We start from the raw sequence: 119,907 nt of genomic DNA on the forward strand, positions 1-119,907 counted from the left end.
CCTGTCTGGTGAAAATGAAGTATTTGGGGGGTTGCTGACTAAATTGTACACAAATTGATGAAAACAGACTCATCAGGGACAGTCCTTTCCTGAGGTGAGGTGGCTATCTCAGGCAGCAGATTATTGGGGCATCAGTAAGGTGGCAAGATGCCCCCAAACTCCCACTGCCAATAGCTTCTTCAGTACCAATCGGACCCTTGCAAGCTTTGCAAAGAGTGTCTCTTGCCCCATTTCTTGCAAAGCTGGCAAGCAAGATGAGGGGGATGCTGGCAACCTTCTTTCCTCCCCACCCTCTGTACCACTTTCAAAACCTGAAAGGGTGAATTTTGAAAAGGGACTTGCCCCCAGCAAGGGGAAAAGCAGCATTTGGTACCTTGCCTCAGGTACAGCAAGGTGCTACATTTGGCACCTTGCCTCAGGTATAGTCGCCCCTGACAGAGGCCCTACAGACCCCTGCCTGCAGGCCAGTTCTCCAGTCTAAGCAACTCATTCCATTGTGTAGCAACACAGAGTCCCTCATCTTGTTTATCAAACACCAGACTTTCAGCCTCTCTTCAGCCACACCTGTTTCCTCTGGCTCTTTATCCCCATGTCTTCCTAGTTGTGGCCTGTCTTGGAGCATAGGCAAAGCCTGACAGGGGGACTGGTTGCTGCCACTGTATCTTCTACCTTGCTCCTTTTCCAGGCCCATCACCCACTCCCCGTATCTACTGGAGCAAGGGAGTCCTCCACTGGTAGCAACTTCTTCCACTGCATGTTGACTGTTCAGCTGGACCTGTCAACCAGAGATGACCCAAACTAACTTGGTGCATGAGGCAGAAAATCCAAATGACATCCATCACAGTGGTAAAAATATAATAAATTGTATCAATCCCAAACCATGTCTGAAATAATGGATGGGCTCAAATGTGATTGAGCAAACTGAAACGTAATTAGACAAGGAAGTACTGTTGGTTGGAGGCTGCTTTGATCTGAGAGTAGGGTGAACATTCTGTCTAGCTGTTTGGTTGCCACTCTCCACATATAAATTGGGTTTTTAGCTTGGGGGTTATCGTAGAAATGTTTCTGCTCCGGAATACCGATGTCATCATGGTGGCCAAAAGTGCTTTCTGCCACCTTAGGCTGATACAAAGACTACACCTTTTCCTATGACACAGACTTCACCACTGTAATTCATACATTGTTTTTTGTTTTTTTTAAAACAACCCTCAGTTAGAGTACTGTAACACTCTCTGAGGCGCTTCACACAACATGTGTGAAGCACCTGATGGGGTTCTGCAGGGAGGGTGGGCTTAGCCATCATAGAGCTGGCAGGGGCTGTGGGGATCAGGGGCCACATGGCCCCCGAAAGTTCCAGGATGCCCCGCACAAGCGCACAAAGCACCCTGGAGAGATCTCTGAGCCTGAGAGGCTGCTTGCCAGGCCGGGGGTCTACTCATGTGTCGCCGCATGCCATTGAGACACACAAGCAACGGAATGAGGTTAACGGAGTGCTCGCTCCATTAACCTCATTTAAGGGGAGGGTGCTTTAGGCAGGCTAGCCACCTTGGGAGCATCAGGCTTTCCAGTGCGCCCGGTGGATACCATGCTCCACGGAAAGAGCATGACTCCACGGAAGAGCTTTCTGTGGAGCGTGGGAATAGCCTCTCTGTGGGGTGGCTTCTTAAGGAAGTTGCAACTGGTCCACAATGCAGCTGCCACAATATTAACTCAAAGGAGTCATTTGGAGCAATAACTCCAGTAGTGTTCTTGACCTAAACTAAAGTGCTGCTTTTGACCTTTTAAAACCCTAAATGTTTTACAGCAACCAGAGAGAGTGACCTTGGACTTAATACTGAGTGTTGACCAGGACTTGGTGTGAGATGTCAGAGTTGTAGAACCATTATGGAAAAGAGACCATAGTGTAAGCCAGTTCAGCATATGTGAGTGGAGCATTGCCTAGGAATCCCAACACAGATGTGTTGGACCTCAATAGAGGAAACTTCTCAAAAATGAGGGAATTGGTAAAAAGGACACTGAAAGGGAAAGTCAGGAGGGCCAAATCATTCCAGAAAGCATGGGACTTATTTACAACCAAAATAATAGAAGCTTAGTTGGAATTCATACCAATAAGGAGGAAAGGTAACACCAAGTTCAGGAGGATGCCAGCATGGCTAACAAGTAGAGTCAGGGAAGCTATAAAAGGGAAGAAGGCTTATTTCAGAAAAAGGAAGTCCTGCCCAAATGAAGAGAACAGGAAGGAACAAACTCTGGCAAAAGAGATGCAAGAGACAATAAGGTTGCAAAAAGAGAGTTTGAGGAGCATATCGCTATAAGCGTCAAGGGGAATAACAAAAACTTATTTAAATGTATCAGAAGCAGAAAACCTGCCTGGGAGGTGGATGGACCCTTAGATGATGAGGGATTGAAAGGGATTATTAAAGAGAATAAGGAGATTGCAGAGAAGCTGAATGAGTTGTTTGCATCTGTCTTCACAGCGGAGGATACTACCGGCTCTGTAACTGAGCTTCTCAGGCTTGGAGGCTGAAGAACTGGGCCAAATTGAGGTGACAAGAGAGGATGTTATAAACTGTCTTGGAAAACTAAAAATCAACAAATCACCAGGGCCAGATGGCATCCACCCAAGAGTTCTGAAGGAATTCAAATGAGAAATTGCTGATCTCCTAGCAAAAATGTGTAACTTGTCCCTACAATCAGGCTCTATACCTGATTGGACTGGAAAGTAGCCAATGGAACTCTGATTTTCAAAAAGGATCCAGGGGGAATCCAGGAAATTACAGGCTGGTTAACTTAACACCTGTGCTGAATAATTTGATGGAAAGCATACTTAAGTACAAAAATGTCAAACATATAGAACAGGGCTGCACAACTCAAATGCCTTTGTGGGCCAGAACCAACCACAACTTGGCGTGCAGGGGCCGAAGTCAATTTTTAGCACATTAAAGGTAAAGGTAAAGTGTGCCATTAAGTCGATTTTGACTCCTGGCACCAGCAGAGCCCTGTGGTTTACTTTTGGTAGAATTTTATTTATTTATTTGATTGATTGATTGATTGATTGATTGATTGATTTTTATAATGCCCTTCCAAAATGGCTCAGGGCAGTTTACAATGAAAAACAACCATTAACACCAATAACAGTTAAAACAAAAATATAAACAATATAAAACATCAATTAACAATTAAAACATCATTTAAAAAAACCAATTGCATAAGACAAGCCCTGCTGGATCAGGCCCAAGGCCCATCTAGTCCAGCATCCTGTTTCACATAGTGGCCCACCGGATGCCACTGGAAGCCTACAGGCAGGAGTTGAGGGCATGCCCTCTCTCCTGCTGTTACTCCCCTGCAACTGGAACTCAGAGGCATCCTGCCTTTGAGGCTGGAGGTGGCCTATAGCCCTCCAACTAGTAGCCGTTGATAGACCTCTCCTCCATGAAGTTATCCAAACCAGTCTTAAAGCCATCCAGGTGGTTGGCTGTCAACATATCTTGTGGCAAAGAATTCCACAAGTTGATAATGTGTTGTGTGAAAAGGACTTCCGTTTGTTGGGCCTAGATTTCCTGGCAATCAATTTCATGGGATGACCCCTAGTTCGAGTGTTATGGGAGAGGGAGAAGAATTTTTCTCTATCCACTTTCTCCACACCATGCATGATTTTATAGACCTCTATCATGTCTCCTCGCAGTCATCTTTTTTCTAAACTAAAAAGCCCCAGTTATTGTAGCCTTGCCTCATAAGAAAGGTGCTCTAGGCCCCTGATCATCTTGGTTGCCCTCTTCTGTACCTTTTCCAGTTCTACAATGTCCTTTTTTAGATGTTGTGTCCAGAATTGTACGCAGTACTCCAAGTGTGGTCGCACCATAGTTTTGTATAAGGGCATTATCATATTAGCAGTTTTATTTTCAATCCCTTTCCTAATGGTCCCTAGCATGGAATTAGCCTTTTTCACAGCTGCCGCACATTGAGTTGACACTTTCAACGAGCTGTCCACCATGACCCCAAGATCCCTCTTCTGGTCAGTCACTGACAGCTCAGATCCCATCAGCATATACTTGAAGTTGAAGTTTTTCATCCCGATGTGCATCACCTTACGTTTGCCAACACTGAACCGCATTTGCCACTTTGTCGCCCACTCCCCCAGTTTGGAGAGATCTTTTTGGAGTTCCTCACAATCCGTTTTGGATTTCACTACCCAAAAGAGTTTGGTATCATCTGCAAATGTGGCCACCTCGCTGCTTAACCCTGCCTCTAGATCATTTATAAATAAATTAAAAAGCACCGGTCCCAGTACAGATCCCTGGGGGACCCCACTTCTTACTTCCCTCCATTGTGGAAACTCTCCATTTATACCTACCCTCTGTTTCCTGTCCTTCAACCAATGAGCAATCCACACATGTACTTGTCTCCTTATCCCATGAGTGCTAAGTTTACTCAAGAGCCTTTGATGAGGAACTTTGTCAAAAGCTTTTTGGAAGTCCAAGTATACTATGTCAACTGGATCACCTTGATCCACACACTTGTTGACACTCTCAAAGAACTCCAAAAGGTTGGTGAGGCAAGATTTACCTTTGCAGAAGCCATGCTGGTTCTCTCCCAGCAGGGCCTGTTCTATGTGCTTTACAATTTTGTCCTTGAGGATGCTTTCCATCAACTTGCCTGGAACAGTTAAGCTAACCGGCCTGTAATATCCCTCATTGCCCCTGGATCCCTTTTTGAAAATCGGTGTTACATTTGCTACTTTCCAGTCCTCTGGTACAGAGCCTGATTTCAGGGATAATTTATATATTTTAGTAAGGAGGTTGGCAATTTCACATTTGAGTTCTTTGAGGACTCTTGGATGGATGCCATCCAGCCCTGGTGATTTGTTAGTTTTCAGTTTTTCCAGACAGTTTAGAACATCATCTCTTGTCACTTCTATCTGACTCAGTTCTTTAGTCTCCATCCCTAAAAAGCCTGTTTCAGGAACAGGTATATGCTCAGTATCCTCTGCCGTGAAGACGGACGCAAAGAACTCATTTAGCTTCTCCTTAATAATCCCTTTCAGTCCCTCATTGTCTAATGGTCCAACCACCTCCCTGGCAGGTTTCCTGCTTCTGATGTATTAAAAAAAACCTTTTGTTATTCCCCTTGATATTTTTGGCTAAATATTCCTCAAACTCTCTTTTTGCCTCCCTTATTGTCACCTTGCATTTCTTTTGCCAGAGTTTGTGTTCCTTTCTGTTCTCTTCATTTGGACAGGCCTTCCAATTTTGGAAGGAAGTCTTCTTCCCTTTTATGGCTTCCTTGACCGTACCTGTTAGCTATGCTGGCATCCTCCTGTACTTAGTGGTACCTTTCCTCCTTTTCAGTATACAATCTAACTGAGCTTCTAGTATTGTGGTTTTGAGTAAACTCCATGCACTCTGGAGTGAAGTGACTCTCCTGATTTTCCCTTTCAGCTTTCTTTTCACCATACTCCTCATTTTGGAGAAGTTTCCTCTTCTGAAATTCAAAATGTCTGTGTTACACTACCTTGGTGACTCTCTCCCCACATGTATGCTGAATTTGATGGCACTATGGTCACTGTTTTGTAAAGGGTCGATGACACTGACATCACACACCAGGTCCTGGGTGCCACTCAGAATTAAGTCCAAGGTCACCTTCTGTCTGGTTGGTTCCAAGATCAACTGTTCCAGGGCATAGTCATTTAGCCCAGCCAATTAAACAATCATAACAATTTAAAAACCCTGAAAAGCAGATTACATCATTAAAACAATTAAAACTAATTAAAAACCCTGGAAGGCCAGGCCAATATAGAAGGAGTTTACCATTGCCTCCTCCCACACAGAATGAGATGATGCCTTTCAGCATCTTACTATATTGCTGCAGCCCAATATTAGTGTGGAAACATATCAGCGGGGATTGGAACCGGCAACCTTCTGCTTGTTAGTTGAGCATTTCCCTGCTGTGCCACAAGGTGACTTTAGCACATTACTACATGAAATTAAAAATATTATTAGTTATTTGTGGATCTATTCCACCATCAATGGACTCATAGTTTTAACAAAAGATAGTGGCCAGAAAGTAGGTCCTGTCCCTGCTCAGTCAGGCATCCCCTGGAGTGCATGCCAGCACCAAATGCTGCTAAGTCCTCTCCTCTCCATAAATTGCCATTGCTTTCAGGCTGCAATCCTAGGCATGTTTCCTTGGGACTAAGTCTCACTGGGTACACCATGAAATGTATTTGAGTAAACATGCATAGGATGGTGCTGTATGGCAGTTTCCAGTTCCTGCATTGCTGCAGGGTGTTCCTACCTGGGAACCAGTAAAAGAGTCCCTGAAGGACGAATCCAGCCCCTGGGCCTTATGTTATGCAGGTCTGATACAGAAGGACAGGCCCTCCTGAAGGAGAAGCAGCATGGCTTCTGCAACAGTAAGTCTTGCCTCGCTAATCTTTTGGAGTTCTTTGAGAGTGTTAACAGGCACATGGATAAAGGTGATCCAGTTGACATAGTATACTTGGACTTTCAAAAAGCTTTTGACAAAGTTCCTCATCAAAGGCTCTTGAGTAAACTTAGCAGTCATGGGATAAGGGGATATATTCATGTGTGGATTGGAAACTGGTTGGAACTTTGGTGCTGGAGAAGACTTTTGAGGATACCATGGACAGCCAGGAAAACAGACAAATGGATTATAGAACAAATCAATCCAGAATTTTCACTTGAGGTACAAATGACCAGGCTCAAACTATCATACTTCGGACATATTATGCAAAGATCCAGCTCCCTTGAGAAGACCATAAAGCAGGGGAAAGTTGAAGGAAAGAGAAGAGGAGGATGAATAAAGGTGGATATACTCGATTACAACAACAATGAATGCACCACGGAGAGACCTTAAAGGCCAAAGTGAAGACAGATCATCCTGGAGGGAATCTATCTATGTGGTTGCTAAGAGTAGACACCGACTTGAGGGCATTTAATCAATCAATCAGAGAGAGTGGATAAAGATATTTTTTTCTTGCAGCACTAGAGCCAGGGGTCATCCCATGAAACTGATTGACAGGAAATTTAGGATCAACAAAAAGTTTTTCACACCACATGTAATTAATTTATGGAATTCTCTGCCACAGGATGTGGTGATGGCCACTAGCTTGGATGGCTTTAAAAAGGACTCAGACAGATTCATGGAGGACAGGTCTATCAATGGCTACTAGTCTGGTGGCTATAGGCCACCTCCAACCTCCGAGGCAGGGTGCCTCTGAATACCAGTTGCAGGGGAACAACAGCAAAAGGGGGGGCATGTTCTCACCTCTTGCCTGAGGGCTTCTTAGAGGCATCTGGTGGACCACTCTGTGAAAGAGAATACTGGACTAGATAGGCCTTGGGCCTGATCCAGCAGGACTGTACTTATGTTCTTGTCTCATTGACTGCCTCCCCCTGTATAAACCTATGCAGATACATTCAGGGGCGTAAGTATAATAGGGCAAGGGGAGTCAGTTGTCTGGGGGCCCACTGCCTTGGGGGGGAGGCAAGTCACATGACTGACTCCCCCAGCCACGCACCCGCCCGGGCTTCCTTCAGTTGTATTCATCCTCCGAAACTGATGTGAGTGTTAAGACCTGGAGCTACCAGAACAGCATGTCTTTCTCTACTACCATTAAATGACTTGCATCGTCCACAATTTACAAAACCTTAAAAAAAAATTTAGGATGATGTTCTATTGTGGCACATAGGTATGTGTGTTGTGTGTGTGTGTGTTTGTGTGTGTGTGTGTGTGTGTGTGTGTGTAATGCTTTTTGTTACCACTATTCAGCCTCATTTAAGATTTCTTTACTTCATGAGCTGAGCTTCAGTAAGGAGGGGCATTTTAAAATCTTGCCTCTGGGCCCACTCCAACCTTGCTACACCCCTGGATACATTGCTTTACTTTGTTTTTTATATTTGTGGGGGGTGCCTTGGGTGCATCTTGTGGTTGTTTTAGAAGGAATGGTAGGCAAAAGATGTTAAATAAATAGACAAATAAATGTACCCTCCAATCTGCTAAATGAGGCTGGCTGTTTCCAGTGGAGGCCTATTAAGAGCCAGCCCCTGAAGTAAGGAGCAAGTTGCTCCACGGTAGTCCCACCCCATGGGCCAGAACCTGCTGACACTAGCCTTCTCCCTTTCTCTTTCTCCTCCCCAAGCTTTATTCAGTGCATTCTGCCTGCCTGCTGCCATGCTGTTCCAGCTTTAAAGTAGGCAGCATCCAACTCCATATGCCAAGGGGCCACCCACTCCATCAGCTCTGCCATTGGTGCTGCTCAGGGAACAGCAACTGCGCCACACTCTGGGGAGGCAATGGCTGCGATGGACAATTGACTGAGCCAGTTGCTGCTGCTTGAGCAATGACAGCAGTGCTGATGGACAAAGTGGACATTATCTGGCTAGGTAAAGCCAGACACTGTCTGCTTTGAAGCTGGAGCAGTAGCAAGTCAAGAGAGCGCATCCACTTTATCTGCTGGGAGAGGTGGGAGGGGAGAGAGGTGGTGACAATGGGCTTGGTTTAAGTTGGAAGTCTCTGTTAGCGAGTCAGGATGAAATTGTGCTCAATACATCTTCCTTTTTTTCCATTCTGTCTTTTCTCTTTTATCCTAAGAAAACCCTGTTTCTGAAGGTCCTCCTGGACTGACCCTAAGAGAAGAGAGCTGGTCTTGTGGTAGCAAGCATGACATGTCCCCTTAGCTAAGCAGGGTCCACCCTGGTTGCATATGAATGGGAGACTGGAAGTGTGAGTACTGTAAGAGATTCTGCTCTGGGAAGAGCAGAATGTTCCAAGTTCCCTCCCTGGCATCTCCCGGATAGGGCTGAGAGAGATTCCTGCCTCCACCTTGGAGAAGCCACTGCCAGTCTGTGAAGACAATACTGAGCTAGATAGACCAATGTTCTGACTCAGTATATGGCATCTTCCTATGTAAAGACCAAAACCTGAGTCTCTGCAGATTTGTTTATTGGGGGTGGGGCTGGCGAGGCAAGAGCAGTGCACCCAGGAGTGGGAGAAGGGAAGAAGTACAGTAGAAAGGAGGGAACAGTGCAGTGTACCAGCAGGTGGGGGGTTGGGATGCCCACGCTCGCCACTCAATGGTGCACTTGCCACCTGAGGCGTTGCTCCATTTTGCCTCATGATAGAGGCACACCTGGCTGCTACCAGCTCTGCTGGTGACTCTAGCTACTAGTCACCTGGACTCATAGTGTTCAGCACAGAAATGGCCACTATCTCCATGTTTCTTGTGAAAGTGCTCATTGGCACAGTACAAGTGTGAAGCAAGAAGTGCATTGCTTCCCCCCCCCCCAGACATGAGAAGCAGCAGACTTCAGTACAAAGTGTTCAATGTAACGGTCTGCAACAGGAAATGTGCAAGCGTGCCAAGAGTGTCTTCTCTCCGAGAGCATTTGAGGCCCCAAAAGAAGAAACAAGAATGAGCCTTTGGAAGCAGGAAAGCCTCTACCTTTCTCCATTACAAAACAGCAGGAAGCTGTGAGGTGGTCATGCAATGAAGGCAATGTCTCAACACACTAGTTCCTGTTTTCGAATTTCTTTTCTTTTCTTTACAGGAAAAAAACCAGTCTGTTTTCTAACTTCTTCATGCCGGAAGCCAGTCATCACCCTCACGTTGCTCTTATCAGCAAAAAATCATTGCAAAAGAAAACAAGCCACACAAGCCATTTGCCCTCCTTTCCCTCTCACTTGCCACTCTCTGGCCTTCTATTATATAGGCTAAAGTGAGCCTATAGTCAAGCTGTGGCACATGTTTCTGTATTAATCCAAATATATCCTTCTTGTTTAGAGCCATTCTTGGTTTTCCAAAATGAAACAGTATTGAGCTCTAGTGGAGCATAAACTTTGCATCTGTCACGGCTTCTGGTGTCCAGCTGGCTTCAGTGTCTACAAATAGTGCTATTGTATCAGTGGGAAAACAAGCAAAAAATGTTTCCTACGAATATGCACACGTTTAAAAGTGCTTTGCTTAACTCTAGGACTGGATCTATTAGATGGAACTCAATATGCCCAACATATCAGTATTACATTGCAGTATGCTAAGGAATTCTGTCATAATGGTGATGGTGAACTGATGATAAAGCTTTTGACAGTGATTGGCTGAACTCTCTTAATGTCACTGAGAGACAGAAAGTGTTGGGGGTTGTAATTTTATCCCCCAGTTAATTAGCAGAGCACAAAAGAAGCTACCCACTCCAGTTACAGAGTAGTTTGTGAGTTTAGTTGTTGCAGCTATTTAGAGAAGACACATGGAGACTCTTGTAGAACTAAATACTAATTATTTATTGGCGAAGTACACTTTTGGATAGGAAAGACCTAATCCTTAATCTAAAGAACTATACAATTAATAGGTGGGGGGGGGGAGGTTTCCATCTGCTCTCTAAGAGGAAAGGAAGGGATTCTGATTCTTACAGGAAATACCTGGGAAGTTCAATCGGGGGTCATAGAGTAGAGACAGGTAGAACAGCTAGGGAGGCCCTTACTCAATATCTCTACTCCCAATGTCCCTAGGGGTCATTAGGACAGTTGGTGCGAAAGGTCAATGCACTGGAATTCCAACAGAAAGAAGGGTCTCTGACTGCCATTGGCAGAGAAGGCAGGGTAGGCAAAAGAGCCTGAAAAGGGTGGTCCCTTTTTCCTGCTAGAAGTAGAAAAGAAAAGAAAAAAGTAAGGCATATGGAAGGATGAGGAATGGCCCTCAAAAGTTCTGGAGGTCCTAGAACAGGAATGCTGATGCTGCTCTTAATTACATCAGCATCTTAAATTTCATCCTTGTCTTTGAGGAGCTGAGGGGGGCAAGATTTAACTTTTTATGTGCCAAGCTACAATTCCCAAGGCTGTCAGTTAAGCTGACAGGCCTCATCAGCATTTCTGCATGATGCCTTTTCTCCCCCTTCCTCAGCTACTGCTTAAGGACTGGGTTGATTTCCACCCCTCAGCTTGAATCTTTGCTGGAGCCACAGGTTTCAAATGGAGTAGAAGCCTTTTCAGAATGGACCCAGGACCTGCTGCTTTCCAGTGCATTCCAGGCACATTCAGAAACAGTGAGAGGTGGGCACAGACTAGAGTGGCGAAGGCTGTTCTGGACTACCCTGCACTTTCCTGTTGGCAAAAGGTGTTTGTTCAACGCCATCACTGCCACCAAGTTGAAGAGTGATTCCAAGAATGATTTTTGTGGATTATTCTCTATCCTGTTGTAGCCAAAATAAATAGAAAACTAAGGTATATTTTAAGAAGATATAAGGCTTGGGTATAATAATCACTGTAGACAATTAACAATAATTAACCACTCCCCTAATATACAACTCTCCCCTTTCAACCTCTTCCTTAGTCTAGATTTTAGTTGTAGAACTGCTCCTTCCTCAGCTGCTGTTCTGTCTTACAGTTCTATCAAGGTATTAACCGAACAAGGCTTTATCCTCAAAGAAACCTGTCTATACTGAGTGAAATAAAATGCAATCCTAATCCAGCTCATCACGGCCCTCTGAACTTGTTTGATCCAGTTGTTCTCTCCTCCACTCCTCTCAGCCCGGCTGACAGCCCATAAACAAAAATAACTCACTGCATCTTTACAGTATATATGTAGAAAGACAGTAAAATATGACTTTTATTTTAAAAAAAAATTGTGATTACTTAATTTCATAATTATCATCTCACATTTCAATTTTTGACAAAAGGCAGTATACAAATCAAATAAATATAAAACTTCTAAAAAATAATTTCAAGAAGGTGGTCTTAGATTACTACTTAGATTCCTCAGAGCACGGGTTCCCAACCTGTGATACTCCAGATGTTGCTGAACTGCAACTCAATTCTCTCAGAGGAGAGCTGATCTTGTGGTAGCAAGCATGACTTGTCTGTCCCCTTAGCAAAGCAGAGTCTGCCCTAGTTGCATATGAATGGGAGACTTCATTTGTGAGCACTGTAAAATATTCCCCTCAGGTGATGGAGCCGCTCTGGGAAGAGCAGAAGGCTCCAAGTTCCCTCCCTCGCATCTCCAAGATAGGGCTGAGAGAGATTCCTGTCTCCAACCTTGGAGAAGCCACTGCCAGTCAGGGTAGACAATACTGAGCTAGATGTACCTATGGTCTGGCTCAGTGTATGGCAGCTTCCTATGTTCCTAACTCCCATTACCCCCAGTCATAATAAATTGTAGCTGAGGATGATAGAAGTTATAGTTCAACAACATCTGGAGTATCACAGGTGGAAATAGTGTTCCCTGTAATGGAAATTCCCAGATGTTCTTGACTACAACTCCCAAGGGCCATTGCAGCTGGGAATGCTTGGAGTTGTAGTCAACAACATCTGGGAATCCCTGTTACAGGGAACATTGGTTAGGAACCCTTGCCTCAGAGCGTACAGGGTCTGCTCCTCCATGAGGCAAGGTGAGGCAATGGCCCTGCCACAGGGCAGTGATTGCAGACACCCAGCCCGCCCCCCCCAGGTGTTGCCTCACTGCCTGCCGCTGTCCCTGGCTGCTTGCCACTTTCTCTGTCATTATTTTTGTTTCTTTAATTTTGCTTATTCCTGACAGAGGGAAATTACTCAAAGTAGTCCAATTGAAATTAAAAACTGCCTAGAGCCTTCAGAGAAGGGAGTATATACATTAATTAAATAAATAAAAAGACTAACATCTCCTTTATATGTATCCTAAACCTGTGGTCTCCTTGTGGCAGCACAGCATTGCCTAACTTGTCCTTTTCATTTCAATGGAATTACTTTGTGTAATTTTCCACATCATGTCAGCCGATGACTTTAAGGCAGATGTGAGCTTTCTCATGAGTCAGATTTAATGTTCACCTATCCACCCTATTAACTGGGTGTCTAGCAAGAATTCCTGCGGCAGAATGCCAATGCCTTTGTGGGTTTGAGGAAGTCAAAGATTTAATGTGTGTGTATTTGCGTATGTGTGTATGTATTCAGTGTAAAATTGTGAAACACTTACTATTCCAATATCTGGGAAGATCTGCAGAAGTTTATTTAGTAGGCCTCCATAACAGAAACAAATTGTTCTAGTAAGAACTAATCAACCTACTTTCCTTTCACTGTCTCTACATCTGGACTAAATTTGGTGCAAATTGAGGTCCACAAGTTAAATCTCTTGCGCCTCAAATGTTCATGTGTCTGAAATCTTGGATCGGGGTGGATGTCGTCATTACAAACTGCACCATTGAGGTGTCCCTGTGTGTCATTCACTACAGCTATTCCAAATTTGGTTCAAATAGGTTAGACAGTCCTCAAGTTAGTGTACTTGTACCTCAAAGGTTTACACATCCACTATCTTTGATTGGGGTGGGTGACATCATCACAGACTACACCATTGGGGCATCCCTATGTGTCCATAGAAGCTGTAGCAAATTTGGTTCAAATTGGTTAGACTGTCCACAAGTACACTTTCATCTCCAAGGTTTACATGTCCACCATTGAATTGAGGTGGATGGCATCATCACAATCTTCACCGTTGAAGTGTCCCTATGTGTCCCTACAGCTTCAGCAAATTTGATTCAAATCGGTTAAGCAGTTCACAAGTTAGCTCACTTGCAGCTCAAAAGTTTATGCGTCTGCCATCTTGAATCAACATGGATGGCATCATCACAAGCTGTGCCACTGAGGTGTCCCTGTGTGTCACTCACTGCAACTGTACCTAATTTGGTTAAAACTGGTTAGACAGTCCATAAATTAGCTTGCTTGTGCCTCAGATGTTTACGTGGCCTCCATCTTGAATTGGAGTGGATAACATCATCACACACCACACCCTTTGGGCATCCCTATGTGTCCTTACGTCCGTAGCAAATTTGGTTCAAATCGGTTAGGCAGTTCACAGGTTAGCCCACTTGCGCCTCAAAAGTTTACGCATCCGCCATCTTGGATTGGGGTGGATGACATCATCAAAAACTACGCAGTCGAGGTGTCCCTACAGCTGTACCTGATTTGGTTCATATTGGTCCAGGCATTGCGAAGTTGATAGCGAGGGACACACAGACACACACACAGAATGCCAGGGGATCTCATAAGTCTACTGGAAAGTAGGCTAAAAAAGCGACTATTTTCCTAGGCACAATTAAATGCATTGCAAATGGACAACAATGTGTGAATTTTATCTGAGCCTGTATGTCATCTGATATACAGTTCAACCTGTATAGATTTTGCTGTATGCTTCATCTGATACATTTGATGTATGCTGGCTACGTTATTTGGTTAGCTGAGTTTCTGTAAATCTGTAAATCCTGTGTAATGGTCTTACTGTTGACTACAAATACTTGGGTGTAAACATAGACGATGTTTGTGTTATTGTCGACTCCTAGCAACCACAGAACCATGCGGTTTTTTTGATAGAATACAGGAGTGGTTTACCATTGCCTTTCTCCTGCACAGTATGAGGTGATGCCTTTGCTGTTGTCACTGAAGTGAGCATCCGCTTCCAGCACCTTCCTATATTGTTGATGCCCGATCTAGGTGACTACAAATATATATTTACTAGGCACAGTCTGGGAAGCACACCTGCAGGGATTTGAACTAACAGCCTCTTGCTCCCTAGGCAAGCTGCTTTAAGCTTGGTAAACCTAAAGGTAAAGTTGTGCCCAGGCGCGTAACAACGATAGGGCAAGGGGAGACAGTTGTCTGGGGGCCCCACTGCCTGGAGGGGCCCCCCAGAGGCACCTCACGTGACTCCCCATTGCCCCCTGCCCAGCCCCAAGGCCCCTCAGCCACTTGCCCTCTTCGCCGTCTCTCCAGCTTGTTCTCCTGGCCGGCAATCCAGCAGCAGACAAGCTGCAAAGAGCTCCTTTTCTCCCGCCTCTCAGCTGATCGGCGGGTGGGCGGGGCTTCCACGGAGGTCTGGTGTAGGCCTCTGTGAAGCCTGAACTCCAGTAGGGCCCAAGCCAGCCAGGAAGGAGGAGGCAGCCAGAGTGGCCACCACTGCTCTCTGCAGCAGAAGACCCCCTGCTGCCAGGTAGAGTGTGAACTCCTTTTTGTGGTTACCTTCCCCACCCCCACCCCCACCCGGATATATAGGGATCTGCTTGCCATAGGGCTTTGATATGGGGGGGAGGGACTGAGAAGTCTCTGAATATTTATTTTTAAACAGCTTGGAAAATTTGCTGGCTTAAAAAAAACTATCTAAAAAGCCCTATAAGTGGCTTGTTTCATGGCAGAAAATTACAAAAACTTCTGGAAGAAACAGTATTATATTTATTTTATTCATTCATTTATAAATGCACTTATGTTCAAGTTGTTTTGCAACCCAGAAGGTCTGAGTGAGAACTGTGAAGCATGTCTTGTGCTTTTATTTTATTTTATTTTTCTTGTGTGTGAACTGCTCCCCAATAACTTGCAGGGACTTCAGGGTAAATCTGGCCAACATGTGAATGCAGCACCTCTATTCCAGAGGAGATGTGTGTTAAAGGGCTTTAAAAGCCTCCTGTGAAAAACCTCCTGCAATCAAACTTGACTGAATTTGTTCAGAATTCTGAGAAAACAAACATAGGTTCACCCTGCATGGTTGAAAGTCTCCTTTGCTAATCTGCAGCGAGGGGCCCATTTTAATCATTCATCTTTCTAGTGTGTTCTAGGCATTAAAAGTAAAACAAATGTATAGTACTCAATGTATATCACTGTATATTGTGACGTGTGCGTGTGTGTATTCAGTGAAATGTATTTCCAGACAGCATACTTATTTTGGAATATCAGACTTAAATCCTTGGGGGCCTGGGGTGTGCGGAGGCCCTGGACTTTGAGTGGGGGGGCCCCATTTTAAAATCTTGTCTCTGGGCCCACTCCAACCTTGCTACGCCCCTGGTTGTGCCGTTGAGCCAGTGTTAACTCCTGGTGACCACAGAGCCCTGTGGTTGTCTTTGGTAGAATACAGGAGGGGTTTACCATTGCCTCCTCCCTCACAGTATGATGCCTTTCAGCATCTTCCTATATCACTGCTGCCCGATATAGGTGTTTCCCATAGTCTGGGGGAACATACCAGTGGGGATTCGAACCGGCAACCTCTGGCTTTCCAGTCAAGTCGTTTCCCCACTGTGCCAGGAGTAAACTTAACTATCTTTTTATCCTCATGTTGAACTGTGTGTTTTGGTGCCACCTTGTGCCCATCTGCTGTAACCACAGACTGTTTGACTAGGCGTCACATTCCACCCCCCTCATGTCATTGACTGTTTTTCCAGCTCTCCAAACCCGTAAGCTGAGAGAACTTTCATGATGCATCGAAGTACTCCTTTTACTAGTAATATGAGCCATCTATGCTAAATTACACTCCAAGCATTTTATGAATGTTTACAGATTTGTATTTTATTCCACTGAAAGTTTATATATGTAACTGAATGTTTGCCTAAAAGATAAAACATATATGATCACCATAATGCACAGAATGAAGGATGATTAAACTAACATATATTTCTTAAACCTAGAACGAAGTCTCCACCAGTTTCAAGTTTCATTTCTGGATAAGGATGTCTCAAGATAACCCAGTTGCCCTGACACTGAGAAGATTGTTAGAGTTTCCTACAAGATCTGTGTCAAACACCACAGCTGAGATGCTTCAAAGCCATGTGCTCAAAGTTGCTTTGCCTGTCCTCTTTGCAGTTATCTTCAGTATCAGCGTTCCTCTCAATTCTATCTCCTTGTGGTTCCTTTGTCGGTATTCAAGGCCTTGGACTCCCATCATAGTCTTCTCCATTAATCTGGCCATCTCAGACTTGCTATACAGCATGCTCCTTCCTTTTCAAATAATCTATCATATTAATAATAATAATTGGCCTTTTGGGGATTCTCTGTGCCGTATCATCACCGTTCTGTTCTATGGAAACATGCATGGTTCAATGTTAACCATGATGAGTATCAGCATTGAACGCTACCTAGGAATTGTTCACCCCTTGCGCTACAAAGCCATCAGGCCCATTAGAACATCGCTCCTGACCTGCATAGTCATTTGGACACTTGTTTTATTGCCCCTCATCCCCCTCATTGGAAATACGCTAACCATTCGTGTAAAGCAGCTGTCAGTAGTGACTTGCTTCGATGTTTTGCCTGCAGAAATGTTTAAAACAAAAAAAGAGTTCATCATTTACTTTGCCTCTCTGATGTTGATCTTCCTTTTGCTACCTCTTCTCATTATGGGATTTTGTTACATCTCTATCATCCGAACACTTCTTCATTCCTCTTCCACCCAACACAGAGAATCTAAGAAGCAGACTGTCTATTTGATAATGGTGGTGTTGCTGCTGCTCACTGTTTGTTACATACCTCATATTGTCATAGCAGTGTTCCATTATGTCCTCACTTTCCAAGAAAGGTCAGTTTACGTGGCATATAAACTTGCAGTTGCAATCCATGGCTTCAATTGCTGTGCTGACCCCTTTGTTTATTACTTTGGCTCTAAAGAGTTTCGGCGGAAGATACAAAAGAAGCTCTGCAGGTGTGTGGCTGTTGGCTTCAGTGAAAATACACCAATTTTTTCAGAACATGACATGCAAATCATACCAATACCAAAGGTGCCACAAGAATAGTGTGTATTGTTCTAGAATGTCATAAACTGGTAATTGCACTGAATTGTCATCAAGGGTGATTTCTTTGTACAACCTCAACTGTGCAAATCACACAGGAAGCACTTCTGATAGCACAAAAAGGGGCAATAAACTCCATCCATTATTCCAAGTGCATACTGATGTCAAATTCCAACCAGACTTATGTGAATAAGGAATACTTCTTTGACTAGGATGCAGCTTTTTATGGAACTTGTGATACACAAAAGTAGTGTGGACAGAATATTCATTTAGCCACTTTAGACTGTTTAGGATAGATGCACTAAATACCTACAGAAATCATGGTTGACTGGAAGCAGTCCTGTTTTGAGACAATCTTCCGGGAATGTCATGAACTACCCAGCCACAAACAATCTTAAAACATTGAAATACTGGTCTGCTCTCCTTTAATATTGATTCTAATCTAACAAAGCTGTGTATAGATACAGTGAGTTCTGTGTGAAATATATTCATTAGGAAGCTTGCTATCTTCTGATATTACAGATGCCATTCTTAAAAATCCTACAACCATGCAATTCTAATAAAACAATATAAATTGTGTATATGTTTTTATCTTAAGGAAAGCCAATCTTCTTCTTTGTGGAGGTATCAGTGAAATATATCAGAGAAGGTCGTAGTTATATCAGGGAAAACACACGGCTAAATTAGAGACAATAAGTGGAATCCAATAGCAAAATCTGTGGATTTAACTACTTCAGGCTCTAGTGGCAGAACTGTGTGTGTTTGATTAGTCCCCCATAAAACATACTAGAAAAGTCAAGGAGCCTATCTAGAGGGAAAATAGTTCCATCTGGAATGTTGATATCCATGGGGAATGTTGTTGGCTGTATAAATGAAATGTGCTCCATTCTACCACAAATAGCTCTTCAATCCATGGAAAAGGTGGATTAAAAAACACCTGGTTTTTTGCTGTGTTCAGTGTGTGAGTAGTCTCTGTGAACATCAGATTATAGCATTTAGACACTTTAATCAGGTATCGGAGGAGTAGATGGGGGAGATCAGGTTTTCTGGAGGGGGGTGGGAAGGGGAGGAGTGGGGCTATTTGCATCTATTTCCACACACTTTTTCTCTCTTCTGTGGTCAGACTTCCAGTCCTGGCTCAAGACACGTGCTTTTATTTTCCACGTTCTGTGCCCTTCCACCCCTCTCTCCACCACACCCCTCTTGCTGCCAGCTGGTTGGCCGGCAGCTGCTACTGCTGCCCATGTTCCTACCAGCAGCCTCTGGCAGCTGTCTTGCACTAACTTGCTCGCTTGCTCACTGGCCACCCGGCCAACCAGCCTCCTCCGCTGCCTCCACTGTTTACAGCCCATTCATCACACTTCCTTGGCAAGGGAAGTGTGGTGAAGGCAGAGGAGGAGAAGGAGGCCGGCTGGCTGGTGAGCAAGCAAGCAAGCGTGAGGCCACCAGTGGTGGATGGTGTGTGTGGCGGCAGCAGGAACAGCAGTAGCTGGCCAAATGGCCAGCAGCAAGAAGGGTGCAGTGAGGAGATGGGGGTGTGGTATGCTGAGATTGTTACACAACCCCAGCCCTCGTGGGTGTTTTGCCCTAGCTCATGCCTGCTTTTTCTGCTGTTTCAATTCTTGCAAGATCAGTTCTACTATTGATTGATTGATTGATTGAATAACTAACTTAATTAATTAATTCAGCAGTATCATTGGTGGATTTGCACATTTTATTTAATCCAGAGTGAGTGTGAACCACCCAGGGACTTTTTTGTATGGGACATTTAATTAATTAAATGTCCCATACAAAAAAGTCCCTGGGTGGTTCACACTCACTCTGGATTAAATAAAATGTGCAAATCCACCAATGATACTGCTGAAACCGCTCAAGTCTAGACATGCTCAAGGAGAAAGGAAAATTTCTTCCCACCTTTCTATCAAAGTGGCACCGTCTGAGAATAGTTTTACCACGGCTGAATTTAGAAATTCGGCTTTAGTTATGGGATAAAAATTATTTCTATTGATTACTATCTATGATGGTGATCCATAACAGTGAGGGCAGAGCTCATTTTCCAAAATGGTTTGTTTGTTTGTTTTTACATTTCTATCCCGCTCTTCCTCCAAGGAGCCCAGAGCAGTGTACTACATACTTGAGTTTCTCTTTCACAACAACCCTGTGAAGTAGGTTAGGCTGAGAGAGAAGTGACTGGCCCAGAGTCACCCAGCTAGTTTTAGGCTGAATGGGGATTTGAACTCAGGTCTCCCTGGTCCTAGTCCAACACTCTAACCACTCCTCCCCACTGCAATTTTGTCACTCGTTCAATGGAACACCTGAAAAGGGGCAAAACTGTTCGCTCTGTGTGCAGAACGCTGTAGAGCACAATCCACTCATTCTTGTGAAAAGGGGAGTAGGTTACACTCTGCATGTCACTGCAGTTTGCCTCCGCTGAAGTGGCTGCAGCCATTTTAAGAAAGGCAAAGACAGCAATCTGCAGCGCTTGAACGGATCTTTCTACTCTTATCAAGAGAGTAGGAGGATTAGACTCAGTTCTGCCAAGGAAGGAACTTTAAGACAGGCAAACTGAAGCTTTTCCCAATGGTGATCGAACGGCTGATAGAGGGCAGTTCATATGAGGGGACCATTGACAGCAACAGCTGGCCAGCAACAGAAAGTGCCGCTCATACAGTCAATGGTATTTTCCAGCTCCCCCACCAATGATTTGCAGTTACTGCGCATTATATGCATTCTTAAAAAGTAGCACTTTGGTGCAGCGCTCAAAACGGCTTAACTCCTGGCACTTCCTGCCACAGCAAAACTGCCTGTCTGGGCAAGCTCCTGCAGTTGATACTAGTCCTTTAGAGAATATGTTAGTGCCTCTCTCCCCACCCTCAGTCACCTTTCACTAGAATATTTTATTTTATTTTATTTTATTTAGCATATTTTTATACTGCCCCAAACGCAAGTTCTCTGGGTGGTTTACAAGACAATAAAAACTACCAATAAAAAGATTAACGTATTTCAACAATTAAAATTTAAAAAGTTAAAACTATTAAAACACAATTGAAACAATACCTAATTAAAAGTCTGGGTGAACAAACGCATCTTGACTGCCCTTTTAAAAATTGTAAGAGATGGGGAGGCTCTTATTTCAGCAGGAAGTGTGTTCCAAAGCCTCAGGGCAGCAATGGAGAAGGCCCTTCCCCGAGTAGCCACCAGATGAGCCGGTGGCAACTGCAGACGGACCTCTCCAGATGATCTAAATGGGCAGTGTGGTTCATAGCAAAGAAGACATTGTCTTAAATACCCAGGGCCCAAGCTGTTTAGGGCTTTATAGGCTTTATAACCCAAACTTTGTACTTTGCTCAGAAACTTATCGGCAGTTAGTGTAGATCTTTTAAGATGGGAGTGATATGGTCTCACTCCTATCTTAAAAGATAGAGATGACCCAGAGACCAACCTGGCTGCCGCATTCTGAACTAACAGCAGTTTCCGGATGATGTACAAAGGCAGCCCCACATAGGGCACATTGCAGTAGTCAAGTCTGGAGGTGACCAGCAGATGTACTACTGTTCTGAGGTCATTTGTCTCAAGAAATGGACGTAGCTGGCGTATCAGCCGAAGCTGATATAAGGCACCTCTGGCCACCATTTAGCCTAGCAAACATTTGGTTCATCCCGAAATAGGAAATCCTTTACCTGTGTTTGGGTTTCCAGAACTTTCTTTGCCTCCAGTTCACTTGTCCATGTTCTGCCCATTAAGTGGTGGCAATCCTGCTCTATCTTGTGGATGGCATTCCACCGCTATGGAGGGTTGACCAAAGAGGTTGTTGGCTCTCACCACTCCTTGGAGGAGTGTCCTGCTATGAACCACAGGGAAGCTGCTCTGAGCTACTTGGTCAAAGAAGTGTTGGAAGTTAAGGACTTTGCGCTGTCTCTTGTCTCAATGACAGAGGAGGACAGACTAGTGAGTCAGAGGGCTAGAGTGTCATCCCTTCTCTACTGCTCTGACATTATCCCTTTGGAATGCAGATTGCTAATCTCAGCGACACTTCCTTCTTCCTCTCTCTCTTCTCTTCCTGTTCCTTCCACCTTGCAACATGCAAGCTCCTCTCTCCCTGCACCATGTGTGCAGAGATGCAGAATCCATCTGCATCCAGCTAGCTAGCTAGATTAGAGATCCTAACTCCTCACTTTCCTATCCAGAATGGAGTTCTCTAATAAATGCCATATATATTGATCTGAAACTATGAACTGGCTCCAAGTTACTTTACTCTCAGCATACACGCATGCCTTAACTAAATTCTGCTGTGTTGTGCCTCTGTGCACTCTGCTATAATGAAAAAGGGGGTTTAAGATAGGAGTGATATGGTCTCACTCCTATCTTAAAAGACAGAGATGATCCAGAGACCAATGTGGCTGCCGCATTCTGAACTAACAGCAGTTTCTGGATGACGTACAAAGGCAGCCCCACATAGGGCACATTGCAGTAGTCAAGTCTGGAGGTGACCAGCAGATGTACTACTGTTCTGAGGTCATTTGTCTCAAGAAATGGACGTAGCTGGCGTATCAGCCGAAGCTGATATAAGGCACCTCTGGCCACCATTTAGCCTAGCAAACATTTGGTTCATCTCCAAATAAGAAATCCTTTACCTGTGTTTGGGTTTCCAGAACTTTCTTTGTCTCCAGTTTTGTTGTCCATGTTCTGCCCATTAAGTGGTGGCAATCCTGCTCTATCCTGTGGATGGCATTCCACTGCTATGGAGGGTTGACCAAAGAGGTTGTTGGCTCTCACCACTCCTTGGAGGAGTGTCCTGCTATGAACCACATGGAAGCTGTTCTGAGCTACTTGGTCAAATAAGAGGGTATAAAATACAACACATAATCAAGAACAATTTCCAATTTCCCTCACTAACAGCTTTTAACCATTCAGACAGGACTTGGCTTTCCTAAATATGTGTAAGGCATTAACTCTTTGACACCAACTTCACATTAGATAGAACAAGTATGTCTCCTCCAGTCTGATCGAATTAATAGGGGTCACAAGTTTAAAGCATAGACTGGGCGGAGTAGAGCCAGATGCAGGCTGTTGATTTTGGGTGCAGTGTACAACCAATGGGTCACTGAATTCAAACTGACATGAACTGCAACCTTTGCATACATCTTTTGGCATAGAATGAGAGTGTTCAGAAACATTCAGTGAAGATATAGTGGGCACCTCCCATTTCTTCCCTTGAGATAGGATGCCCTAGACCTATATATCTGTCAAATGTTTCCCCCTGAAAATCTGCAAGGTTCTTACTGTACCTAAAGAACTATTTTCCTAATATTGATTTTTCAACAGGGTTTGAAATTTAGTAATATTGGCAGGTTGAGTAGACTAAAATCGAGTTTGGTAAGATATAGGTTATATGTTTTGAATTATTCTAGCAAGGGTTAATTGTATAGTTAGTGATTCGCGCAGATTGGTGAGCTGGAAGTCAATTTTTGTTTAATTGAATGTAATGAGATGTTCAAGATATTGTTAAAATCAATAAAAATTTAATGCAAAAAAGAAAAGAAAAAGAAAATCTGCAAGGTAGAAGACTTCAAAATGTGCCATAGGAAGTTTTGTCCTATTGCTCAACTGCTCTTACAGTAAGGATATTTCTAACATTAATATCAGCTCTGCCTTCCTGTATTTTAATGGTGCAATCTCTGCTTGAGTTATACTTGTATTATGCTGGCCAGAAGGTTGTTACTAAATCCTTTACACTGCGCAACTAAAAGTTATGCTAAGGGATTGAAGTTACAATGGTGTAATGATCCCGTTAAGATGCCATAACTGGGTTGTGGCTGTTCCATTCCACATAAGGGGATGAAGGGGCAGAGTTTGGTTGTGGGCGGATGGGTGATCAGAGGTCTGGTCAGCATAACTGGGATACTATCTGTCTCTGGGACTAGAGCCCACTCCCCTCACCAAAAGCTCTTATAAACAAACAAACAAACAAACCTCTTGCCTGTAGGTGTCAAGGGCTGCTTATATCTTCTGAGATATCAAAGTTACACAGGCCCATGCCACATGACAGAAAACAGGTTGTGGGTCTATATATCACTTTGTCTTCATATTTAGAGAGCTTAGAGCAGAGAAGGGGGAACTTGGAGGAGGGGAACTCTAGTGAAATTGTACTTAACACTAACAACGAGTGCTAACAATAAAGTAGGAAGAACATATTGCTAACATTCATCTTCTCAGGACCCTTGCAGACACCCTGTTTGGGGACTCAAGGTACAAGCACTCAACAGGAACTCCCAGTGTTACTAGTAGGACTGGAAGGACAGAGCACCCCACACAAATTAGCAAAGGGGACTCCACTAGGAAAGGGGAGCCCATGACTCACAGCACAATTCCTGCATGTCCTCCATCTCAGCCCTCCCCACCTCCAAGAACCTCAAAATGTACAGGGCCTTCTAAACACCCCTAACCAAAGTGTATCCCCCCTATTCTTTTTGGCTATTGGGAGACTGTGAGATCACTCAACAATGCTCCTCTACTCAACAGGATGTAGGAATGTGCCCCTCACAGAGAACACCGGGCAGGATAACAGGGGCTTTGATGCCCACTAAATCTTACATGCAGATACAGTTCCAACACGAACCAGTAAAGACACCAGAGAACATGACGTTCCTTAGCCTTGTTCTCCCACAAGGTTAGTGTTCCAGCCTTGTGGAGGAACACTAAGTGCCCCAACTATTGGTACAGTTGGCCGCAGCAGTTTTGATTTTGCAGTATCAGAACTATGGTACATAGCAACAGAAAAAACAGTGACTGACATATAGATTAGCAAAGCATGCACACTTTGAGGGACTGTGGAGCATGATGGGATCAAGGGAGCCCTCACTCAACTTCCCCATTCCCCTTGTGCAGGCTATTGCATAAGAGCCACAGGGCCGGTCTGGGGGCACTGAGAGGGCGGGGGAATATATGTGGGGAGGGCACCAGGTTTTGAGGAGAATGGGTGGGTTTCACCATACTTTTTTGGTTTCATTTAATTATTTTTTTTCTGTTAATTTTTGATATCTGACCTCTGCTTTCTGTTACTTATAAATATTTCAAATGAAGTTTCACTTGTAACTATTAAGCACAATTCTATACTAATAAAACAGTTTGGATATATGTGTTTCTATGTAGTCCAGTTCCTGCAAGATTGTTAGAAATTGAAGTGGACGGCGTCTTAATTCACTCTGTGCATCACTCCACAATCCCTGCTTCAGTCCTACAATAGCACTGTTTTTTCTCTCCCCCCACCAATTTCCACAAGATGCCTGCCCTCTCACTCCTCACCCCTATACACCTATCAAAGAGAGGAAAATTATTTTCAGTTCCTAACAATATATACAACATCACAGAATTTCAAAGCATTTAAACATATCACTGCAGTAATCTATTTAAAACAACCCTGTACAGGAAGAAAGAATTTTTACATGAAATGGAGCAGGGGAGATACAGTGGGGACAGACACTGTATATTTCTAGAGGTAGCTAAATAACAATTTAAATTTAAGAGGTGTAAATGCTATGCTGAAAGGTCCTAGGAAGACTCTGGAATCCTTTCCAACAGCTTATCACACTTCTTTTGGAAAACTGATGTCATGTGTGGTGTAGAGCCAAGAGCCAGTATGCTGTAGGGGTTAAGTGTTGGAATAGGACTGGGGGGACTTGAGTTCATATATCCATTCAGCATGAAACTCACTGGATGACTCTGGGACAGTCACTTATCTCTCAGCAGAACCTTTGTCATAGGCCTTTTGGGGGTATAAATTAACCATGTGCACTACTCTGGGTTTCTTGGAGGAAGCACAGGCTATACATGTAAAAGGAAATAAATCTATATAAGGTAAAGCAGAGGCCAGCTACAAGAGTGGAGAATAAATGCATTCTGAAATCACAAGAGCAGCTTGCCTGAACAGCTGGATAAGAGGAAGTACTGTGGAGAAAAGTGGAAGATGTTAAGAGAAATGACATGCGGAAGAAAAGAATAAAGGGCTTTAAAATGGCTGGAAACAGTGTTCCCTCTAACCGGGATTCCCAGATGTTGTTGACTACAAATCCCAGAATCCCCAGCTGCTATGGATTTTGCATGGGAATTATGGGAGTTGTAAGATATTAAGAGAAATGACATGGGGAAGAAAAGAATAAAGGGCTTTAAAATGGCTGGAAACAGTGTTCCCTCTAACCGGGATTCCCAGATGTTGTTGACTACAAATTCCAGAATCCCCAGCTGCCATGGATTTTGCATGGGAATTATGGGAGTTGTCGTCAACAACATCTGGGAATCCCTATTAGAGGGAATGCTGGCTGGGAGGAGAGGGAGAAAGTGGGGAGGGGAAAGAAATGGGAGTTAAGAGAAATGATGGGGGTAAAGAGAAATGACAGGGGAGAATATAAATAACTGGTGGAAGGAAGTGGATAAATGTGTGAGGCAAGGGCAGCTTAAGTGGTGTAGCGGGGAAATGCTAACAAGAAGAAGGTTGCCGGTTCGAATCCCCACTAGTATGGTTCCCAGACTTTGGGAAACACTTCTATTGGGCAGCAGTGATCTAGGAAGATGCTGAGAGGCATCATCTCATACTGCACGGGAGGAGGCAATGGTAAACCCCTCCTGTATCCTACCAAAAAAGACAACCACAGGGCTCTGTGGGTGCCAGGAGTCTAAATCGACTTGACAGCACACTTTACCTTTAAGGGCAGCTGGGCTACAGGAGGAGGAAGCCTGTAGTGTTTGGGGGGGGTTGGTGGGGGGAGAAGAGAAGAACCTCATATCCTGCCCCTTGTGGCAACTGAACTCAACAGTATTTTCCAGCAGAAATGCACAGCTTGTGCTATAAATCAACAGTTTACAGTGTTGGTATGCCTTTAACTCCCCCCGCCCACCCCAGCACAAGTACTGAGAGGAAACAGCAACCAATTGCAACCAAGTTGTTGTTGTTTTTTTAGCAACAATATGACATAATCCAGCAATCCAAGGCAAACTGTACAGCAGGGCATGCTGCTTCTTTAGCAGGAAAGCACCTACAGAACCTCTATTCCTAAGCTGGCTGAGCTGCTACTGCCTGCGTTACATGCACAGCGCGCCCCTTCTCAGGCTCAAACCCCACACTGACGGCTGCTCCCGCTTTCAATCTCTCAACAGCGGCAGCCAGCCAGCTTCTTAAGAGGGAGGGAGCCCTTTCTCACACTGAGCTGGACTGCTGGTCTCCTCCTCCGATGCCCTTTCTCTGGCTTACCTGAAGCAGAGATTGCAAAGGCTCTCCTAGGGACTGTGCTGGGGGGTGGGACAAAAAGCCCATCTCTGTAGGCTGGCTGGGCAGGCGCCAGGCGGCCTTATGGAGAAAGGGAGCTCACAGACCAGAGGGAGGGAGGGAGGGAGGGAGGGAGAGGGCGCATTGTCAGGCGGTGACTGGGGCATGTAGGCGAGGGGCGCACCGGGAAATTGCCTCCCTGCCCGGCAGGCCAGTCCGAGCCTGAAGCGGCATTAGGGTTCCAAATGCTCCCCATACTCTGGAAGGGTTCTCTAGGATCAGAAACCCAGCACTGACCCTCAGCAATGTGCTTCCAATCTTAGAGAGCCCTTTCAGAGTGCTTGAATGTTAATGGCTCTTGAGCAACAGTGTGCACACAGTGGGAATGGGGGGATGGTGTGAAAGTTCCTGTCGTCAGAGGTTCACCTAGGTAATTTTGGAGCCTGGGCCTAAAGGCCTTTTGAGCCCCCCCCCCCTTTTAAGCAACATTTTAACACATAGGCTCTTGAAGGCACATACCACACCATGCAGGAAAGAATAAAGAGGGTTGGCAGGGCAGGGGTGTGTGGAGGCCCTGGACTTTGGCCCCAAAGTTCAGGGCTTAGAGTGCCTCTGGCTTTCACATCCTCATGCCTTCATTAGCCAAGATGCCAGCTAGGGACTGCAGTCAGCATCCCTTTCTGAGATTATAGCATTAACTTCTCCAACAGGCAAATCCCCAAATACAGAAAACTCCTTGTGCACTCCCAGTGGGATTGATAAGAGCTTTGCTGAGGCAAGCAGCAGGACACAGCATTCTTCTCTATTTGGTGTTTGTTTGTTTGTATTTTTATACTGCCCTTCATCCAAAGACCCCAGGGCAGTTAAAAAGAAGATAAAACCAGTATTAAAGCTTCAAGAAAAACAAACTGCTAAAATAAAACAAAAACACAGCTACGTTAAAAAGAGAGTCCAGGGCTACTCGTTGGCCAAAAGCCTGTTTAAAAGGGCAGGATTCAGATTCCTCCCCAAGGCTGGGAGAGAAAGAGCCATGCAGATCTCAACCGTGAGTTCCCCAGCCTGGGGGCAATAACTGAGAAGGCCCTGCCTTATGTGCTCGACAAACGAGCCTCTGTAGATGTCGGCAGGCAAAGCAGAGCCCTCCCAGCCTATCTAGTCAGGTGGGTAGATTCAGCTGGGAGCCGGTGGTCCCTAAGGTACCTGGAGCCCAAGCCATTTGGTGTTTTAAAGGTAATAACTAGCACCTTGCATTGTACCCAGAAATGAATAGACAGCCAATGCAGTGCCTTTAGAATTGGTGAAATATGTGTGCTATCCCAGAAATCAATCTGGCTGCTGCATTCTGCACAATCTGTAGTTTCTGAATACTTTTTCAAGGGCATTCCCACGCACAACACTTTGCAAGTGATGTGACAAAGGCACAGGCAATGGATGTCAGATCAGCTTTCCCAAGGAATGGCCACAGCTGGTTCACAGGCTGAAGCTGAGCAAAGGCCCTCCTGGTCACAGTCAGGACCTAATTTTCTAGGAGCACCGCTGGATCCAGGAAAATCTCTATAATTAATTCTCAGCAAACACCCAGTTCCAGATATTGTTTGCCCCTGTTGATCATTATGTCTCATTCTCCCTGTGTCTGGCCTACGTTTCCACAGGCAACAAGACAGCCTTTCCACATACACAAAGGCAAGCATGTTCCTTGCTTATTGCCATGCAGATAATGAACAACAGCAGCAATGACCAGGGGGAAGCCAGATGTACTCATGTGGCTTTGCCACAACTTTATTCTTTTGACTCAGGACCTTTTTTGGATGTTCATAACAAACAGAATCCTCGGTAACCCATTGTGACCGTTTTGCAGGCACACATCTCCAGTAATGAGGCAAAGCAAGGTGGCTACCTAGATCGGCAGATTGACACAGGTGGTGGATTGGCTGCCTGCAGCTGCCTAAGCCCACCTGGACCCCTTGTTGCCCCCCCCAACACTCCTGTCTTCTTCTTTTTCTTTTGCCGTGTTGTCTCCCACTGTTGCTATCCTTTCTCTTTCTCCCTCCCTGCCACATCCTGTCCTCTGCCTCTACAATAACCATATATTGAAAAGTAGGCTACAACTTAATCCAGTCTAATTCTGTAAGAATAAGATCAAACATGGGAAAACATAACAATGAAACCAAATGTGTAACAATGGAGGGTTAGTCAAGTTCATAATGTGGAGAGTGATGTGATGCAGATAAGTCCATACATCCATGTCAGTGACCTGGTGACCTCAGTTTCGCTGTAGTGCTTAAGTGGAGAATGGTCTTCACAACAGGGATGTGCCCGAAAGTACTTTGGCTCTGGCGGGGGTGGTTCTTTAAGGGCGGGAGCAGGTGCACTCACCCCTCCCGCCGCATTTCCCCCGCTGGCGTTCAGTTATTTTCAATCCCCTTGGGGCGGCAGCATTCCTCCCTGCCGCCCCATTCCATTCCTCCCAGCATTCCTCCCTGCCGCCCCGTTGCCCTCATTGGCGGGAAGTGGCTGGAAGTACTGATCGTGCATGCGCCTGCAACTTCCTGCCACTCTAATACCCCCACTTTTAATAGGCAGAAGATAGGATGTAACCAGAAAGAGGAACAGGAACAGCAGCAGTCTTCTGCCCCCCCATGGCAGAGCGAGGAAGCTGGCGGCTCGATGCTGGCAGCCCGAGCCGCCCAGCCATGCCACCTGCATCTGACCTCAGCTGGGGGGGGGCACATTAGCAAACGGGACTGCACACCCCATTTGCAAGTAAACTTCAGCCGGCACCACGTTTGCAGCACAGCCAGTAATGCCTCTCCCTGCTTGGTGCCTAATATTCAAGACACCTATTTTACATAAACTATGCATGTACAAGATTCTGTTTATTCGTTTCTTTTTTAACATTCTCAGAATCACTACTATAAATCTTTCTAAGCACTGCAAATAAGAGATGAACAGGAAACCTTGGAGCTTCCGAGCATATTTTATCAAGCATTTAAGCTTGGTATCAACACCCATGACCTACTTGTTTCTTAATAGGCAACTTCATTTCTTGAAAAAGACATAGCAAGAAGAAGGAAGCACCACACCCAGCAGCCCATCCTTTTCACTGTCTTCAATTGTATCATGTGTAACCACAAAAGCAAGCTGTTTCATAACGGACAGAAAAAGACTGCTGCCCAATCATAGCAATAGCAATAGCAATAGCAATAGCACTTACATTTATATACCGCTCTATAGCCAGAGCTCTCTAAGCGGTTTACAATGATTTAGCATATTTAGCAATCATGCTATCTGTTGCCTTTTCTACATCTTCTTTCTAGGAGGAAAACAAGACGACTCACTCACTACAGGAAGTACCTGAGGAGCCAAAGCACAGGTCATAGAGGGAAACAGGGACAGGTAAAGGAGACCCTCACTAGTGACCTCTACTCCCAGTGCCCCTAGTGGTCATTAGGACAGTTGGTGCAAAAGGTTGATGCACTGGAACTCCATATCCAATATAAAATAGTGATTATCTTATGTTTAGCTGGGGGAGAGTAACTGGCCATAGCCAACCCCAGCACAGCATCCCTCCAGTGGCTGTTGCTGGTGTTTACCTTCCATTTCTTTTTAGACAGCGAGCCCATTTGGAACAGGGATTGATGTTTGTTTATCTATTATCTGATTATCTGATTATTTAGACCAATTTCAAACTGGAAATTGAGCTGGCTATGGGGTTGAGACAGCCTTGGTCAGCCTGATGGATGACCTTTACCAGGGAATCGACAGAGGGAGTGTGACTCTGTTGGTTCTTTTGGATCTCTCGGCAGTGTTCGATACCATCGACCATCGATCTTTGGATCGCCTGGGGGAGTTGGGATTAGGGAGCACTGCTGTCTCCTGTCTCTCCACTCCTGTCTCTTGGGTAGATTCCAGATGGTGGTGCTTGGTGACAGTCGCTTCTCAAAACAGGAGCTGTTATATGTCATCCCTCAGGGCTCCATTCTGTCACCAATGCTTTTTAATATCTACATGAAACCGCTGGGTGAGGTCATCAGGAAATTTGGTGCTGGGTGTTATCAGTATGCTGATGATACCCAAATCTACTTCTCCTTTTCATCTTCATCATCAGGAAATGGCATTCATTCCCTATATACCTGCCTAATGGGCAGGATGAGGGATAACAAATCGAAACTGAATCCAAGCAAGACGGAGGTGCTCATTGTAGGGGGCTCAGAATTTAAGGGATGAGTTAGATCTTCCTGTGCTGGGGGGTGTTACACTACCCTGGAAGGAACAGGTAGGCAGCTTGGGAGCACTCCTGGACCCAGGCCTCACCCTGGTATCTCAGGTGGAGGCTATGCCCAGGAGTGCTTTCTATCAGCTTCAGCTGATTAGACAGCTGCGTCAATTCCTTGAAGAGGATGACCTCAAAACAGTGGTGCATCAGCTGGTAACCTCCAGGCTTGACTATTTCAATGCGCTCTACGTGGGGCTGCCTTTGTACGTAGTTCAGAAACTTTAGCTAGTTCAAAATGCAGCAGCCAGACTGGTCTCTGGGGTAACTTGGAGAGACAATATTATGCCTGTTCCCAAACAGTTGCATTGGCTGCCAATATGTTTCCGGGCAAAATACAAAGTGCTAGTTATTACCTTTAAAGCCCTGAATGGCTTAGGTCTGGGTTACCTTAGGGAGCACTTTCTTCTGTATGTTCCCCATCGCACGTTGAGGTCATTCAGAAAGGTTTGTCTCCTTATTGGCATTCAGGAGAGCCATTAAGACCTATTTGCTTGGCCTGGCCTTCCAGGGTTTTTAAAGTATACATGTTTGACCTGGTTTTCCATGTGGTTTTAAAAACTGTTTTAAATGTTTTAATTGTTAATGGTTTGTATGTTTGTTAATGGTTTATATGTTGTTTTTATAGTTTCTGATTTTAACTGTTCATTGATTTTAGTTGTTTTTATTTTAATGTAAACCACCCTGAGCCACTTTTGGAAGGGCGGTATGGAAATTAAATGAATGAATGAATGAATGAAAAATACTATTTTTCTATGTAAACGGCATTGAGAAGTTTGTTGAAAGTGTTATATACATATTTGTAGCAGCAGCAGTATTAGAAGAAAAGATTTGCATTTACTACCCTTTTTTACATGACCTTTTACACTTAGTAAAAAAGAGAGCTTACTGCAAAAGTAGAATGAGGCCTCAGATATGATGCACTAAAAATAGTAAAGGAAAGCGCCTTACAACTTGCAAGCAGGTGGTGGCTTTATCAAACTGAAATCTGCTTGGCCAGGCTAGCAATTACTCAGGAAGCAAAATGCACATAGTTTTTAAGGGTTCGTTGGTGAGTCTGAGGAAAGGCAAGTTAGAGAAAAAATATTGTCTAGTCACTTTGTTTTTGACAGTACCTTAATCAGGGGAGAGCAATTCAAAGCACATATTCACAGATTCAATGGGTGACTGTAGTCACTGCACTCTTTAATCCTCAATTTTCTTTGGAAAATTCCCTTCCAGGGAGGGAACTTGAAACCTTCTGCTCTTCCCAGAGCGGATCCATCCCCTGAGGGGAATATCTTACAGCGCTCACACTTCTAGGAGGTGAGCAAGATGGCTCCCAAATGCTGGGCAGCTCATGTGCCTTGAACACATCCATCCAGTTATAGCTCTGCCCCTGGTAGTAGGTAATGTTTTGGAAGTGGCATAGTACCACATACAGAGAGATTTGATACTGCTGATGTAACAAAGTATTGCTTAAGAACATGAGAACAGCCTTGCTGGATCAGGCCCAAAGCCGATCCAGTCCAGCATCCTGCCTCACACAGTGGCCCACCAGACAGAGGCATCTATCTGCCCACAGGCAAAAGGTGAGGGCATGCCCTCTCTCTTGCTCCTCTACAACTGGTATTTAGAGGCATCTTGCCTCTGAGGCTGGGGGTGGCCTATAGCCACCAGACTAGTAGCCATTGTCCTCCATGAAATTGTCTAAGCCCCTTTTAAAGCCATCCAAGCTAGTGGCCATCACCACATCCTGTGGCAGAGAATTCCTTGGATTAATTATGCACTGTGTGAAAAAGTACTTCCTTTCGTTGATCACGCAGTGTTATGAGAGAGGGAGAAAGATTTCTTTCTGTCCACCCTCTCTATTTCATGAATAATTTTACACACCTCTATCATGTCTCCCCATAGTCACCTCTTTTCCAAACTAAAAAGCCTTTCCTCATAAGGAAGGTGATCCAGGCCCCTGATTAGGGATGTGCACCGAACTGCTTCGGTGCACATCCAAGGGCAGCGAGGAGTTCCCTTAAGAGGAGGCAGGTAGGCCCTACCTGCCTGTCCTCCAAGCCCCTGCCGACTTGCCGCGGTGCTGTTTAAGCGGAAATACCTCTGTGCAAGTGGCAGCTTGTGCTGCTTGCCCCTTTAAAACACCATGCCGCGGCGATGGGATGTGTCCCCCGGCATCCCTCAATTGGCATCTGTACGTAAATGGCATCAGCGCATTAAACAACATCATGGTGGGTCAGCAGGGGCTTGAAGGACGGGCAGCTAAGCCCTGCACACCTCCTCTTAAGGGAACCCCTCGCCCCACGCCACAACATTTTGGCACCAGGGAGCTGAAGGATTTCGGTCCCTCTCCAAAGAGGCGCTGAAATTCTTCGAGCTCATGCCTACACTTGATCATCTTGGTTGCCTTCTTCTGCACCTTTTGCAGTTCTACAATGCCCTTCTTGAGATATAATGACCAGAATTGCCTGGAGTACTCCAAATGTGGCTACACCATAGATTTGTATAAAGGTATTATAATATTAGCATTTTTAGTTTCAGTTCCCTTCCTGATTACCCCTAGCATGGAATTTGCCTTTTTCACAGCTGACACAAACTAAGTCAACACTTTCGACAAGCTGTCCACCATGTCCCCAAGATCTGGTCAGTCACTGACAGCTCAGACCCCATCAGCATATATGTGAAGTTGAGGCTTTTGCCCCAATATGCATCACTTTACATTTGCTTATTCAGATCCTTCTGGAGCTCCTCACAATCTGTTTTGGATTTTACTACCCTGTATAGTTTAGTGTCATCTGCAAAATTTGGCTATTTCACTGCTTACCCCAACTTCTAGATCATTTATGAATTAATTAAAGAGCACTGGTCCCAGTACTGATCCCTGGGGGACCCCATGTGAAAACTGTCTGTTTATTCCCACACTGTTTCCTGACCTTCAAGCAGTGATCAATCCACAACTGAACCTATCCCCTTATCCCACGATTGCTAAGTTTACTCAAGAGCCTTTGGTGGAAAACTTTGTCAAAAGCTTTTTGCAAGTCCAAGTATACTGTCTCAATGAATCAACTTTATACAGATCACCTTTATCCACATGCCTGCTGAAACTCTAAAAAAACTCCAAAAGGTTAGTGAAGCAACCTTTATTATTAGGGGAATAATTAAAAATATATTTAAGCAGCGTGATTCAAGATTATGGCCTGATTCACACAATGGTTTGAATGTAAGTTTAATATGAGTTACTATCATTACTGTGATAGTGTGAACCCATGCCAAGGTTTTTTATGGCCTGAGATGAATATGATATTTCCACTTTCATGTGGGTTCATAATATGCTAATGTTGGTAACCCACATTGAAACTATTGTGCAAGCTAGACCTATGTAGATTATAAAATAAACTAGCCAACCCCACACAGAGCATCTGTGCGGAGCTTGGGGGCCGGCTGTTTCCTCCTCCCTTTTCCTCCTGCCCCGGTCTCTCCTCTCTTCCCTTTCCCTCCGGCCTGGCACTCTCCAGCCCTCTTCCCCTCCCGTTCCTCCCCCCCCCCACAGAGCCATGGCGGGCAGCCAAGAAGGGCCCCGCCACCACCATTTTTCCTCACCCCCGTCGGCCTGCCGCCGTGGCTTTTCTCTCCCCCGCCCACTGCCCGCTGCTGCCTTTCTCTCCCCCACCCGCTGCTGTCTTTCTCTCCCCCCACCTGCTGCCACCTTTCTCTCCCCCCACTCGCTGCTGCCTTTCTCTCCCCCTGCCCACTGCCTGCCGCCACCTTTCTCTCCCCCTGCCCACTGCCTGCCTCCACCTTTCTCTCCCCCCTCCTCCACCCGCCAGCCGGCCGGCCACTGCCAGCACTTTCTTCCCCCTCTCCTTCTCAGTCCTCACTTCAGAACTCTCACAGCGTGTCATGAGAGTTCCACCGCCAAATCCTGAGCACGCATGTCCCAAGATAATTAAATATATAGATAATGTATCATCTTAAAAGTCTAAAGCAGGACTGCACAACTTCAGCCCTCCTGCAGATGATGGACAACAACTCCCACAATCCCTATTGGCTACTAAGGCTGGGAATTAGCCATAGTAGCCAAAACAGCCAATTGCCCTTTCTCTCTTCTCTCTCCAGAACTGCCTACCAGACACTCCAGCTGACTTTGAGCATCTTTTATTTATGCTCCACCCCTTAGAATGATCAGGCAGGCCTGGTCAATCCTAGCCCAGCTGTCACCTTTAGGAACATAGGAAGCTGCCATATACTGAGTCAGACCATTGGTCTATCTAGCTCAGTATTGTCTTCACAAACTGGCAGCAGCTTCTCCAAGGTTGCAGGCAGGAATCTCTCTCAGCCCTATCTTGGAGAAGCCAGGGAGGGAACTCGGAACCTTCTGCTCTTCCCAGAGCGGCTCCATCCCCTGAGGGGAATATCTTGCAGTGCTCACACTTCTAGTCTTGATTGGCCAAGGCTTTCAACTGCAGAGTTCCTTCTGTTTTAATTTGATGGGACAGGACCTTTACCTGTGGAAACTGGCTCACTTATCCAGTTTTGGGATGCAACCAAACCTCCTACGTTTTGTCAAAGCTATTACCTGGTAGAACCAGCCAGCTTAGTGAACAGAGCTTTCCCTGGTTATAATGTAACAGCCTCAGTGCACACAGAGATAATCTCTTATCGTAACCAAACACCAACATTACTGTACTACACAAACCAAACTAACACAAATGGATATTTCACATCCTTTGAACTCTTCTCAAAAGTGGATCTCAAGAAAATAGCTGCTGATCATGGATGATGGTTGCTATCAGCACTTGAACTTCAGTATGATGAAATAGGATGTCATCCCACTTGTCACATGAATCTAAACCCAGCCCATTTCTTTTCATTACACATAACTGTGCAACTCAGTATGAAACAAAACCATCTCATTTCCTTTTATTCTCTTGCTTTGCAAGCTGTTTGCTATCAATATGCAAAATTCATCTGCTTGAGATGCACTAGATGGCATCTAAACTTTCAGATTTGGGATCCGGTGGCATATGCAGGATTTTGAAAACCTTCGCTGCTAATTTTTTAAAGGTATACCATGAATCTGTAAGGTTTTCCATCTTCCCTTCCCCAGATGAGCTACCTGGGATTATCTTGTTGTGAAGGGAGGAGAAAAGAGAAGAGTGACAGCCAGCCTAAAAAGCACAACATGTGCAGTTTTGGCTGTTAAGAGAGAACTGGTTTGTTTGTTTTTTTAATGGGTTTTTATTGATGCTTATCTTTTCATTCCTTGTATGTAAATTGTTTTGGAAGGTTCACCTGAACAGCAGTATATAGATGCCAAAGAAATAAATATGTCTGTCAGCACTTCTTGCCTCTAAGATTTACAGAGCTGCCCCATGCTCTCTTCCTCCCATTCTTTTGGCCACTGTCCTCTTTCCTCGCCCAAATTCTGTAAAATCCTAAAATATGCTATTGGAAGAAATACAAATTGATTATTTAATTTGTTTTAATTTCAAAATGTGGGTTTTCTGGTGGCAGGTGGTCTGGAAATGCTGAAGACAGAAATGTATCTCAATTACAAGTTTCTACATACTGTAATTGTGATATACATTGTCTCAATCAACTTATCGCAGTAATTAGCTTTTCTAAATGAATGCTAAATGAGACCACCCCATATCTAATTGCACATAGATTTTTATTATTTTTATTTAAAACATTTCTATACCACCCAAAACTTTTGTCTCTGGGCGGTTTACAATTAAAATCATTTAAACCATCAAATCAATTAACAATTAAAATCATTAAAAACATTAAAATGTTTAAAACATTTAAAACTCAGTATTAAAAAACTTTTTTTAGAACCATAGGTCTAATTACAAGCCAGGGTGAATAAATGTGTCTTTAGTGCCTTTTAAAAAGTTGCCAGAGATGGGGAGGCTCTTATCTCAACAGGGAGCGCATTCCAAAGTTCACGGGCTGCAACAGAGACGGCTTGTTCCTGAGCAGCAGCCAGACAAGTTGGTGGCACCCGCAGACGAACCTCCCCAGATGACCTTAACAGGTGGTGGGGCTCATGGCGAAGAAGACCTTCTCTTAAATACCCAGGGCCTGAGCTGTTTAGAGCATTATAGGTAATAACCAGCACCTTGTATTTTGCCCAGAAACGTATTGGCAGCCAGTGTAATTCTTTCAACACAGGAGTAATATGGTCTCTCCTAAATGATCCAGAGACCAACCTGGCTGCCGCATTCTGGACCAACTGCAGTTTATGGACCACATAGAAAGGCAGCCCCACATAGAGCGCATTACAGTAATCCAGCCTAGAGGTTACCAGCATATGTACTACTGTTTTGAGGTCATTCATCTCAAGAAATGGACGCAGCTGGCGTATCAGCTGAAGCCGATAAAAAGCACCTCTGGTCACCGCCTCAACCTGGGAAAACAGGGAGAGGTTCGGATCCAGAAGCACCCCCAGACTGCGTACCTGTTCCTTCTGGGGGAGCGTGACCCTCCGTAGAAGCATTTATAATCTCTCTACCAGGCCCTCTACAACAGCTTCCTTGCCAGATTTTATAAGCCATGTTGGGCAAGGATCAAGAGGACAGCTGGTAGGCCGCACCATTACAAGCAACTTGTCCTCATCCTCAGCGGTCATGAACTGAAACTGATCCAGGGTCATCACCTAAGTGGAGCTGCTGGACACCTCAGCATTAGATTCTGTAACAATTGTGGAGTTTGAATCTAAGTCGGCCCTAATACGAGAGATTTTGTCCACACAAAAACTCATTTAAAAGGTCACAGCGAGTAATTGTTGGTTCCAAGTACTGATTCAAGGGGGAAGGGGCACACATTAGCCCCTTCACAACCCTGAACAACTTCGCTTGACGTGAACTTGCAGGTGCGATACGGAAGGAAAAGAATCACTTCTTTGCTGCACATGTCACCTGAGCATAGATCTTCAAATGCTCTCTATGTAATAATCTGTTGGATTCGAGTCGAGTCTTCCTCCACTTGCGCTCTAGTCGTCTACCTTGCCACTTCAGCCCCCGTAGTTCTTCCGTATGCCAAGGGGCCAATTTCGAAGCGGGTCGGAGAGGACGCTTAAGAGCGATCGTATCCACTGCCCTGGTGAGTTGATTATTTCAGTTCTCCACTGGAGTGTCGACAGGGTCACCAGCAGAGCCAACACTAAATCCCTCCAAGGCTTCTTGGAATCCTATTGGATCCTGTAACCTTCTCGGGCAGACCATACTAATGGGCCCTCCCCCACTGTGGAAGAGGGACGTGGTTGTGAGCCCAACCTTAACCAGATGGTGGTCCGTCCATGACAATGGGGAAATCACCGGAGTGCCCACTCATGGAACACCATCCTGTTCTGAGTGAAAGAGCAGATCAAGTGTGTGACCAGCAATATGTGTCAGTCCCGAGACCACTTGGGATAGGCCCATAGTTGTCATGGCCACTATGAACTCCAAAGCCGCCCCAGACAAATTGGTCCAAAAGTGGACATTGAAGTCCCCGAGCACCACAAGCCTGGGACACTCCAACACCAAGCCCGAGACCAAGTCCGTCAGCTCAGTTAGGGACTCCACTGGGCAGCGGGGTGATTGGTATAACAACAGAAGTCCCAGTCTATCCCTGGTCCCCAAACGTAGGTACACATATTCAATATGGTCAGACACTTCAACAGGGATCCTGGCAAGGGAGATATTGTTCTTATAGACCACAGCCACTCCACCTCCCTGCCCACATCTCCCCCCCCCCCACCGCTCCTCAACAGAGTACTCTGGAGGAAGAATCTGGGACCAGACCGGGCCACCAACCTCCCCCAACCAAGTCTCTGTAATACATACCAGATCAGCCCCTTCATCCAAAATCAGATCATGGATGATTTCAGGTTTATTCTTGGCCAACCTGGCATTACAAAGGAGCAAGATGAGGCTCTGTGGGTGGTTGGCATTGCTTTCCAATGTCAAAGAGCTGGTAGGACAGCCAGAAGGGGAAACAGCAATTAAGTTTTTGATCTCCCTTCCCCTACAATGGCCTGCTGACCTGTCAACGTTACTTCTGTTCCCCACCACCACTGGAATAGCTGCCCCATAATCAGAGGGTACATCCCCTTTCTCTACATCTCTGGATAGACCCAGATACATTAAACTCACCCAGGACTGTACTGTTTTCATTTGTAAAGATCAGAAATTTCTCCTCCTCCTTTTATAAGGGCCAGGCCAGGACACCAGAATGATAAGAAATCAACAACTTCAGCTGACACATATAAATATAGTTTCCCCATTTTCATTGAAAGCATAAGCAATTAAAGAGAAATTTAAGCATGAGCACTCAATAGTATCATATTAGTTTCTACATTTGGGGCATAAACCAGAAATTGAAGTTAATTGAAAAACAGCTAGACAAGATGATGCCAAGATAATGTTGGGCCCATTTAATATATTATGACATCATGATAAATGCCAATGGGAACCCTACATTTGTGGGGTTATCATTATTTGCTTGTGTGAAGGGTCACCCATGTTATGTCACAGCTGGCATGGGCATATCTGGTGTTATTGGAGGAGGAAACTAGCTGATAATCCACACTGGGAATCAGTTTGAAGGGCAAGCAAAATCAAGGTCTTACAGAAAAGGTCAAATCCAGACTGCAATCCAACAAGGGCAGGCAAAAGTATAGTCAAAGACAGGTCAGGGATCAGAAACTAGAAGTTCAACACAACAGATAAGCCAAAAGCATAACCAAGCTGAGCCTGGGTTCAATAGCCAGGCATTCAGCACACAATATACACATCAGACAAGGAGCTGTTAAAACCATGTAACTTCAGCAGCTGATCTCTGGAGAATGAGCTTTTATATAAACCAACTCCAGGCTGCAGTTTCAAGTTCCTCCCATCCTGCTAGAGCTCATGCCTACTTAAAGGGGCTGTGCCCTATTTATTAAACAGGCTCGTACAGAGAGGGGGAGATTCCTCGGCCATGGGTGGGGAATCCAGGGCATCCTCTGAATTGGAAGATATGGGCAGAGAGGTGAGGCATGGATGGAAGTTCTTCAGGGTCAGCTAACCCTTCAGGTGCCTGAGCCCTCATCTCTCAGTCCAGACTCTTCTGATAGTACTGTCAGGTTCCTGAGTGGATCTGTGGGGCAGGGTTGAATAGTTACTTTCTGGGACCCTGGAGTCTCTTGTGGTGCCGCATCATCGAAGCTGCCATCACCCAGCCCTGTCAGGCATGGCGGTTGGTTCAGGTTCATAACAACCCACATGATTCGGATTGATTTCAGCAATGTTTAATCTGAGGTCGTGGTGAAGAGCATTTCCTTGGGCGCTTTCCAGACTAGCCCTACAAGAGGGTCAGGATGAATCTCGGAAGTGTGCTTCCACACTTCCTGTGTTGTTTGTTTGGGCCCACGGCCAGCATATACTTCCTGTGTTGTAACACCACAGTCTGTATGCGGACAGCAGGGTGCCGTTCACATTCCCAATGCCTTGTTGCAAATTTAATTGCTGCAATATAGAGCAAGACGTCGTATATCTAGTGTGGAAAAGTTGCTGTTTTGGGGGGTTGTTAGTTGCTGCGAGACTGCTCCCCCTGCTGTTTACATTCCGAATGCAACTTACCCTAACAGAGGTATTTTGCTGCCAATGAGCAGCTAATATGGAAAGCGCCCTGGCTTGGTTAAAACTGGCCCAAGCCATGTGAGTACTAAGTGCACAGGAGTGCCTACATGGTTCAGGTTTCCACTTGCAACCGTGCTGCCAAGATAACTCATGAAGTGAGCCTTATTTTTCTTTCATCTGAAGATAAGTGATAATGTGCAGGTGTGGAGGGAGGCCAGCGGCAGCCCGGGCTCAACCGCCCGGGCTCAGCGGCGGCCCAGGCTCACCACTGCACACCCCCTAGCCCCAACCTCTCCATCAGTGTCTGACATCAGATGCAGGGAGTGGTTAGCCACACCCCTTGCATCTGATGTCAGATGCGGGGGGGGCATGTCTGGGCTGCGAGGCGCGACCCCTGATGGTCGGCGGCCCAGGTTCTTTGAACCTGTTCACTCAATGGTGACTCAGAGTTTTCTCTGTTGGTGGAAGTCACACTTCTGTGAGTGGCCTGTGAAAGGCCCCAGATAGTCAACAAAGGTATGCGATTGTGGGTCACAAATAAACTCACCATTCCAGCTTGCCAGGGTCCCAACAAACATTTAACTGGGATTGATTGATGGAGATCAAACCTCAGATTACTGAGCAAGAGGAAAGAAGCACCCAGCGGGTCAGTGCAGAAAGTGCTTGGTGCCAGCAATGCCCCTTGCATAATCATGCTGGCTCAGGCAGAAAGGGCATGGCCAGCAGTGGGGAGCATACCCAGTGGTGAAGGGGGCAAAGGTAATACCCACGGTGGTGGCAGGGAGTGGGGTATGCACAGCGCCCACCCTCCCACCCTGCTCCAGGGCTTCCGCCAGCCTCCCTTCTCCCTTGGTGCATATCTAGGCTTGCTTCTTTCCCTCAGAGCTTATCTCTGTCCTACTCCTCACCCATGTACCTCCCCCTGTCACGCCCATTTTGTTGGAAGTGGCCAAATTTGTAGATGACACTAAACTATTTAGGGCAGTGAAATCCACAACAGATTGTGAGAAGCTCCAAAAAGATCCCTCCAAATTGGTTGAGTGGGTGACAAAATATAGAAATAAAATAATCCCAGTGGTAATTGGTGCCCTAGGTACAATTCCAAAACAACTTGAAGAGCACCTCAATACCATAGGGGCCCCAGAATCACCATCAGCCAATTACAAAAAGCAACTTTACTGGGAACAGCCTATATTCTGCAACAATATCTATAATAACAGCAACAACATTGACAATAAAATTCAGCCATCCCAGGTCCTTGGGAAGGACTCGCTGTCTGTATAAAACAAACCAGTCAATAACACCTGTCTGACTGTGTAAACAATAATAATAGCAAATCTGGTTCAATGTAAGCAAGTGTAAGTTGATGCATATTGGGGCAAAAAAAACCCCTCAACTTCACATAATCTGATGGGATCTGAGCTGCTGATGACTGACCAGGAAAGAGATTTTGGAGTCAAGATGGACAACTCATTGAAAGTGTCAACTCAGTGTGCAGCAGCTGTGGGGGGGGGGGATTCCATGCTAGGGATCATTAGGAAGGGGGCTGACAATACAAATGCTAATATTATAATGCACTTATACAAATCTAAAGTGCAGTCACATCTGGAGTACTGCATACAGTTTTGGACGCCATATCTTAAGAAAGATATTATACAACTGGAAAGGGTGCAGAAGAGGGCAACCAAGATGACTAGGGGCCTGGAGCACCTTCCTTATGAGGCTAGGCTACAGCATCTGGGGCTCTTTACTTTGGAAAAGAGGCAATTAAGGGGAGACATGATACAGGTGTATAAAGTCATGCATGGAGTGGACAGAGATAAATATTTCTTCCTCTCATGGGATAAGAACATAACAGGCCTTCTGGATCAGGTACAAGGCCCATCTAGTCCAGCATGCTGTCTCACACAGTGGCCCACCAGATGCCTCTGGTGAGATCATAGGATGGGACTAAAACTAGGGGTCATCCCATGAAATTGAATGTCAATAAATTTAGGGCCAACCAGAGGAAGTACTTTTTAACAGAGCACATAATTAATCTATGGAATTCTTTACCATAGAATGTGGTAATGGCCACTGATTTGGATGGCTTCAAAAGAGGCTTAGACAAATTCATGGATGGCAGGTCTATCAATGGCTACTAGTCTGGTGGCTGTGGGCCACCTAAAGCCTCAGAGGCATGATGCCTCTCAATACCAATTGCAGGGGAGCAACAGCAGCAGAGAGGACATGCCCTCACCTATTTCCTGTGGGCTCCCCAGAGGCATCTGGTGATGGGACACTGTGTGAAACAGGATGCTGGACTAGATGGGCCTTGTGCCTGATTCAGCAGGGCTGTTCTTATGTTCTTGTTAGGGCGCAAACAATGTCAGTGAACAAGAGCAGATTCAGATGTGTGATTGCTGTGAGAGAGTCTTTGAGTTTGGATTATCTGTAGTGCTCCCCATCATGTATATGAACCATGTCCAAAGAAGTATTTCTAGTACCAACACCCTTATAGATAACATTCCACAACAGCACCCACTGGAAATTATCAGACGTACATGCATGGTAATTACAGGTCTGAAGCAACCACAAATCTCTTGCAACCATTTTACAGAGGTCTTCAAAACAGTAGGGACTGAGAGTTTGGAACAATATTGGGTTTGCTCCATCATTCTTTTACAGGAAAAGGTAAATTCAGAAATACTCTTTTCCTTCCTCTCAGTTTGAAACTGTACCAAGCTCTCTGATCCCATCTAACAATCAATGTTCTATCATTCATAGACAGACAGTATGGAAAGGGTTCTGTCCGACAGCAAAATAATTGGACTGGGCTCTTGAGTCAGACCTCCTGGATTAGCACACGAGTGAGGAAATAGTTAACGACTGTATCTATGGTCATTTCCTGAGCTGCAAAGCACTTCTCAAACAACATCTATCTTGCTTCCTATCACATGTGACACTTGAATGCTATGAATTGCATATCACCAGAGCAGGTAACTAATTACTTCTTTATAATTTTTAATTAGAATGATATTTTTATTATATGAAATATGGGTGAACACTCATGCACATTCTTTAAACAATTCTAACTTTTGCTGCAATTAATGATACCCCTGATATGGTACCATCACTCATAACAAAGCAATTTATTCAATTGCTATCAAAGCAGCTTTTAGAACAGGTTGGTGGGAATGACAGAGAGGAACGTAGGCATGTTATTAAGTAGCCATAACTATTCTTAAAATTAGTCGACAGCTTGAGTTCTGGTGTATTTTCTTGGTTAACTTGCCTTCACTGACATAGATTGAAGTAGCAATTCAGTTCAAACACAAATGATTTCCTCAATAACAGTTTGTATATTTGTGCCAGGCATATGAGTTGATGATTTAGAGTAATTATTAAAGTGCATAGGCACTTTAGGCATAGGATAGTGTAGGATAGAAATGTATCTGTGTTAAGAAAATAAAGTTTTCTGTCTCTCACTATGAAAGCAGAACTTGGTTGATTGCCGGCTTCACGGGCGTTTAAAAAAAAAAATCACGGTGCATGAAAGCAAGCGGTGCTTGTTGTCTTATACACAGAGTAAGAGTAAGCTTTTACAGACATTTCCAGCTTGTTCTCTGATATGTAAAATTTTGTACAATTGCTAATACTTGGGAAAATCCAGGTACCAGAATAGAGAGCTTGTTTGTTTCTTGCTGCTCCCGGAAGTCTATGTCATGATTTACTTGTACAGATTTGGTATTTAGCGACTTTGTTCATCTGCCTTTAACATTATTTGTATGTATGTCAGTTTTATAACATACGCTGTATATGTGCACAACAATCCTAGGCCACAGGCTGGAGACAGGCCATGAGGCTGTTCACATGAGTAGGGCTGCTCGTGTGAAGTGCTGGGATTGAGGCCGATCCTGGCACTGCCATCCCGTGTAGCCCAGGATTTTTACTCGACTGTTTATCTTGGTAAAACGGAGCAAGCAGGCAGTCAGTGTAGACAATACGGACCTAGATGGACCAATGGTCAGACTCAGCAGAAAGCAGCCCCCTATGTTATTCTACACAGCTTGCGTTAATCCCAATGTTCACATGTTTATTTGTTTGCCCCATAGTTCCTTCTGGTCAAACAGTTATTTGAAATAATACAAAAACTTGCAACCTTTGTTTAGGATGTTAGTGGCTTGAATCCTGACTTCTGGTCCATTAGCAGAATAGAGTTGTTCACAGAGCAAGGCTACTTTCTCCATCTCCCCCTTCCCTCTTTAGCTCCCCTAAATTTTCTCCTGGGGGCTAGAGGACCTTCCAGAACAGAACAGCATGTTTGAGGGGTAGTGCAGCTAGCAAGGAGATTTGCCAAAACCCAGGACCTCCCCCTTTTGAGAGTGGCAGTGCCACTATCTTTGTCATCTGTTGCAATTTATTTGTAGAGGACTTCCATGAATTTTTCCTGTGTAGCCTGGCTGGGATATTCTTGTAAAGGAAATACTAGTAGGTGCAACAAAACATAGTGATGTGGGGAGAATATGATTTAACCATATACACAGTTTCTCATCAGTGAGGAAAGGAAAGTTGAAATGTTTGAGTATATGGATATGTTAAGAGTACAGTTGTAGGAAACCACAAAGTCAGTATCAACATCCAGGCAGCCGCAGATAGAGATGTCTGTAGGAGAAAGATCAGGACAAGAAGCTTGAGGCCATGTCTGCATGATTTGTTCATGTACTACACATCCTTCACAGAAGGAACCAGAAGGTTCTGTTTTTTTCAACAGAAATAATGGGATGTTACTCTTCCTTCTGTGGTAAGGGCACCTCCATCAACTCATCTTCTGTAACATTCACCAATGCAATGGTACAACCAACCATCCAATGTTTTTTTCTTTCTTTTGTGCATGGCTTTTATGGGACATATAGGTGCAAGGTCAATGTGTGGCATAATAAAGGTCATTACATATTTGTGGTGCTAGCCTAAGTGTCTGATACTATGGCCTAGGATTATGACTGAAATAAAGGCCAGCATAAATGCATAACCAATGCCCTTCAATGCAACAAAACCAAACAAATACCCAGCCCCACTGCAGAAACAGCCATTGGTGGTGTTGCATCAGCAGCTCTTGTTATATGCCAGTGTGATTTAAGAACGCCACATGAGCACTGGTAGGGAGGAAGTACAGCAATGACCTCTCAGCATGGCATCCTAATGGTCTTGGGAGCCATGAATGACAATCTACTTATGTATTTGGCCTTCACAGAAATGAGCACTGGGGTGTGTGTGTGGGGGGGGGTTAACCATTTTAACTTTGATGGTACAATTGTGTACGGTAAGATTGGGCTTCCTGCTTCATCAGCATCTGTGTATATGAGGGGGACCGACTGAAGTCCAGAACCCAGAAGTGGCATTGCGCATGCATGCTAAAAGACTAATGGCCCTGTCCGTTGTCTTTCAGAAGTATTATTAACTCACTTATTGATGCAGGTTAAGTCAAACCAGAAACTTGTGTCCAACCTTGACCATGTGTACATCACCACATTGTTGCCAAGTATGTATGGGAAGGCACAATTGTGTTCAGGCTTGAACGGCACCTCCTTGTGTTAGGAACCATCAGACATTAAGAGACATCAGTCCACTCAGAGCTTCTCCTGAACCAAACGAATAGAAACAAATCAGAGTCATGAAAAAGCAAAAAGGGTAGGAGCTGGTGTGAAGCTAATTGACATGCTGCGTACTTTGGGTCTTTTTCATAAACTGATGTGCCTCTCAGAGATCACAAAAGATCTGGGTGCTTCTCTCATATTAGGATGACTGTGCATTTACTCCTGTGAGTATAAAAAAGAAAATGAACTCCAGGTCATATGTAAGCTGTTACAAAAAAACTTTACATTGCCATATTTTAAGATTTATAGGAAATCCTCCCCCCGCTCTGCTCTTTTTGTAATCTTTAATATGTTTGAAAAGGTTATTTGACAAAAGTGAAACTTGCCTGCCTGTATGGCTCATACACAGATCCAGGGTCAGTCAAGCTGATACCCACTCATTCTATAGTTCGAGAAATGACAACCTTCATTATACATTATATAATTTACATCCACATCATATATTTTATGATCGTTTCAAAAGATACTTGGGGGTATTTCTGGTATTTGACCTTCCCTGGCTATCATGGGGGTATTTCCGTGCCCCTAGAGGCTCAAAACATTTAATTGTTGGTTCTTAATTCTAAAATTTTGTCCATTTATTTAGCACATTGTCAGTGACACCCTGATAAACAAAACCTGAAAAGAGCAGGTCATTACCATAAATGGTTTTGCCTCCATGATCAAAACACTGTTGGGGTGCAAGCATGCCCCATTAGGGGTGCTGTTGTACCCCTGAGTTAGTTGACTTGAAAAACACCCACCATATTAGTGAGATAGTTTTGTTTTTGTCAGCCATAGTTCACCATAATGGCAAATTTGCCAAAAAAAGGCAGCTAGCAATGACTGCCCTCTGTATAACCCCTCAATATGTTTTGTAGGTGACCTATTAGTCAGAGTACATTCAAAGTTCACCATAATGGCAAATTTGGAACAATCTCAATATTTTTACCCCTTATCACCTAACAATGTTACCCGACCCCTGTGTCATCCCTGGATATCTGTGGAGAGCAGCATGCAAAACAGATAGGTATCTGTGTTGTAGAAAAACTTGTTCAGCCATAGTAACATTCAGGAAAGAATGTGGTGGGTGATAATTTTTTGACTAGCACAGACCTAGCAGAAAGTCTGCTAAAGGAAGACCTAACTTACCTAGGTACCACCAGGAGAAACAAGGCTGATATTCCTAATGAAATGCAGCCCAGTTCCAGAAGGGAACAGTTTTTTCATCTATTTTTGCTTTTGATGGGGAAGTGTCCACAATGCAGCTGTGGGATGGCTGTGTAAAATAGAAGTATTGATCTGTGTTTTGTGTCCTAAGTTTTTTCCTGAGTTGTTACTGCTAATAATTTAATATTGTTAATGGTTATTCTAATATTTTTGAACTATTTTTAAAAGCATTATCCTGAACATTAAGGTTTTGTATGAGTTAATGAAAAAATATTGATGTGTTTTCCTTGGTTAGTTAATCTTAAGAAAACAAAGAGGCTATTCCCATGATCAGCCAAAAGCGAGCTAAGGCAGCCCAGCCTGCTTTTGGGCGATCGTGTGCTGCAAAGGGAGCTGTGCGGCTCCCAGCAGCTAGCCACATCAAACCCCTCTCCCCTTAAATGAGGTCAACGGAGTGATGGCTCTGTCAACCTTGGTTTTTTTGTCTGTGTGTTGCTGCGGTATGCAGTGACACACAAGTAGACCCCCGACTGGGAGGCTGCAAGCCGCCTCCTGGGCTCAGGGGTCTCTCCAGGATGCCCCGCTCACTCACACAGGGCATCCTGGAACTTCCAGGGGCCACATGGTCCCCAATCCCCGCAGCCTCTGCTGCCTCCATGACAGAGCCGGCAGCCATATGGGTGACCAATCCGGCCATCCAGAGAGGAGGCAGTGATCGTCTGCGAGGAGGTAAGCGCTTTCAGGCTTCCTCCACGCAGAAGGCAGTAGCCTCCTGCAGCAATCGTGAGGATCACTTCATTGTCTGGTTTTTTTTCTGAGTTACTTAACATGGTTTTTAATTAGCTAAGTGGGAGGGGTACACAACTGCCCTCTGACCACAACAATGTCAGTTTTGGGGGTACGGAATTACCCCATAATAATATTTGCATGTTCATGACATGTGATGAAGATTAAACCATGATAACTATACATTGTCATTTGAAGAGCTTGCACCAGAAATAAGCCAGTTACAGCCCAGTTCTAACTATGTAGACCTGAAAGCCCCAACTGATTTTCAGTAGAGCTTACTTCCAAGAAGGTATGCTTAGAATGGGAGTCTTAGCTACAGTTCTATGCTTGGTTGGAATCAGGGGCGTAGCTATAATTAAACAGGGAGGGGACAAATGTCCCTGGGCTCCTGGCAGGGTGGCAACTCATGCTTCACTCTTCCCCTCCCATCTCCTCAACTCACTGTTTCTGATAATTTTGGCTTCAAAGAAGATGAACACCTCTCCAGTAGAGAGGTGTGTGTGTGTGTGTGTGTGTGTGTGTAGTAGGTACATATGTTACAAAAAAAATTACATGTGCATGTGCATCTGTGAACATGTCTGTGAGTGTGAGATGTTATTTGCATAGGAGTGAGAGAAAGGATGTGCTGAGAATGTTTTGTTTTTCATCATGTCCACAGACTTCTTCTGCCACAAGTGGGAGGCATCTTCACTCTTGTCTCAGGGTCTACTTCAATCTTGCTATGTTCTGTATAAATAAATTCCATTGAACTTAATTGGACTTACCTCTGAGTTAACATGCATAGTATTGGATGTCTGTAAGAGCCCTATTCACATGTTATGTTCAACGAGTCAACAATTTGTGTACAGTACATGCACATATAGCTTTGTATACATGTACAGTTATTCTTATGTTAGTCTCAGTTAATATACAGTAGTACACTTCCTATCTGTACCCAGCATTTGAGGCCCTTGTACCCTGGACCACTTTTAAAGTGAATGCATGTACAGTCATATGCACAGAAACACGTACATGTGTACAGACACTTACAGTCAGTGTGGTATAGTGGTTAGAGTGCTGGACTAGGACCGGGGAGACCCAAGTTCAAATCCCCATTCAGCCATGAGATTTGCTGGGTGACTCTGGGCCAGTCACTTCTCTCTCAGCCTAGCCTACTTCACAGGGTTGTTGTGAGGAGAAACTCAAGTATGTAGTGCACCACTCTGGGCTCCTTGGAGGAAGAGCGGGATGTAAATGTAAATAATAATAATAATTATTATTATTTATAATAATAATAATAATAATAATAATAATAATAATAATAATGCACATGCAACATAATGTCTGAGACAGCTAAGGCCTTGCTTTATGAATACGGTATGCAGCCACAATTATTTAGCATATCAATGTTTTAACTCAGGGCTGCACAACTTGGACCTTCCTGCAGATGTTGGACTACAACTCCCATCATTCCCAAAAGTTTACCCTTGTGGCTGAGGATGATAGGAGTTGTAGTCAAACAACAGTGGGAGCATCAAAGTTGTGCGGTCCTGTATTAATGGGACAAAATGTCACGGTTCCTTTCAAATTTTCACTTCACTGTTTGTACGCAGTTCTTAGCAATGCATTGTTTGCACTACCCTTTGATGCAAATAATTTCAACCACTTCCTTATTTCTCCTCTTGCCTTCTGTTTCACAGCTGGAAACCCTGGTTTAGGACATTAGCTTTGAAGGCCTAGCTCACACGCAGCTGCCACATGCTTTAAAGCATTCTACATGGAGGCTGCTTCCATGTGGCAAGCTGTATGTGTGTAGTGTTATACTCCTCAAATCAGGCAATTTGCTGCATAACACCAGAAGACATTAAAAATGGCGGTGTGTATGATGGTGTGGAGGAAATCATCCAACCTATGTGGTGAGCCACTGCACACAAAGAGCTCACTGTGTAGAAAGTGGAGATGTGGTCACATGGAGCAACTCAAAATGGTTCCCCTCCATGGAAGCTGTATTGCGTGCATCATATTTTTTTCCCTTTTATTATGACTTTATTTCTCTGATTTTGGTGTAAGAACAAAGGCTGACATCCAGTCTAAGTTACTCATGAGTAGTCCCACTGAAATTAATGGGGCAAGTTAGTCACAGCCTTAAAAACGTAGGTTCTGGTGGATAAGGCTAGTAACAACTAACTTGTCTCATGAATTTCAGGGGGACTTCTCATGAGTAATTTGGTCTGGATGCCAGTCAACATGTTCTCTTTAAGTCACCATCAAGCATGGAGGTTTGATGCTGATTCGGCCTCCCCCCCGCCCCCGCCCCCGGCAACATATGAAAGGAAGAGGAGTATGGAGATTTATTTATTTTTTTATATATTTTTTTTAAACATTGCCTGAAAGATGTCAGCCACCTAACATTCACCTATCACCTAACATTCCATATTTAACAATATTGTTATATATTTATCCATATTGTCAATCCAGTCCCAGTATGAAAAATTTCACAGACTTTGGGCTAACCACTTGTTTATGCCTGACTGCATGTAACAGCCCTAATGCTAGCTGCTTTTAACTTTTTGTAAATATAGAACAACTGGCAGGGGAACAGAAATTTGGGTGGCAACGCATTGGGAAGAAGGGGAGCCTTAACCTTTTTGTTGCCTGCAATTTCAATGCTCCAAATCCTCTCCAAGTGACTGTCTTCTACAAAGCGTTAAAAATGCAGGTTTTCAAAAAGCTGCATGGGATGATATGAAATGGAGAAGCAGCAGGTGGGAAAATAATTAGTCCTCTTTCTCCACCGCCTTTCCACTCAAAATCCCCATATCAAAGCAATAAGCATTTGCCTTCTTCCTTCCTTCTCCAATCTCTCAAACCTAGCTCCTCCTCCTCCAAATATTTATATACCGCTTTTCAACAAGAGTTCCCAAAGCAGTTTACACAGAAAATGAATGAATGAATGAATAAATAAATAAATAAATAAATAGATAAGAAAGAAAGAAAGATGGCTCTCTGTTTGCAAAGGCCTGACAACTTGTTCTCTTGAACCTTGCCCAACTTGGCTTATCTCATCTGATAATTATATTATCAGAGAGGGTCTGGTAAATGTTATAAATGCTTCTCTGAGGGAGGGCAGGATGCCTCCTTGTCTTAAGGAGACTACAGTTAGACCACTTTTGAAGAAAGCTACACTGGATCCCTCAAAGTTAGCTAATTACAGAACTGTTTCTAACCTTCCATGGTTGGGCAAGCTGGTTGAGTTGGTGGTGGCCTCTCAGCTCGAGGCAGTTTTGGATGATGCAGATTATCTAGACCCATTTCAAGCTGGCTTTCATGTGGGCTATGGGGTTGAGACTGCCTTGGTCAGCCTGATGTATGATCTCCAACTGGCTATCGACAGAGGGAGTGTGACTCTGCTGATCTTTTTGGATCTTTCTGCAGCTTTCAATACCATCAACCATGGTATCTTTCTGGACCGCCTGAGGGAGGTGGGATTGGGTGGCACTGTTTTACAGTAGCTCCACTCCTACCTCTATGGCAGATTCTAGATGGTGTCAATTGGAGACTGTTGTTCTGCAAAGCGAGAACTGAAGTATGGAGTTCCACAAGGCTCCAGACTGTCTCCAATGCTCTTTAACATCTACATGAAACTCGCTGGGAGAGATCATTAGGAGGTTTGGTGCTGGGTGTTATCAATATGCTTATGACACCCAGATTTACTTCTCCATGTTGACCTCATTAGGAAATGACATATCTTCCCTAAATGCCTGCCTGGAGGCGGTAATGGGCTGGATGAAGGATAACAAACTGTGGTTGAATCCAAATAAGATGTAAGTATTGACTGTGGGGGGCCGGGACCTGAGAGATGGTTTAGATCTGCCTGTTCTGGATGAGGTTACACTCCCCCTGAATGACCATGTATGTAGCTTGGGAGTACTACTGGACCCAAAGCTCTCCTTGGTTTATCAGGTTGAGGCTGTGGCCAGGAGTGCTTTTTATCAGCTTCGGCTGCTACGTCCATTTCTAGATGTGAATGACCTTAAAACTGTGGTACATATGCTGGCAACCTCCAGGCTTGACTACTGTAATGCACTCTATGTGGGGCTGCCTTTGTATGTAGTCTGGAAACTACAATTGGTACAGAATGCGGCAGCCAGATTGGTCTCTGGGATAGCATGAAACGATCATATAATACCAGTTTTGAAAAAACTACACTGGTTGCTGATATGTTTCTGGATGGTGGAAAGTGCTGGTTATCCACAAAGTGCTGGTTATTACCTATAAAGCCCTTAACGGCTTGGGTCCAGGCTATTTAAGAGAGTGCCCCCTTTGTCATGAACCCTCCTGCCTTTTATGATCTTCTGGAGAGGTCCGTTTACGGTTGCCACCAGCTTGTCTGGTGGCAACTCAGCACCGGGCTTTCTCTGTGGCTGCCCCAGGGCTTTGGAATATGCTCCTTACTGAAATAAGAGCATATCCTTCTCTGTTTGTTTTCAGGAAGACCCTCAAGACTTTCCTGTTCTCACAGGATTTTAATAATTTGTTTTATATTGTTTTTATTGCATTTTAAACTTGTGATTTTTAACATTAAAATTTGTACTCCATCTAGAGATTACATACCAGGTGGTATAAATATGATAAATCAATCAATCAATCAGTCTAAAAACAACAACATAAGACAGACACCAGCAACAGCCACTGGAGGGATGCTGTGCTGGGGATGGATTGAGACAGTTGCTCTCCCCCTGCTTAATAAAGAGAACCACCACTTTTAAAATGTGCCTCTTTGCTCATTTTGCAGTTACCAGGGAACTCATGTTTTCTTGTGGAGGAGCTTCTGTGGCATTCGGAAGCCCCTCTTCAAGCTCCTTTCTAGCTCCTGTTTTCTTGAGGAGGGGCATTTTGGAAAAATGTCATTTCTTCCCTCAAAACCCTGAAGATGCCTTCAGGAGGCAGAGGATGAGCTTCCCCAAAAGTCTATTGAGTCCCATCTCTTCTCAAGTGCACATTGCAATGCATCTAGCCAGTACCATGATTGGGAGGACTTTCTGCACCTAATATAGAAGTATAGAGTAGTCTGAATCACTCAAAGATTCTGGTGCATACAACAAAAGCTCCTTGTGTGCATGAAAAGGATGGGGAAACAATGGCACTGATGTTCTAGGCAGAGTGGCAATTAAGTAATTTACCTGTGAGCTAGAATGGCAATTGGTCAGTTTTAAACAGGCCTTTCCTACATCCAACTGGTACTCCCAGAAGTGAACTATATTGCTTGGTAAACTTTTTGTATAATTTGAAGATGAGGTTCAGCAATGAAATGGCTTCTTAACCTTCTAGAAGACAATACAGAGCAACCGCCAGTTAATTATATTCCACAACCACATGGGTTATTTTTTTGGTACCCGTTGTAGTCATGGGGTTTGTGTGTGTGGTGGTTTTCTTTTTCTTTTTTTTGTGGGTTTTTTTTTTTTTTTTTTTTGCAGTAGTGGGAATCTGAAACAAGAAAGTATTTAGAATGAAAGCAGTGTTTGTCCACTTGCAGAGCTGCTTTTGTATCTTTCTTCTTGGAACCCAAGTAAAAAACCACTGGGTTGGAAAAGTAATTGAAGCTGCATTTTGAAAGTCTCTCTCTCTCTCTCTCTCTCTCTCTCTCTCTCTCTCTCTCTCTCTCTCTCTCTTTCCTTCAAGAAGCTCAGGGTAGTGTACATTATTATTGCCCTTTGCACTGATCCTCACAACAATCCTGCAAGGTAGATTTAACAGAGCTATGGTGACTGGCGCTAAGTTACCTAGGCCGCATTCTCACATAATGTGAAACCAGAGGTTGCCAAACCCGTGGTTAATTTTTCTAAACATGAATCACATGGCAGACATTTGTCCCACCACAGCCTGGCAACCTCCAGTTTCAGGGCAGGAGAGTCCCTCATTCTTCCTGGTCTGCTGATCGGCAAGCTCCATAGCAGTCCTGTCGCCAGACTGTGGGCAAGGCATCAGAATGTCTGCAGGGTGGCAGCCACTGGCCACAAAAAGGGTGTGCTGAGTGTGATCATGCCTTTTCGGAATGGTTTGCCCGCCCTCAGAAGGGAAAGGGCATTTAAATCCCTTTAAATGCCATGAGAGCCATTCTTGTACAGTGAGCATACTGCCATCCACGTAAGAGCCGCACAACAAAATCATCTTTGGGACTTGACAGAGGGTGTGTGGCTCTGTTGGTCCTTTTGGCTCTCTTGGCGGCCTTCAATACTATTGACCATAGTATCCTTCTGGAACGTCTGAGGGGGTTGGGGGTTAGGGTTAGGGTTGGGGGCTTTGCAGTGGTTCTGCTCCTACCTAACGGACAGATTCCAGATGGTTTCTCTTGGAGACTGTTGTTCTTCAAAATCTGAACTTTCCTATGGTGTCCCTCAGGACTCCGTATTGTCTCCAGTGTTGTTTAACATCTGAATGAAACTGCTGGGAGAGATCATCAGGAGATTTGGTGCATGGTGTTATCAGTATGCTGATGACACCCAAATCTATTTCTCCATGCCAACATCATCGAGAGAAGGCATAACCTCCCTAAATGCTTGCCTGGAGGCAGTAATGGGCTGGATGAGGGATAACAAACTGAGGCTGAATCCAGATAAGGCAGAGGTACTTATTGTGTGGTTCGATTTTGATCTGTCTGTTCTGGATGGGGTCACACTCCCCTGGAAGCAACAGGTATGCCGTCTGGGGGTGCTTCTGGATCCAAACCTCTCCCTGATGTCCCAGGTTGAGGCGGTGGCCAGAGGTGCTTTTTATCAGCTTCAGCCGACACACCAGCTGTGTCCGTTTCTTGAGATAAATGACCTCAAAACTGTGGTACATATGCTGGTAACCTCTAGGCTAAAATACTGCAATGGGGCTGCCTTTGTACGTAGTCTGGAAACTGCAGTTGGTCCAGAATGCGGCAGCCAGGTTGGTCTCTGGGTTATCTAGGAGAGATCATATTACTCCTGTGTTGAAAGAACTACACTGGCTGCCGATATGTTTCCGGGCAAAATACAAGGTCCTGGTGATTACCTATAAAGTCCTAAACAGCTTAGGCACTGGGTATTTAAGATAATGTCTTCTTCGCCATGAGCCCCACTGCCTGTTAAGATTATCTAGAGAGGTTTGTCTGAGGTTGCCGCCAACCCATCTGGTGGCTACTAGGGAGCGGGCCTTCTCTGTTGCAGGCCCTGGACTTTGGAACATGCTCCCTGTTGAAATAAGAGCCTCCCCATCTCTGTTAATATATAAAAAGGCACTGAAGACACATTTATTCACTTTTAATTAGATTTATAGTTTTAATTTTTAATACTGTGTTCCACTGTTACATTTGCCACATGTTCCTTTTTCACCCAGCCAAGGGGTTTCATCAAAATATTCCCAAATAGGGTCTTTTTTACAACCTGATGACAAGTTTCTGTAGACAACTGCTGTCTGGAAAAACAAAGGGTTGTGAGATCCTCAGGGACATATTTTCAGAAGGCACAGGCAGCTGCAGAGGGAAGGGGAGACAACTGCAAATTGGGTCCTCGGTCCCACCCTCTGTGCATGTGTGGAAGGATTCCCTGGGTGAAGTGCGGCCCATGAACACGCCTCGGGGGGGGGCAGCAGGCGGCATCTTTAAGTGTAAACGGAGATGGTGCTCAATGCCACCCAGCAGGCCCCGCGGCGGGGAACTGCCTCCGCCACATACCTGGCCGCTGGCAGGGGCTCGCCTCCATGGGAGCCAGGTGAGTGGTGGAGGCGATTCCCCGCTGTGGGCGCTGCTGGGCAGAATGGAGCACCGGCTCTGTTTACACTTAAAGAAGCCGCTCGTTGCCCCTCCAGAGGCGCGTTCATGGGCCGCGCCTGCCCTGGCTGCAACTCTTCCTTTGGATGTGGGCTATTAGTAGGTGCTTATTCCTCCCCCCACTGTTCCTGTTTTAATTTGCCTAGTCCCCTTTGACCCTGTTCTGCCCTGCTCTCTCCTGCTGCCCCAACACACACACACACACACACACACACTTACTTATGGGTAGATCACAGGTCTCCATGAGAGAGCAGGCAACTGTCCATATTCTTTGATAAGTAGAGTCATAAACATTTATCATTCAAGTACTAACTCTGAGCCAGCTGCAGATATCCATTAGTTACTAGGCACACAACAAACTAAAAGGTCATCCAGATGTATCAACATGACACCAATTGTGATTTACCAGTAGTTCCTGACTTCCAGTAGGAACACATCTTATAAGCATACAAACTAATTATTATTATTGTTTACACAGTCAGACAGGTGTTATTGACTGGTTTGCTTTATACAGACATCAAGTCCTTCCCAGGGACCTGGGATGGCTGGATTTTATTATCAATGTTGTTGCTGTTATTATAGATATTGTTGCAGAATATAGGCTGCTCCCAGTAAAGTTGCTTTTTGTAATTGGCTGATGGTGATTTCTGTGGCCCCTATGGTGTTGAGGTGCTGTTCAAGTTGTTTTGGAATTGCACCGAGGGTGTCAATTACCACAGGGATTATTTTGGTCTTTTTCTGCCACAGCCTTTCCATTTCTATTTGTAGATCTTTGTATTTTGTGATCTTCTTCTTCTTCTTCTTCTTCTTCTTCTTCTTCTTCTTCTTCTTCTTCTTCTTCTTCTTCATTGAATTTATATACTGCCTAGTATAAAAATCTCTAGGCAGTGTACTAGAGATACACCGTGATCATTTACTGTATGATCACTGGCAAATAAGTTTTGCCCCAGTTCTTTCTTTAGAAAGGAAAGCAACCTTTTGTAAGTTCATAAAAGGGTCATATGCTCAGGCATACATCTGCATTCAGATTTCATTTTAAACCATGTTATTTAAAAAAAGAGAAACCCATTAGACAGACAGATAGATAGATAGATAGATAGATAGATAGATAGATAGATAGATAATATCTATTAAATTAAGAAATCTGCTTTAAATAAAGAATAAAGAATGTTTGTATGTGTGTATAGCCATTTAGTTTCATCCACCCTGTTAGAGTCCCACAAGAATTCTAAGTTAGAGAGGACAAATAAACTAAGGACCCCATGTTTATGGTCTTGAATCTTAATATTAAAAAACCGGCCAAAAAAACAAACAAAAAAGCCACCAAAAAAACCCTACCCAACACCCTGCATCTAAGTGATTCAGGTGCAGAATCTATGGTTAAGTTCTCCCTTGACTTGACTCTCTCTTTACATGACAGTCAGTACAATTTTTTATGCAGCCAATCAAGCAACAAAAAGACAAATAGGCAGCATCCCCAGCAGACGTTTATTATTTGCTCTAAAAACTGTAGACCAGACAGACATGACATGATTTAAAAAGAGGAAGTTAAATTCATTTTCAAAAAGTCTTCCTTTATCTTGTGATTTGCAAAACGAGCTAGAAATATCTTCTGTTGCAATGCTATGAACATTTTATTAAATATATTGGCTGACATACAGACCAGCACTGTGCTACTGTGCAGGGAGGAAGGGGTGATTTTTGCTAATAGGTCACTGATGGTCACCAAGCTGTCAGGGGCATACTTTTGGGATGCACAGGGAACTTCAGAGGGAAAGGGAGATTTTCTAAAATTGCCCCTCCCTCATGCAATCGCACATTAGTGTGATCTCAGCACTGCTGTACCAGTGTAGTGCTTGTCTGGATGTCAGCTAGTAACATGCCCACCAGATGGTGGTGTTACAAGGGGAATCAGTTTTGGGAGTTCCACTTCCCAAACCTTCCAGGATCGGCAGGGGTGTTATAAAGCAGACAGTTTTGATCCGAGACAGGAAAGACACAGCAGAAGTCCAGTTGTGAAATTTTATTAATGAAAATAAAGAGAAACTTAAAACATGAGACAAGTGGGGTATTCCCTTGTGGTTATGGTACAAGCATGTCAACTTGAGTGTCAAAACGTCAATTTTCTAAAGATTTACACTTTTAGCTAATAAGAACTATAACCACTATTAATATACTGTGGATTCTTACATAGGAAATACAAGTAGAGTCTCTAATGTTAATACGTTGTGTTTAGGTTCTCTGATGTTAACTTAAATTGAAGTGAGGAAACCAGGTGGGTTGTGGGATTTGTGGTGCTGGAGAGATTTTGGGCACCAGACCTAGGAGAAGCCGGGGAGGACTTGTTACCTTAAACTCTATGAAAGGGCCTCTGCCTGGCCCTTCAGTTGGGGATATGTAGATAAAGATGAGCAAAGGATTCTTGGCTTAGGCAAGTTCGGTGGTTCACTGTAACCAGGGATGCCCTTAGGTAACCAAACCCGGGCCAAGAAGCCAGGGAAAGCCTCAAGCTCACTTGCCAGCCGGGAATCACCATTCTCATGAAAGGGTTTATCCATGGGAGTAGCAGGGGCATCATGAAGTGCTCCCAACTCTCCAGTGGACCACCCTTCTTATGAGTTTGTGCTAACCCATTCCTCTAAGGCCCCCTGCTTATGTGGGGTTCCTGGCACATTTTGTAAAAGAAGGTACATCCTGTACCTTCCCCTCACCATTCAACCCTCTAGGCTTCCAAGGGGTCCTGGCCTATCTGTGTACCCAAGCAGTTTTGGGTAAGAAGATCAGGAAAGATGGGGGATGAATTCTATGTTCTCAGGCTGGTTAGGCCCAACTAGGCCCAACATTGCAATGAATGCAAATTAGCTGCATTGGGGAATTCTGGAGCAGAATAGCTGGGACTTAGGGCGGTTCCTGGCAAGCCAGGTGGGCACTGCCAATGAAGCAGAACATGGAGATTTGCTGTCCTGGAGAAAGGGCTCTTAAAATCCTGGTCTGTGGCAATTGTCAAGACTGAAAAGGATGTTACTCAGGGGCTCTTTCCTGGAACTCGGGAGAGATCCTCAACTGGGCCGGGTGGCAAAAACCCTCTAGCCCAGATGCATCTCTCGATGACTAAACACTCTCATAAGAGTGTGGTCTGTTGGAGCTGACATCCAGCAGCAGATTGCACAGTCAGCATGTGCAATCACCCCATTCAAGAGTTGGCTGAAACGGAGCATGTTTTCACCCTGGGGAAGGGGCTGGGCCCCCCTTCTCCAACAAAACCAATTACAAGATAGAACCAGAAATCAAAACCATAAAATCAAAGGGCAAATCCTAAATCATTTTAACCTGTACCTAATAGTCTAGTCCTGTACATTCACACACAGCCACTCATGCAAGGGATAGGAAAGGGGATCTAGCAGGAGGAAAATAATAAAAAATCCTGGAGACATGGGAAGGGTGGGATGATGCATCTCCTAACATACCTGCTGGATGAACAGGATGGGGTGAAGTCACTAACCTGGGGTCAGGTCCAGAAAGGCCCGAGAGCAAGGGGCAAGTGGAGTCCCCTTTTATGGGCAAAAATAATGTGCTTGGAAAGTTCCAGAGAACTCTTGCCCGGAGGTAGGGGGGATCAGGACAAGAGAGAAGGACTACTGGTAGGGGATATGTAAATGTGCCCACCTTGGTGCCTGACAAGTGATGGGCTTATTTTGCTGAAACAATCACCCAGATTGTTTAAGAACTGAGCGATCCTGAGACTGAACATCCTCAGGACTGAGCAATCCTGAGAGATCTGGGCATTCAGCTCTTGAGGAATGCAGGAAGGGATGCAATCAGGCATGCTACTGAAGCAAACAAAGACAGGAGAGTCTGATTTATCAGTCTCAGAAGGGCTTTGGAGATTTTGATACAGAAAGTCAATCTTGGGGATATAATGGTCACTCAACATGCATGACCCTTAAACAATGGCCAAGTCCCTTGAATATGTGACTTTTGCACCTCTCCTTTGCTAGTGCATACAAGCATCTCTCCTGGACTTCAAAATATGGGTTTTCAATGCCAAGCACCACATAAAGGGGTGCAAGGAGGGGATGTCCAGGGGGCCTAAAAAGTGGCTCCTAGTAACAGTGGGAATGTGAACTGAAATGTGGCCATAAAGGTGGATTGTAAGTGGATGAGTACCAACCCAACTTCAGTTGCTCCACCTTTCTTTTCCTTGACTGCTACTTCTCTCTTTCCCGTCTGCTTCCTCATTTCTTACCTCAGTGGCCTTCTTCCCCTGCTATACTATTCATCCCTGTAGACATGTATTCCATAACAATGGTCATGTTAGTGAGATGCCCACCAAATGCTCCAAGCTGTGGAGAACATATCCTTTCTTCTGTAAGTGGCAAGACAGTATTGCCACTTATTTTTGTTTCCAGACAGCATCTCTGCTGGTGGTTGCTCTGCTATAAGTCCACATTCTTTTTGACCCTTTGATTTTATTACACACTATGGTTTTTTTCTCCTTTTCTAGGTGGAGATGTGGTATTTATTAGGCATGCAAACAGGTCTGTGGTGATAGTGGAGACTGGTGTAATGGTTGTTGATATCACAATGACATAAATGCCAGCCTTAAGCAAGGAGAAGCTATGCTATTTCCCTATGGAATCTTAAGTGAGGAGGACTATTGGGGAATCTCTCTTCCAAGTGAAAAATGGCATTATGCTCCCCCACCACCACCAATCAGCTTTCAGCTGGTACCTCTACCTTGTGCCAGCAAAGAGGTTAGAAAATAGAAAGCAGATAGATAGATTTCACAAAGGTGTGGGACATCATTATATAAGATTCTTAGGGGTTTTTGTTTGTTTGTTTTCCTCTTGCACTCCTCGGTAACAAAAGATACATAGAACTAGGCTCATAAGTATTAGGCTAGAATTTTGAGAAAGATTTTTTGTTCTGCAATATTATTTATTATAGAGAAAGAACACCCCCCCCCCGCCATTGAACACAGTGGGACCTAGTAAACATAAGCAGTTCAAAGTCATCATGAATAGGCTCCTGATGTTAATAATCAGCATGCTTAACAAGCATCTTTCTGATATGTCCACATTCTATCAAAACTGGGGTTCTAACCATTTCAAACCTTTGCATATGCATGAAGCTTCAAAGCTGCCAGATCATTTTTATTTAGTTCCCTCTTAGCAGGTGGGGATATGTGATTACAGTCTGTATTCATGACAAACGATGGCAGGTGGTACATGAACTTGTGGGGTATGAGTGTGCAGTGGCATGGCAAGGATGCCATCAGCCCCTGTTGAGCCTTCCAGCAGTGGCCCCCACCACCCCAGCCATACCCCCTATGTCTTACATCAGACACAGGGGGCATGGCCTCATTAGCAAACAGAGCCACATACCCCGTTTAGAAGTAAAATTTGGCCAGTGCCATGTAGGCAGCGTGGCCAGTATGGCTTCTCTCTGCTTGCAAAAGTAGGGAGAGGTGTCCCCGACCACACTGGGAGCCCAGTGCTGGCTGAAACTTATCAAAAAACGGAGCCATCCACACAGGGTGCATGGCCCCCTTGGCTAATGTGGCCACACACTCTTGCACCTGACGTCAGACCCCTGGAGCATGGCGACCTGGGTTCTTTGAACCCATTCACTCAATGCTGCTATGCCCCTGTGTGTGTGGCATCTTGGCAAACTCCACTTCCCAAGCCACAGCCATTGCCAGCTATGGGTTTGGCAAGTGAGTGTGTGGAGTTTTGCATGCAATTATGTGCATAAATTCTCTGTGAATAGGGATATCCTTGGGGAGGGTGAAGATTAACAAAAATATTTTTTACCAGGAGTTCTTCCTTCTGCTCAGCTCCATCACTCCACCCTCATGCCTGGCTGCAACCCTTCTCATTCACCCACTGAACTCAACAATGCACTGCACACACAAAAGCTACGTAACTCATCAGTTCTAGACCATGGAATGCACCGTAAGGCAGGGAATGTAATGGTGTGATACCTTGTTCTTGGGGGTGGTGGGAGTGAGCTCCAGTTGGTGCTAATCTTCTAGCAGCAGCAGCAGCAGCAGCGTTCTAGCCCTCTGACCCCCTGCTGTTATTAGTTTAAAAACAAACCAAAAATTGTTCTGTTTATGTAAAAGTCTTGTCCATCGCTTTTGTTCGCAGGAGAAAGGACACAGTAAGCAAGATTTGGACATGAGCAGCTTGTTTGTTTGTCTACAAACTGTTTCCTGTAGCTCTTGCCTGTTTCCAGTTTCTCCACCCAGCTTGCCCAAGTCCTTCTTGCCGCTAGAGCCCTCTAGAGACAAACTTCTGAAAAGCAAACAGGGAAGCTTTAAAGTGCTCAAAGGATGTTTATTTTATTTACTAATTTATTTGTAGTTTTTTTTTTAATCCTGCTTTTCCTGATATACTCAAAATGACTTCAGATTACTGTAACACATATGTTTCTGCTGCCAGTGAACACAATGAAACTCTTCACAGTCTTCTGATGATGTTCATCAGAATGAGGATCAAGCTTTTCATGAAAAGAAATATATCAGAGGCATATTGCAAAGTTCTTGCAATGATGAAACCAGGAAACCAGCCAGGCATCAGGCATCAGTACTATATATCCATTAAACTGGACTTCTTAGCCATTAGAAAAATCTCATGAATATACACAAACCTTTTAATCAGCCTGTTGCATAAACAGTAATAGCAATATATTTCAGAATTAGTATTTTTATCTTTCTGTATTGCCTTTCTTTCTATTTTTCTAAATTGCCACAAGATAAATCTCTAAATTCTAATTTAAAGATAATAGAACTTATCCTATTTTCTAAATTCTTTCAACTAGTTAGGATATGACACAGAAAGCAATGCATTCACTACAAATTGGGTACATTAAGAAATGACATATATAGAAAGGGTTAGATGTTAGGGAGTGGAGCCACTGAGAAAGCCACCAGTTCTTTCAAAGGTTTAGGGAGGGGTGTTTTGTTTTTTTATTTCTTTTTTTGTTTTTTGTTTTTGCAAGAGATACAAATCATTTACCAGCTTCATTTATCTTTGGGTATACCTATAGGCAAGAAACTGAAGCATATCCGGTATGTAGACGATTGCTTACTGTGATTGCTAACTGTCAGCAAGCAGAAACACTCCCCCATCAGGGACTGCTGCATTTCAGCTGCTCAGTGGGGCTGTGCAAAGATTTGGCTTCAGAGAATCCAGACTGAATCATCTGTGCACTGCCCCACCCTCATGGCAAGGTGCATAGCTCTCAGTGCTTAGCTCAATGCAGAGTGGCCCTGGGCACAGCACCAACTGGAGCAGGGGTGTGTGTGTGGGATTTAGAGTTGCAGGAAGCCCCAGTTATGTCTTGGACGGTCCGCAAAAAGGCACCCAGAAAGTTCTGGGCAATACAGTTCTTCCCAGCACTTTCTTTAACACCTCAAAGGTGAATCTTTGCACAGCCCTACAGCTTAGCCCTGTTCCCTTCTTTCAGAGGGCCCCAGTAGGAGTTGCTGACTGAAAAGCAGTGGCAATGCCAAGTACATACCCTCCAAGGTTTCAGAGAAGGAAACAGGGGCATGCTTGTAGGACTGTAACTAGGTGCCTTAGAGTTCATGCATGTTCATTTACTTTCATTTCATTTTTCATGAAATGTTAACACAATGTTTTAACAGGGCATTCCTCCAAATGCAAGCTCAGAGATAAAACAGGGGAAGTGATTTTACTAAGGGCCAGAAAACAGAGACCGTCCCTGGAGAATATGCAAATAGTGATCAGAGAAGACTGAGATGAGGGCAGGAAATAATTCTGGCACCATGGGGGAACTATGTGCTGTGATATTATTGTAACAGAACTTTCTACTACTTCTGCTTCTGAGGTTTGTACTACCTCCTGCTGTATCAAGCAGCAGGCTGATACACCTGCTTTTGAGCAAATCTATTAAGGAAGCTTTGCAGTCTCTGGGTAAAGAGGCAAGCAGATATATCTCCTGTGAATAGTTCTACTGGTGAGAAGATTCACAGCCTGATGCTTTATTTGTACCATAAGATTTGGTATCTCTTCTTAAGTAAAAAAGAGTTGTAGTAATTCCTGTACTGCTTTTTGCATGTATGGCTTGCAAATTTGCAAAGAGCGCTACAGTATCATAATCAGGACAAAGGGAACTATAGCAAGATAGTTCACACAGCTCCACAGAGCCCTGGTACAGCACAGCAAAAGCACAACAAAACGCCACCATTTCTGAAATTATTCATTTATTTAAAAATGTTCAATTCCACCTTTCTGTCCACAGAGGCCATCTGAGGGAGCTTACAATACGCATCATTAGAATCAAACAAAAATGCACACCTTCAAGGCACATTAGCAAAAAGCCAACAATGATCATCCTATCAGCCAAGAAAAAAAGAAAATGAAATGAAAAGGAAATGGTTGGGGAGTAGCAGTGCAGCCACAAACGAGTCACAGAGCCTGGGGCTTTCCAACCAGCACCCAGGTCAATCACCACTTAAACAGTAGGATAGGGTGGCCAACTTAAGACTCTTCAGCTGTCGTTGGATTACAACTCCCATCATCCCCTGCCACAACAAATGCAACAAATAAGGCAGTCAAGTACAGCCTTATGCATGGCGATGTTATCAGGAAATTTTAGGCACACAATAAAAGGTAAAGCTGTGCCATGGAGTTGGTGTCGACTCCTGGCGACCAGAGAGCCCTGTGGTTGTCTTTGGTAGAATACAGGAGGGGTTTACCATTAACATTTCCCATGCAGTATGAGATGATGCCTTTCAGCACCTTCCTATAATATTGCTGCCCGATATAGGTGTTACACAGTACCTCATACAAAATAAATTGTACTCAAGATCTCAGTATAAATTTAAACTATACTCATACCTCTATGAAATTCTGGCCATTTTATTAAATATGTAGTTGAATTTAAAGATTTACAGAGAACAGCAATAAAATGATTAGTGGCTAAAGGGTTTAGGTCTCTTGAGCTTAGACATGGGACAGCTAATTACACAGAGACAGACATAGAAATACACTAGCAGAGCTCTCTCTCTCTCTCTCTCTCTCTCATCTGCCACTCCCAGTTGCCTGCCTATCCCCCTCCCATCCATACCAAATGTAAAAATATTCCTGTGCACATAATACTATTACAGCTAAGAATAAACTAAAAGGAATAAGCATTTGGAATTTGACAGGGTGTGACTAGGATGTGGGCAGGGAAAGCTGCATATTTTCCCCATGCAGCTGGTGATGTAGGCCAGATTTTCAGGCTCCTCCCTGCAGATAGAGCAAAAGGGAGCTGCACATGGACTCAGGGGGACTGTAGTTCAGTGGTAGAGCATGTTGCTTGCATGAAGAAAGGCCCCAGGCTCAATCAACATCTCCAGACGGGGCAGGGAAACATCCCTGTTTGAAAAGACAGTTCTTGCTGATCAGTGTAGGGCAGGCAATACTGAGCTAGATTAACCAAGGGTCAGCATACACTAACTGTCCTTTTTACCTGAGACAGTCTCTATTTTCTGGTACCCGTACCTGGTAAAAATAACTGAGCCTGTTCACACAAAAACTGGGTAGGGCACTTGTCCTACCCAGGTTTGGGAGCCATCATGTACATTCCCAGTTTTTGGTTATGTGGGAACAGGTAGAAAGATGGAGAAGTGATTGTGCAGGAGCTGGGTAGGACAGCATTTCCTCCTACCTTGGTCAAATGCTGGGTATGAAAACTGGATAGCTGGTATCAGCCATGGCCCCTATTTTTGCATTTTGGAAATTGCCTTCTAACAATGTTATTTTATTTTATTTTATTTTATTTATTTGACATATTTTTATACCGCCCAAAACTCACGTCTCTGGGCGGTTCTGTGAGCTATGCATGAAAGTAAATGCACAAACATGAACATCAAGCTGTGCATAACCCATGTTGTGTGGCATAGGCAGAGAATGTTAATTGTAGGATAATTATGCTTTTCTAGTTATCTTCACCAAAAGACCAAACACTCTCTTGGCATTAACATCCATGAGGAAAAGCTGCTACAAAGTAAAGGAATGCATCATACACACATCAGGCAGGGAAGAGCCTTCAGCAGTGGATAACATCGTGTCTACTGGTTCTGTGAACAGAAGACATTCTGTTCACACAAGGGGCTATTTTCACTCCCTCCCCTTCCCTACTGTGCCCCTAAAAACCTGTCCCTGATGGCTGAGGAAACCTCAAGAGCAGATTTTTGGAGAGTCTGAAAGGCAGCAAAGGGAAAGGGCATTGGCAAGTATCATTCTTCTTCCCTTGTCTTCTTCCTATGCAGAACATCTTCCACTCACACAAGTACTGATCAGGATGGTGCCTAATGTGTAATAATAGAGAGGGTGTGTGGCTCATGAAGTGATCCTTTGTATACAAATAGAGATGTTGCAAGCATCGTCCTTATTTCCACTGCTGTCATATTGGAGAGTATGGTTTAAGGCAGCTTTCTAGGAGCTAGCTGGCTGCTGTAAGATTCCAGCTCACAGAACTAGTGCCTCCATTGCACTTCAAAATATTCTCTGCCTATGAACAGGGGTTGTTGTAGCTGACCACATATGCCAAATTTCTGTGCTTTCTTTGAAGTCTTGGAATACAAGTTAGATATTGGCTAATTTTCAAATTGCAGAAGCCACGGCTTGGCCACAAAACCCCCAGAATTACTCTTATGGTATGACAAATGAGGTAAAAAATTGCTGTCAATGCAGATTCAAATACCCTTTAGATATCTGTATCTGTTAAATATTTCCTCAAGAAAGCTGCAGATGTGACTCATATACATATCCTAAATTTCAGACGTATTTCGTGTGTCTCATACCACTGTTTGTGCTCCCCATTACATTAAGACAATTAGCAATAGCACTTACATAGCAATAGCACTTACATTTATATACCGCTCTATAGCCGGAGCTCTCTAAGCGGTTTACAATGATTTAGCATATTGCCCCCAACATTCTGGGTACTCATTTTACCGACCTCGGAAGGATGGAAGGCTGAGTCAACCTTGAATTAGAGGGATAAGCACTTTTTGCTCTGAATCCATTCATTTTTTGGTTAGATTGATGGGGACATGGAGCACCTTCATTACTTATGAATGACGTGATACTTTCCTCAAAAGATTTACGGTGGTTCTAAGGTCTTATTCTTCAATCAGAGTAGATAATTTAGAGTCAGACATTGTAACCACCCCCCGTTTCATTGATTTGCACATGCCAACACACTCAGATGTAATCTAAAGCCAGACATATGAGACAGAGTCGGAAGTCTCTGCATTCAGTATCTTTGGGCTCATCTATGTGGTTAGCCTTTCTGTATAACAATTAATCATATCTGATTACAATAACTGGCAGCTCCCAAACCAGCTATGTAAAGAAGCTCAAAAAGGAAACCCCTTGTCACGCACCAAAACACTTGACCAATACAAAAAACCCCTATTGTAACACATCCTGTTTCTGGACTGAATGATCCATTGGATCTCTTCCAGTCCTATGAATCTGTGAGTCTAATATAATAAAATAAGTAAGTAAATAAGTAAGTCAGTAAGTAAATCATAATCTTTTAATCCTATGACTCAGTGAGTCTAATAATAACCACCACCTTCTAGTCCTGTGACTCAAAAAGTTTAACAACAACAACAACAACCACAACAATCATAGCAACAGCAATAATAACCTTCTAGTCCTATGACTCTGTAAGTAGTAGTAGTAGCAGTCCTGTAAAATTCCCTTGGGTGGCAAATTGTGCTCCCAGCAAACTACTTATCAGCTCCTGTGTTCTTTGTAAGTGTTGGGCAAAATGCTTTTACAATGTACCTCTGCACAGCAATCTGTTTACAACAGCATCTGTACAATAACATCTGGTTTATTTACTGTTTGAACTCCATCACATGCCTCCACTGAAGCTGCACTGATGGTTAATCAGTCTTTTGGGCCAGTAACACTGAAAATTCTAGGCTCCCTAAATGGAGTATCCTTTATTCAAACTGGAGTCACATTTACCATAAAATTAGTAACTTCTGTAAGCCTGTACCTGTGGAAGCCATTGAACACAGGGGGACTTTCTTCTGAGGAAATATTCACAGGATCGGGCACAGAATAGTTCCTCTTTCATTCTACTTCACTCTACCCCAGTGTATGCTTCCCTAATAAATTCAGTTCTTTCCATCTACTTTACCTAATAAATTCCCATCACAAATGGATCAGTCTAGATTCTAGCCAGAAAGAACTCTGTGTGTGGGCGGGGGGTTTAAAGGTCCACCAGCATACCATTTGCTAGAAAACAGTCCTGAGGCAGATTATGAAAGAAATGAAAAAGTGTACATGTGCACACATGTTTGTGTTAGCCTGGGTTTCCTACAATATTGTGATATAATCTCAGCTGGAAATTATAAACAGGGGACAATCATTTTTAAGAGTTGAAGCTTGTGCAGTATGCACGTATTTTCCAGTGATATCTACAAGTATATACTGTTTGGGTTTTCTTCTGTCCCACCATCATCTCCAGTCAAAGTGGTTATTGCAGGATTTTGAAGCACTTCATCCCTTTCAAAACCCAAAACAATGCTTCCAGCATACTATTTTCAACCTTTTGTGGGGCAAGGGATGGGATTGTCTTCAACCAAAAGGAACAAACTACATGTGGAGATCAATGCATCATTGGCTCTGATAAGCTTAGTTCTTTAATCAATTAGAACCATGGGCACGAGCACATAATGTGGATTAGGTGCAAGATGAGGGGGACAAAGGTTTACCCCCACACACACACACAAATACACAGTCCCTAATGTCTGTGGGGGGAAAGAGCCTTTATAACATCATGTGTAGTTTGGCCCAAGGTCTATTGATTACAGCCATGAACAGTACCAAAACATTTAGGAACTTTAAAGGTAACATGTGTCGTCAGGTCAACTTTGATGCCTTGCGCCCACAGAGCCCTGTGGTTTTCTAAGCGAATTGCATAGCTTTTTAAAGCTCAGCATTGTTTTTTAAGCTCAGCATTTCTACTGACATCCCACATGATCAAGGGAATATATAAGCATGACTCAGTCAACATGGCAGGCTGATTGCTTTCTACAGAGTCCCAGACAGTTCATATATTCCTTGGAGTTGGACCTCCATTCACCTGGTGGAAGAATGGCTTGAGCTCCTGTCCTCCATCATGCAGATAGGATTTTGTTTGAACTGGACCTACACATGAATGTACAATCATGCAAAGGTCCAGCTTGCATAATTCTTCCCTCCCAAAAAGGGGGTTCTCTCAGTGAAAACCAAACCAATCCTTGTCAGTTTGGGGGAGCTCAGATTTTGCCCCCAATGCAACAGTGTCCCATATGTCCCATTTCAACCTTTCTCATAGGACTAACTGGTACTCATTCATTTATGTGGGAGAAACTAAAGGAATTATTCAGAAATCTTGTTATGGTGGGGGCTAACGCTATTTTAGTTCAGTTCCACATCTAACAGTCTTGCATTCCATTTATTTGTGGGTGAAAAGACACAAGTGTGGACACCATAGACATCAGTGGTTTCACATATCTTCAGCTCCCTTTGTCACACAAAGTTCTTGGAAATGACAGTTATACATTCATGGGGGAGAGAAGTGAGTTTTGTTGGCAGGCCGCTGTATGCCTAGAGGTGCACTTAGGTAATTTTGGAGCCTGGACCTAAGAGCCTTTGGACCACCACCACCACCGCTCCCCAGGCTGCAAGTTAAACATCATCCCCCTGTGTGTGCGTACACACACACCATGACACACGTAGTATTTTTAACACATGGGTTCTTGTGGGCACAAACAGCCACTGAACTCACAAGAATGTAAGGATATAAAACAGGTATATTTATGCCAATATGCATTTGCAAAAACATTTCAACACACAACTTAACATATTCCCATCCCATCCCCCCACGGTCTCTAAAGCAGAGGACACGCTTGGTGCCCAGCACAGGTCGCAGTCATGCTTGGCCACCCAGTGCATTGTGGGCCAGTGGTACAGCTACCACACCACCCTGGACAGACTAAAGAGGATTTAGGGCCTCCCAGGGGATGTGGAGGCCCTGGACTTTAGCCCAAAAGTCCAGGGGAAAGAGCACCTCTGTGTGTGCCCGAAGAAACTGGAAAATAGATTTAGAATCCACTTGGCTTTTGTGTATAAGGCTGAAATCATACTTACTTCGGATGAGCATAACTGAATTTCATGGAACTTACTTTGAGTAAGCGTGAATAGCACTGTGCTGAATGGGTTCATTTCCTGTCTGTCATGCCTCTAGAATCCAATAAATGAAGGGTTGTCCGTAGTAACACTCACAAATCAGGCAGTGATTGACAATTAAAATTAAGAATGTAATGAAGAAAGCCTTCAGCACTGCAAGGCAAGGCAATGCAGACCACTTTCCTGTTCGGCTTATTCTCTATCTGCCCTGCCCCCAGTCTAGGACTGGACTAAACTGTAACTAATCTAAAGCATTCATTCAAGAGCTGGTCTGGATTAATGCATAGATTCATTTGAAATACCTCAAATGCCTACTGAACAGTTAGATGTGCACAATTTGAAAACTATCCATATAAAAGGTTCAATACATAATCCAAATAAAAGATAGCCATTTATCGATTTTATATTTCATCAGTTTCAACAGTTATAACATTTTGGAGATGAAAACATACTGAAGCAAAATATTTAAAAAGGTCATTGTGCATTTTATTGATATATTTATCTCTGTAAGATGCCTTGGAATTTTTTTATTTTTAATCAGGATATAAATTCATAAAACAATCAATCATGAAGGTGAAACCCAACTTACACTGAAGTCAAAGTTAACATGGCTATTGGTTTAAGCAAAAGACAAATGGATGTTATCACTGGGAACAATCTAGTCTAGCACAATCTAATCTGACAACATATGATACAGCTGTAAGCATGTCTTTCCCTGCAAAGTGCCTGGATGTAGGACTTCATGGAAATAATCTGATAATCATTCTGAGCCCATTGAATGGGATACAAATGTAATAAATACTAGCTTAACCCAAGCAGAGCATCTGTGCACTAATACTTGATTGCTCCTCTCACACCCTGCCGCAGCCCCCCTTACCTCAGAGATCTCTCCACCCTCACCTGAGCTGCACTCCTGCTCCTCCTCCTCCATCCCGTTACTCTATCTCCCTCACCCCTCTTGGTCGCGGCTGCAGCATTGTGGCCCCTCTTGGCCAAGCTGCAGCCTCCTATCCCCAGAGACCTCCGCACCCTCACACTTCTCCTGTTCCTGCTCCTCCCCACAGGAGCAGCAGCAGCAGTTGACCAGGCCCTTCCTTTCTGCCGCCGCCACCATGGCTGCCCATTCCCCTCAGGCCACTGGACAGGCCCGGGCTCATCGCTTGCCCAACTGCCTCCCTCTGCCAATGGCCCAAAGAGCAGCAGTGGTTGACTGGGCCCTTCCTTGCTGCTGCCACCATGGCCACTCATTCCCCTCAGGCTGCTGACAGGTTCTGGCACATCCCTCGCCCTTCCTTCTTTCTCTATTCCCCTCCCTTTCTCTCTCCTCCACTCACTTTTCCCCTCTGTCTTCTCCTCCGTTCTTTTTTTCTTCCTTCCCCCCTCTCTCTCTCTCTGTCCCTGAGTTAAGAGATCTTGTTCATCTTGTTTCCTCATCTAATTCACACAATGGCAGCCTCCTTCTCCTGAAGGGGCTCTTTCCTCCCTCACGACCCCTCTCTTTGCACACCCCTGCCCACTATCCTTTTATATATAGACTAGTGTTTTCAAGCCCGTTGAAATAACGGGCGCTAGTACGGGAGAGTTCCGCCGCCGCCGCCAAGAGTGCCGCCCGCCGCCGCCGTCTTCGGCTGGCTTCCCCCCGCCTCCTTGCTTTGCGGGGGCTCCACCGCCAGCCTCCCCTTTCCTTTCTTTTCTTTGTCTCCCCTCTCTTTTTTCCTTTTCCTCCCGCTGCCGCCTCTGCCCTCCTGGTCCCCCCGCTGCCGTCTCTGCCTTCCCTGTATCCCCCGGCCCGTCCTCTCCCCCGCCCTTGCGGCCGGCCCCGCTGCCTCGTCGGGCCCCGCCGCCGTCTTCCCTGGCCTCCCCCCGCCGGGCCCACCGCCTCCTCCGGGCGAGTCCGCGGCTCTGGCCGGGCCCGCTGCTGCCTCGCCCGGCTTCCCCCACTGCCTCCTCTGCTCGCCTGGCCTTTTCCTCCTCCGCTCGCCGCCCACCGCCGCCTGCAAGACACCCAACATGGCAGCCGGTGCCGGCGGTCGTGTCTCCCTCGGCGTGTTCTGGGCATGCGCTGCAGCCGAGGGAGACACGGACACACGCCTGGGCAACACGGATGGACAGGCAAGGCTTTTATTATAGAGGATAGATTCCTCTCCTCTACAATCAACAACATTTTCCGACAAGTAACAGTTGCATTCCAACTGACCTTAAGCATCACAGGCTCCTCCTCCCTATATGCATATGGAATCTCCACTGCCGAATCACCATGGTGCTTCTGCTTTCACAGGCTCCTCCTCCCTTTCTGCATATGGAATCCCCACTGCCCAATCAGGTACCTCTGCTCACGAACTCTAGCAAGAGCTGCCATGCCCGGGATTAGCCATGGGTATGCCTTAGAGCAGGGATCCTCAACGTTGGGCCCCCAGGTGTTCTTGGATGTCAACTCCCATAATCCCTAGCCAAAGGCCACTGGGCCTGAGGATTATGGGAGTTGAAGTCCAAGAACATCTGGGGGCACAATGTTGAGGATCCCTGCCTTAGAGAATTAAATATATAGATTTTTAGGCGCCCTTAGGCCCATATCTCTGAGCAGTGAGAAGTAGCAGGGGTCTGTTTTTCCCTTAGAGGAGTGACCACTGGAGTCTTGTAATGCTTATCATATTTATTTACAAATATACAGGTTGGGCATTAGGATGAGTTGGAAGAGCTCCTATAAGTCAGCAATATGTTATATCAGTTCTAGAGAAACAACAATCTCCAAGAACTTCATTTCAGACTCTGCTATATTCCAGACCCTATATAAGAGCACAAATTCTCTTATCTTTCTCTCTAGTCTCTCTCTTTGTAGCTTACCTGTTGTTTCTTTACACAAACACCTTTAGAAGTTTAGAAATAGGGAGAGATAGGAAAACACCTCAACAGTTTCTTCCATCAAGTGAGTTCTATATTGTTTTTATCAGAACCTTCCTGGCTTCATTCAGAATAGGCCAATTCTCATGATCCTGTGATTGTAGTTATGTTGCTGAATGCCAGGTGGTGGAGGAAGGAGGCGGCACGTGTGTCCCTGATTCCAAGGGTGGTTTTCACACAGCAGGCTTTCTCACGGGTTTACTATGAGGCTTTAGTGTGAGTTCGAAGTTGCCTCCCAAAACTGATGCAAAAAAGTGGGGTTTTTTTTACCCTGGATATAAATTGGGCTACACTTTCTCTAACACGCAATGAAAATCCTGAATTGTGTGTGAAGTGCTCCCCAATAGTTTGCAGGGACTTTGGGGTAAATTTGGCCAATATGTGAATGTACACCTCCATTCTGGAGGAGATGCGAACTAAAAACTGGGTGTGGAAAATGTCCAGTTGTCTGTGAGGTGAAAAAGACTGGGAAGTGATTGTGTGTGAGGGATTCATCATGGTTGCTTCCTGCTCCTTTTCACCTGCTCTTTTTCACCTTGCAGATGATGGACATCAGGAGCGCATGCACCTCCACCACCCAACTTTTGGTGGCATAACTACAGTTGCTGGATCATATCTCAATATGTCTGAGCCATTAACCCTGCAATTTAGGGACATGAACTGATCTTCCTCGGTCATTAAGGAACATTAGCATTCCTTTGTCAGATCCAGGCACATTGACCAGGCATTGCCTTAGGGCAAAAGCCATAGTGAGAGGCCACTCACAGTGACCAGATCCATTCTGAAACAATATATATAGAATTGTGATGTTGAATGGACAAAAGGTCTGCAGACTATCCATCTGTTCTCCCCCTGTAAAAAAAAGAATAATGATGATACAGTTTATTATTCTTATTATTTTTACATTTATATCCCACTCTTCCTCCAAGAAGCCCAGAGTGGTGTACTACATACTTGAGTTTCTCTTTCACAACAACCCTGTGAAGTAGGCTAGGCTGAGAGAGAAGTGACTGGCCCAGAGTCACCCAGCTAGTTTCAAGGCTGAATGGGGATTTGAACTCGGGTCTCCCTGGTCCTAGTCCAGCACTCTAACCACTACACCACACTGGCTCCTTAGGATGTATGCCATGAAGACTGTGACACACTTTGGGGCCCTGATCAAATAATCACTTATGGATGCAGGAACTTCTGTGCCCACCTCCATCAAAAATAGCTTCCCCATTCATTTCAGTGGGAGGGCAGCTTTTGACTGGCATGGCATGGTCAAATATCTTTGAGCACACAGATTTCTCCATCAGTGCTACAGACAGTATTAGTAACAAAATCATTGTAATAAAAATAATGATCTGTATATTTTATATTAAAGGGGCACATGAGTGGCCCTTTAGTTAAGACAAGTACAGTAGTTAAAAAAAAAAGGTTCCACCATTATAAGCCCCAAAATTGTATTGCTTATAAATATGACCTTTGTTGATCTAATAACTTGAATGTGGTATGTATTATCTACTAGACAATGTCTACAAATGCCTAATTTCAAAGCGATCTGATAAAAATGGCCAAAAGTACAGAAAATTTAAACATGCTGAAAATTGACACATTGGTCCTTTTTTCTCCAATCTTTAGACAAGCATATCAAATATTTATTTCAAATGTAGTGAAAATGACAGATGTACTCTGTACAGGCTTGTCTAAGAGGAGTTTGGTGAAGTTTTGAGCAGTAGTTCAAAAGTTATTTAGGTATTCCTGGCCCATTAAAGCCTATAGCTAGTAAGTTCTGCTGTAGTTATACATAGGCCAAATTAACAGATAACACCAAACCAGGGTTAAATGTGGTTGAGATTCCAATTTGTAGCTCCAAATGGTGCTCCATGTGTCATTGCCTAGATACATGCATGGAGGGGAAGGGAGAGTCACTGGGATGGACCTTTAAACCCATCCAGAATCCTAGCTCCTGGTCCGTCATCAGATTTGAGCGTTTTGCAGATTTGTGGGTCTGGGGAAGTGTGGGAGAGGGGAGCCCCCATTCTCCAGTCACCCTGGGACATTGGGGTGATTGTTCTGGGGCACTAGCAAGGCTGGTGGGCTGGCAGGGGGCATGGTTTCATAGCAGCTTGTTTGCCATCCCTAAGACAAGGAAAGCAGTCCCTCCCCATGCCCCCCCTGCACATAGCAAACTGACTCTATTTAGAGCCCCCATGGCCTGACACTCTCAAGAGGGAGGTGTCAGTGGGATTAGATCAGTTCTGATTTGTCCAGGCAACTCTATTGATTCCCCTTTGATGGTCCTTCTCATGAGTTGTGTGGGGGTGTCCCCTTGACCTTTCCCTCTCATTCCTGGCCAATGTGCCCTGGGTCGGATGGCCATATTCTTGAAGAAGGATTTCTCACCTATACTGACCCTGTTGACTGGCCTTCATCATGAGTAAGCCTGGGGAGCACAAACTCCCAAAAGGGGGAGTGGCTGGGCCCCGCTTGCCCAACCTTTCTGTGGAAAAAATAGAACTTGGCTACTCTGCAAGCCTACTGCACAAAGCTACTGCAAGCTGCCTTTCAAACTGTGCCAATAGCATCCCATCCCCACCCCCCACCCCCAACCATTTGCATGAATGGTATAGATACTGGGCTCTATCACGAACCTTTAACCCCATTCAAAATTCCCAGGTCTGGTCTGGCATGGCACCATACATCGATCTCCCAGTGTGGGGATTCCAGGGAAAAGAAAGCCCTGGTTTCCAGCCGCCCCGGGATGATGGCATCACCCATGAAGTGTACAGGCAGGGGTGCACATCTCCACATGAGTGGGCGGGCTGGCAGGTGGCATGTGTTTGCAGCAGCTTGGTCATGGAAAGTTGTCTCTGGGGTATCCCTCCCCATGGCTGCCATCCACAAAGCAACTTTGGTCTATTTAGAGCCCCAGTGGTCTGACACTCTCATGTAAGGGCTGGTTTGTCGGAGAAGGAGATGTTTTCTCATCACATAATATTAGTGATTTTGCTCAGCAATTCTTTCTCCTCCCTTCTGATGATTCTTCTCATGAGTTGTGTGGGGGTGTCCCCATGGCCTAGCACTCTCTTGAATGGGTGCTGTTCACCTTGGGTCTGTACCCATCCTATCACAAAGGAAGAATATCTTCTTCTGCTTGAGCAATGCTGATCCAGCTGCCTGGCCCTGCTCATGAGTAAGCCTAGGGACCGCAAAGGAGCTGGGTTCCCCTTCCCCAACCTTTCTGTTAAAAAGATAGAAATTGGCTGCTCCAGAAACCCTCCTTGTGGCAGCCCCTTGAACCCAGATAGGAGTGCCCCCCCCAAAAAAATTGCTCTCCAGCCAGAGAAGGGATGCCCTGCTCATGCTGGCTATCTCTGCCATGAGGGGGCCATTTATCAGGGCATACCTGCTTGCGTGGGTGGTGGATTGGGCAAGGACCTTTAAACCCATTCAAAATTCTAGGGCTCGGTCTGGCATGGCACTGTATGCAGATCTCCTGGCATGGGGTTTCCCGGGAGAGGAGAGGCCCGGTTTCCAGTGGTGCCAGGACATTTGGCTTGCCTTTTGGGTCGTGAAAAGGGGCGCACATCACCACAAGTTCGTACAGCCTGGCAGCACACAAGGTTTGACAACATTTTGGTGGCAGTTGTCAAGACCGGGACAGCACTCACCCAAGTACTTGTCCCCATGGCTTTCCTGCATAGAGCATCCTCGCTCCCCTTAGTCTGCCACTCTCATGAGAGAGCAGATAATGGGGTACTTTGCAACATACAATGCAAGTACTATCTAGTACAACTAGAATCCCATCTCGTGCATTTGCAATTAGTCTTTGCAGATGGTTCTTCTCATGATCAAGACTTCCCACCCGGGGAAGTGGCTGGACTCTCCTTCCACAACCTTTCTGTGCAAAAAATAGAACTTGACTGCTCCAGAAGCCCTGCTTGGGTCTGCCTTTTATACCCGGCCCTGAGTACCCCCCACCAAGCCATATGCTTCCCTCCCAGTGTTGTGATGGGGTGTCCTGCTTATGTTGTTACATGGAGTGGCATACATCACTGTTGAACATACATCACTGTTGCTCCTTCTCAGGGAGCAAAGCACTTAGTGCCCATCCTTTCATCCCATGCCCTTTCCCTATTGTTTGCCAGCTGGAGGGGGGAGCAAGGGGCAGAGTGGGAATAGGGGATGCCCCCAAGCAACTGTGAGCTTGACAAGTTGACACATCTGGGATGGGGTGTGGTGGCGTCCCTGTAGCCTGGCAACTCCATAGCCGCATAGCTGACAGGAGGGGAGGGGCTGGTTTTCCGAGAGGCTGCCAGAAAGGAGTGGAACAGCCACATCCTTGGACAGGTCTGTGCCACCACCTCTATGATTGCGGTCTGAGAATCGGTGTGAAATTACAGTTATGGCTGCATCCAGAGTCAAACATAATGCCTCAGTGACCAAAACTCAGGTGTCGGTGGCAATCCTTACAGATAACAGAAGGATCAATTTGGAGTTTGACAATTTGGAGTTTGATGAGGCAAACTGGAGGTCACTTTCAGCCCATTACTGAGGTTTCACAATTTTTTCTTCCCTTCCCCCGTCCACTCTTGTCTGTCAGGCAGAGAGTGACTCTCTCACACTTCTCTGAGTTGACAGTGTTGGGCTGCCCATCCCCCACTGTCAGAATGCTGACAGGAAAACTGCATTAGCGTTCTGTAATAAAGTCTCAATGACTTCAATGGAGGGGCCACTTCAATTACACCTATTTCATTTTTTTTAAAAAATGACCTAATCTCAGCTATACTTAGCTTATTTACTGCCTATTTACAAAGTTTGGCTTACCCCACAATTCCTAGCTCACTAATTTTACATGCTTATCTCCTTTGGGAGGAAAAAAACCTCTCTGTTTTTAGAGCAAGAAGACTCTATTGGTCTTCTTTGTTTTGTTTTCTTAGAGTGTGAAGACTATTGGTCAGAGATTTTCATTGTTTTTCAAGTGGGGACTACTTTGGCAAAAAGTCTCCAATGTGAGAGCCATTTCCCACCTCCACTCAGTGCTGTGCTTTTCTCAGTGCTGGGGAGCAAGGGTGACTTTAAAATAATAGAGCCCATCAAGTCCCAGAGCCACCTTAGAAGTCACAAATGGAGTGCTGGGAAGTGTAGTCCTTCCCAGTGCTAGGAAGTGTAGACTTTCCCAGCACCTTCTCCACAGAGTTCTATGGAGACATTTCTGGAAAGACTATACTTCCCAGCAGTTTTCCCCATAGAATTCTCCAGCATTCTGTGTGCACCTTCCAAGATACTGTTGTACATACAGTAGTATATCACAATGATTATTGTAAGATTCTACTATAATGCAGAATATCCTACAACTGTTTAATAAATATATACAATATAATGCAATTTACTGTCAATTTAGATGCAATACTAAATGTACATTGGGGAGGATATTGGACTGCAAACATTGTCACGATAAATTTCCTTTTCAGAAACCATGGGAATTTGATGGTCCAAAGACATGCCAATTTAGAACCAATGTAAAGGCTATCTCATTTTGAATTAAGCTCCACAATGCTAGGAAACTGGAACCTAGGACTGATGCCTTAACAGATGTGCCACATTATCAGTAATGGTGTTGTGCAATGTCACAAATTGTGCTTGCTTACAAATTGTCCTTCATGCACCCACATAGATAATGTGGGGGACATCTTTGCTGGTGCTAGGCATTCCATCCTCCCCATCTTGATTTGGATCTCAAAGACCAAGGAAGTGTGAGTGCACTGAGGGCAAACTGTAAGTGAGCAGAATTTGTGGCATTGCGTAACATCATTACTGTTTACATGGCATATCTGTTAAGACATTAGCATTGGGATCCAACTTGTCAGCTTTGTAGAGTTTGAACCAAAATGAGATAGCCTTAACTCTGATTCTAAACCAGCAGGTCTCTTGACCATCGGATATATTGCATACTCGCTGATGTATTGTATTGATGTGATGTGAAATGATATTTCATTTAGAAACTACTTGATTTTGTATTTTAACTTTTGTGAAGAACTTACTGATATGCTTATATTATCCGTCATGATGAGATTTTCCAGATGTAATGGATTAATTTAACTAAAAATGATGCTGAAATGTAGACATTTCAATTATTGCCACATCCTGTTTCCACTCATTTTTAAAATGTACTTATGTTCATCTTCTAGACTTCAGACGTAAGTTCCATGATACAATCCTATGGATGCCCGGGAGTCAACAACTTATTCACACACAATGGATAAAAATAAGACCCATAACAATCCGTTGGATAATGCAACAATAGCTATGCTTGGGAATCCAACCATTATGACCGTCTTGCCAATTGTCTACTCCGTGGTAGTGGTCATCAGCATTCCTGGAAATTTGTTCTCCTTTTGGGTTCTGGTCTTTCACACCAAGCCCATAACATCTTCAGTCATCTTCATGATTAACCTTACTATCACAGATATTGCACTGGCTTTGTGTTTGCCTTTCCAGATTTCATATCACAACAGTGGGAATAACTGGACTTTCGGCACAAATCTGTGTAGCTTGGTCACAGTGATGTTTTATGCAAACATGTATTCCTCCATCATTACCATGACCTGCATTAGTTTGGAGCGCTACTTGGGAGTGGTGTACCCGCTGCAGTCAAAACCATGGAGAAGAAAGAGGTATGCCGTCGCAGGCTGCGTAGGGATGTGGCTTCTTGTACTGTTAGCCTTGCATCCACTAGCCATGGCAGATCTGACTTATGAAGTGAAAGAATTCAACATTACAACATGTTTTGATGTGCTTAAATGGTCAATGCTTCCCAATATGGCAGCATGGGCAGTTTTCCTCTTAGCACCGTTTATTTGCTTTTTTCTAATCCCTTTCATAGTGACAGTCGCCTGCTACTTTGGAATTATTCGGAAGCTCATCCAGACTTCTCACAAATATGGCAATGGCCAGAAGACCAGATCCATCTACCTGGCTGCAATTGTCGTCTTGGTTTTCATCATTTGTTTTGCCCCCAACAATTTTATCCTGCTGGTGCACATGATCTGCCGTCTCAAGAAAAAAATGGGCTACTACTCCATTTACAAGCTCACCTTGTGTCTCAGTTGCCTCAATAACTGCATAGATCCATTCATTTATTACTTTGCATCCAAAGACTTTTATCAGAAGTTCAAGCAGCTGATAGGTCAGAAGGTTCTACTGAATGACAGTTCGGAATACAGAAGAGAAAGCGTGTTTTCTGGGAGGACAGTGTCAACAAGAACAATGTCAAGTGGACACATGGAAGGGATCGTCACTTATAAACCATGTTTGCAAAGACATGAAAGTGTTTTTTAACACCGGTGTTTAAGTGAGAAGAAGTTGCCTTCTTTGCTCCATAGAATGAAATCAATAGCAGGAGTCACAGGAGAATATAAATATCTTAAATATTCAATTCTGCCCACTAAGAGCAAAAATATACATTACTAGAGACATGGTATTGCTGCAAAAAATAAAAATTAAAAAATGGGATTACCATCTTGCATTCTAGCCCCTCTTAAAAATTACCATGTGATGTAACCTCATAATTGTATGCATTTCTCTGCCCACACCAGCAGCATCCAGTGATGTGGCACTGCAGCAGAGAAATGCAGGGGTGTAACTATAATAGGGCAAGGGGAGACAGTTGTCTGGGGGCCAACTGCCTTGGGGGTGCCCCCAGAGGCAAGTCACATGACTGACTCCCCCAGCTGTGCACCCGCCCAGGCTTCCTTCAGTTGTATTCATCCTCTGAAATTGATGTGAGTGTTAAGACCTGGAGCTACCAGAACAGCATGTCTTTCTCTAGTACCATTAAATGACTTGCATCGTCCACAATTTACAAAACCTTTTAAAAAATGATTTAGGATGATGTTCTGGGCCCACTCCAACTTTGCTACGCCCCTGGAGAAATGCATGACATAATGACATTGTACCAATTGTTAACCAACTTTATAGAAGATTGGGGGTTTGGTTTTGTCTCATAGATAGTTCTGTTCCACCCCAAGGAACTATATTTTAAAGAGTATTAATTGGTACACTTATAATGGAAAATAGCCCTAACTATTTTCCTATTTTCCCACCTACAACAGTAAATTCCAGCTGCATTTCAATTCTTTATGTTTTAAAATGTTACAGTTACAGCTCATGGGAAATATAATTCATAAATTTATAACTAATTGAGCACTTATTCCATTTGATATTATTAGCAGACATCCAGATTAATGCTGTGCTGGTGCTGCACGGGAGGGGCAATTTTAACCAATCTATCCTTCCTTCTGAAGTCCATTATGCCTCCTAAAAATATGTCCCTGGGGGTCATGTGACATATATTTGAGTGGCAGAGAGGGTTTCAGAGGGAAGAGGAGCAATCGGCCCAAATGGCCTCTTCCCTGCAGCGCAGCATTACTCTGGATGTCAGCCACTGGCTTGAGCAATATTACGTTTGTAGATCTGGTTATTATATTTTGTAAAAAAATTAAGTGAAATTAGTAGTCACACGCAGTTCCAGAATAGCATGGTGCTTTGGTGAGAAAATATGTGCTTCTGAGCAGTTTGTGTTCCTATGTAATGTTGCATAACTGCTAGAAGAAGAATAACAACAAGAGCAACATTCTCCAGGATATATATGGGATAGAGATAGGTTGCCACACTTGTCAGAGAAAGTCCTGGTCACAACCATCAAAGGGAGGGGGGCAAATTTTAAAACTTTGCTTTTTAAACCAGGATTGGAAGGAGTCGAGTCAATGGTGGAGTTTGGCAGCTGTTTCACACATTTCCCCCTAAAGCATTCTTTGCACAGGAAAGGGTTGGAAGTGTTTCACCTCAATAAACACTCTTAAATATGCAAAACAAATATAACGGCAGTAAGAAAAATGTGAAAAATTAAAAAAACGGCATTAAGTGTTTTCATTTTTAAAAATTGTTTATTGAATGACTTGTTTAAATACAGCTGGAGATGGAACGTCCCATTTTTCTTCTTCTATATTTGGTGACTCTTATTGCTGCCTTCAACTTATATTTTGATCTATGGCCACTTAGACAGGCAGCAAATTCTCAACAAATGTTGCTGAAATCCAGGCTCAGCTGTAGAACTGTCTTCGCCAAATCTACAGTCACACTGTTTCCTTCTTTTGATCACAAGCTTGTCATATAGCTGAAAACCCATATGTAGAAAGCCACTCTTGCCAGTCATCAGCAGTGTGTGTGTATTCACTCACACTCTCACACACCCCTTAGGGGTATCTAAGCTGAAGGTTTGTGACGGAGGGGGGACACTTGTTTTAAAAGGTTGGAACCCATGGATTACCCAATGAAAAACAACTACTGAAGGGGCTATTTTAGATCTACAGGGGAATGTTGACAGTTAATTAAGATCACTATATATTCTCCCAAACAGAAAGGTATTTTCACTGCTTCATCATTATTACATGCTTCCCTTGGCCCTAATGCATGGAAGATTTTAATGGTACATATTATGAAGAGTGCTTGTGTCCTTGTGGAAGTGGGGAAATTGAAAGTTACCCCTGTGTTACTGCTGCTCAGTTTTTATAGTTGGAAGAGCTAGGCTTGCAAGTCCTTTAATTATTCCCTTTTATGGAAGAACTAGGAATGGTATACTGCTTCTTTAATCATGAATTCTAGCCCATATGTAACTGAGTCGATGTGACTATTTATTGTGTTGTAATTCTGAAGGTCTGTCAATTGTAAATAAAGAATTGTGATGATAATCAGTATTTGGGACTTTATTTTATTGTATTTATTGTTAAATTTGTATACCGCCTTTTATTAAAACAATCCTGGCAGTTCACAAAAGAATTAAAACAAGACTGTAAAAAATTACACAGCTAAAATATTAAGCTAAAATGTGAAAACATAGATATGACTAAAAATATTTAAAATACAAGCATAAGATAACCATACAAAATACAAAGAAGCAGCAGTAGAGACAATCAAATAAAAGTCTGGGTAAAAAGCCAAGATTTCACATGCTCTCTTAAAACTGTGATGGAGACCAAGGAGCAAATAGCCACCAGGAGAGCATTCCAGAGTCTGGGGGCAGCAACAGAGAAGGCTCTGTCCCACGTGCACGACAACCGAGCCTCCCTCATTGTCGGCACCCAGAGCAGAGCCGCCTCAGATGACCTTGTCAAACGGGCAGCAACCCTTTGAGCAGGTGGTCCCTCAGGTATCCTGGGCCCAAACCGTTAAGGGCTTTTGCCACTGTCTTCTGATTGAACCTCAGCCTTCTTTCCCTCTTTTCTTCTCTGTTCTTTTCTGCTGCCACCCATCCCCGTGGCAGTGTTATATAAGGGCAAGGTGGGGCCTTTGTGACCTCAACCATTGTACAAGCCCCCATGATTGTTCAGACCTCTTGACTCCTTTCCTTGGGTGTATTAGTTGTTAGGTATACAGAGCAGATGAGTTGAAAGGTGTAATAGCTACTGATATCACAGAAGCTGATATCAAAGGAGTCCTGCAGGGGTTCTCAACCTTGGGTCCCCAGATGTTGTTGGACTTCAACTCCCATAATCCCCAACCAAAGGCCATTGGGGCTGGGGATTATGGGAGTTGAAGTCCAATAACATCTGGGGACCCAAGGTTGAGAACCCCTGAAGATAGCTGGTATAGTGTGGTCTTCCTTCATCTCTACCATCAACTTATTAAGTGATCTTAGACAAGATACTCCCTCTCAGACTCAGTTGCAATATGCAGACTTACCTTACACAGTTGTTATAAAGATTACATCAAGATACTATATGGGAAGCACTTTGCACATTCAGTGCAGAGATGTTCGGGATATTTTGTATTATTAAAGCAGACAAAATATCCTGATCATTCGTGCAGTTTATTTATTTATTTAGCACATTTATATACTGACTGTAACAAGGTCTCAAGGCAGTTTACAGTTGATTAACATATCTATAAACATTAAAAGCAACAGTTAAAACAAATATTTAGAATTAAAATCAGATCTACAAAATCAACTAAAATCCGGACTAAAGGGGGGGGGGGGTTCCAAAGCTTTCTGAATGCCATCAGAAATAGTGACTAACTTTGACAAGGAGTGTGTTCCACAGCTTCGAGAAGCAGTGTAGCAAGGTCAGCAGGGGCCTGTATTCAATAAAGAATAAATGGACGCTATGATGGTCACCCTGCTTCAAGGTATCTTTGCTGCCCGAACCCAGATCTGTTTTAGCAGGATCAAGACTAAAAATCACCTCCTCCCCCTATTATTTGCTGTGTGGTAGTGTAGGGTATGGTAGTGTAGGTGACATAGAGGCGGGTCTCAAGATCAGTGAGACCCACCTCGAGAGAGTTAGTGGAGAGAGCGGGCTTAGGCCGCTCTCCCCGCAGACGAGCAGGGAGGCAGCCAGCTCCAGCAGGCTCAGCCGGATCCGTTACAGAGCTGCAGGGGGCTGGGGGGATTGAGGGCTGTGCGGCTCCTGGAAGCTCCAGCATGCCCTGCACGAGTGTGCAGGGCATGCTGGAGAAACCCCTGAGCCAGGAGGCTGTTTTCAAGACTCCTGGTTGGGGGTCTACTCATGAGTTGCAGCAGCACTGACCCGCACTGTGGCAACACACAATCGAAAAGCCCGGGTGCTAGCTCCACTAACCTTGACTAAGGGGAGGGGCATTCCAGCGGGTTACCCACTTTGGTGGTACCTGGCTCAGCTGAGAGCCCGGTAGTTCTCACAGTCATACAAAATCAGGCTAGGCTCCCTTAGCCTGATTTTGTATGACCCTGAGAATAGCCTCATAGAAGAGGAATTAAAGCATGATGAGGCTGTTCTCATGTGCAGCCAAACCCAGGTTAGGGATGCCCAGTCCAGGTTAGGCTGCAGGTGAGAACTGCCGAGATTGGGCCCGATCCCAGAGGGGCAGCTCCACCTAGCCACTCTTCTTAGCCCAGCTGTTAGCCAAGATTAAGGGAGCAAGTGCTCCCTCAAGCAGGGCAATGGGCTCATGTGTCAGCTAGGCTACTACTAACCCGGCCACACATAGAGATGGGCACCTAGAGTGTGGGTGAGGGGCAGCAGGTCAAGAGGCAAACCACAGCAGTGAGGAGAGGCAAAGGGGAGAGGGGCAGATGGCAGGGCCCCTGGGGACATGAGGGCCTCTGTGGGGATGTGCACAAAACCTGGTTTTCCAGTACAGCTTGAATCTGAACTGCATATGAGCTAACTCAGTCCAGTTTGGCTTGGGGTCCAGGCAAACTGAACCCAGTTACCGGGCTGGCTCAAACTGGCTTGGAGTTCTGCTGGTAAAGGGAAATCTGGTGAGGATTCCCCTTTACCAGTAAAGGGTCAGAGACTTCCCTAAGGGTAGAAGAGTGGGTTGGTTGGGAGTAATTCACTACTTATGAGTGCCAGCAGTGGCGGAGGTTCCTCCGCACCCTCAGCCTCCCCAAGAGTACCCAGTGGCCTGGTTTGGGCCTTCTTAGGCCCAGTTTGGGCATCTGCACATGTGGAGGCCACTGTTCTCTAGGGTTGTTCATGGACCATGGAGGCGTGGTCCGATGCTGGGTGTGTGTGTTGCTTTAAGGGCAGGGGGGTTGTACTTGCCCCTCCCGCCGCTTTCCCCCCTCCGGTGCTCCAGTTTCTAGGGAAATTTTCGCAGCAGGCAGCGTGCTGCTGACATGCGCAGGCGTGCCGCACATGTCACAGTGATGTGCGTGACGCACACGCATGGCAGCGGGCGCATGCATGGAAGTTACTTCCGCTTTTAGCAGGCAACAAGGGGGCAGGGGTGGCAGGGAGGAACGCTGCCGTCCCGAAGATTTCCCTAAAAACTGGAGCGCGAGAGGGGTAAGTATAACCACCCTCCCTTAAAGCAACACACACACACCCAGCGTCAGACTGCTGGACTGGGCCACCTGCGAACCGGTTCGCAGGCCTCTAATATGGCCTGCAAACCAGTTCGCGCACATCCCTACTGTTCCCTCTAACAGAGATTTCCAGATGTTGTTCACTACAACTCCCAGCATCTCCAGCTGCAGTGGCCTTTGGCTGGGAATTATGGGAGTTGTAGTCAAAAGCATCTGGGAATCCCTGTTAGAGGGAACACTGGTGGGGGTGATTTTAGTGACCTCCACAAATAAGCAGGGGAATCCTCACCGGATTCCCCCCTACCAGTAAAGCTCCAAGCCAGCTTGGTTTGAACCGGGCCTAGTTCGGTTTGAACTCAGACTTGCCAGTTCGACCCTGAATCTGTCGAGCTGAGTCAGCTTGGCGTTGAGCCCGGCCGGCTCTCAAGCCCCTAGCCTGTGTTCATTGGACACCTTTGAACAGTGCTAGCTACACCCCTGGCCCCAGGGAAACTACAGAAAAGGCCCATCACTTAGTCACAACCAGACAAGCCAGTGGTAACCACAAATAAACTTCCTCTGACAATTCTTGTGGGTAGTAGTGTATTTGGATCCCCCCCCCCCAGATTAAAAGTTTCAGGTTCCAGAAAACAGATCCGATTGCCTTTCCTTCACTTTCATCTGCAAGACAGCATCTCTCTTGGCAGGGGCATAGCTATAACGGAGCGAAAGGGTTACAAGAACATGGGCCCCCAGCTCCTGATGGCCCTCCAGCTCCATTCCCTTCCTTTTTTCTTCATTATCTCCCTCACTCTGGGGGGCTGCCAGAGAGAGGGATGAACACGGGCCCCCTCTCCCCTAGCTATGCCCCAGTCACTTGCCCAACCAAAGGTGGGAATGTGTAGCTGAGTGGTTGGATGGGTGAGTGAGAGTTAACCAGCCTCTATTTTTTCTTACACCTGGGCTCTTCCTTCCTTCCCTTACTATCTTTGTGTCTCCACATTTTTGGATGTTCATCTAGGTCTACTGCCTCACCTATATCTTTAGCTCAGCACCCTACCTCTTCTATTCTTCAATCTTATTCAGCTGTAGCTGTGGCCAGTCTTGTGAGACACTTGCCAAAAGTTTTAAAATGTGACTGGGCCATAACTTAGCAGATAATTCTCAGCCCCAAGGGCTCTTCTTCTTCACTTCACCTTTCTTTTCTTGGCCCCTACTTCCACTCTCCATCCCTTGGAGACTTTGTTATCCCTCCCTTTCATCAGCCCCCTTGCCTCCTCCCTCCGGTCCTTTTCTGCTTTAGCCCATTTCTGTGGCATTTAAGAACTAAGTGGTGCCTTTGTGAACCATTGCACCGCTCCCCATTATTGCTTATAAATCTTTGACCCTTTCCTTAAGTATCTTAGTTGGTGGACATGCAAAGAAGATGGGTTGGAAGTTACAATGGCTGCTGCTTTCCCATAAGCCCTGATCCAGGCAGACTAAAATATCTGGTTCCTCTGTGTAATTCTTAGAGGAAGGGGTATTTGGGGCGTTTTCTCCCAGATAAATCATAGCAGTCTCCCCCAAACATATTCTATTATATTTCCTTTCTTCTCAGTGTCAAGAAGGTACCTCTCCAACATGGTACATCACTATTGCTGAACACAAGCATACAGTAGAACACTAAGGCAAAATAATGCATCTTTGAGCTTGCTCAGATCATTGTTGGAGCTTGGTTGTGCTCCGTTTGGTACATAAGATTCAGCATTTCATTTCTACCCTAATCACAGAGTAATTTCCTTCTTAACCACCTCCCTCCCCCGCTTGCAAGAAGCTGTTCTAAATACAGATGCCAAAACATACTGCATGCTTCAGTTTTCAATCACGTCCAGTTCCAAATCCAAAGAAAATGCATTTCCAGCTGTTTGCAACCCAATGCAAAATCTATCCCTAGCACAGTCATGTACATAGCAGCAGCATGACAAAAGCACCCTTTTACTGTACAGCTGGGATGGGTACCCTTTGGCACTCCAGTTGTTGAACTACAATTCCTATCATCCCAACCACAATAACTTGTGGCTGGGTCTGATGGGAGCTGTAGTTCAACAACGGTTGGGTGTCTACCCTTGCTGTAAAGTATCATTTATGTTCCATGTTGGTTTGATGCATGCTTAACTAACCAGCATTCCCTAGCTTTATTACAGAGGCACAGTAGTTCCTCCGTGTTTAAGGTAAGGAGGAAAAATGGGCTATTTTCCTATGTATATTTGCCTCAATATGTTCTTGCTCTAGCACTCATGCAATCTACATTGTTTGCCCAATTGTTCTGAAATTTGGTATGTAGTAAGTGGGTCAGAAGCAATATCAGGTCTCCAGATTTGGTCAACATTTGTCCAAAAGTGAGAGGGAGAGACATAATAGTTTAAAAATGCTCCTGTATGAGAACCAAAAATTGGAATGATTGTACATACTACTATGGCAGGGAGGGGGGATTTTGTCTTGACAAAAGTGGCAGTCAGTCATAAACTATGTGCTTTTGCCTCTTAGAAAATATCAATTTGGTATTGTGGTTGTTATTACTATTTGGAATGTTCATAATAAAGTCCTATCCCAGTGAGGGCATTTATCATCACCCATCCTCAAAAAGGGGAACTATGTTGTTCAGTTCACTCTTCTGTCCACAAAAAACATAGTACTTTGATGTCTGCTTACTAGGAAGATCTTGAAGCTATTCCCACGATCAGCTGAAATCGGGCTAGGAGAGCCTAGCCCGATTTTGGCTGATCGTGGGAGCCACTGGGCTCACAGGAGAGCCTGGTTGCCTCCCGGCGGTTAACCCATCTAAGTACCCCTCCCCTAAAACCGGGTTTGCGGAGCAAGCGCTCCTCAAACCAATTTTTTAAAAATCGTGAGTAGTCATGCCTACTCATGAGTAGACCCCCGGAGGGGAGGCAAAAAGCCACCTCCCGGCTCCAGGGGTCTCTCCAGCATGCCCTGTGCGCTTGAGCAGGGCATGCTGGAGCTTCTGGGCCGATTGGCCCCTGCTCCCCCCAGCACCCGCCAACTCCATTACAGAGCCGGCAGTTGTGTGGGCGGCCGGTTTGGCTGCCCTGAGCAGACTGTCTGCTCACATGCGGGCTAAGCCTGCTCTCCCCACTCACCCTTAGAAACCGGGTCTCACTGATCGTGAGACCCAGCTCCTTAGCTGCATTCACCTCAGTTTTGCTGTTGCTACTGAGCTTTTGTTTGTGCCAGATGCCACTGACATCACAGTTAGTTTCTTCATTACAACGGGCAGGTGATGTCCTGCCACTGGCAAAGGCAAAGTACAAGACTTCACTCATGGTGAAGTCCTTGATGGGGCGAGACAGTTGAACAGGCACAGGTTCAGGCAAAGGAGCAGGCAGAGGCACAGCTGAATGTAGCCCAAAGTTCAGATGAATGCAGCATGCTGGAGGAGAGCTGGAGGTCACCAGGCCAAAGGTAGCAGCCTGGGCTTGAAGAGAGAGGAAACCAGGCTGAGACAGCAGGCAGTTTTATTAAAGAGTAGATTCCCAACACATTTTATGTAAAACTCTTCTTCAGGGGGAAGTGGTTTACAAGGCTCAATAGCTAAGCTGTTAGAAGTCAAGTATTGTGCCCTGTGTAAACCACTTCCTCTGCAGAAGCATTTTACATGAAATGTGTCAGGGTCTACACTTTAATAGGCTGGAGTAGGGCCTCCCAAGAGCAGGGCTGCAAAATACTAGGGAGTTGGAAGACACAGCTAATGGAGCTGCTGGATTAGCAACCTGTCTGTCGAACTAAAAGGCTTAAATAGAAGCCAGCTGGTCTCCACCTCTCTTCTAGCTCTTCAGCATCTCACTGAGTGTACCTGGTCCTGCTTCTGTCTTCTCATCTTGAAGAGGCCCTTCCTCCTCCAAAGTAGCCCTTTCTGTGAAGAGGCATTAGGCCACCACTGCACAACCCGGGTCAGGCAATGATGGGTGGTGACAGTGGAGACTTTCCTTCAGGGGTTCTGCACCTGGGTGCCCCCATTCTTCACATGGGCTGCATCCTCTTGTGAGGTCTGTAGAGGAGCTTGGGGAAACAGTGTTCCACGGAGTCTGTTGGTTCTAGGGCATTGACAGAGCTAGCTGATGGGTATCCTATTTGAGGCATTCTCTGGGTGAGTATCAGGGGGTTCCTCATCAGAGGCATCTTGCCAGGGGAATCCCTACAGCTGAACACACATCGGGAGAAAAGCTATTGCTTCTCACTAGAGAAGGCCAGTTCATAGAGTGTTGACAGTGCTTCTAAGTAGTTTACCACACAGCACTCACACTCACAATCTATAATACTTTTATTCCAAATTTATTTTCAAAATATATGAAATTTACATATTTAGAAACCGATTTAAGGGGACTCTCACTTGGTCTCTCTCTTTTTTTTAATAAAGGAAAATTTGAACTGAATATCTTCACTTTCACTTCTGCCTCCACTTCCAGAAATTCTGATCATTACAATATATAGATGGCCCTCATTATCCACAGTCCTGGCACTCGTGGTTTCATGTATCTGCATTTGGAACATAGGGGCCCAGTTTATTTATATGTGGGGTGAAAATAGGATTAATTTTTGCCTATCTTTGGTTTGGGAGCAGCTGGAAATGACTTCTGGTGTTATTTCCTGCTGCCATTTTGTAATGCTGAACCATTTTGTGGCTCTTTTCTGCAAAATAAAATTTTAAAAATTTGTAAGTTTGGAAGGCATAGCTGGAGAGCAAGGTACTGTACTTATTCCTGCTCCCCTCTGCTTTTTCTTGTGATTTTCAGCACAGTTCAGTGTGCTTAGGAACCTAATCCCCCAATCCCCTTAGTGTTAAGTTCTCTTTATTTGCGGTTTCATTATCCATGGAAATTGGCAGGAACAGAATCCCTGCGAATAAATAGGGTGTAGTGATAGTAAGGCTTTAGGGGAGGACTAGGCCTCACTTAGGGTAACTGCTTGGAGGTTGGGCCTTTCTTAATAAGGAAGCAAGCCCAGCGAAATCAAAACTAAAGGATCAATCCAGGGTAAGGTGCAGGGTTTACTGGATAACAGCCTATAGAGGAGTTGGAAGAGTTTGAGGCTATTCTCACAATGGGAGAAAACTGGGCTAAAGGAGTCCAGCCCGCTTTTCTCCCATCATGAGAACCACTGGTGGTTCTCTGGCGGCAAAACAACCAAAGAAACCCTCCCCTTAAATGGGTTTAGCAGAGCGAGCGCTCTGCTAACCCTGTTTTCCTGCTTGTGAGTTGCCACGGTGAGCCTCCATGCCATGTTGACTCCCCAGGATGTCCTGTGCACTTGTGCAGGGCATCCTGATGCTTCCGGGGGCCAGGCGGCCCCCGATCACTGCAGCCCCTACTGGCTCCGTGACAGAGCTGGTAGTCATATGGGCGGCTCATCCGGCCACCCAGGCGGCCTCCCTTCAGCTAAGGAGGGGTTTCCCTTTTGATTGCCACAGAGGGTCTCCTGTATATATGAGTGATTCTTTAAGGTATCTCATGAGTTTTTGAACTCCCAAGCTAAAAGTCAAAGTGAAAGATGAAGCATGGGTTTCTGTAGCTTACGTTGGAAAGAGATAATAATCTAGGAGAGTGTAGAAAGTGTGTATTGGTTATAGAGGGTGGAAGGGAAAAGATACATTTTAGATTTCAATTTCCATTCTTTTTAAAGCATGCATCAAAATAGGACTCACCTTAAATCTTTTTTTAAATTGAAAGTTTTAAAGGATTTAGTTAAACAATATAGGAAACACTCTAGAACTGAGTGTGTGGGTGGGCGTAGGAAGTGATTTGAAGCATTTCCATTGTTACCAAGAGAGCCTGAGCCTGTTTGGGGGCTCCCCAGAGCACCCCTATACCTAGTTTGGGGCTACAGTTTGAATGCTATGGGCTTCAAGTTTGGGGCTATGAGCTTGAAGTTCCCACATTTTGCTGTTCAGATCCCACAGGACTGTGAGATCTCAAATAGGTTCGCATGAGCTAACTCATAGAGCATGTCACTTGGTGTGTAGCCTGGGAAATGGCAGCTCTCAGGTCAAGTTTAATTTTGAGACTGCAGGAGACCCTCCCTGTGCTCAACGCTTTGATTGCTCTCAGGTGGAAATGCCAGAGTAGATGTGGTTTAATCTAGTGCTACTCTTTTCCAGAATTAGCCAAGTATTCTCCCTGTGTTGGCACAGCGGATCAGGTCAAGATATCAACTCCTCAGGAAGGAGAAAGAAGAGGTAGCAGGTCATCTCCTTTGCTAATGAGGATATTAATGGCTGGCTCGGGGCACAGGAAGCGAGCTTGTTAACATTCTTAGTCACTCCCAGGTATTCTAAAAAGATTCATGATAAACCCTGATGCGCCCATTGCATTTTGCCCTACACGGGTCTCTTAGACCTATTCAGCTTTTGTAATGAAAGGAAGTACACTCAGCAGATTTGAATAGGACAATGATGCATCCTGTGCTTTGTCCCTTTTGTCCATCTTTTCAAGGTGTGATCAGCATAATTCCTGCAGACAAGATTTTGGCTATTAGTAGTTAAGACACAATCGGTGTGTCTCTCCTTTGGATTGACCAGGTTTCTTGGATTCACCAGCTGCCTATCCCTTACTTAACACTGGCACCTCCATCTTGTCTTGCCTTTCATTCCTGCCCTGCTTGTCACCTCCAGACAGGGCCTTTTTTCCTAGCCCAGTCTGCGTAGCACTCCTGGCTGCAAGATCCTGGTCTTCTGAGATCAGATCCCCTTTGGATTTTTCCTGGTTCCTAGAACCCTGCATGGTCCCTGGGTTCCTGTTCCTGCCCACCCCGGAGGAGAGAGGTCCCTCAGTATCGAACAAGCTACAAGGGTCCAAACATCCCACTGGACAGATTTAGTTAGAAGCTAACCTCTGCTCTCAAACCTCTCACTCCCCTCCTTTCTTGCTTCTTTTAAATTCCAAAGCTGTTCTCTCCAAATACTCTCTAATCAGCCTTGAGTGAACTTAATTCAGAAACTCAAGACAAATAGCCTCCTTGTGAGTTGTAACTTAGTCCTTTTAATCTCTTAGTCTTCCTAGTTTTGTTAGTTAAATATTGTTGCCTATTAATCATTATTTCACTTCCGGTACCCCTAAAGCCTACAATAAACTTGATTCTATTTTTGAACTTTTAACTTCTCTGTTCAGTTCTTCCCACACCCAAAGCTTTGAACAAATTTATTCTAAAGGTGGGCTGCTCTGTTCAAGCTTGCTAGTGTCCAGCCCTGTCAGCTGTCCTTACCTCTAAGGATAGGGCTGCGGTGTGCTCCGATGAGGTGGGGACAGGCGGCTGTTGTGTGGGCGACATCCTTGGGGTATACTGGATGTCTTGGGGGAAGGATCAACCACACTGATAGGAGCCAAAGCCATAAGTCTGGATACATACATGGAGCAGCTTCGGGAAGTTGTGCAGGAGAAGCAAGAGCTGGCTTGGGCTAATCTCTTGAAAGCACAAGACCAACAAAAAAGATATTATGATCAAAGGGCATAGGAATGGACACTACAGCCAGGCAATAAGGTAGTGCATGCCAATGTGTTTCCCACTCAAAAGCGTGGACTCTGGATGGGGCCCTACCCAGTGATGAAGGCTGTAGGCCCACAGGCTTATGAAATCCAGTGTGGTACCGCCTGCCAGGATACTAAACAACTTCACATCAACCTGTTGAAGAAATGGAAAGAACGGCAACCCAGTCAGTCAGGCCTCCACTTAGGATGGACATCCGAGGAAAACTTGACTGAATGGGCTTTACCTTGGTCCGGCAAGAGAGAGGCATGGGGACATCCCCGATTCACCAGCGACCTCCCACCTAAATGGGTAAACCCATTAGAACAAGTGGTAGCCCAGTATGCCCCCTCGTTTTCAATGAGACCTGGGTGAGTAGAGGGCATCCAGCATGTCATAGAAACAAAACCAGAGGTGATCATGCACACCCAGTGGAAGTTGGTACCTAGGAAAAGATGGGAGGTGGTGTGGAAAAGGAAGTCAAAGACTTGATGCAAGGTTCGCAACAGCCTACATAGACAATATTATCATATACAGCCGGACATGGCTGGAGTATCTGGAACACCTATGGTTAGTACTAGAGGCCTTAGGGAAGGTGGGCCTACGAGTAAACCCCAGAAAGAGCCTCCTGGGAGCATTGGAGGTTAAATATCTGGGGCACCTAGTAGGGCAGGGTAAGGTAAGGCCCTTACTTGAAAAAGTAGATATGGTGTCTTCTATTCCTGAACCTAAGATGAAGAAACAGCTGCACTGCTTCCCAGGGTTAGTCAGCTATTTCAGTCAGTTTATACCAGACTATGGCACCCTAACCAGCCCCTTGATGGACCAGCTCCAAAGGAAGGCATCTGATCCCCTGGAATGGACCCCGACAGAACGCCTTTCAGGAGGTAAAAAAGCGGCTGCACGGAGCTCCCACCCTACAAAGTCCCGATTTCAATGAACCCTTTGTAGTTCAAACAGATGCCTCCGACACAGGCCTTGGAGCAGTACTATCACAATATTACAGAGATAAGGAACATCCACTAATACAGCAACTTCAGCTGTAAGTTGCAACCCACAGAGAAAAACTATTCAATGGTAGAAAAGGAGGCCCTGCCATGAAATGGGCCATAGGGGTCCTACCTTACCAACAACCCCTTCCTTCTCGTAACTGACCATGAACCCCTTCAATGCTTACATAAAATGAAGGGAGGAGATCTGGTCTTGTGGTAGCAAGCAAGACTTGTCCACTTAACTAAGCAGGGTCTGCCCTGGTTGCATTTGCATGGGCAACTACATGTGAACACTGTAAGGTATTCCCTGCTGGAAGTGAAGGACTATGCACTGTCTCTTGTCTCAAAGATAGTGGAGGACAGACTAGTGAGTCAGAGGGCTAGAGGGTCAAGACATTGGTCATCCCTTCTCTACTGCTCTGACACTATCCCTTTGGAATGTAGATTGCTGCTCTTAGGGAATAACTTCCTTCCTTCCTGCTTTGCACTTCCTCTCTCCCTTCTCTTCCTGTTCTTTCTACCTTGCAACATGCAAGCTCCTCTCCCCTGCACCATGTGTGCAGAGATGCAGAATCCATCTGCCTCCAGCTATCTAGATAGATTAGAGATCCTAACTCCTCACTTTCCTATCTAGAATGGAGTTCTCTAATAAATACAATTTATATTTATTTGAAACTATGAACTGGCTCCAAGTTACTTTACTCTTAGCATACACACATGCCTAACTAAATTCCACTGTGTTGTGCCTCTGTGCACTCTGCTATAATGAGAAAGGGTTTCTCCTACCAGAGAGAATTCCCAACATCCCCCTAAGGGGATGGCGCTGCTCTGAGAAGAGCAACTGCATGCAGAAGGTTCCAAGTTCCCTCCCTGGCATCTCCAAGATAGGGCTGAGAGAGATTCCTGCCTGCAAGCTTGGAGAAGCTGCTGGCAGTCTGTGTAGATAATACTGAGCTAGATAGACCAATGGTGTGACTCAGTATATGGCAGCTTCATATGTTCCTATGGAGAACATGAAAGCATGAGTTATACATTGGTACTTATCTTGATTGCCTTACAGTTATTCATTGAAAAGGCCCAGCCAACCGGAATGCCAATTTCTTCTCACTCCTATACGAGAATGAGGAACCGCACTGCAACACCCAGACTTGGGCAGTGGGTGCGTTCGGCCCTGCTGGCCATCCTTACCTCTGAGGATGGTGCTGCAGTGTGCTCCGAGAAGGCAGGGATGGGCGGCAGTCAAGAGCAGGAGAAACCTGGCCCGCTGCTGCACGAGGGCCAAGCCTCTGAGGCCCTGGATGGGTGGCAGCAGGCGGGAGCTCCAGCCACAGAGCTGGTGAAGGTGGAACGAGTGCTGGGAAGGGCCATGGGAAAGGTGCACAGAGATGACATCAACAGTGTGTCTCCCATGGGGTGGGGGCCAGAAGGGGAGGAGGGAGGCAGGGAGAAGACACGGGCAGCAACTGTATGGGATGAGGGGTTTAACTGAATAAAGGAGGGCATTGGCCTAACACAGTGTGTGTGTGTGTGTGTGTGTGTGTGTGTGTGTGTGTGTGTAGCCTGTGAATAGCTATATAAGGGGCTAGATGGGGATGAGATGATGGCTGGTGGAGAGTGTCCAGGGCCCCCAGGAGAGGGACAGACACAAGGGCCCACAAGCAGCCAGAGTGATGAAGGAGGATAGAGGGTGAAACCTAACCCCCTCCTTGTCTCACTCGGAGGTCGGAAAACCCTGTTAAGGCTAAGTCAGGGGGACTAAGGGCTAAGGCTAAGTCAGGGGGACCAAGGGGCATCTGACTGGACAGCTCGTTCCCCACACAAGCCTAAAAATGTAGCCAGGGATATTTGCCAATTCCCCAACAGCAGCACCATTAACACCATCATTCATTCATTTAAAGTATTTATACTCCAGTTTAAATAAAAACAACAATGCATATTTCAAACATTAAAAAGGAAGATATGTAAAAGCAGCAATAAACAATAAAACAATTAACAAGAACAGGAATAAAGCAATACAAATCCATAGAGTAAAAATATCATGCTGCAGCATAAAGTCTTCACCTGCAATTTTAAAAATAGTCAGAGAAGGCACCAGCTGAATTTCTGTGAGGAAGGAATTCCACAAGCAAGGGGCCACCTCTGAAAAGGCCCAATCTCTGGTACCCACAAGGAAACTTTTATCAATGTCAGGATTCTGCAGCCAATCTTAAGACCCAGGCAAGTTCATATTGGAGAATATGGTCCTAGAGGTAACTTCATTCCAGATCATTTAGGGGTTTAAAGCTTACCATCATCCTGAGCTCAGAAGCGAATTGGCAATCAATGTCAGCTGGGCCAGTGCTCCAGCCACACTGCCTCCATCATCAATCTGATAAAGGCATTCTGCCTCAGCTGAAGCTTCCAAACTGTCTTCAAATGGCAGGCCCACATACAGAACTTTACAGCAGTTTGGTCTGGAAGTAAGTAATGGGTTGGCAACTGAGGTCAGGTCTGCTCACCAGCATCACAGACAAGGCACGCACTACTAGCGTTTGGCATGCAGAGCCAAGGGCGGCTCCGGAGGTCGATGGGCAAGGATGGGCAAGCACCACCTCAGACAAGTAGTTTGGTAAGTGAGCAAAGAGGCACTTTTAAAATAGTGATTCTCTGATATTTAGCAGGAGGGAGAACATTTGTCTCAATTCATTCCAGCATAGCATTCCTCCAGTAGTTGTTGCTGGTGTGTTTTTGGTTGATCCATTCCTTGATCCTGGCCAGCTTTTGAATGGGGCTTTAGTTACTTGTATTGATGCAGTCCTGGACTAGAGTCGGGGCTAACAAACAGCCAGCAGCAAGAGCACTGAAGGCAGACTGCACTTGCCTCTCTGTACATAATATCTATTTCAATATACCATTAATATTCCTGATTCTACTCCACTGCCTTGTCGTTGCACACCACAGCTCTTCCCTCTGGATTCTTCATTGCTGGTGTCTGCCTTGTGTTTCTTTTTAGAAGAAACTGTTCCCTTTGGGGACAGGGAACCATACTATTTAGTTTTTTTCCTTTTTAATGTAAACTGCTTTGATAATTGTAATTGAAAAGCAGTACATAAATATTTGTAATAGTCATAGTTTGCCCCCCTGCCCCCAATCTCTGTTTCAGAAATCTAACATGCAAGATACAGCTTGCCCACCCTTGCCCACTGGCCCAGCCTGCGAGCCCGGTGGTTTACACGATCAGCCAAAATTGGGCTAGGCTCTCCTAGCCCGATTTTTGCTGATTGTGAGAATAGCCCCCTTGTCATCCGCGTAGTCATTACCTGCAGATTCATGTATCCGCGGTCGGGAAAAAGACATCCGACCTCAGCATATGCGGGGCAAAAAAACCCATGTTGACCTCGTGTATCTGCAGGTCAAGGGTGGTCAGAAATGACCAAGGAGGTAATTTTTGGCCACCATTTTGTTTCTTGGTACCTCAAAATGGCTCAGTTTAAGGGAGGAAACAAAAAAACACAGCAATTTTTGGGCGATTTGGGGGCATTCTGGGGCACAGTGCAACTCGGTGGGGGGGACAGCAAAGCATGGTAAGGAGCAACACCCCCCCCCACACACACACACCCCAAAATTTGGCTGATTTTTGGCAATTTGTAGGCATTTTCAAGCTGACCAGAAGCCTAACCCCTGCACTCCCATAGCCCCCAATGCCTCAATATTTATAAACATATGTTTACATTTGCGGTTTCTGTATCCATGGCTGCAGCCGGGAATGGAACCCCCACAAATATCAAGGTCTGCCTGTATAAATACATTTGTCGTAAACTCCCCCCCCCTTATTTGTTTTGTTCCACGTTTAAATATGAATGTAAACATATGTTTATAAACTGATGTGTCCTAAATTAATGTGTCCTATGGACAGCTACTCATATAAGTCATGTGATGATTACTGATGCTAATGATGCAAACCATCCAGCCTGGGTCCTATGCATGTGCACTCAGAAGGAAGTTATGCAATTTCTGTTTTGCTGACAGAGGATGCTTAGGGTTGCTTGAAGTATTTGTTGGGGACTGTCTGACAACACAGCAAGTCGTGGTAAATATATTCTATTAATGATGTTTATTACCATAAACATGAAAATAAAGCTATATTAGAAGACTATTGAAGTCCCATTCACCATAAGAGTGTGTTTAGGGATGTATAGGGGATGGGCTGCAGAATTTCCATGGTATCATGGAATGCTGATATTTGTGTGGTTCCTGTCAAACATGCAACTGTGGAAGAGATTGTATTACCTTACATTTGATAACTGAACTTGTGATTTTCCTTCAGTTTTAGGGGTGAAGGGAACCACAATAAGATCTACTTCATCCATACTAGTGGCAACATGAACACAATATTCAACTCGACAGCTACAAAGTGTGCATAATAGCATAAATACTTCCCTGAAGGACACAAATAAGGAAAAAGAAAAGACCAAACATCTCCAGGCCCTAGTCACTGTCGATTGCCATCAGTCACACATGGAAGAAGACTTATACCACAGAAGAGGCCTGGGTGTTAGGTGGCAGCCAGGTCCTCCCAGAGCCAGGCAATTGTGTCTCAGTCACTGGTTAGAGAAGACTTATCACAGTCATTGACTGAAGAATTGGGTGAGGCCCAGGTAGAGAAAGAGAAAGAGGAGTTATGAGTTGCAAGCATGCCTGCACTAGATACCCACTAACCATTTCCTGCAATGCCACCTGGAACATGGAAAGTGAACGGTCTAGGATGTAGTTACTGCTTTCTTATTCATGAGGGCAGTGATTGCATTGTAATTCAACAAATAGCAATTTCCTTGAGTGATTCCTTCTACCACTACTGATACCACCATCATCACTTTAGCAAATGCTACCCCTAACCAGGCAGAAATTCTGTGGGGTGTAGTGGTTAGAGTGTTGGACTAGGACCAGGGAAACTCAAGTTCAGCCATGAGATTCACTGGGTGACTGTGGGCCATTCACTTATTGTAGGGAACCAGGCCTGATTTGTATACTAAATATGCTTATGAGCTTCCATACGAAATTAGGCCTGTTTCATCAGTGTCACAAAGTGACCAGTTCTTTTATATGGTGACCATGTAGGATCTGGCGCAAGGAAGAAAGGAGATCAAAGCAATCCTAAATGATTCAATGGGCTTTATCCTCTATAATAAAGAGCTAAAGCGTGATCCCGTGTCCCTGCCCATGTCTTTCTCGGCCGTTCTGGGCATGCGCTCTGCGCATGCCCAGAACGTCCGAGAAAGATACGGCCACAGGGACACGGCGGCCATATTGAGGGAGCAGCGGGCCAAGAAAGAACTACGGGGAGGGAGAAGCTGGGATCGGGGAGGACAGAGGCGGTGGCGGCGGGTACGGCCAAGCGGCTGCGAGACTGGGCCCGCTGGCGGCGGGGGAACTGAGCCTGCTGGCGCCGCTGGCGGCGGTGGCCGCTGCAGGGCAACTGGGGCCAATGGCGGCGGCGGGGAGAGGACTGGGCCTGGCCCGCTGGCGGTGGACTGGGCCCACTGGCGGAGGCGGCCACACTTGGCCCCGCCAGAGACAGAGGGAACGGGAGGCGAAGCCGGGCGGGGGAAAGATGACCGGCGGGGTGACGATGGGCGGTGGCGTGGGAGGAGGAAGTGGGCGGCAGGGAGAGAGGGAACCCACCATGGCCAGCCATGGAGGTCCCGGGAGCAGGCAATGGCCGGAGGAGCTAAAAGCACGCCTGAAAGGAGGAAGCGCAGCAGGCAGACTGATGATGAAGCGGGCAGCTCCGAGAGAGAGCTACTCCCGGGCGGGCTCCTCCTCCTTCTAGTGCCGACCACAGAGAGGAGAAAAACGGTGGGCGCAGAACGGACTATGGAGAAGGCAGAGACGGCAGCAGGGGGATCGGGAGGGGATCAGGAGGACTGAGGGAGGAAGGCAGAGAGAGAGAGAGAGAGAAGTGAGGGAGGGAGGGAGGGAGGGAGGAAGACAGGACAATAGAAAGATGGAAAGAAGGAAAGAAGGGAGAGAAAAGAGAGAGAAGGGAGGGAAACGGACAAAAGAAACAAGGAGGGAGGGAGGAAAAGAAAGAAAGAGAGAAGTAATGAAGGAAGGAAGAGGAAAGAAAAAGGAGAAAGGAGTGAGGGAGAAGGGGAAAAAAAACAGAAGGGAGGGAGGAGCAGCCAGCCCCAAAGAGCGAGCCCGTTAAAGAAAGAAAAGAGGAAAAGAGAAAGAAAACAGAAAGATGGGAGTGAGAAGAGGCGGAAGGAAGGAAGGAAAGGAGAGAGAGGGAGAGGGAGAGAGAAGAAAGTAAGGAAAGGAAAGAGTGGAAGAGGGAGAGAAAAGGAAGGAATGAAAGAGAGAGAAAAAAGGGGGGGGAGGAAGGAAAGGAGGGTGAGAGAGAGGGAGAAGGAATAAAGGAAACAAACAAACAAACAAAAGGTACTAGCGCCCGTTATTTTAATGGGTTTAAAAATACTAGTTGAGTATAAAAGAATAACAACATCAATCTAACTGAGCAGAAAACAGAACTATCTATCAGTATTACTAACAATATTTCAACCCTAGCCAGCAACAACATTCACCCAGTGTTCCTAACTAACATATGTGTGTGTGTTAAATCTTCCTAGAGCCTAATAGAATTCAGATATAGATGGAAAACGGGGGGGGGGGGGGATAAGGAAGGCTGAGGACTGGCATGGGTTGAGGAGATCAGGAATTAGTAGAGGGAAGAAGGGGGGAAGGAGAAGAAAGAGAAAGGATGGGGGGGATCCAAGGCCTGTGAGAACCATATTACCAGGGTCAGAGGCTTGAGAGCAGTGGGGCCTTCAGCTGAAGGAGAGGCTGTAGCTTGAAACAGGAGCTTGAGAGTGATGATCAAGTAGGCAGTTTGCTCAGAGCAAGGCTGAGAATGAGAGCACCATGGCTGGGGAAGTCTTGACTTCTCACTGTGCAGCAGAAGTCAGACAGTTCCTGTCCATAGACAGAGTTCCTGCTTGTTGCCCCACGGCTTAGCAGCAAACTCTGGGATGGCTCTTGAGCAAGTATGCTTGTTAGGCAAGATTGCTAGCTCTCTGTCCAGTAAGCCTCATTCTTTATAGTTGTATCTTCCTTTGATCTCCATAGAGTCTATTCAAAATATCCTCATCCTTCCTGGGTCGCCAAAAGGTGACAACTTGCTGTTACCTTCTGGATATTGTCTTTTCATTAGTCAGGTTATTAGCCCAGTCCAGGGAGATCTGAATCCCATCTTCTGTAAGCTGTAAGCTTAGAAAGGGGGAGGGACATTGTCCAAAGCAAATCTGCATCTCTGAGTTACAAATGGGCATCTTCTCTTGTCCCAGATTTGCCAGCCTGATCCCATGAGGTGCTAAGGTGTTAGTAAGGTAAGAATTAAAGTATATAAGTGTTTTCTTTGTGTGCATTTACCTAGAGTGGAATTTCTATAAATAGCAATTGAGTATCCCCTTTGGGCATAGCAGAGCAATCACTGACAAGGATTAACATAGACCTTGCAGGAGGAAGTGAGAGCTCAGCTTCTGACTTCTTCCAGACGTTGGGGCTATTCTGACGATCAGCAAAAATCGGGCTAGCCTCTGCTAGCCCAATTTTTGCTGATCATCAGAACCACCGGGCTCACAGCCGAGCCTGGTGGTTCTGGAGCTGCTGACCCGCTCTGGAACCCCTGGTAAAAAGCAGGTTTGCGGAGCGAGCAGTCTGCAACCCTGCTTTTTACAATCATGAGTAGCTGTGGCGTGCCTTCGCACTGCACCTACTCATGAGTAGACCCCTGGCCGGGAGGTGAAAAGCTGCCTCCCGGCTTGGGGGTCTCCCCAGTATGCCCTGCGTGCTCGCGCAGGGCATACTGGGGCTTGCGGGGGCCGCATGGCCCCCAAGCTCCCCAGCCATCGCCAGCTCCGTCTCAGAGCTGGCAATTGTTTGAGCGGCCAATCCGGCCGCCCAGGGCTCCCTCTCCACTTGTGAGTGGGGAGAGCAGGCTTAGCCCGCTCTCCCCACTCACCCGAAGAAACCGGGCCTCACGGATCGTGAGACATAAGAACAGCCCTGCTGGATCAGGCCCAAGGCCCATCTAGTCCAGCATCCTGTTTCGCACAGTGGCCCACCAGATGCCGCTGGAAGCCTCAGACAGGAGTTGAGGGCGTGCCCTCTCTCCTGCCATTACTCCCCTGCAACTGGTACTCAGAGACCCAGCTCATTATCTGATAATGAGTTAGATTTTAACATTTGGATAGTTCTGGCCTGGCTTTTGTGCTTCTTTGAGTACCCATTTCACAATACAATGCTGGATCACCTCTTCCTTCGCAGAGCAGTTCATGAGACCTGGGTGTCAGTTCACCCTGAGTCCAGGCATTAATTCATTTCTTAATAAAATGGAACCAGACACAGGCCAGAATTCCACATACTTCTGGTTTGGTATCTCTGGGTCTAATGTTGGGGTACATGTGCCCCCAACATTACCTCTCAGCCTAAGCTACTTCACAGGGTTGCTGTGAAGATAAACATAACCATTGTTAGAAGGGAAATTACTCCCTGCATCTGCTCGTCTCTTGGTTAGGTATTTCACCGGGCACTAGTATCAAGTTTCAAACAAAGCTTTATTTCAGTGCTAGCAAAAGCTTTGGGTGCGACCGCCTGCCCAGTCTGGCAGCCCACCTCCTTTTTATACCCTCGAGTCAACAACTTTCACACCTGCACATCGCATACAAGCCAAAGTGTTACTTTAACCCCAAAGGTTCTGATTTACTGCCAAATGTTATATTTCCCATTTACACTCTTAAGACATCTGGCTTGCGTCCTTGGTTTACGTTCCCTGTTGAGACATCCCTTTAAGCAGTGCCATCATAAAATATCCTCAAGGCGTGAGGGTTAACAGCTGCAGGCTTCATTGATAAGGCATTGATAAGGCGCAGCCACAGTGCCAGGTGCCTGCATTGCATCATTGGCACAAATTGCTCTCCCACACACTGATACACTCCATTGCAACAGCAGCAGCACCCTTTGCAAACATAGCCATAAACTGAGCTCAGATAGAAGAACAACCTCTTCTGCCACATTTTGACTGAGTGAGTACACCTTGCAATGCAGAATGCAGATTGGAGACAGAGCAGATCACGAGAGCAGTGAGTGGAGCGCAAGTTAGTTAGTCTCAAGGACAGACATGGAGCTCACCTCACAGCAATCACCAAGAAAATATTACACACACTAGCTGAGCTGAGCTTCATTGCTCATTTCTCACCACAACACCATCTCACAGGCTACACCTCAACCGGCCTACATCTCACAGGCTACACCTCAACAAGGCAGGCAGGCAGGCAACCAAGTTCTGCCTTTGTCCATCTGAGATCCAGAGAAACCAAATAGTCATCAATTATAGCAGCAGCAGCAACAGTAATAACATATCAAACAGTGCGGCTCTCCACACAAGCAGTGTGGAGAGCCTTACTGGGCTTTGCGGGAAGAGCGGGCTTAGCCCACTCTCTCCACAGACGAGCAGTCACTCATTGCCGGGTGGCCAGATTGGCCGCCCACACGACTACCAGCTCTGTCACAGAGCCAGTAGGGGCTGCAGGGATCAGGGGCCACCTGGTCCCTGGAAGTCCCAGGATGCCCCACGCGAGTGCACAGGAAATCCTTGGGAGACCCCCGAAACCAGGGGGCTTGTTTTAGCCTCTGGGCGGGAGTCTCCTTGCGAGTTGCCACAGCATAGAGCCATGCCATGGCGACTCACAATCGGGAAAACGGGGTTAGCGGAGCACTTGCTCCACCAACCCTGTTTAATGGGAGGGCTTCTTTGGCGGGCTAGCCATCAGAGAACCACCGGGCTTGACCAGGAGCCCAGTGGTTCTCATGATGGGGAAAGCTGAGCTGGGCTCCCCCATCGTGAGAATAGCCTCAGTGATGAGAAAAAGCAAACCACATCGTTACTTGATAAGAACTTTTCTTCTCTTTGTGTCTGGGAGAGATAAATTGGCTTCAGATTTGGCTGGGCCCTGGCTGTGCTGACAGCCTGCCTGGCTGACATGTCAAGGCATCGGTCCACACTCATCATGGGCCATGATTTTCAAGTGTGTCAGCTTGGGGAAAAGGTTAACACTAAAACACAGAAAATCAATCCCCCTGCCTGCTCCAGCATGGCCTCCAATTAGTGCTGAGCCTCAAGGCACCAGTCCATCATCATCACAGGCCTGGCAATGTGCATGCATATGTCTCTGTGTGTGTCATCAGCATTAATGGGCAGACTGTGACCCATCTGGTTTGGGGGTTGGCCAGGGTAGGGCAAGCTGACAGTGATGTTGCCGCGGGTGTGAGTGAATACGAGTCACTCACCTTCCACGTCCAGCTCGGGATAGTCCATTTGTGGGATGTTGGCCTTGAGGAAGATCAGCTGCTCCACGAAGCCAGCATCCAAGAGCGAATGATGGGCTGTCGCCATATTCCCCACCAAGGAGAACACCCTTTTGCTCTGGACGCTGGTTGGTGGGCCGGAGAGGAACCGCCTGGAAATGGCCGCCAAGTCCAGCCAGACTTTGCCAAGTATTGCCCCAAACTGGATTGGCTCCATCTCTGGGTTTGCCACTGCCAGCTCCAGCACCTATTGCAGAATAGACTGACACAGGGCTTGCTCAGTGCCTCTCATATCCCTTGCAAGGCACCTCTGTGTGAATCACCCAGGTGGAACTGCCGGTTGTGCTGGTGCTGCCAGGACACCACGCTGCTGGTCCAGGAAGCAGTGGTGATGTTGCTGCTGGGGGTGGAGTGCGCAGAAATAGGAACTCCAGCACCCTCCTCCTGCTTTGACCAAGTCTCCTCTCCTTGGCCTGCCTAACCTCTTAGATCAGGAGATCCCTCCACTTGGGCAGCTTGTTGGGGGTGACAGAATTGACCTTCATCCTTGGATCACATAGGCAGGACAAAAAATGCTCTGCCGATTTACCCAAGGTGGTGCTGAGCCACTCCACCACTCCAGTCCTCAGTTGAACAGCTAGGGCACCTGCTTCCCCGGTGGTCAGTGAAGTCTGGAGCTCACTGTAATGACCTGCCTTAGCCAACTGCTCAGCAGCTGTGAATACCACTCTTTTCAGAGGGGAAGGGAGAGCTGACAGACAGGAATGGAGAGTAGTCACAAACGTTGCCAGAAGTCAGCAACAGGAATTCCACAGGATCAGGGGTAAACACAAATCGGGGTCAGACAACAACAAACAGGTCCAGATTTCTAGGTCAAGGTTGCTCACAGCAGGACTAGTCATCACAGACTGTGAAGCTATTCTCACAACCAGCAAAAACAGGGCTTGAAGTCTGAAGGCGGGGTTAGCACTCCCATGTGAAACCTCAAACAGGGCTCTGTCAAAAGAGGCTCACCCAGTTCCCAGCCCCTCCTCTAAAACCAGGTTTAGCAAGCAGGGGAAGTTGCCTACCCTCACCCAGTACTCGTGTGAAGCCACGGAACGCTGAGGAAGGCTACCTGTTCAGAGCTACCATAGAGCCTGCATACCAGAGTGGGCTGCAAAGCAAGCAGAAGTTTGCTTGGGGAAAGCCTGTCCAGCAAACAGCACTGAGCTTCCTTAAAGTGGCAGGCACCTTGCAAATGAGCCCAAGGGAAAATATGAATATAGGAAACTGCCTTCCACTGAGTCAGACCATTGGTCCATCCAGCTTAGCTGACCCTGCACAGAGCATCTGTGCAGTCTTACACTGAGCCTGTGGCATCCCACCCCCACAACTCTGTCATTTGCTCTCGCCGCCCCCCACAACTCTCTCGCTTGCTCTCGCTGCCCCCCACAATGCTCTTACTCTCTTTTGCCACCCCCACAACTCTCTCACTCACTCTCACCGCCCCCCACAATGCTCTCACTCTCTCCGCCATCCCCACAACTCTCTCATCTTTTCTCACTGCCCCGCAACTCTCTCACACGCTCTTGCCATCCCCACAACCCTCTCGCTCGCTCGCTCTCGCCACCCCCCGCAACTCTTTCACTCGCTCTTGCCGCCCCTGAAACTCTCTCGCTCTCTCTCGCCGCCCCCCGCAACTCTCTCGCCTGCTATCCTCCCCCCCACAACTCTCTCGCTCACGCTCTCTGTCCTCTGTCTTTCTATCTCTGTCTTGCAGTCCTTGCTTCCCCCTGCCACTGCCAGTGACTGTCACCCGCTCACCTGACAGCCTCCGAGCTCCCTGCTCCCTGTCGCTTCACGGCGCAGCTCAGCCAACTGCCCGCCACCCCCAGAGCCAACTGTCCAGCTCCCAAAGCCGCCCCAGCCTCCGAGCTCCCTGCTGCTTCATGGTGACCCCGAGCCAACTGTCAAACTGCTTTCCAGCCGGCCCCGCAGGGTGCATTGCCCGTCTTGAAGAATTAATAATATAGAATATCCCATTCTTCCTCCAAGGAGCCCAGAGCAGTGTACTACATACTCAAGTTCCTCCTTACAACAACCCTGTGAAGTAGGTCAGACTGAGAATGAAGTGACTGGCCCAGAGTCACCCAGCAAGTATCATGGCTGAATGGGGATTTTTGTGCTCCCCCCTGTCCCCTGAAAGTCACTGGACAAGAGCAGGAGTGTCCCTGCCCTTGCCTGCAGCTGTCCTTGCCTGCAGCGTGGTGTAGTGGTTAGGGTGCTGGACTAGGACTGGGGAGTTCAAATCCCCATTCAGCCATGAGACTTGCTGGGTGACTCTGGGCCAGTCACTTCTTTCTCAGCCTGACCTTCTTCACAGGGTTGTTGTGAGGAGGAACTTGAGTGTGTAGTACACCGCTCTAGGTAGAAACTGCACAGGTGATGGGGCTGCTGCGCTCCCCTTCCTGGTGCCGGGGGGGGGGGGAGTGCATGGTTTTCCACTAAGAAGAAGCCTGCAGCATGGTGGCAGCATCAAAGGAGAGAGCAGCTGCCATGGGGAGAACAGCTTCCATTAGCGGGGACCCACCAATGCTCCCCTCCCAGAGGTAGCAGGTCCAGTGCACACAGCAAAGAGTGTTCCTTGCCAGTGCTCTCCTCCTCCCCAAGCAGACAGCGGCTGCTCTGGGTGGGTCCGACAACATCTCCAACAGGCAAGGAGCGGGTGGGATGGCCGGCCAATCTTCCCGCAGGCAGGGAGCCCCTTCCCAAAGCGCAACAGGCCCCGTCACGCATCCCATCTCCAGAGACTTGCAGAGGTTTGGCCCGCTGTCGCACTTACTTCCAGGCTGGGCCATGGCAGTGGCAACAGAACTGGCCACTGCTGACCAGGGCCATTCTACGGCATCCTGCTGGAGGATGAGGCTCTCCTTCCTGGGTGTGCTCCTGCCCCCACACCTCGCAGCTGCGTGAGTGGGAGCCCTTCACACCCTGCAAGGGGATGCGGAAATTCGCTCCATAAGGGGAGCGTGTGGGGCCCTCGAACATGCGAGGCCGTAGCATATGGCCAGTGGATGGGGTGGGTGGACAGATGTTCAGCATCACCCACCTGCCCAGGCAAAGACAAACTGCTGATCTTTGCAAGTATTCTAGCCACCATTTGTGCGGGGGGGGGGGGGGCTGGAGCAGGCTCCTGTGGCAGCAAGGGTGGAACAGGAGTGACCGCTGGACTGACAGACTGTCAACGCAAGGGTCACAGAGGCGGAGGGTCAGCCCAGCAGCCACTTCCGCTCTGCCCGCCACTGCCCCGGCGGGGGGGGGGGGAGCGGTGCACATATGATCACTGGGGTACTTGCACAGCAATGGCAGCAATGGCAACGGTGGCAGGGGCGCTTGCAATGGCAGCAGAGGGCTCAGCGGCAGGCAGAGCAGCTCCTACGCCCACTCGCCTGGTAACGTGAGTGGCCTCTGTGCACGTGCAGAGGACCAAAATGGGTTGCAGATTCACTTCCCTGTTATTTGGGAGACTGGCAGGGAGTGGCAGTGGCAGATTGATGAGAGGGCAGAGTCGCCACTTGGCTATGGTGGCAGTGGGGGGGCAAGGTGCCACAGAGGCCACAGCTGCAGGGAGGGTGAGGGGGCGGGGCAGGTTCCCCCTTCTGCCTTCCCAAACCATGCTGTTGTATGGTGGGATGGGTTGATGGGGGCTGCCACAGCAAGAGTGAAGGGGGTGGTGGCACATGTGGCAAGGAGGGCAGGTGCACACTCCCCATTGCCTGCTTGTCTTCCCGTCCACTGTGATCAGGGGGGCAACTGGACAGGGGTGGTAGGAGACACATCTCATCGCACTTGCCACCAGCTTAGTGCCTAGGATAGTTGTGGGGCATCTGGCAGCTGCTCTCACCGGCATCTGGCAACTACTCCAGGGGGCATCTGCTGTGTCCCTCCTGGATCTGGGGTGTGTGTTGGGGTTTGTGCTTGTTCATGTTGGCTATTCCTTTGCTGGCAGCTGCAGCTGCTCTCTTCTCTCTCCTGCCTTGTTGTGAGCAGGGAGTTTTTGGTATGGGGACGGAGTTAAGTGCCTTTGACAGTGCTGCAGTTGCCAGGAAAGGGTTAACTGAGGCTACCAATCAGGGAGCAGCAAAGCGGTACTGCAGCTTGGAGCCCTCTGAGTGGTCTCCTTGGGTCATGTGCTTGCTCTGTCAACTCACGGAGCTGCTGTTACCATGGCCGGAGCTGGAGGACTAACAATGCTAGCTGTGGCCGGAGAACCTTAAAAAGTTAACCGTCTGTCACTCACACTCCCTGCCGGGTCTGCAGCATGTACCCGTCTGTTTGCTATGAGGTAAAAATAGGGTTCTGTCTACTTTCAGTGGCTCACCCTGTTTTCTGCTCGTCTGAATAGCTTCATTGTTTCCAGTATAGACCCAGCTTTCAGGCTGCTCTAAATAGGCAGTGTGCTAAGAGCCCCACCCATCACTGCAGCTGGTCCTTGTTAGGGAGATGCAGCCAGGCATCTGGCTGATGGGAGATGGGAGACGGCATCTGGGAGATGCAGCTGGGACACCTGTTCCTTCTGGCCAGCTTCTCTTACCTACAGCATTCCTCCTTCTGAGCCTGTACTCTGGCCAAACGTCACTGTCAGGGATCTGGGGCGGACACTTCAACTTCAGCGGCCTCAGAGGCTTAATTAGGAGGAGGGAGGGAAGGAGGCAAAGGGGCCTGAAGGCCTATCAGCTCTGGCTCTGCTGAGTCGACTGGAGTTTCAGCCTGCTCCTCCTGCTCTGGGTCTTCATCTGAGGATTCCTCCTCCCCGACCCGCATGGGAGTCATCATCACACTCACCCATTATCTTCTCCACTAGAAGAAGAGTGGGCAAATTCTTGCTCAGTGTTGCTGTCTTGGCACACAAGCTGTTCATAACCGTTCAAGTGTCAAGACGAACTCAGAAATGAACTTCTAGTCCATGTCAGACAGGTTGCACACTCCCAAGCTACACCTCCTTGCCAGGTCATGGATGGCTGCCTCTTGCTCCTGCAGGTGCTGGAGCAAGAGAAAGGGGGAGTTCCATTGCGTCTGAATATCCTGAGAGATCAGGTGTTCAGGTAAGTGGAGCTCACGCTGCCTCTCCCGGAGCACACTAGACTTCTCACTCTAATGGAAGTGGGCTGCTATTTTGCAGCACTCCTCCACAAGAGCAGCCATGGCAGCAGCAGGGCCTGCAAGGGGGAGGCCTCAACGTCTCCTGGCCTTAGCCTCCATGAGGCAAAATGTGTCTGTCATGGCCAGGTGCAGAGTGTGTGCCATACACCATATGGACATAAACTGCAGCTGGCGGTCCACTCGTACCACTTTGGCACCTTTGTCAGTGACCAGGAACCCTCAGTGAAGGTTTGGCTGTTAAGCTAGCCATTCCTCCACCTGGTGTCTAATGGCCTTCGACTGCTCATTGGTCATGTAGTCACCTGGGCTTTGCTGCATGGGAGAGGCTGGCCTCACCACCACCAGCAGCAGATGTCTGTCTGCTGCAAGACATCTGGAGAGGAGACCTGGTCTAGGAGAGGAGAGCTGGTCTTGTGGTAGCAAGCATGACTGGTCCCCCTAGCTAAGCAGGGTCTGCCTTGGTTGCATATGAATGGGAGACTAGAAGTGTGAGCACTATAAGATATTCCCCTCAGGGGATGCAGCCACTCTGGGAAGAGCATCTATGTTCCAACTTCCCTCCTTGGCTTCTCCAAGACAGGGCTGGGAGAGATTCCTGCCTGCAACCTTGGAGAAGTCTGTGAAGACAACCTTGCCAGTCTGTGAAGACAATACTGAGCTAGATAGACCAATGGTCTGACTCAGAATATGGAAGCTTCCTATGTTCTTAGATGACCCCTCTCTCTCCTGCCCCCACAAGTGAGCTGTGAAGGAAGGAAATCAGCGTGCATCCCACTACAGCTGGTCCACAGATCTGTAGTGAAGTGCACACTGGTGTCAGCCACAGCTGACTCCAACAGACCTGACACTAGCTCCCTGCACAGCCGGCACAGGGTGGACTTGCTGAAGATGGTACATGAAGGGATCTGGTAATCAGGGGCAAGCAATTGGAGCAGCCTATGGAAGCTGGCATCCTCCACCACATGGAATGGCTGGTCATCCAGAGCCATCACCTCCCCAATGGTCCGGGTGATGAGACGATACTCAAGCAGGCACTGCCTGGCTTTAAATACAGTTTGAAACTCCCTCTTTCTTGCTCCCCCTTAGTCTTCCCCCCCACAAGGTAATGAGGTCAAGAGCGGCACTGACAACACTTGATTTTGAATGACATGCTAACCAGAGCAAAGGAGATCACAATCCAATCAGCAGACAGTGGCAGAAAACCAATCAGCAAGAGAGAAAACTAGTAAATCCACCAGACAAAATGGTGACTACTATAGACATTCAAAATTTTGAACCAGTTCGAAGCAGTTCAAATTGAACAAGGTCTGATCTGGTTCAATCACGGACCAGTCACCTTTTTTTGAGACTGGTCCGGTTCGGAATTGAATTGGTTGAACCGGCCCAGTTTGAATTGAACTCGGTTCAATTTGAACAGGTCTGGAACACCCCTCAAAGAGTGGTGTATAAATATTAGTACTAAATTGTCCGGCGAAGCCAGCTGTCTTTACCCCCAAGGACGGAGTGGTGAGAGGGCACGACGAGACAGGGATGGGTGGCAGCAGGGGAGAAGTGGAGGAAAGACAGCCAATGGGCAAGGACTTGACTCCAGTGGAGGAGAGGCAGAGCCCTGAAAGAGCCAAAGGGGAGGCGTGTGAGGATAATATCAGCAGTACGCCTTCCAAAGGGATGGGGTCTCAGCAGGAGGAGAGAGAAGTGGGAGAGACATTGGCAACAGCTGTAAAGGGTAGATGATTACAGGGAATAAAGAGGGGTATTGGCCCCATAATTGGGGGTGGGTGATGCATAGCTGATGAGGAGGCATATAAAGAGCCGGCTGGCAATGAGAGACTGGTTGGTGGCAAGTGTCAGGAGCTCGCAGAGAGGGGCAGACACAAGGAGTAAGCAGCCTGGGATGGAGGAGGCACAAGGTGACGCTCAACCCCCTCCCTGTCCCTGCTCTGAGGCTGGACCCGGTAAGCCTAGCCAAGCTTGGTAAAGGGGACAGGGACATGTAGCAATAGCAATAGCAATAGCACTTACATTTATATACCGCTTTATAGCCGGAGCTCTCTAAGCGGTTTACAATGATTTAGCATATTGCCCCCAACATTCTGGGTACTCATTTTACCAACCTCGGAAGGATGAGTCAACCTTGAGCCCCTGGTCAGGATCGAACTTGTAACCTTCTGGTTACAGGGCGGCAGTTTTACCACTGCGCCACCAGGGGCTCCTGTAGCCGGACATAGATATACAATGGTCTGCAACCAGTACCATGGACAAATGAGGCTTGGGTAGGAGGGAGACTGGGTCAAAGTAGCCACATCTGGCATGCCCACCATCTTGTCTTGGTTTTACAAATGAATAAGGAAGGAGCAGAATTGCAAGGCACCTTCTACTTACACAACATTGTCCACTTCCCTACAACAGTTGATTAATCAAGAAACAGTAGAGCTGAAACAGATGTGTACATCTGCATTGTATCATTTATTTATCTATTTATTTATTTAAATAATTGGGCCCCACCCCTCCAGTACAATATTGCTCAGGGCAGTAACAATAAAGCAGATAAAACAATACAATTCCAATTAACCAGTACAACTGGTACCTTGCAGAGCTCGCTGCTCAATTGATGTCTCTCGACTTTACTGTGAAGGATGAGGATTTTTTGCTTCTCATGAACCACCTTGCTTTTTGCTGTAAGGTCCCAAGCCACCAATATTCTAAAAACTCTACTGTCTCTGACCCTGCTGTGCTGGATGACATGTAGCAAACTAGTTGTCTATTTTACAGTGATATCTCAACTAGCAATTGGATTAAGACCTATACTTGTATCATAAGTCACGGGTTCAACACATCTGACAGAAGATGGACGGGTCAGAAATTGCACAATCTTTATTATGAGTGGATTTGGGAAGTAAACATACCATGTCAGCAGACTAGAAGTAATTGTTTATGAGTATCTGCACTCTCTTGACCTATATCTGTCTGTGTTACATCAGACAGAGGTTCAAATGATGCCAAGGCCGTGCATGAAAACACATGCCCCTGACTGGGCAATTCTCAAATTGTTCCAAAGTTTCCAAGTGTAAATTCTTTTATGTTTAGCAGATGGAGAGCAATTGTCCCTATTTAGCTCCAGCAAAGCATCCCTCCAGTGGTATCTCCTGTACCAATGCTGCTGGTATCTCCTGTGCTTTTCTTCTTTTTCTGAGATTGTGAGTCCTTTGGGAACAGGGGACCATCTTTTTATGATTGTTTTATTTTATGTTATTTGTTTGTTTGTTTGTTTGTTTGTTACATTTATAAACCATCCAAAGACTCTTGGCGGTGTACAACAAGTTTAAAAAGACACAAAGACACACAGCATTAAAACACAATGCTCAAAACAATGTAAAAACAATTCAAAACAAATTAAAACCAATTAAAATACTTTTAAAACAATTTAAAAATCTAATTACTGCTTTAAGAGCTTTTTCATTGAAAGGTAATAATAGTAGTAATTAATAATAATAATTAAGAATAATTTAATAATGATGTTGTTCTGCCTGATTCTCATTGTCAGGTCAATATTATCAAAGACTGATCGACCAGTAAAAATAATTGTTCAGCTGGATTGCAGGATCTGGTCCCTCAGGCAATCCAGGGGATTAATGGAAACATTCAAGCAATGTGGTCTACCCAAGCACAAACTGATCCAACAGGTCTGTACCAGTTGGAAGAGTACATCAGTGTTTCTCAATGTTTTTGGAGTCATGGACTGGTACTTCTTCATGCGTGGTTTCCTGGACCAGCAGCTAGTAGAGGGGTTGCCCCCCTTTGCCCCCACCCCAGGCACCACCCAAAAAACAATTTTGGGACCGTGGGGGTTCTGCTGGGAGTTCTCCAGAACTCATTTCCAGGCAGCCCTCGCTGCTAGATAATGTTCATTTCACTTCCTCCCTCACTGGCCCAAAATTGTTTTTTGGGGTGTGTGTCTCTGTGTGTGTGATTTTTTATTAGCAATGTTTCATGGATCAGTATCCTATGCCTCATGGACCACGCACTGGTCCGTGGACTGGCGGTTGAGAAACACTGCTCTACATGCTTCAATGCCTTTGGGAGCAGAAATATGCTATAAATGACTTGTTATAGGAAAAAGGAAACTGACCTTTTTGTGCAACCAATTCCCATGCAACGCATGGTGGACATGTTACAGGTTTTGGATGAGTGCATAGCTCTCATACTACAGGTTCTTCATTGAGGGGGCAATTAGGGACAATAAATGAACATTTTTCTGTCCACTGACTTTAAGCAGTGCTACAAGTCTTCTTGTGGAGCTACAGACTAGCAAATATATAGCAGCAGAGAGCTATCCAGAAGCAATCTTTCTGGGTTCCTGGTTCTGGAATAGCTTGAGGAACGTTATGCTAAAGGATAAGTTCATATATTTTAGAAATTCATTACAGAAAAAGGCAATTGTTTACTGAATTGCAGTATAAACACCTGGACAAGTGGTATGTAGAACATCTCATGGATCATGTCATGAGCATGGCATACAGTAGCATGCCTATTGGGTCAAAGTACTCCAGGAGGTTAGGACTATGCGAACTGGCTTGAGGTTGAGCCGGTTCACCATCGAACCGGTCTGGCTTGACATCAAGCCGAACCCCCCGCCCAACTCAGGGCCAGTTTTGGGGTTCAAAAGTGTTTGTTTTTTTAAAATTTTAACACTTACCACCAGGTTAGTTATAAGTTATAAGTTTATTCGGTCATTGACCAGCAAATACTTACCACCAGGTTTGGCAGCCTCAGGGGGTGCTGCCACGGCTGTGGAAGAATATCTGCCATTTCCATCTCCCCCCGCCAGCCTCCTCTCAGTCTTCTAAGGGCTGTTTCAGCCCATTTTTTGGCAGTCCTGGCCTTTTCTCTGGTGGTGGCTGCTGTTTTGAAGGCCAATGGCCAGGGAGCATGCATGGCGGCCTCCAAAATTTCCACTGCCACCAGAGAAAGGGCCAAAACAGCCCCAAAGACCCTTAGAAAAATGGGGGGGGAGGCTGGCAGTGGGGGAGAGGGAAATAGCGGAGAGCCCCTCAAGCAGCCACGACAGTATCCCCCAAAGCCGCTGGACCCAGCAGTCAGTGTTAATTTTTTTAAAAGTTTAGAACCCCTGAACTGGTTTGACTTCAAGCCAAGCCAGGGGGTTTGTTCGGGGGCACAAAACTGAACATGCCCAGTTTGGTTTAAGTCTAGTTTGGACTTGAACCCAATGGACAAACCAATTCTCTGCACACCCTTACAGGGAGTCATTCACACAATCAAAAACTGTGTTCTACCCAGATTTGGGAGCTGTTTGTTTTTCCAGTTTTTAGTTGTGCGGAAACAAGGTAAGAGGAAAACCTGGTTAGCTTTTCTCCTACCTCGCTTCCACACAATTACTTCTACCCAGGTTTTCCTCTTACCTTGCTTCTACGCAACTGTAAATTGGGAGCATTCACAGATTCCAAACCCAGATAGAACATAGTTTTTGATTGTGTGAATGGCCTCCAGGTATTCAAGAGTGCATGTCTGCCTTGAACTTATGAAATACCTTTGACCCACCAAACTAATGCATTTAGCCAGTGCCAACGTCAACAGTTCCCAGACTCACAACTGAGAGACTGGAGCAGTTGCTATGTAGGAGCTTGGTGAGAAACCATGAAAATGACCCATTGCCTACTGGGCTTCTAAGACGATGGTTTGACCATTGTTGTCTGCCATTGCTATATGATATTAGGCTTGCCTTTCTACTAGATTTCTTTTCTTTGAACATTTCATTTCCATAATGAGGAACATTGTCAAGAAGCTGCATACCAGGCTAACACTTTGAAATTATGCCTTTCCATCCAAGCAGGGCATGTGTGCTGTATGTATTCAATTAAAAATAAGAAATGTGATGTGGAACTTTCACTCAGTTTGCTTACTTCTTGAGATGGTGTTTATTTGTTAACGTAAATGTAGAAGTGCATAGATAGCAAGGATGTTGTTGTGGAGGTTAATGGAAGCCACATAACCATCAACACTCATGTCTTCTCCTGCTCTAGGCTGATACTTTTCCATGACAAAGCAAGTACGTTTGGGGAAAGGTTGTACAACAGCTGATCTTTTTGGGATGGATTTGGAGAATTTGTGTATCTTGATGAGTGCCTCTGCTCTGCAGACACTTAAACTAGCTCTACATAGAAATCAGTTAGCCAATGATTATATTACAATAGTACATTTATATATTCTAACCATCCCTCTACATGTGGTCTAAAAGCTAACTTAAAGCAGTATTCGGATTGCTTGTAGAGGAACAGTTCAAATCAATCCTTATCCTAAGAGATTAAGGGATGGGGGGCACTTGGTGCAAGATGTGTGCCCTCATGGCACATGCATGCCTTTATTTACAGGAGAGGTTTACCATTGCATCCTCCTCCCACACAGTATGAGATGATGCCTTTCAGCATCTTCCTATATTGCTGCTGCCAGATATAGTACCAGCGGGGATTCGAACTGGCAAGGGTTACATTACTATAAACTATAAACTATTTTAACTTGTAGTTTGCCACACAATCTTTACCTAAAATCAAGAGCAATTCAGAACAATAACATTCTTAATATTGAATTAATATTAATATTGAGAGGAGAGCTGGTCTTGTGGTAGCAAGCATGACTAGAACCCATAGCTAAGCAGGGTCAACCCTGGTTGCATATGAATGGGAGACTAGAAGTGCGAGCACTGTAAGATATTCTACTCAGGATGGAGCTGCTCTGGGAAGAACAGAAGGTTTCAAGTTCCCTCCCTGGCTTCTCCAAGACAGGGCTGAGAGAGATTCCTGCCTGCAATCTTGGAGAAGCCACTGCCAGTCTGTGTAGACAATACTGAGCTAGATGGACCAATGGTCTGACTCAGTATATAGCAGCTTCCTATGTACCTATGTTCCTATGAATTGCTGAATTATACTGACCTCTTGTGGTAAATTCAATTAAAACCCCAACATGTATATTATAGATGTAGTAAGATATTGAGCAATTTCACGCGTGAGACTTTGCATTACAGCATGATAGCAGAGGTTATCTGCGAATGAGGCCAGGTGAGGCAATTGCTCCAGACAATGGACTGGCCCAGGCAGTGGATTGGGACCCCTGCCAATCCACCACCTTTTAGCTGAAGGCTTCTAAAGCAGTTTTCAGAAGCCTGAGAGAAAGGAAATATCTTCATCTGATGCCAAAGAGATAATTAAGTTGATGCCAGCCGAGCATTCTTCAGGAAAGGGAGCCACCTAGCTCATCTCTACCTGTGGCAGTATAAGCAGCAGGTCCTTGTGGAGGAGCCAGATGGATGGAGGATGAGACGAATGGCCAGCCTTGGCGGCTGGGTTGCTGGCTCCTGCTGGGAGATCACTCGGCCCGGTCCAGCTGTGTTTCGGCTCCTTGGCAGTCTGAGGGAATGACATCAGAGAGTGGTGTGTCATCCCTCGGAGTAGGGAAAGCTTCTTGCGAGATCCCGGGCTAATCTCACACGATTGTGGTCCAGGATTTCTGCCAGAACCGAAATCTCGTGGGATTTGCTCCAATTGCTAGGGGCTATTTAATAGTCAGCTGGCCGATGATGAGGGGCCAAAAACAGAGGAGAGCTCACACTGGCCAGAGCACAGTGACTCAGCTTAAGAAGTTCAGGAGGCCTACTTTCCCCTGCAGGAGGCTTGTGAAGGGAAACAGCCTTGGGTGGTGGGGGGTGCCAACCCTTCAGGATTGGCCTGGAATCTCCAGGAAGTGACATCAATCTCCAGACAACCACTAAGAGCAATCCTGGAGATTTTAATGGCATGATAGTGTTGAAAATCTTGGTATCCCCCCCCCCCCGATAGCTTCAATATGATTGGCAGCAGTGTTCCCTCTAACAGGGATTCCCAGATGTTGTTGACTACAACTCCCATAATCCCTAGCCAAAGGCCATTGCAGCTGGGGATTCTGGGAGTTGTAGTGAACAACATCTGGAAATCCCTGTTAGAGTTCTCCAGCAGTCAAATGGGACTCTCTTAGGGGAGAGGTTTTAGGGGAGAGTTCATAAATGAGTAAACAACATTTTGGCTGTAATAACGGTGCACACCTATCCATAGTCTCTAGTGAACAAGTGAGATTTTCTTCTTAGTAAATGTGCATAAGATCAGACTGCAGGTGCCATGCATATTTACAGCCCAATTCTATAAATGTTTACTTGAAAGTAATTCCACTGGAGTCAATGGGGCTAATTCCTAAATGTATCCATAGGACTATAGCCTTTTGTTTCAACACACATTTGAAGTGTGATGTGTAAATATCAAAATTTCATCTACAGAAAAAGTACAAAAATAGCTTAAACATGCTCCTCATGTTGTTCGCACACTTATGTCTCAGATATATTGCAAAATGTCATGGGTTTCTGAGTACATTGCACAACATTAGCATGGGAGAAAATGCAAACAACTACAGATTAACAGCAGGGAGGTTCTTCTGTGTAAGCCCTACTTAAAGGAATGGAAGATGTGCAGGAGCATGATAGTGCTCTTGCACCAATTCCACTTTCACAGCAGAATTTGCCACCAGATTGTCTCCTAAATTCTTAGCAAAAACTCATATCGTAATGTTGTGTTAATAGACATTCAGGGATAATAGGAACATTTAATAGGTCATTTGGACAGGCGAGGTTGGAGTGGGCCCTGGGATAAAGTGCAGATGCCTCCACCCCTTCCTCCCCTCCCACACCTCCCCATGACTTTAATATGTAACAAGCAAGAATTGTGACATTCACGGGTAAATTTTGCCAATGCTGGTGGCAAGAAAATGAAATCCAGGTTTTCAGGGTAGGATAACAAAACACAAACTAAAAACTGTGGCTTCCTTCTGTGCTCTTGTGGCCAGGGCTTCGCAGCATACCCCTGACTTGGTCCTTCTCTTCCCTGCTCCTTTCCTAGTAACTGGCTGTCTAAATGCTCAGGCTTGGCCTACCCCACCTCAGCCTGACTGACAAGCTCAGCAGCAAGGGCTGCTGCTGATGCTTGGCAATAGCATTGCCCTCACTGCTAAGATTTGGTTAGGGTGGGTGTGGGTGGGGCTAAACCTGAGCATGTAACCAACCAATCAGGCTCAGAAGAGGAGGGAGGGATGATGCTTGACACTCCTCCCCTCCCCCCTGGACAGGATGAGTCCTGAGATCAGGAGCCAGCAGTGTGCGAAGAGCCAGGGATATAGGAAGGGGAGAGCAAAGAATGAGCTGTTATCCAGCTGCAGTGGGAGAGGCCCCCATGGCTGTATTTTTATGGATATGGACATTTTAATGTAACATCACCCTACCGTGGGGGGGGGGCGAACATGCACAGCAGGAGACCCCTTTTGGTGGCAGCCCGGAGACTGTATCTTCTTGTTCTATTATATCTACATTTCTGCCCTAGGAGTTGTTAATGATAAAGAGATTTGGGGGACTGGAGTGGATAGGTCACAGAAAAGTCAAGGCTGAATTTTGTGGGAAGTCTGGACTCAGGAGACACACAGTCTGTTTCCTAATGGGGTTTTAAAAACTGAAATGCAGTGAGGTTGAAAGGGGAGGATGGTGAATCTGACTGGAGCAGCTACTCAGATCATTTTTTTCCTGATCCTAATCACTCACTCACTCCACACACAAACCCCTGCGACAGAAACAGATGCATCTTTTCCTTTGTGAATGGGAAATCAACTAATGGGCTCCCTGATTTTGATAGGAAAAATAGCCTGCCACATAGATGTTTAAGTATCTCTCTCTTGCTGTCGTTCCATTCTGATTTGCAGCCCCTGGCAGCTGCAGTTTAGTTTTAATAAGTAACTGGAAGACTGATCACTTGTTTCCCTCTGTCTCTCTTAGTTTGGCACACAGTGAGGCTGTTCACACGAGCAGCCCTACCTGCGTAGGACTACTTGTGTGAAACTCCAGGATCATGGCCAATCCTGGTGCTGCCTCTCTAGGTAACCCAGAGGTTTCACCCCA

General features: G+C 45.7%; 2 protein-coding genes across 2 annotated transcripts; both read left to right on the plus strand.

Annotated features, from left to right (window-relative positions):
- Nucleotides 1-14,890: 14,890 nt before the first annotated feature.
- Nucleotides 14,891-18,398, plus strand: LOC128348826 (P2Y purinoceptor 8-like). Its single transcript, XM_053304508.1, has 2 exons — nucleotides 14,891-14,965; nucleotides 16,428-18,398. The coding sequence occupies exon 2, from the start codon at nucleotides 16,470-16,472 to the stop codon at nucleotides 17,523-17,525; it is 1,056 nt and encodes a 351-aa protein (XP_053160483.1). The 5' UTR covers nucleotides 14,891-14,965; nucleotides 16,428-16,469; the 3' UTR covers nucleotides 17,526-18,398.
- A 25,191-nt stretch (nucleotides 18,399-43,589) lies between these two features.
- Nucleotides 43,590-82,843, plus strand: LOC128348825 (P2Y purinoceptor 8-like). The gene is made up of 2 exons (XM_053304507.1): nucleotides 43,590-43,628; nucleotides 79,286-82,843. The coding sequence occupies exon 2, from the start codon at nucleotides 79,317-79,319 to the stop codon at nucleotides 80,433-80,435; it is 1,119 nt and encodes a 372-aa protein (XP_053160482.1). The 5' UTR covers nucleotides 43,590-43,628; nucleotides 79,286-79,316; the 3' UTR covers nucleotides 80,436-82,843.
- The last annotated feature ends 37,064 nt before the right edge of the window (nucleotides 82,844-119,907 follow it).

The sequence above is a fragment of the Hemicordylus capensis genome, chromosome 3 (assembly GCF_027244095.1).
Source record: "Hemicordylus capensis ecotype Gifberg chromosome 3, rHemCap1.1.pri, whole genome shotgun sequence".
In the NCBI taxonomy this organism is placed as follows: Eukaryota; Metazoa; Chordata; class Lepidosauria; order Squamata; family Cordylidae; genus Hemicordylus; species Hemicordylus capensis.

Bases quoted from the DNA above. Each gene is read 5' to 3' on its own strand.
- LOC128348826 (XM_053304508.1), top strand. From the start codon at position 16,470: ATGTCTCAAGATAACCCAGTTGCCCTGACACTGAGAAGATTGTTAGAG.
- LOC128348825 (XM_053304507.1), top strand. From the start codon at position 79,317: ATGGATGCCCGGGAGTCAACAACTTATTCACACACAATGGATAAAAAT.